Genomic DNA, 144,179 nt, shown 5'->3' on the forward strand with positions numbered 1-144,179 from the left:
CAAGTTCAAGTAGTTGGAGCTGGACATCTCCATCAATATTAAATTCAACATCAACATGGGAAACCCCATAATCTATGCGTGTTGTTAGAATGATCTAAATTGGTGTAGAACATTGTTTTTTAAAGCACCTCCAGCAGTAAATGTGGAATTCAAACTCCTCTCAACACCCTAATTCTTTCACCTATTGTTATATTGGTAAAAAGGAAGATCAACCTAAATGACTGAACAAGACCTTGAATGAAATAATGGATTATTTAAGTAATGAGCTAACAAATGAATGAACTAATTAATGAAGGAATGAATGAATGAATGAAGGGACAAACGGACAAACGAACAAAGAATGAACAAATGAATTACTGTCACAAATGCATTTCATCCAGACTCTGGATGAAATTGGAGGACGGCCTCATCGGACGGGCTCATTGTCCCGTCGTCCAATTTCTTTTTTTTTTCCAATTTCTGCCTCCACCAGCCTCCACTTGTTTGGGTATTAGCCACATACTCCTTTTACAATGAGCCCGTCCTCCAAATTCAACCTCCACCCGCCTCCCCTGACCCAAACACAGTCAGATCTTTCCCTCATTTGTGGCCAAGGCTGAGGGTTGAATACGCAGATACATCCCAGTCAGGATTCACATCACGACAACATCGGATCACGACCTTGCTGAGGAGACAGTATTCTTATGAGGATGAACCTGATGCTATATGTGGCTGTGGTTGTGTGTTGCCTGCAGGCTAGATGTGATAGGCTAATCATTTGTATGCATGTGTCAATAACAGGTCACCATCATAACCACCTCACCATCATCATCACAGCCATATACACTCTAACCATCATCATACTCATAGTCTTCATCATCATCATCTTAGTCATGATAATCAAGACCATCTCTTTATTGTAGATCAGTCATGTTAACTGTTATTATGCAACCATAACGTGGGCATGGAAGATATCAAACACACACACTTAGCCTACTCACTCACCCTCACACATACACCCCCCCCCCCCCACACACACACACACACAGCAGCTTTACCGACTGTCACTCACCCTTTACTACTTTCTGCCACACACTTTAAACTGGAATTACCATCATCCCTCTCTCCTCTCCCCTCCCCTCCCCTCCCCTCCCCTCCCCTCCCCCGCACCAAGTACTATGAACCCACACACACACCCGGGACAGGGAGTACGCAGCACTGCATCCACACATACCCCCCCCCCCCCCCTTACACACACACAATATCCAGATGGACGACATAAAAGGGTCGATTTGGCTACAAGGGATTAACTACGATTTAACACTAAAGTCAAAGGCTATGCGTCATGTTGGCGTCATATGGAGACTGATGTTGAATGTTGCCGTAATGTTGCTGTAATATGTTCAGGAGGACTAGAAGGGGAGGCAAACTATGAGTTCAACGACACGGTTTGTTGTCAGTCCACAGGATACGCCATCACCATCACAGCCTAGCCTACTCTTCTCGTTTCATTCATAAATACCAGGAGAGGTTCGCCATCTCGCTGTGGTGCCATCATTTCACAGTCGCATCGCCCGTCCCCCCACTCCTCAAACCATATGATAATCCCCTCCTGTCTCTGCCCCCTTTTTTCCCCTCTGAGAATGCCATAGCCTATACATACAATTCATACATGGTTATCATACAATACAACGCCAAAATAAATGAATTAACACTGACTGTAGATCGTCATGTAGGGCAAAAATAACATCACAAAGCTTTGTGATCAAAGCGATCCGTTGTCCCGTATTAGCCGTGCCAGGAATCGCGTGTGCGCACAACAGGCAACAGTGGCAGAAGGTAGTGAACCGTTGCGCTGCCGAAAAATCAACATTCTATAACGGATATTCAATAAATAGGGTTAGAATTGATCAAGATACCTGAACTTGATGAAAAGTCCCGCTTTAGGGGTGTCTTCGGACGAGACGGATGAAAGACAAACGCCGAGAGCGTCTTAAAGCATTTTACACAATTCATGTAGAGCTCATGTCGCCCGATTTCCACCACCACAGCTCTCTCTCTCTCTCTCTCTCTCTCTCTCTCTCTCTCTCTCTCTCTCTCTCTCTCTCTCTCTCTATCTCTCTCTCTCTCTCTGTCTCTCTCTCTCTCTCTCTCTCTCTATCTATCTAGTTGAAGCCCCTTGATACCAAAGATAGGACGTGGGAGGTGCTACATACCCCCTCTCTCTCTATAGGCCTACTTGATATTCCCACACTTTCTACAGTTCTAGTTGTGAGAATAACAGCATCAGTAGGCTATCCCCTCTCTATCGGTATGCAGCCCTCTCCTCTCCTCTCCTCTCCTCTCCTCTCCTCTCCTCTCCTCTCCTCTCCTCTCCTCTCCTCTCCTCTCCTCTCCTCTCCATCGATCCTACACTTGCAGCTCGGCGCGCCATTTGCCAGCCCGTTGCCGCTGTCGCAAAACACATAGAAATAGAGACGGTTACCGACTGAAAACGCACGAACGGGCAATAATTGTTCTATAGGCCTTATTCTAAAATTATTGAATGGGTTATGTAGACTTAGTTTTTTTTAATGTATGCCTAACTGTCAGATGAATGCATGATTCAAAAACAATTTATTTTGCAGCAGAAGTCGAAAATGATCGTCCGCATCGTACTGTCTCCCCGGGTAGAACTAGCCCATCACCCATCTCAGAAGTGAATGAATGAATGAATACACTGAGTGAATGAGCCTACCGAGAGAATCCCATTTATTCAAAAAATTAACCTCCCATATAATTGTCCATAGGGGTTATGTAGGTTAGGCCTACTGTTTAGTGCCACGGTGATAAGCCTAGCTAGGCCCTGCATCATTAGGCTATTCATTATGAATTAAATGATCGGCTAAGTTCAAGTTCAAATAATAGTGTTCAAAGGATCTGTCAGATGTCACGTCCATGTAACCGTATATAGTGCCTTCTTCGTTGCCAACTGATGAGGTCGATGTTTTTAAACCACAGCCAATACTAGAAAAATACCCGATACCCCTGTGGCGCCAGGAGTGTTGGGATGAGGCGAGCTGTCACCTGTCATACAGAATTCGGAAAACACCGTTTGACTCAATTTTGTTGAGTCTGATAGCGCTACCAAATCAGGACCAGGGACAGCGCCAACTACTTCGGTGAGGAACCGACAGACCCGCGCCAACCTGACTCATCTTTTCAGGACCATGGAGAGCGCATAATCAGACAATGCGTCCTGACCTAATACCATTGAAGCCTGTGGTAATCATTGAGATCAACCAGGGTCGTGACTCGTGTTGTTCAACTGAACAAAACGTTTCGAAACAGAAAGCGAAATTCCCTCACTTTCCCCACGATACCTTACGAAACAATGTGCATAGCTCTGCGTGAAGTTGTTAGTTCGTTGAGTAACCCGACTACAGTCGAGGAAGGCAGATGTCACCAAAAGCAAGCTTGTCTCTTAGGCTACTTATGAAGTGGAAGTTATCTAACACCAATAACCACAGGACCACACGGTGTTACTGCTACGTGAGATTGGTTTTCCTCTATACCAATGATTGAATGTTTGTCTCTCTCTGTCTGTGAATCGGAGTATTGCAGCCAGAGCCATATGCAGTTCCACAGGGACTCACCAATACGCCTACGTGCTCTCAACACCAGAACAAGCCGCAGTGATTTCGAAATTACAACATTCTTACGGGACATTTGAATAAGTTGACACAATTGTCTGAGTTTGGTAACTTGGATAGTATAGTACTATACTATAGTAGTAGGCTACAGACTAGTGAGTGTGCAGGCTAACTATTCATTGTTGGTTTAGTTTATTTTTAAATCTAAAATTAGAGCTACATGTTCAGTAGCAAATGAATGCTAACCAAGTACTTGTATTACATGTATTATCTGACAAAACCAAAAAGGCTAAACTGTGTGTGTGCATCTGTGAGGTTAACAGAGCATGCCATGTCTAACTCTATGCTCCCCTTCCCTCCCTCGGGTTCTGCTCTCCAGCTGTTCCCTTATTCCGCAGACAGCCTCTACTGTCCACAACCATCAATTACACCAGACCAGGCCCTGAAAAGACCAACACACAAACACACACAAACCCCCCAAAAACTCAAACAGGCTCTCTCTTTCTATTTGAAAAGAAAACACAAAAGGCTATAACATTAAGAACCATAGAGTATATTAGACATTACAGCTTTAAGAATAAACAAATGCTCAACAGATCTCCCGAATTTCCAGACGGGTGCACTCTTCTCCCTTGTGGCAGTGTGAGGCCATTCTCTGTCTCCGTCCACCATTTCCCTGTGTGTTACATCCACTGAGTGGATACGAGAGGGGTCCCATTCAGACTCCTCCGTGTGTGAACGTAGAGCCAAACACACATTATACAATGGATGATTAACCTCTCTGAATGCAGTAAATGTACATGAGGATGCAAGTCAAGAAGAAAAGGGATGGTGTGTGTGTGTGTAACATATTTAGTCCAATGGTGTGTATGTTTCCAAACATTAAAAGGTCCATAGTATGGTTTTTAGCTTCACAACAGTGGTGTCGGTAATCTAATCATCTAGTGTTAATACATGATTTTGAATGCACAAAAGATAAATGGTAACTTAACCCGGATTCCAGTTTTATTCATTCAAGATGAACACACATGAACGAACACACATGAACGAACACACACACACTTATTGGAGTCATATCATCCTTGTTAAGACACACACACACACACACACACACACTTATTGGAGTCATATCATCCTTGTTGACACACACACACACACACACACACTTATTGGAGTCATATCATCCTTGTTAAGACACACTCATAAGGCTATCCATTGTCTGCCGTCACTGGTTCTTGTCATGGTTGAGGGCCAGATTAGCAGCTGGAGGGAGAAACACAGGAAAGAGACTTTCAGATTACACATTTTAGTGTACGCAGCATAGGGACTGATTGTCCAGATTCTAGAAATCCTCTGGGACACCTACAAGTATGTTTGCCATTTGTGTTAGGCAATGATAAATTAATGAATACATTTCATTTGACATAATTATAATACATTAAAGTCACCTCAGCCATTGAAGTACAATAATACATGCATGAAAAGTAATCGAAGATCAGTGAATTAGTGATATGCTAGAATTAATGTTTCTGAGGCCTGTGTGAGACACCCTCAATGGTGGTGACTGTATGCGAGTGTGTGTACGGTACAAGCGTGTGTATGTAACTCATGCTGTCTAGTGACTGTGGTTGTGTGTGTGTGTCTCACCCTCTTTGGTGACTGTATCAGCTAGGGTCTTGGCCCTGCCACTGAGATCGCTGACCATACTGTCCACGGTGGCCTGGTGTTTAAGGAACACGGGTCGAATGACACTCTTGTACAACAAGCTTGAACCATTCCAAGACACAGGGGCCATACACCACAGCAAGAACACACACTGGAAGAGAGAGAGAGAGAGAGAGAGAGAGAGAGAGAGAGAGAGAGAGAGAGAGAGAGAGAGAGAGAGCAAGAGAACAGAGAGGGAGGCAAAACAATGTTAGAGAGTGATTCTCTCTACAAGGTATGTGTCCTTAGACAAGCATTTAAGGTTGGTCTCAACTGAACCAAACTAAACTTGGGGCCACATCCTAACTTGAGGATGCTTTAGGCCACATACACACAACACATTTATTTAAATGTGGATTCTGCCTGCAATGACCAGAGCCCTTTTATCCATACCTTGCCAGCATAGTAGAAGGGGAACCAGAAGAGGAAGATGTCAGAGAAGAACTCGGCGATGCTGAAGACCCCGTTAACTACCCAGTAGGTCAGCCATTGCGTATCGTCATCTTTTTTGTTGCTCTCAATGGCCTTGACGCTGATCGGATGAAAACACAGGTTAAGGGGGGGTATAGCCAGGTTCTTCTAGCAGGTTGTTATTGTAAAAGAACATTTGTTCTCAATCACTTATTTGGCTGAATAAAGGTGGACAATTTAAGTAGTGTGGGCCAAGTGAGTGAACCATTTTCTGTGTACTGAGTATATAGGACAACCTCTCAGTCATACTTACGAGAAGTAAGCTGGATAGGCAAAGCCAATCAGGTTACATAGGAGTGAGGCGCCATACCCAAACAAAAGATACAGTCCAATCAGAGTGATAGCACCTAAAGAGAAAGGAGAGAGTGAGATGATGTTCCCCAGTTGTCAAACAAATTGTAAACATCAAACTTCCTTAAATCGTGACCTCTTTAGTGTGTGTGTGTGTGTGTGTGTGTGTGTGTGTGTGTGTGTGTGTGTGTGTCAGAGAGCAGGATGTTGGGTGAGTTGAATAAATAGAATGAGGTGGAGTACAGGACCAAATTCAAACACCGAAATTCAGGAGGTGATGTATGCAAATTAGACACATGTTTACCATGTGAAATGTGAGCCATGGGCTGAAAGTGTATGTCAGATTCCCACATACAGGGCCTCAAATCCTAGAAAATAGAAAGTTCTTAACAAAAGAATGGTACCCACTACTGTAGACACTAACAGATTAATATTAATATCCGCTTCCATATTTATGTTTGGCAGAGATTTTTTTTTTTTTTAACTGATGACATCATAGTTTTAAACCCACAAGATATTCCACATAGCTCACAGCCATTTGCTTTCCAAGGAATGGTAAACTTAGGAAGATTGGGGCAGAATTGAAATTGTTCCACTTCACTACAGGCATCTTAACTTTAAAAGCCCATATTACCGGTAGTCATTTTTATAAAAATGTTTTGAGGATATGACATCCTGGTGCTGCACAATGTTATTGCACAATGATTGAAATCCGTCATTTAGTTCCGTCAAAGTGCCATTTAGTTTAGGCTAGGCTACAGTACACAATGTTGTGATATAGCCTACATGACAGCTCCACACCCAACATGCTATCTAATCTAAAGACATGCCTCCGGTTGTGAGTGGGGTGGTGTAGGGTGGGTGGGGTGCAGTGGTGTGCCGTCAGGGCCAGCAAGGCCTTCTCTGCTGGCCTAAACATCATCAGAATATACATTTTATTTTAATATATATTTTCCACAAATATGTATTAATGATTCCCCATAGTCTATTCTCTTCATTTCATAGCTTTCCTCTTGGTTGCGCTGCTTCCAGTCTCCGATTGAGATTTGGAGGGCTGGCCTTTATGTTAGAGCTTTTATCCAATCAAAATGTGTTGCTAGGGGGCTCAAAAATCTGCCCGCCTTCACATTAAACGGTGCTGCGGATTCGACCTGTAACTTAACATTGGAACGAGAAAACCTGTGGCGTACCTAGTAAACCTACGTAGATGCGAGCAAAGCAACAACGGCGCCTGCTGTAAGGCTCAATGATGTCAGCACCCAGCACGTCTTTTGATTGGATACGCACTATTGCTACGCACTATTGATACGCACTATTGATATTCACTATTGAGATGCGGAACTATGCCGGTAGATGTGAAACTTTTGAAAGTGCGCAGGGAAACGGAGCCTTACAACGAAAGCTTTCGTTGACTGATCGATAATACTGATCGATTGTGTCCTGTTTTTGGGTAAACAATAACTTTCATTTAGGGGACACAATGAAAGCGCCAAGTCCACAAACAGAGGAAACTACGTTGAGCTTCTTTCTTTTCTGGCTGAAAACAACCCAGATTTACATTACCACCTGTCCACAAACAAAGTGTTTACTGGGACGTCAGGCAAAATACAAAACGACCTGATTTTTGCTATTGCTGAAGTGATGGAAGAAGAGATCAAAATGGAGATTAAAAAGGCACCCTTTGTCGCTATTATGGTGGACGAGACGACAGACGTGGGTAATGTAGCGATCTTAAAGATGTTAGTTTAACACTCTTCATTGTAAATGCGGATTTATTGATTAAAAATGCTTCGGAAATATTAATATAACTCTGTTGTACTTGTCTGACTATGTTAAGGTGATGCAACGCCCGGTTATACTGTGTTTCTGTCTAGTTTCTAGAGCCATGGCGTCATAACGATGGTATTAAGAGGTAGAATAATTCAGGTAGGAATGTGTCGGACATCACTGAAGGCCTAGGTGTGAAATGCACCGCCCGCCACTGGTGGGGTGTTATGTCTGAGCGTGTGGTGGGGTATATGTCTGAGCATTCTGGCCAGCACAAGATGAGACTACATAATCTCTTGATATCTCGTCCACTTACAGTAGCCCACTTCATATCATATCATGACACAGAACCAGTCTACCATCTCTGTATTGCCGATGACAGAAGAAGTAGTTGTGCAGGTTGAGTGAACAACACACAGCAGATATGGTGTTTTACTGCAGGATGCAAATGGCTGGTGTTTGGTTTAGTTCCCCATTATTTGCATAGGGAAAACATAAACAATGGCTTTTTGCATTGTATGTGTGAATCCTTGCTTGATATGATGAAATGTGCTGTAAACTACAGTACCAAAATGAGAACACTAAAAAACATTACCCCACACCAATGTTTGCTGATGCCAATGAGATTCTACACTCAATGAAAAACACACACCCTCTCATGAAAACAAAACAGTCAAGTCAGGGATGGCCCACCGTAGTCCTGCACAGCTGCAGTGTGTGGAGGCTTCTGTCCCAACCAAGAAATAACACACATGATTCCGAGGATCCTCTATTCATGGTCTTCTATCTATTCCATTATTTGTGAAGGTCGAAGCACACGCACACGCATACACACACAAACCAGCATGAACAAGAGGGAGAACTCTCAGCAAAGAAAGCCTACACAGAACTACCTCATAGGAAGCATCAAACGCTTCATGAGTGTAGGCTAGCAGGACTAAGCTATAGCAAGACTAGTGTAGGCTAGCAGGACTACTGGTCGATGTCCTAGGTGCGCAAGTGCTACCATCGCCTCTGGAATTAGACAACCTTGACAACCTTGATCAGTTGTCATCTGCTTCCATAAGTTCCAGACCCATGATCAGATTTGTTCCCTTCTCCATCAAAGCTCTCTGGGAAGTAGATCTTGGTGAGGAGATCTCTGAGGAACTCTGAGGCTCTTTAAGATCTATAATGATGTAGACCCAACTTGTGACAGGTGTCACCAAGTCATGCACACATGTTCTGGTCTTGTCCAGCTTTACATTGTTATTGGATCGAAATCTTTAGATCACTGTCGGAAGTCATTGGAAAGCCAATTGATCCTAAAGGCCGATTTAAACTTCTGCGTAAAATCGACGGCGTAGGCTACTGTGATTGGTCCGCTTGGTAGCAATCAGCTCTGTGCACCAAACAGTGACTGTGCACCAAACAGACCCTGTTCTCCTCTCCAAACACTGGATAGATGACCACACAGTAGGAAGAATTTCACACTGACCGTTGAAGTATTCCACTTCATAAACACAGCTCAAGAGGACCCTAGAGGATCTAACATTATTGACTGAGTGAAATTTCAACTTTGACAAACACCAGGAGGGTGACAGGTTTTGTTATGTGACAATAGCCAGAGGACAGCAGCTGAGATGAATCGCAAACAACAAATCTGAGTAAATGCAGGATGTAAGTGACATAACGGTTTGAATTCTGGCTATGAAGGTTGACATCATCTCTATCCAAAACCGTAATTTCAAATATCCAAAGCCTATATTTCGAATGACTGAGGAATACAAGCAGAACCATCAAAACACAGCTCTTCAGATCACCAGGGTCATCCTAGAGTCTTCTTCCACCTCAGCCTGATATTTCAGGACGAGTTAAAAATATCCCCCTGGGATCAGCTGTTAGCACTGAGAAATTAGATCCAGTGAATTCAAGGATCAGCGGTTTATTTTATTTTATTATTTATTTCGGTTTTTTGGAAGCCTCTACAATTACAGCTAGGCTATATAAAATTATATGGTATCCAGCAACAATAAAAAGTCAAATGGTCAGGTGACACTGTTTGTTACTTTGACCATGTTACTTTGTTACAATATGATTTGCGTGACAAGATTTTACAGCAACAGGCTATACAGTTGACTGATGACCTTTAAATCAAACCAACGGTTACCAAGACAACAAACTAGGACTAACTGTACTACTACTACTACTACTACTAGTATTAGCTTACTCCAGCTGGAAGTGCTGATCTGGCTCAAGCCAACATTGCATAAGTTCATGTTGCTAGTGAGTTTCAAAATGTTATATTCGCAAACGCAACATTATAACCGAACGACAACGATACAGTGGAGTTTTAGATACCTACCTGAAGCAATATATTTTTTCTGAACTCCAGTTTTTTGCTCCAACGTTGTCAGGACATCGGTCACAAAGTTCTTGTCATTCAGAAAAGTCTCATAGCGGTCTTTCAGTTGGGCTAACATGTTCATGCGGCGCGTTAAAACTGTAGCATATATCTGAAACACAATTCAAAACGGTCAATTCAAAAGTCCGTGATGTTTTTCAATAGTGTTTGTCTAAAATATGACTTACCTTATTGTTTGATTAATTTAACGGCAAGAGACCTTCTGAACTCCACGACTGATTACTGGTGAAGAAGGAGGAGTTTGACGAAGACCTTATATCGGACCAATCAGAGGGCTCTCTAGCATATGTCACTAGTCATTGGAACAGGTGATAAAACAGTATAAAGTTCCGTTAATGATTAGCCTACTAATTTCAGCCAGCAGGGTTGATAACGCACCAGAAGGGCGGGGAGATCATAAAAGGATAGTTCAAAATCATATGTTTGATTCTTTACCCTGAAAGGAGTCTATGGACAAGTCATGCTTCGGTTCTGTTGATCCGTACACTGTAACTACCAGCAAATGTTTAGCATTTCTAACCAAAACCCAATGCATTATCAGTTCTGACAATTTGCCACATGAGGGCGCTCACGACCTGCATGTATATTATTGTGTGAATTAATGGCCTGTCATTCGTAAAGCTCTTATGCTCATTTTAATGGTAAATAAATAAACAAAAACATCGGTAGGCCTTTAGCCTACTATGTCTATTTAGTTCTACATATTTATTTAGTTGTGTGTGAAGAAGCAACTTTCTATCGGTTACAGGCACCTTGGGAAATGCTAGGTGTTCACCTTACTCGCAGTTTACACCCACACTACACTTGACTTGGAATAAAGGTGACGAAATAAAATAATCAACGAAATCAAGTAATATGACCTCTTTAAGATATCTTAGAAATGGTTAATAAATGACTAATTACATTCCTTGAAATTATTACTTTTATTTTAAACTGCAATTTATTTCAATCAAATGTCTGCAATTAACGGTTAAAACCTACACAATGTGCCATAACATTGTCCCATATCATCACAGGTTGGATTTGGTATTGTGCGCTCTACTATGCTCTACTATGCGCTCAGTGACTCAACGTTTGCGAATCCGTTCACTGCAAGTAGCGCATGCGTTGATAATGGAATATCTTTCGGTGGTCTACTCTCAGTGAAATACCTACATTTTGCGGAACTTTTGTGTGTGAAGAAACATGACCGAAACCAAGCGGAGAGCTTTCAAAATAGTTCTCAAGATAATATGCCAACTTCTGTGGGTAAGATACTACTACTACTACTACTACTACTACTACTACTACTACTACTACTACTACTACTACTACTACTACTACTACTACTACTACTACTACTACTACTACTACTACTACTACTACTACTACTACTACTACTACTACTACTACTACTACTACTACTACTACTACTACTACTACTACTATTACTACTACTACTACTACTACTACTACTACTACTACTACTACTACTACTACTACTACTACTACTACTACTAATAGCCTAATAATAATAATATCTTGGTTTTATATAGCGCCTTTCAAGGAACCCATGGACGCTTTACAAATTTACAGAAAATCAGACAGACATGTCAGAGATGTCTGAGGACCGCTGGTTCCGGGATGGGGTTTGTTGCCAGAGAAGGTCAGTTAGGTACTGGGGGCGCAGGCATGGAGGGATTTCTAGGTGAGAAAGAGGATTTTGTACATGATGTGGGACTTGACCGGAAGCCAGTGGAGGTGAATGAGGGTGGGGGTGATGTGCTGCCAGGGCTTGGTGTGGGTGATACTGATCAGATATTCAGTCATCTTCGTGTGTCTGCCCTGTAGAAAGTTCAAACTATTATCTAGGATTGTCATAACGTCCAGTCTTCATAAAGAGACAATATTTACATTACAAGTAGGCTTTATATCTCTCTTTTACATTCATTCAGAGCTAGCCTACTGCAGATTAATTGCTAACACGATGTCGAATCCACATGACTCTTTTGAGAGGAGTTTGTGTGTGTGTGTGTGTGTGTGTGTGTGTGTGTGTGTGTGTGTGTGTGTGTGCGTGTGGCTTAATTAGATTCAGTGAGAACTAAGAGAGTCTCAGAACTTGACCTGGATTTAATTTGTCAGACACACGCACACACACACACACACGAAAAAAAAAAATCATATTGTGAAAGAGCATAAAAAAGACATTGTGATATTCACAACATTGTGATGGATTTGATTGTGATAGACAGTATTTTCAATGTCTAGCCTTTTCAAAATTATATGATTTTTTCCTTGCCTGTATCCCCTTTCTTTTAAGATGGCAGGGTTGATGGTGGGTCTGAGTGGGGTTTACCTGCTATTGAACTACAGACAGATGTTTTTCTCTCATGCTTACATCATCCTTCCAGCAGTCCTTGCCCTTGCTAGCGCTTTGTTCCTATTGGCCAGTGGCGTCATGGGCTGCTTGGTGTCCATGAGAGAGTCAGTCTATCTACAAGCGATGGTAAGAGAGAGAGAGAGTGGGGAGAGAGAGAGATGTGTGTGTGTGTGTGTGTGTGTGTGTTCTGATTATGTGTTTCCTCCCCAGTTTGTCTATCTGCTGGTCATGGTGTTTTGCCTTGAGGCCACTGCTGCTGCGCTGGCTTATTACAATACTGGAAAGGTATACAGAATACAAACTCTCCTAAACTTCTAATCCTCTCCTCCATATCCCACATCCATATATCTAACATTGTGAATAATGTCAATGATTATGTTATATAGATACGTATACATTTTGAATAGTGTGTGTGTGTGTGTGTGTGTGTGTGTGTGTGTATTCAGGTAGATTCAGACCTGGCCCCCTTCAGAAGCGTGTTCCAGAGATACACAGGCAGCAGCCAGGATCTAAACTCCAGTGCCGTGGATGCCACACAGGAGGAGGTGAGTGTACTTGGGATCACCTGATGGGTAGTTGTATGGTAAGCTGATGTGTTGTTGATCAGGGAGACTGGGTGGTGCCTTGCTTAAGATCCTTCTAACAAGCAGAATGTGAGGCCTTTGCCCGTTAGCAGCCTGTGGCTCTGGTCAAAGGTATTATGTGACAGCAGCTGGTGAAACCGGGAACAAGTCGCCAACCAATCAAAATGTTTAGACTTTTATTTTGAAAATGTTAAATACATTTCAAATCAATGACACATTCACTAGTCAAGCCAAAACATTGCAATGCAATGGATTCGGTGAGTAATCCCCACTACTCTACACTAACTAGGTAGTAGTGGGGATTACTCACCGAATCCATTGCAATGCAATGTTTTGGCTTGACTAGCGAGTTTGTCATTGATTTTCGACAACATTTTTCAGAATAAAAGTCTGAACGGTCCGACGTCAGCTGCTGTCACATATGGGGAACAGGATCTCAGTTGAGTATAATACAGTGTCTCTACTCCCAGCTGCAGTGTTGTGGTATCCAGAATTACACAGACTGGCTAGGCACCCCTTGGTTTAACCACAGTGGAGGGGTCAGTGTTCCACGTAGCTGCTGCAACTCTACCTTTCGCTCCTGCAATGGCACCCTAAACCTGCCATGGCAGCTATACTCACAGGTAGATATACACATCTAATCAAATATCACTGTCCAACATGGACATATCACTAAATGTGATATTCTGAGAAAATCTACTCAACATCCACTAGAGGTAGTCTGTTCCTATGTGGTATAAACTGTAACACATTTCTCTCTCTCTCTCTCTCTCTCTCTCTCTCTCTCTCTCTCTCTCTCTCTCTCTCTCTCTCTCTCAGGGATGCCAAGTGAAGCTGGAGGAGGCCTTGCAGTTTGTGCTCAGTGTCATCATCTGGTCCTCTCTGGTTGTGGCGCTGGTGGAGGTAGGAACCACTAGACGGCATTGTGGATATACTAGACCAGAGACAGCTATTACTCCACCCATCATGCTTTTCTCCATCCACAGAATTATTGCCAGTTTGACAAACCTTCTAAACACAAACAGCAAATACTCATATGTATATATAAACAACTGTAAATGTTTAGCACTATCCAAATAGTGTCCTGGTTTGGAGTGCCCATTTACCCCCCCCCCCCCCCATCTTTCTATCTTGTTCTTTGACTCTAATAGATTGTTGGGTTTGTAATTGTGGCTCAGCTGATGAAGGACCAGCCACTATTGGAGTACCATATACTGGACAGAGAATGAAGACTAAAGCTGAGTAGCAGGACTGTGACTGTGTATCCGTATCTCTAACTGAGTCTGTGAACATTTAATTTTGTAGGTAGAACATTTTAATTTGGGAAGTATTCATGTGTACAGTAACATTTCAAGCCCTTCTTCTTTCATAAAGGTCTTAGTCCTTTTGTTTTGTTGCAATAAAATAATTATTCACTTCTTCCAATCGAGTCGATCAGTGTTATTCATATACTATTACAACTGAGAAGAAGAAAAAAGAAGATTGAAACTGGCAAGGGGTGTCTTAACAAATCTGCAGAAGTGGGCGTGGAATTATTTTTCGTCAGAGTTCCTTCCTGGCTTTGGTTTTGGTGCGAAATCACGAGAAGAAGGTTCTGTCAAACGTCGTAGTTAGCCAACAAACTGAACAAAACAACTCCCGTCGATACCAGCGGAAGCACCGAACAAAACAAATCTGGTAAGAACTGAAGTATTATGGTCTTAACTTGCTTCATGGCAACTATCTGCTTACATTTTCGCTCAGCTACAACAAAGCGAAATGCCTGCCATGCGGTTTATGGAGGCCCATAGCAGCTAGCTTAGCTAGCGGTGGCTAACGGTAGCTAGCAAGGCCTATATATCAGGGTGTCGAGGTTTTGGGTGCGAGAGAGAGAGGGGCCATATTCAACAGAAGCTCTCGAAAATAAGTTGACGGTGGACATATTGGCCTAGTAGCCTTTAACAGCGTTAGCTAGCTACTCAAACTCTCCCTCGTGACCATTTCTTTGGGTTAGCGAAGTGCTTTTGCAGCGAGCTTGCTGTCGTTCACACTATTCTACTGGAATAGACGAGCTAATTAGCACGTAGCTGTAAAACCTGCTGCGTGCGTGGCTGCTGTCTCTGGTTAGCTCCGAGGCTAGCAGCGCTGGATCAGGGAAGTTGGCAATGTGTTCACGCCCCCTTGGAGCCAAAAACACCCTAGCTAACAATTAGCAATCTAGCTAATCTGACGAATTATTTGCTTACTGTCAATATGCACTTGTGCAGTTGTGTTTTATTCGAAGCATTCATTTGTCTTTGTAGCAGACGAACGCTGAGTCACACATCACAGCTAAAACCAGCTGTAGCTCAGCCTGGCTTACGCCCTGGCCAGTTTGTCTTTCATATAGGTTGTAGCCGGTGTAGGCTATAGCTAGCTAGTGCCCCATTGTCACCAACATTTAAAATGGACATGTCGTAGCTGTTCTTGGGGTAACGAAAGCCCTGCTCTTTTCGCAGGTGTTATCAGAAGGAGAGTCTCAACTTACGTTTTATTTTATTTTTTATTTTATTTTTTATTTGTAAACAAACCCCTGCCGCTCCCTATCTATCTATACCATTTTTGTTTGTCCCTTACGTGTGTTTTTATAATTAGCCCTATTTTGTTTCTGGTACCTCCAGCTTCGAGAGCAGTGAAGTGTCTTCATGGCAGTTCGAAGAGGACACATTAGGTACTTAAAAGTAAGTAATCGGATGCAATTCTATCACTGCTTTCTGTTTTACAACTGTAATCTGTAGCAATGTAATTAAACATGAACTGTGAATTTGTAGGCCAATGTTTATCTTTCAGCAATGGCTGCTGTGTGTGTATGCATGCCCTGCAATTATCACCCAATGAATTTGTTCACTACTCAACCACCAAGTAGTAGGTTTAGATTTGACGTGTTTAGGCCTAATTCAGAACCCGTAGCCGTTTAATGTTACTTCAAAGCAGGAAATACATTGAGAGGGATCCTCACTCACAGAGCTGATCCCATCAGTATTGGCCATGTTTACTTGTATAGTACAGCAGTCTCATTCATCCTCTCTGAGCCTGCTGGGTGTCTGACTGTCTTACTCCACCAGAATACCCAATCAGAACTCTTCTCCTCAATGAATGGGGCTCTGTCAGATGGACCACAGAACTAATGCCTTATTCAGACCCAGTTCCATTTCGGCTTCTTGCTTCTCACCGTAGTGCCTACCACTCAAGTGTTATAGAATGGAAAGTACTGGATAAGCAAGAACAAGATCGAGTCGAAGCTTGAGTCGAAGCTCCACTTACCTTATTGGACAGGTAGAGGGAACTATAACTATATATTACATCTAGCCAATCTGTTGAAATGGAACAAGGCCCCCTTTGTTTTATAAAAATAAAATAAAAATAAAATACATCCTGTCCTCATGTCCTCCAAAACAGGATCATGGCCTCTTTTGCAAACAGACCCATTTCATCAATGTGTGCACATTTCATTAGTTTCCTGATGTGTTCATGATGATTGCATTGAGGTGTAGAAAAACAGGATAAAAACAACCTGTTTCAGGGCAGTGTTTAGACACAGGAAAGTGGATTAGTTGCAGTATTGTCACAACAGCACTGCTGCTTGTAGGTTGTCAGAGTTCGCTTGTGTCTCACCTAAACGTAAAACTTTAAAAATGTCAAAAAATGTTGACATTACCTCTTCATTGTTCAGAATTAGCCTATACCATATGTTAATCACAATTAGACCTAAATTGCTCAATTATGATGTTCCTGGAAAAATTAATGGTCAGAGTAAGACTTTATGCAGACATAGCCAGTGGTACAGTAGTACATGGATGGGGATGTGGTCTCCCCAGACCTAAAACACATTTGCTCTGAGCTGCATCATAGTGTTGGGTGAGGTGATTGGGCATAGGTAAGGTCAGAGAAATATGTAGAGCCTAGATGACGGAGTCAGGCTGTGAAAAGCAGCAGGTACCGTAATTGACTGCCCATAGAGAGATGCGCTTAATATTTGATCCTAATCGATGTCAGTGGGATGCATTGTTAAGAATGTTGCATGAATGTAATATGTTGAGTTGACATTCATTGTTCTACTGTACATGACTTAACACCATTAAATCATACTTGCTTTAAATTTCGGATTAATATTTGACATTGCATCTGTGGTTATAGCCCGTGGAGGAGGACAGTCTCCGACCTCTCCCTCCCTGTTCACAGGAGGTGTACGACATGTCCAACGGTTACGAAGACCACATGGGAGGGGATGAGGCAAAGGATGCCAAGACTAACCTAATAGTGAACTACCTGCCCCAGAGCATGAGCCAGGATGAACTCCGCAGCCTGTTCAGCAGCATTGGGGAGGTGGAGTCTGCCAAGCTCATACGAGACAAAGTAGCAGGTACAGTACACAATATCCTGTAATGCACTGGGGGGAGGGGGGTTATGTGACCCCTGACCTGGAACATACAGCAGGTAGAGCCATATGACGATGGAATCGGTCTGCAAGCAGGATTTCGTATTACAGGGGTGTCTGGAGTTGCTAGGCACTTCCATAGAATACTAGGGCATCCCCATAAGTATTGAAATATTAATATTGCCACTCTCATAAACTGTAACAAATGATGACGCTTGTCCATGTGTATTTTAAACCCTTTCCTATTGTTGGTGGATGAAAACTCTGCTGACACGAGATTCTCAGTGGTTGCTTTAGGATAAGATGCTTTGTAATATGGATGCTGGTAGCATTATTTTATATTTGCAGCAATTTGTATCCAGCTGCCATTTGCTATTCTGGCCCCTTGTTCTTTTCATCAAATACATTTTTACCTTTGGGGTATTTCAAATAGTTTTTATACTTGTTCTGTCTGTTTAAACGTTCTGACAAGTTCTCTATATATTACCTAATAAGGGCTTGGTTTTCTTTATTCCAGCCAAAACCAATCATGTCTGATTGAAGTCTATTTCTTTGTTGTTTGTTTTACCACTAGCATGCACTGTGTAGATTTGTTTTGTTTTAACATTTATTTGTCCAATATGCAGATTTTTTGAACTATACAACGTTTTTTTATTTTATTTTATTGTTTTCCTTTTTTTTTCTCTAGGCCACAGTTTAGGGTACGGATTTGTTAACTATCTTACCCCTAGTGATGCAGAAAGAGCTATCAATACTCTGAATGGACTAAGACTACAGTCTAAAACTATCAAGGTAACGTGCAATAAGGTGTTCCTACATGTGTCAACCCAACGATGTCATGTCATTTTAACTATCCTGTGGCGCCTCTGCCGACCACTAGCTAGTATATGTTTAAATCAGACCGGTCAAGGCTAAGAAGCTAGTCTGTAGCACACTGACCGCCCATTCTGACAGAGTAGAGAAGTGCAGCAGTCTTTTTGAGTCAAGCCTTTCTTTTAATTTCTGAATTTATTTTAACACCACTGCTTCAGGTTGAAACTTTTCATTTAATTTGTTATGAAGTATTCTACTCCTGAGAATTTCTTTTATAAGTTGATTCTTTGTTCTATGGTTTTCTTCACTTAATTTGGAACCCTTTGGACAGACCAAGTTCTCTCACCCAGCCCAGCACACTAAGGGAATGGTTTGTTAAAAAGGAAAATCAGTATAAGGGCAATAATGATCAATCGAAGCACCTTTTCTATCACTTTATTTTCTGTTTTTGGAGATTTTTTTTGCATGTCGTCTAGGCCTTTATTATTACTAATAGCCTATATATAAGTATTTTGTGTACTGATGCCATGCTTACATTTCAAACATTAGCAATGCCAATGATTATCATATGGATGACTCCGTCCCATGCGACATAAAATAACTTGTACAGTTATGAAACAAATAGTAGTTTCGCATCAAACACTAGTTAAAAATAAATTATACTTTTTCTTAAACTCCACTTTTGAAGTGATTTTATGTTTTTTATGCATATCAAATCTGCATTTAATATATATATATATTTATATATATGATGTTCTGTTTGTAAGTGTGTGATGAGCCTCTTGATGAGTGGTATGTAATCTGCCCTTTCCTGCCCCCTGCTGCTAGGTGTCGTATGCGCGTCCCAGCTCTGACACCATAAAGGATGCTAACCTGTACATCAGCGGCCTGCCTAAGACCATGACCCAGAAAGACGTGGAGGATATGTTTGCTCGATACGGACGTATTATCAACTCCCGTGTGCTTGTCGACCAAGCCTCAGGTAGTGCAGGAGACAGTAAGAGAGATTAACTAACTTTGATCCTTGTCTAAAGTATGACATATATTTATTTTTCTCATTGTGGTTGATGTAAGCTTTTCATATCTTGTCGATAAAAGTTGCAATGCTCTTAAACCACTCAGTGCCGTCCATGTGTCCAGGTCTGTCTCGTGGTGTTGCATTCATCCGCTTTGATAAGCGGGCAGAAGCAGAGGATGCCATTAAAGACCTGAACGGCCAAAAGCCCCCCGGCGCCTCTGAGCCCATTACAGTCAAGTTTGCTGCCAGCCCCAACCAAGCAAAGAACTCCCAGCTCATCTCCCAGCTCTACCACAACCAGTCCCGTCGCTTCGGAGGCCCTGTACACCACCAGGCACAGAGGTTCAGGTGAGAGAGAGATGAACTGTTACTTTGCCTGTTGTGCCCTCGCCGGTATAGACACACACACACACACACACACACACACACACACACACACACACACACACACACACACAACTTCATGTTCAGTATCCCACAACTCTATGCTATTTCCCTGCTCTCCCCCAGGTTCTCTCCCATGAGTGTGGACCACATGAGCGGCATGTCAGGCGTGAGCGTACCAGGAAACGCATCGTCAGGCTGGTGCATCTTCATCTACAACCTGGGCCAGGACGCCGATGAGGGCATCCTCTGGCAAATGTTCGGCCCCTTCGGCGCCGTCACCAACGTCAAGGTTATCCGCGACTTCAACACCAACAAGTGCAAGGGCTTCGGCTTCGTTACCATGACGAACTACGAGGAGGCAGCCATGGCCATCGCAAGCCTCAACGGCTACCGGCTCGGGGACAAGATCCTACAGGTGTCCTTCAAGACCAGCAAGGGCCACAAGTAGAGAGGGGGAATGGGAGGGGGAGGGAGAAGGGTAGGGAGAAGGGTAGGGAGAAGGAGAGCGGCCGCGTGTGCCAGGCTTTTATTGCGGCGAGTAGATGTATAAGTTGGCACAGTTTGGCAAAGCAACCTGTTTTTAGTGTATGCTCACTCTTAAAGCCGATTTTCACTCAATTTTCATCTTTGTACTAGTCTAAAGGAAAGTCTAGGCTTTTTTTTTCTTTTTTCTTTTTTTTTTTACACTCATGCTTTGGGATGCTCCAAATGTAGTTTTAATGTTTTTTGGGGGGGATGTATCCCAAGATATGTTGACCAATTTCACATTTTAATGATAGATTTTTTTCCCTTCCTGGAGGCGAGACTATTGTCACTATGTGCCATATTTATGGTAGTAGGGACTTCAAATAGGATGAACCCACAGATCTAGTAAAAGTCTCTTGCAAGTGTGTTGGACTATACAATTTGATTCAGAAGAAAGTTCCATACACTGCTTACTCACAAAAATATCACTTTTTAAATATGTTCTATGATCGAGTATTGAATAATTAAAAAAATTAATATTCTGTAAGAAAGCAGTGAATGGGATTTTCGTCTGACAGAGCAGGGGGAAGCATGCTGTGTCTTAGACTCTGGTTCCAGTGTAGAAATAGATGCCTTAATTTGTCATTAATATCCTACCACCCTATTACTATCTCCTGTTTTTCTGAAAGCAAAGCACTTTTTAATTAATTATTATAGGATATCAGTCGTCTTGACGTAAATCATTGATTGGTCTTCTCATCTCAGCGAATCAGAGTTTTAAACACAGCAGACTTAGGTCCTGGAGGGGAAAAAAACAGTGTGTGTTTGTAACCAGTGTGGGGAATGTCTTTGTAAAAGTTGTATCTCTCAAAGTGGTCATGTAAAAAGACCCTGAGATTAAAGTAGGAAAGTGTAAGAAGGACCAAAGAAATGGAAGGATATGATATACTGCACCTGATACATCTAATAAATTAACAGATCTTCAACGCTGATACTCCCCCGAATTAAGAACATCTACATAGGTACTAAGGCTGAATCTAACACAGAGCATCAGCGCACTCTCTTATACAGTTCGTAATTTTTTGTTTTTCTTGTATTTTTTGACTTTCTTTTCTTTTCTGTGAGAAACAATGTTTTTCAGGAAGCATAGTTTGATAATCCGAAAGTTTAAAAACTGTATTTATGAATGCTAATCTCAAGTTAAAGGAGATTGAATGGCCTTTGTGACCTTTTGTTGGTTTTGTTTTGATTTTTTTTCATCCTTTGTTTTGTTTTGATTGTTTTACATTGAATATGCAATCATTAAATTTTATTTTGTTTTGCTGAACTTTTAGTTTTGTTTCGCTTCTTTTTAAATTTCCTCTCAGATAAAATTTGGGTTTTCTGTTGGTTTCTAGAAACTGATGGATGGTACACCCAGCAAGGATATTTAGGGACATTGGAATTAAAGATCCAGAAGCCTCTCTGAGATTACCTGAAGTGCAGTAGGCTGCAGGGTTTAGTTGAATACAGTAGACATGCGTGGATGACAGCTTGAGAGAGTTCCTTTGCTTCCTCTGCCTGGAAGGTCTGTATGGTTTCTGTTGTGTCATCAGTAAGGGACGTTGTGCTCGAAACACAGGTAGGGAGTTTCAATTACTACCCAATAAGACCAGTGCCAGTTGAGAGGGATCTTGTTTGAATACTCATACAATTAATCCTTTTTCCTCTCTATCTCAAGTAAAGTCTGATCACTGGTCTGTCATGACGTGATTGACGACTGCAATAGAGTGGAGAAATTTGCTTTGCCCAATCCGATCACGTTAGATCAGTGTTTACTGAAATGAAGTATGCATTTTTGAAGTATTTAAATAGGGACAATGTCTGTCAGCCCTGAACCGTTGCATGTGAACTGTTGGACCATACACTATTCAACGCTGCAAATAGATATACTGCAGACCAATCCCTTTTCTTTATCCAAATCCCTCAACAAAAGCTCAAAGTCTAATCCAATATTCGAAATTTAAAAATGTGGTAACTCTGTTACCTTTCTGCAAACTACTATAACAGATACAGGTATCTGTCATTTTGAATGTACTTTTGCCAGGATTGAAAATGTAATTGGAAGTCATTCTGTTAGTCTATGTAAAGTAGAACCTACTTCCGTGATAGGGTTTACAACCCTCAGAGAGTGCTACTCGAGTGGTCCAGTTAACCCTGAAGGTCTGAAACTAAAGAAGTTACTGAGGAACCCACAAGGAATATGTCTTATGTAGTTGCTGTAGTTAGCTTTTGCATTGCCTCACACACCTTTTGTCTTATGCCCTGTCACACTCAACATCTTCCCCTAATTTGCCCAGACCACGTCTGCTTTGCAGCCAATCAAACAATGTCCCCCTAACCATTTCTACTATTTTGATATGTATAATCCAGTGTCTGTAGATTTTCTTTTTATAGAACTGATCCAGCCTCTCCTTAACTGGAAATTAACTTAAACTTGTCTCTGTGCTTTAACATGCTTTTTTCTGCACTTTGCTTTCACCAAGGCCTTTATGTTATGTTGATGTATGTTTTAAAACATCTTATGTTACCATGGCAGCACCACAACAGTGGATGAGAGAGACCTAGACTGTATGCGATCTATGTACACGTGTATTGGGATACTAGATATCAGAATATGAAATACAATTCTCTGTGTATTCTCTCTGACCTCAGCTCTGCAAAGCCTTACTCGATTTTAGTAATGAAATATCCCTACCCCTCATTTCAAGGACATTATCATTGTAGGCCTCAAAGAAAAGAAAATCTAAACATTTCAACATATTCTATTGCACAATCATGGAAGTAGTGCAATATGTAGTGTATATTTGGTTTTCCGAAGCAGGAAAGGTACAAGTGAAATTGGTTTGCTTTATTGACTAATTGTTTTCCTCATTCTTTTGATATTCTTTATTCTAATTTGCTTCTTACTCTGTTACCTTCTCTTCAGATTGAAGGTGTATTGAAGATACTAGTGGATTTTTACTGGAATAACGAGACTTAATTTACCTCTGTTTTCTAGCCTTAAATTATGTGGGAAAGATGGGAGAAGTTGACAACAGCAGTGGAGGCACACAGATGTAATTTATTTGACTCTTTGTATGTGGTAGGCTATTACATGTTTGTACATTTTATTGTTGGAGTGTGTTTATTTGACTTAATGGGTTAATTTTTATTTCTTCGTTTTGGTTTTGAATAAACACAAAGGCATCTGTTCAAAGACTGTCGAACTTGGAATTATTTTGAATAAAACATTTCGAAGGTCTTTAAAGCTGAGGGGATATTTTGCCTCTTAATTTCTGTGTGTGCAGTAGCCTAGGCTATAAGGTTTAGCAGACCATGAGAATCCCACAACTACATGTGGTAATGAAACATTTCACATTTTATTTAAAAAAAAAAAAATCCGGAGGAACAGTATCATGAATGTACATACATCCATTATTATGTACATTCATTATAAATGAATTTTAAATGTAAATGTATATTAAAAAAAACGTTGTCACAAGTTGTCAGTGATTGTTTCGAGATTTGTCACATAATATGTTTTATTTATCTAAACCAAATTGTGACTGACATTAATGAGGATTCATCTATCGACCTCTCAGATCAATAAACAAAAGAAAGATCTTTACTAGCATCGGTTTAGATCAGACACTGCAGTTCCACTAATCTGAACGCTTCATGGCAAGCATTTCAGGTCACATACAGCACATAAAATGGGTATTCTCTGAGCCAATGCATGTCAAGAACAAATAATAAATCCACGTTATGTCAGTCCCTCACATTTACATATCTTCTTAGTATAACGTTCTATCAATTTCAAGACTTCCACCACAGGGCTTCCACTTTTCCACAGCCACACCAGGGCATCAACGGTGCTTACTCCGGGCTCACGAAGCTCGAAGCGCCGGGCTTTGAGCATTAGCTGGCCGCTTTTAAGCCTTGGCTCTGGCCAAGTTTTTCGCTGTCGAAAAGCGGCAACTGTTGCAACATTCTCAGTAACGGTGCCTGAGAACATTTTAAGGCAACTCTTGATTGAGAACTTAGTTGAAAACAAACCTACAGTTGTGCAATATAAGCAAGAGCAGAGCCATGAAAACTCTTAGGAAAGTAAGACTCACCAATGTGCGTTTAACACTCCCTGTATCTATCCTTATGAAGATAGTAGTATCTAGTATCTCTAAACACACCCACTGCTCCAAAACAAGGTGCTAGTTTCACTTCAGCCTGAGTGTTCTACAGAGAACGGCTTGCCGAAGGGCTTCGAATACTTTTCAGAGATAAATCTGTATAGACCCAGTGAAGGAATAGACTGAAATCATCCTCGCTTGTGCACTAGTCAGTGGTTCTGCAAGTATACAGGTATCAAGTAACACAATTATGAGTAGAACGAGTGCTTTTTCTTCATCATGGCACATATGTGATCAGGTACAGTAACTTCTAAAAGGTAGATACATTAATATAGTCGTCGGCCAGACCTTTCTTTTCAAAAGAAACAATAAACATATCTTCAATGTGGTCCATGCTGAAGTGCTGGCACCACGCACCAGCCAACTGCACCATTGGGATCACAAGTGTGTGTGTGCGCGTGTGCGTCTGCATGCGTGCTTGTGTTGTCCTTGTTGAAGACAGCGCCCTCTGTTGTTCGTCCTGAGGGTTTCACTCAGACCTGGCAGAGGTTGTAGGAGGGTTTCTCTGACACACAGTCCCCATCCACTTCATACACATAGTCACCGCGCAGAGCCATTAGAGCAGTCTCCGACAGGGTCACACTGTGGTTACCAAGGGAGGTCACTGTGTCCCTCCTCTGCAAAGACACACACAAACAAAGAGCAATACAGTTAGCAGACACGCATGCACGTTCACGCACGCACACACACACACACACACACACACACACACACACACACACACACACACACACACACACACACGTACACACACTTACCTGGTTGGGACTCTTCTCAAAGTCTTTCCTGCAGAGGTGACACATGATCCCAGCTGCCAAGGCATCCCCCAACACGTTGATCATTGTGCGAAAGCGATCCCTAGGAATTAGAAGAGGAAACATTAGGCTTTACCACCTCAACAGCCACAAGACTGGAAGTAAGTCCTTTATCTGGCCTCACAATAGAGTAAGTAAGTATCCTTGAGAACCAATGGTTCTCGAGCCTAACAGCCCAAAGGGCAGGAGCCTATCTCCTGTTTCCATAGCATGAGGCAGCTTGATGTACAAGTACACCACCTGAACATGACGCATGTTGCAGGGTGTTACCCCCAATCCAACTCTTAATGCTGAGTGTCAAGGAGGGAGGCATCGGATACCATTTTTATAGTCTTTGGCCATGGATCGAACTCACAACCTTCCAATCTCAGGGCGGACACTATAACCGCAAGGTCACTGTGCTGGTGACTTCTCGGGCCACACAAACGTTCCACATTAATTTATTTTGTCTGAATTTTCTTCAAGTTATTATTATAAATTCAATGTTTCACAATGCTAACAAGAATGTCCTGGGTATCTACAAAATGTACAAACAATTTTTGAATGGGTGGGTTCATGCTTCCAAATGTTATAAATCCCCATTAATACAAAGCCTATGGCAAAATATGTGAACAATTTGAAAGTGGAGCCAGGAAGCACATGAGCTTCTCACTGCTCTATGAAGGTATTACTATCAGTTTGGCATTACTATCATTATAGTATAGTAAATGTCTCGGACACTCACAGGACCCAATCGATGGCTACGATCAGTGTGATGTCAGCGGGCGGTAACCCCACAGAGGTTAGGACAATCACCATGGTTACCAAGCCAGCCTGTGGAATCCCAGCCGCCCCAATGCTGGCTGCTGTTGCCGTGATACTGAGGAGACAGGACCAGGGTGTAAATGATAATTACTTAATACGTTCATTACAGCCACCATGGGGAGAAGGGAAGAAAGAAGAGAGAAGGGAGAGAGAGAGAGAAAGACTCTGTAAATAGAGTCAGACAGGGGGCGGTTCTGACCTGATGGTGACCAGCTGCCCAAAGTCAAGCTCATACTCGTTGACCTGAGCAATAAAGATGGCCGCTACAGCCTCATACAGTGCTGTGCCGTCCATGTTTATGGTAGCTCCCACTGGCAACACGAAACGAGCGATCTGCCGGTCCACCCCACAGTTCTCCAACAGACACTTCATAGTGATGGGCAGAGTGGCCGAGCTGTAAAGAGTAAAAAAGAGAGGGGGGGGCATTACTCTTGGCATCTAAAATGTGAATGTCAATTGCATTTCAATTCAGTCAATTCAGGAAGTAAACTGAAATTCCAATTCCAATTCCAAACCTTCCTCATTGAAAAACATTTTCCAGAGGAAATCTGGAACTGGGCTTGGAATTGCAATTGACTCCCTGAATTGATTGAATTGAAACGGAATTGAAACCCCAACCGTGGTATCCATACATGAGCAAGTGGTGTTACCATACCTGGATGAGGTGGCCAGGGCGATGACCAGTGCCTGCAGCAGCCCTCTGATGAAAGTGAAGGGGTTCTTGCGTGTCAGGACGTAATAGAAGAGAGGCAGCAGGATGAGACCGTGGACGAACAGTCCTGCCAGCACGGTGATGAAGTACATGCCCAGCTTCTCCCCTAGGTGGGCTGGGTCGTGCATGTCTAGGATCTTACCCGCCACCAGGAACACAATGCCAAAGGGGAAATACCTGGACAATACAGGAGGAAACACAGCAGAGAGTGTGCACTATTAATGTTCAATTCAAGTCATGTACGTTGAGGAAGGCACATGCCGATTTGGTCTGTGCGATAAATGTTATGTTATTATCATTATTATTATTAAGTTTATACATTGGAGTACTGTCTGTTTTTCATTAACTGTCAATGTTCCAGATACAGTAGTGGTGGTCGGGGTAGTGGTGGTCTAGTGGATAGTCAGTTGGACTCGTGATCAGAAGGTCATGACTTCAAATCCCAACCCGAACCACCACTATGAATGAATGGTCTTTATTGTCATTGATATAGTACAGGTACCAAACAACGAAATTTGGGAGGGGGGGGGCTCCCCTGGTGCTAGGAAAGAAAAAACAAGAAAAAAAAAAAAACAAGAAGGGAAAGGAGCTGGTTTACATAAATAAAGGCTATGTACACTATCCACTATACTATACTGTACAAATAAAACACTGTGCTGTACTCTATGCTATGCTATACCTATTCTAACATTTCCTATTCTCTGCAACCTTATGTACCCTAGGGTTGTCATATTGCACATAGTGTTATTGCACATTCATTTAAAGTGTCGCAGTTTGCAGGCTTGAAATGTACACATTTGTGCCTCAGCACTACACCTGATTTTCAATCCAGCAGCTGCCATCAATCCGTCCAGACTGTCCAGGGCCCACTAGTATGCCCTTGAGTAAGGCCCTAAATTACTTCAGGGAGACTGTCCCTGTAAGTCCCTTTGGATAAAAGCATATGGTGTAAATGTACAGTCATGTCATCAAAAATGCTTTACCTCTGAAAGATGATAGAACTTGTTAATAACTTTCTCATATTTATTGTAAAAGATAGGGGGGGCTTAGCCCTGCTAGCCCATTGATACCAGCCGTCCCTGCTGTAATACTATCTCCCTGTCTCCTGGCTCTGTGTTTGCATATGTGCTCTTGTGTTTGGGCTGACCTAAGACCTACTGTAAAACTGCTTTGTGATGACCTTATGACAGTATGTGTTTTCTCCCTATTCCTGTTCTTCTGACACTCAGGAGGACACATAGACGCTACATCCCCCCTCGTAACCCTTCCAATCTCATCTATCCACCTTCTTCAACTGACCATGACTTCAGTGCCGCGGGTGGTCTCTGGAACTGCCAGTCAGTGGTTCGTTCCTGGCCCTCAATGTCCTCGCTCTCACTGAGACCTGGATCTCACCTGAAAACACCGCTACACCAGCAGCCCTCTCTGATGCCTACTCCTTTTCTCATTCCCCTAGACCCTCTGGTTGGGGGGGAGGCACAGGACTCCTCATCTCGCCTAAGTGGTCACATACTGTCCTTCCCCTGTCACACCTGTCAATATCCTCCTTCGAATTCCATGCTGTTTCTGTTTAACCCTCTCCTTCGGCCTTACCCTGTCGCCCTCTCCTCCGACTCATAAGGCAGGCAATCAGCTCAACTTTGTCTTCACCAGATCCTCCCAGACTTCCAACCTTACTGTTACCCCTCTTCCAGTTTCTGATCATCACTTTGTATCCTTCTCCCTTCCCCTCAAAATCACCTCTTCCCTGTCAGTCTCTAACCACTTTAGACCCTCTCGGCGCAACCGACGTACCCTGTCTTCCACCACCCTCTCTTCTTTTGTCTTATCCTCCCTACCCTCTGTTGAATCCTTCTCCCTTCTATCCACTGATGCAGCATCCTCCACCCTCCTGTCCGCTCTCACCTCATTCTTCGATGCCCTCTATCTACTAACCTTGAAGCCAGCATGATCCTCTCAGAAAAACTGGCCTCTCTGATGACCTAAACCTCTATCACTCTCTCCTCTCCAACTATGCCTCCTCTGCATCAGCTGCTAAAGCATCCTACTATCATTCCAAAATACATTCTTCTGCCTCTAAACCTAGAAAACTGTTCTCCACTTTCTCCACACTCCTTAACCCACCTCCTCCCCTTCCTCCTTCCTTCCTGTCTGCCGATGACTTTGTCACCTACTTCGAAAACAAGGTTGACGACATCAGCAGCACCTTTTCCCCTCCTCCTAACAACGCTGCTAACACGCCTTTCAAACTCTCTGCTCTCTGGTCTCTGGCTTATCATCTTTTTCCCCCCTCTCCCCTGATGAGATTCTCACACTTATCACATCCAAGCAGGCAACCACATGCCCTCTCGATCCCTTTCCTTCCTCTCTTCTCCAATCCATTTCCTCCGACATCCTTCCTTACCTTACCACCGTAATCAACTCCCTATCCAAAGGATCTGTCCCGGCTGCCTTCAAAATAGCCAGAGTCAAGCCTCTCCTCAAGAAACCTACCTGTGACCCGTCCTCTGTCCACAACTACAGACTGGTATCCCTTCTCTCCTTCCCTTCCAAAACCCTTGAACGTGCTGCATCTAAACAACTGACTAACTATTTCCGGAAGATGGAACATCTAGACCCTCACCAATCCGGCTTCAAGGCTGGGCACTCCACTGAGACTGCTCTCCTTGCTGTCACGGAGGCCCTCCACTCTGCTCAAGCTTCCTCCCTCTCCTCTGTTCTCATTCTCCTGGACTTGTCTGCTGCCTTCAACACAGTAAACCACAAGATACTTCTCTCCATCCTCTCAGAACTGGGCATCTCTGGCACAGCACACTCCTGGCTTGCTTCCTACCTGGCGGGTCGCTCCTACCAGGTGACCTGGAGAGAATCGCTGTCTTCTCCACGAACCCTCACCACTGGGGTACCCCAGGGCTCTGTCCTAGAGCCCCTACTGTTCTCCCTCTATTCCAAGTCTCTTGGCTTGCTAATCTCCTCACATGGGTTCTCCTACCACAGCTGATGACACTCAACTCTTCCCACTCTTTTTTTCCTTCTATCACAGAGACTGCCAATGGCCCTGGGCCTGAGCTAGATTACTCTTCCTGCTGCAACTGGTGAACTGATGATTCACTTGCTTAGTCAAATGTATTGATTGTAAGTCGCTTTGGAATAAGGCATCTGCTAAATGCCAAAAATGTAATGTAAATGTAAATGACCTGACTCACATACCTAACCCTGGCCTGAGCTGCCATCACCCACACTGATCTAATGACTCCAGAGTTTTGGAGGAGGAGGGTGGGGTAGCATCACAAGCATGGGATGGTGTTTTAGGTTGGACAAGGCGGGAGGCAGATGAGATCATGGTGGGTCAAGATTTGGCATTAAGGAGGCCAGACGAACACTTTACAACCAGAAACCCGTCTTCAATCCCAATCTCAATCCAGCCTGCAGTCCGGTCAAGTTGATCTCTATGCAGTGTGAAGGAGAGTTGGGACACTGCTGCTGTATCCTGGACAAGGCAGCTATGCTGTGTAATCTGAAGCTATAATCTGTTTTGTCAGGTAGGGGTTAATTGAATTACAGTAGGGTTTAACCACACCACATGATGTAGGTGTGTGTGTGTGTGTGTGTGTATGTGTGTGTGTCATACATACCACATGGCAGCATTGATGATCTTCATGACACATTCGTTGACGCACTGACACACGTGGACCAGTGGCGCCCCACGCGGTCCCATCTTCCCCAGCAACAGGCCTGCACAGAGGGAACATACACAGGGTCAGAGAGAGGGATGAGAGTGTGTGTGTGTGTGTGTGTGTACAATAACTGCTTGTGTGCCTTACCCATGGTGGTGGAGAATATGACAATCCCTAAAACGTTCATGCCCTTGCTGTTCCCAGGGACGACCTTGTACTTGATGTCTGGAGCAGGGGTGATCTCGAGAAAGACGGGGTGACTCAGATGAGGGTTGTTGTAGTCGGGCATCACATACACATAGTTGTGCTGGGACTCCTTTATGCTGGAGGTCAATATCGGTACCATGTCTGTCCGGTACTGGGGGGGCAAGAAGTCAAAAGCAGAGTTTAGGTAGTTTTAGAAACATGTCGTGAGTGGGCATATTTTTATAATGAATGTGAATATAATGTAATCTCATGTTTTAAAGGATGGAAGTGCAGGTTTTACAATGACTATGCATATGCCAAAGGCATTAGTGCAATTTCAAGCATTGGATCAGTAATGTCAGCTCACCTGTTGAAAGGTTGCTTCAATCAGATTGGAAGGAATCATGTTTCTATATAGAGTCAGGGATAAAAACGTGTTATCATTATTGTCATGGTTATTGTCATGGTTATTGTGGGATTTATTCTTGTGTTATATGAGATTGTATTAGAGTCAAGCATTACTCACAGTGTAACATGTCAACATTGAAGCAATTACACGTATATGTGTATGGAATACATTGTATGGAAATATGCATTATATGTGGTGAATTTATTTCATAATTTAAAAACTAAATATATATATAAAGATGGTGTATATGTTACGGTACATGTGGGAACACGGTACATGTGGGAAAACTAGGGTTAGGGTTAGGTGCTAGAAAGCTACGGTTAGGGTTAGGGGTAGGGGTAGGGTTAGGGTTAGGGATAGGATTAGGGTTAGGGTTAGACATGCCAGCATGTACCAAGTCGACGTAGCACCTAACCCTAACACTAGTTTTCCCACATGTACCGTATTCCCACATGTACCGTAACATATATACCTTTATTAAAGGAGCAATCTGTATTTTGGTACATACATTTTTGGACTTAATTCATGATAAAACTAAAGATAACCATTGATTCTGAGAACAGAACGTATAAATGCCTCATGAACTTCATTCAGAATTCAACTGTCTTACCCCATCTGAAGCCAAAATATAACGTTGTTTAATTCCATTATTTGGAAACAATTGTAAACAAACACTGTATAGCTATAATTTGTATCTCATGGATGTCTCATGTCTATGAAATTGAGAGTGGTTACATTTCTCCAGTCCCATCACTCAGCTATCTACCAAATCTATCTGGCTGCTTTGTTGTTGTTTGAATTACAGATTTCACCTTTAAGGTTGATTAAGATATTAAGATTTTTGTAATATAATTGTGATATTCTCAACATGAAATTGGCCTAATCTCAGACGGCCCTGCATTAAATTACATTGAGTTTATCATGTCAGAGGGTTAATGGTGGATGGCTAACGAACTTTATTCTCAGTGGCTAATATTTCCTTATCAAGCCAGGAGAGGTACAGTATAGTGTCCTCTGTCTCAGAAGGACTTAATAAGACATTAGTGAATGAGGCCACAATCTATGAAAACACACACACACACACACACAGTTTTTTTTCCGAACACTATAAAGGTTGCAAAGGCTCAAGGACAACACAACACCACTGTGAAATGCAATGTCATACATAGCATGTCGTAACCATGTCACAACAAATGCCGTTGGGTTCAGGTCCATGTTACATGTTACTCTCCCCTGAGCCAGTAAGCCTATCAAACATGTTGTAGGGCTCAAACGCACCTCTGGCAGTCCTCTTATTGCCTCACATACGCAGGGTCCTGGACAGGCCTCTATTTATACCCCTAATCCAGCAAGCTTAGGTGGATCCCTGACACGGAGGGGCAGTAAGCCCTGCACTCTGGAACGTTTCCACAGGCCCTTCTCAGTAAAGCGTTTAGTGCCCGGCGCCCTTCTGAGAAGATCCAGGCTTAGCAGGCACTGATAAAGTGATTGTCTATTCATAAACCAGCCACAGCAGGGGGAGTGACGCAGCCACCATCGATCAGCACTTCTTTTGTTGATCTTTTGATGTTCGGCAACCAATTTGACCAATGTGGAAGAAAACCACCAGATGGAAATCGAGAAATGACCTGTTTGAAGACGAGAGCATTGTGCCTCTACTATCTGATTATTCCAGTGATTTTTTGTATGGATTATGAAACCTTCTTTTAGGGGGTGGTTGGGAGTTCACTGGGTCTGTACCGGGTTCACACCATTGCTAATGAGCAGGAAGTGAAAGCAGGGAATTCCTAGAAAGTTGGTGTTAGTGTTTGTGCCAAATGTAGCTGGGTATATTTGTGAAATGCTATCTAATTTTGAAACCAGTAGGACTAGAAACCGGCAGACTAGATATTTATGCAAACTACCAGGTAGCTGAATTTAGCTGTGAGAGAGGTGGTGGGGAGTTCACCATGCCTTTATTGGTACTTTACTGGGTTTGGAGGGTAAATCGACAGAGGCACAACATTGCTAACCAAGAACGTTGAAAAAACTGGAAGAAAAAAGACCCTGGAATGATGCCCTGGAAAGCTTGATGGAGGCTTTGGACATTTGTCCCAAGAGGGATATGAAAGATAAAAGCTATAAGCATAGATTGCCTATGTATGCAATGTAACATTGTGTCCAGTAAATGTATTTCCAATTAGCCTATTCAAGTGAAATTTGCACCAGGTATTAACACAAACAATCCAGACAAAAAATCTAAACATTTAAGTCCAGTTATGCGTAATAAAGTGGAATGAAACAGGGAAAAAGTATTGAACACACTAAGAAAAAGAAGGAAAGGCAAGGAACCAGCTGAAAACCATAACTAATTAGGAGGCAACTATACCTCCAATCTGTGCTAATTAATGTCAGCTGGGTTACAATATATTGATGGGCTATAAAAGGTTTTTTTTTGTTACCAAGGTGCCACACAACAAACATCTAATGATTGGTGAAAGCAAAGAGCTGTCTCTAGACCGTCGCAACCAGATTGTTGCAAAACATGAAAATGGAATTGGCTACAGATGTATTTCACAACTTCTGAATCTTCCAGTAAGCACCATTGTGGGCATTATCCGTAAGTGGAAGCAACATCACTCCACCATCAACCCGGCCACGCACAGGAGCTCTGATCAGGGAGTCAGAAGGATACTTAGAAGAGTAGCCAAAGAGCCAAGGACCACTAGGAAAGACCTCCAGAAAGACTTGGAGGCAGCAGGTACAACTGTGACAGAAAGGACAGTAGGCAATGCACTCCACCGCCATGGCCTCTGTGCACGCTCAGCCCGCAAGACTCCACTATTGAAAAATATACATGTTGAAGCTCGTTTAAGATTTGCCAAACAACATTTGGACAAGACAGTGAACTACTGGGAGCATGTACTCTGGTCAGATTGAACTTTTTGGCTGTCACACAACACACCATGTTTGGAGGAGAAATGGCACTGCACATCACCCGAATAACACTATACCAACAGTGAAGTTTGGAGGTGGAAGTATCATGGTGTGGGGCTGTTTCTCCTCTCGTGGTAGTGGCAGGCTTCATATCATTGAAGGAACAATGAATGGAGCCCTGTACAGAGAAATTCTTGAGATTAACCTGCTGCCATCCACCAGGATGCTGAGGATGAGACGTTGGTGGACCTTCCAGCAAGACAACGATCCAAAGCATACAGCAAAGGAAACTCGCAATTGGTTTCAGAGAAAGAAAATCTACTTGTTGGAATGGCCCAGTCAATCCCCTGACTTAAACCCAATTGAACATTTGTGGAAGCATCTGAAGATCCAGATTCACAAGAGGGCCCCGCGCAATCTTCAAGGTTTAAAGACAATCTGTGTCGAGCAATGGGCCAAAATCACACCAGAATACCGCAGGCGATTAGTTATTTCATACAGAAAGTGCCTTGAAGCTGTCATTACAAACAAAGGCTTCTCCACTAAGTATTGAATTAATTTCAGTTAGTGTGTTCAATACTTTTTTCCTGTTTCATTCCAATTTTTACACATAACTTTATTTACATATGGACTTTAATGTTTAGATTTTTTGTCTGGATTGTTTGAATAGGCTCATTGGAAATACATTTACTGGACAAAATGTTGATGTGTTCAATACTTATTTCCCCCACTGTACAATCGGACCTATTTATGTCTATGTGTGTGTGTGTGTGTGTTTTGTGTGAGTGTGTGTGTGTGTGTGTTTTGTGTGAGTGTGTGTGTGTGCGTGTGTACATCTGTGTACCTGATGAGGTCCAGCAGGGCGTCGGCGGAGGTCATGACAGGCTGTGATCCTACATGGTGCCCCTCCTTCTCATGGCCTGTTCCAGGGTGGATGACCAGAACCAGGACGATGCCCACTATTACGGCTATGAAGGTTGTCCACAGGTAATAGGTGATGGTCAGCACACCCAGCCGCCCACTTGCCTTAGTGTCCATGGCAGAAAGGCCCGACATCAGACTGCAGAGGGGCAATTAGAATTGATGTCATTAGCATTTAGTCATTAGGATTCCTAAAACATTCCATTAGCCTTTAGTCATTAGGATTCCTTGATCATTCTATTAGCATTCAGCCATTAGGATTCCTAGAGCATTTTATTGCCATTTAGCTGTAAGGATTCCTAAACTATTGGCATTTAGCTGTTAGGATTTATAGAGCATTTTATTGGCATTCCATTTATTTCAGAATGCTAATTAAATAGATTATTCCATGGCATTGAATATTGTATACAATTACAATACCATGGAATATTCCATTAGCATTCTATCCAATTGGACTTCACATAGCATTCTGTTAGCATTCCATTTCATTAGAATTCTTATGGCAGAGTTCTGTTATCAGACTGTAATGTAGGTAGCTAGAATGGTGTTTTTGATAACATTCCTCATTCCATTCCATGCACTACAATGAGCCCGTCCTCTAACCTCTACCCTCATCCTCCCTAATACACACAGGGAACAGCGGGGCAATGTCCGGTGTATGTAAACTAACCTGGAGGTGATGAGAGGCAGGATCAGCATCTTTAACATCCTCATCAGTAACTCTCCTGGGAAGGAGAAGTAGATCTTGGCCTGGGGGAGAAAGACACACAATTCTGGGTCTGGCAGAGGGGACAATGGTCCACCTGAGAGTACCATATTCTTGGCACTTATCATCATCTTGTGACCCTTCAGATAACCTAAACAATCTTAGTTGTTTTTTATTTGGGAGAATGGAAAAGTCAGACATTTTGAGTGATTGCCAGAAGAAAGGCTTAATTGATGCAAGGACAGTTTTTTGGCCAACAGTTTTTGACAGTACTTTTGGCCAACTTTACCATAAATACATACATGCATTTGACTTTGTTGTTGTCATGTAAACAGCTATAGTAGTTACTAATGTAAAGTATGTTCTGTTTCTGTCAAGGTTTTATATAATGGTTTACCATGTACAGCTTTATGTACTACAGTACATTATCATTACCAATGTAGATATATAAACATTTTGTGGCCCTACATAATGATAAATAACTGAAGTAAAGATGTGCCAGTGATGCTCTCTGCTGGGCTATGCTTTATTCTATGTGCATAGAGTACTGTATGTGTGTTAGTGGTTGCTGCTTACGCACAACATTACACTCCAGAGTGTGTCAGATACTTATGCTGTACTATTCTTCTGGGTTTGAAGTTAACATTTTTTTTAAATTGAACCTCAATATAAATTATTGTAAAAATGATTGTTGTTCAGGGTTTGATAGTGGGCATAATTATGTGTAGGCTGGTCTATGCATTTAGCTTGCCTGACTATTATAATTTTAGGTTACTTTTAATCAACAATAAGCAGTGGGACATCTTGGAAAAATAGGATAATCTTGTTAAACGTTCACTCTTTGTGCATTAGTTTCCCAGAGTAGTCTCGCCTACAAGCATGTTGCGTCAAATACCCAGAGCCATCTCTAGTCTGTTTGCACTTTCACCCTTACATAAGACTCTAAAGCTCAGTGCATCAAACAGTAGGGTAGAGTGTTCCTGGGCCATCATTCATATCTGCATCTCTCTTTACCTGAGATCCTATTGAGTTGCTCTGTCGTACATTTTTTCTTTTTGTTCACCCAATTAAAGCCTATCGTACTGTATCACCTCTTTGTATATAGACACAAAGCCATCTTTGCTGGTGCTATCACCCTTGCGTAAGACCCCAAAGCCCCTTATTATGGGTGGATGACAGGTTCTCTTTTAGAATGCATATTAAGAACCTAGTAAAGAAACTGACGGTTAGGCAGGGTTTTTATTATCGAAATAAAGTTAAAAAATGTAACAGCTATAACAGCATTCGAAATAAAATAAAATAAATTAGCAGCTAGGAAAACACTTGTTCAGGCTACGTTTTTAAATGTTCTAGACTATTTTGTAAATTTGTACTTGTACTGTAAATATTACTCTCTAAGCTATCCAAGCACTGCCTGACCCCGTGACCCTATCATGGTCGCCCACATCCCTCTGTACCTGAGTGGAAAGGTTCATGCTCCTGAGGTAGAATCCCACCGCACAGCCCGTAACCACAGCGACCACAGAAAGCGTCAACAGCCCGTTCCTCTTAGAGTAGTCTTTCATGTACGCCCACATTTTCACTGATACCATGCCCCGGACGGTCTTCTTTAAACAATCCATCTTGGGTCAATAACGTTACTCCTGTAGCTTCCGTCCCCTCCTTGGTGTCTGATAATACCTCAGTGAGACTGGTATTCCTGAGGCTTGTTGCAGAGAGAGAAACTCTGTGGTGGACAAACTACCCTTGCGTCCAGTTAGAGAGGCAGTCAGAAATACACTACTGAGCCAACCCTATCTCAGATAGGAAGTATTGGGGAGGTAAATCCTGTAAACAATTCTCTAATAGGATTAGGCACTCAGGGACAACTCTGAACTCATGATTCCCTGAGAGTCTGGCACACGGTAGATGGACTCTTAAAGTGGTTAGTGTTATTATTAATTGCTTAATCTGGGTCCAACACAGTCCTATCATTCATAAAGTATTTTATTATGACTAAGGGTTAGGGTTACCCACTGCCTAGACCCTCCCTTCACTTATGATTGACTTCCAACTGAAAGACCATTATCAGTTTAACCTTACTGCCATCCAGGTTAGTCTATACCTGGTGTTTATCAACTACCCCACAGAAATCTAAGAAGAAATCTAGCACGCCCAGGATAAGGACTGGCCCAGGGCTAGCTTTCCCTCAATTCACACATACATGTTTTAACCATGGGCTAAGTGTTAACCCATGTCTAGTAATTCACACTTGTGCATTGAAGCCCTGGGCTAACTAAAATAACCATAGAAATGCACCACCAACTGGCTATCTAGCTAGCTTGCTAGTGTGCCTACTTCTAGAAGATGACTGGCTCTCACCCGAGGGGACGTAGTCTCGCCACCACGCCACTATCCACACCACGAATCCCCGAACCCCACAACTCGGCCCCTGGGTGAGGTAGGGACACGTGGTCTTCGCCAGGGGGTGCAGGGGGGTGGCCCGGTAGTCACTGCCCTGACTGGCTCTGACCCGAGGGGGAGGAATCTCTTGTTTAGTTCCAATTTCCACACTTACACTATCCAGTGGACCCGAAGACCCCGTAGGTAATATAAATGTGTAGGGGAGGTGCACAGTGGGTACTCAATGAAAATTAGTTTGTTCACATGTTCTTCACAGAAAATGAGCCAAGGCCAATGAGTCTCAGGTTGAAAAAAATATGAATTGTATCATTTTGATTTTAGTAAACATTGAAAATGGGTGCCACAGACCCGAAGGCCATACAAGAGTTAATTCGATTTAAAAAGCTAAAGTCGATGCTAGACCAGTTTAGAATGTGAAAACAGCTGCTTAGACCCAGGCTAAAATCTCTCTTAGCCCCAGGTTAAGCTCAGTGTGAAAATGTTTATATTATTACTATCACTTACTTGAAACAAATAACTGCAAGCATTACATTACCTCTATCTTACAACACATTACATTGCACATTTAAAGTAAATGTATTAAAAACAAAACTCCTAATGCAGTGAAGAGATCATAATTAGGCATGCTTTTGTTTCTGAAACCATTCAATTGAACTACATTTTACTCAGATATCACGACTGCTAAAGTTTCACCTTGAAAAATATTTGTTGATACTTGAGTCACCACAAACAACCTTTCAGTTTGTGTTGTCCCAAAAATAATCTCTCTCTAATAATCTAATAGTATACCTAGCAGTTTATTTATCTGATTGATATACCTATTTGTTGTCATTCATGCACTTATCTGTGAGTCCCTGGAACTTCATATTGGTCATCAAATCAATACAGCATTTCCTTTGCATGTGACCTGTATATCAGTGTGGAAAAGAAGCTTGCTTATCCACAAAGCTTTTACCATGAATTTACCATGATGCATCTGAATGTATTGGAAGAAACAAGCAATGGTAAAGTGACCAGGGGCCTCATTTATAAAAATGTATTTGAACATCATCTTCATCAACTTAGGTACGTACCTCCGTCTATAAATAACAAATATTCTTGAAATTGAACGCAGGTGAATGAGCTTTGTATTTACGCCCTGTGATAGCGGCTCAATTATAGTCTGAATTATATAAACTATAAATAGGCTTGATTGAGGTGTTGAGCAGCACCTTCGATGAGTTCTCTACGATGGTAGACAAACGAAAGAAGAAAAACTTTACTGAGGAGGAGATCGACTGTCTTTTATCAGAAATAGACGCGCGGTATCACACCTCAATTTAGAATGATTACACCATACAATAGCCTATTGGCATATAAAGGAAGACTGAAATACAATCATAAACATCAGTTCCCTTTAAATCTTGAATTAAACTAATTTTCTCGGCTGATAACAACATTGTTAATTTTATTACGAGCCACTTTCACTTCGCATGAATTACAGTACGCATGAATGTATTCGAGTGCGGCTCACATGCCTATAATAACTCTGCATAACCAGTAGGTAATGTGCGTACGTCAAGTCAAGACCTGACGTAGAGCTATGATCGTTTCCACGGTCAAATGACTCACGTTGAAATTGTATAAATCACTACTTGTGACGTGGTTTTCTACGTACGCCACGGGTAAGATCAAATTTGATCCAAAGTACTTTCTATAAATGAGGCCCCTGGCCTCAAAATAGAAGTCATTGGTCGCAAAGGGAAGCACTGAATTAGCACTACATTAACGTATACACTGTTACAGTAAAATATGATGTTATCTAAAAATGGAAACATACATTTAGTTTTCTCTCTACTGGGTGAAAAAGGAATGTTTTTTTTAAAATTAATGTTCATGTATCTGATGATGAATTTCATTAAGATGAATGACCTATGAATTCAAGTGGAGATTGACCATTTACTGAATGACAACAGAATAATGTGTTTGATAATTTCACAGCCAATAGCTAATATGTTATAGCTCTGTGGCTTTTTTGTGTTTGTTTTCTTTCTTCTATATAGGTTGGTCAGAAAATATGTCATGTATGAAATGCAAACGCACAAGTAGTAGGCTACTTAAAAAGGAACAGTGGTTTTGTAGTCTAAATTCAACACAGTGCAGCCTCTGTGACTCTGTGAAGATGTCACTGGGTTGTCAGTGGAGGGAAACAGGGACAGGACCATACCATTGGTAATTCTTACTGGGAGCTTCATTGGAATCTGGGACATTGGCCTTCGTACTGATTAACACAATCCATACTAACTTGAACTTGGACTTTCTGATCAGTTATTACCCTCTGTGGGAGAGGGATGGTGCCTTTGTTCGTAAAGCTGTGTTGGTCTTAAAGACAATTTAGCCTCTGTTGTCTATTCAGAGCTCTGGGGCAGTGTTAACGTCAGCACTTAAAGGGATTTAGGAGCCCAATCCTCCAATTTCTACCTCCACCAGCCTCCCCTGCATTGCACTGATGGTCGTGTAATACAGTATAACACACTGGTGATTTAGAACAGCATATATGCATTGGGCATACAGTGTGAAATTGCAATTCCTTGATACATACATGTGTATATACATTCCATTAACATGCACATTGTTCATGCATTGTTCAGTATCCAGACTAGGCTTAAGATCTGGACTCAATTCAACTTATCAAAGGTTACTTTCCTTTTAGTCATCCAACTCGTTCTTATTCTTTGTTTGATTCATTTCTAATTCTGTGATTTCTTTTACAATTCATAAATGCACATAGTCCATGTGTTTATGGTAGTTGCAAACATATGAATGCAAAGCAATTACTTTACTAAGACTTTGATAACTATGGTATAGCCTAATCATGTTTTCTTGGTCATGGCACAAGCATCAGTGGGTGTCCCATAAGGACTTAGCAGCATTAGATAGCTGTCTGACCCTCTATCTATCCCATATTTATCCCATGTTAATGAATGTGGCTCAAATAATTTGCTGCTTGGTTGCTATGCAACCAACCTTCAGAACAAACCTGGTAGCGACCAGGTTTACGGTCTAAGTAAGAAGTGTGTCACAAAAGTCTCACAGACGGAAACTAAATCCTGAACGACAGTTCCCAACTGTCTTTTTGGAAATATTAGTTCCCACCTTTTACGAGATACTGTAGATAGATTATTTGATATTTTGATAGATAGATAGTATGCTAGATAGATAGTTCGATAGTGTGCCAGCCAGACAGACAGACAAAATGGTGTAAAAAGATAGGTATGTGTATCAGCTTGCATCGAAAATAGCAGTGCTGTCTGTTTGGCACAGAGGTTAAGGCAGCCAGCTTGCAATCAGAAAGCTGCTGGTGCGATCCTTGCCTCAGGTGAGAGGGGTTGATTTTAATTTTATGTTTATTTATTGCCATTGAACAGATGCCTTATGCAAATCGATTTACAATAAATACATCTATCTAAGTAAGTGAATCATCTGTCCATCAGTAATCATAAGAAAAAATAATCTATGCCAAATCCAGGGTCCAGTTACAATGCTAGAAGAACATCATTTACTAGTCAGAAAGGCTTCAAACACCATTGTAGTTATGTCAGTTCTCTAATAAATTAGCCTATACCATCATTTTAAACATAAATTTTTTGATTAGATTCAATTTATTGCAGAGTAACAAGCATCAGACAACGGAATGCCGTAAAAAGTGTATATCAGAAGCGGGATTCGAACCCCCATCTTAAAAATAAGACTACAGATTGATGGCAGCAGCTGAAAGCACTCTGCCATCCCAGGGATCTGATAAATTACAGCCTGCTGCTGATATCACCACAGTAGTGAATGTTCATTTATTACAAAATCAACATAAAAAATAAGTAGGGGCTAGAATGACCTACGCATTTAATCTGTCAGCAATTTCTTGCCAAACCATTTCCCTCGCCTTGTTAATTGAGGCAGTATTGCACTTTTTTACATCTTATTTTCCGTCTTCATACAGATCAATAAGTAGGAGCTCTGCACTGTCAATTCCAGTCTAGTATCTTCTTTTCGACAATTGGCTCTTCTGGGCTCGTTCTCACTGCAGTCACTCGCCCAAATCGAGAATTTCCAATTCAGCCTTGCGTGAACATTGATGACACAAGGCTGATTCTCATTCGAGGAATCACTTGAGGCTTGAATCCCAATCGAGAGTTGCCTGAATGAGGCTTTCCTTTTAATTGCGAATATACTAATCAACGTACGTGGAATACCCCACTGGTCTTGTCTGCTTAGTGGGCATTCCCTGGAAGTAATGTTGGACCTTTAAATCTCTGTAGTGGCCCCTGACTCAGTAACCTGGACAAACAGGAAACGATCCTACGCTTGGTCTGGATCACTTCCTCTGGAAACAACGGATACATTAGGCTTAAACACCTTTAGGTCAATCACAGTATCAATCACTTAGTAGCCCGGATCTCTTAATTAATCCCACATGCAACACATGCGCAGCTAGACAGAAGCACTAGGGAACGGAACAGCATGTGACCTCTGACCAGACAGCCTGTGTCGTCATTTATAACGCTCACATATCATCAGTGACTTAGCTGATGCTTTAGTGCCTGAGTAAAGATTGTTTACGAGTAAAAAAGGCTGTAAGGAAGTTCAGGGGACGCAACTAAATTGTGTAATTTTAATTGTCAGGCACTGACCTTGAAATCTGTTGTGAGGTGTATCTTACAAGGATAACATGTTAGGATGTAATAACTCATTTGATCTTTCAACCAGAAGTTGAACAAATGTGACATGGTCTAGTGAAAAGGTCCGCATCACGGCAATTCTCAAGTCACGCAAATGACCAATGACCTGGGCTGTGTTCGGAATGGTATACTAGCATACTGCATACTCAATGAGTATATACTGCATACTGCCTACTAAATTCATAATAAGTATGCGAAAACCAGCCGACCATTTACACAGTATGCATACTGCCTCCCAGAATGCATTTCGCCGGGAGAGTCGAATTTAAACCTCCATTTTAAACCTCCATTAGCTAAAATATGTAATTTGTTAACATGTCATTTTATGAAGTTTTAATATGTTTTCAGGCGAGAAAGTAACCACATATATTCCCAAAATGTGTCCAGTTTACCAAAATAACCCGTTTATATATCTGATCTGACGATTTTTTGCGTCTTCTGTTTGCTAGCTGCGTTCGTAAATTCGCCCTGGAAATCTGATCAGCACTCATGGAATGCTTCTTGTCCAATCAAATTACCTGGTCCCTTTATGACGTTGCACCCAGTGTGCGCTCCGGCGCTCTCAGAGCGATTTTACGAACGCACCCTACGTGGCTTACCTTCACTTACGAAGTTCGACAGAAATATCGTAACATAATTACAACACGTTGTAAAATGATTTGGGGGGCCAATATCTTTAGCTAGCTCAAGTAACTAGCTTACTATAGTTGTCTTAACAGTTGGTAAAATAACATGATTAAAATAAATATATATGAGCAATAACATATCATGGGCAAGCACTACAACCAACTTGTCCGTCTGAAACTACAATACTGGGATCATTCGTGATTGGGTTACAAGCAGTCAAATACTAGGTGTGAACATGTGTGTAAGACACAAATAAACTTGGATTTCATGCATTTCAAGTGGCATATTTGTAATCATGACGACGGAGCCTTGTCTAAGAATGCATTTCACCATTCCCAGTATAGTGAAAATACCACCGCTCATCCGTGATCAGACTTAGCTGGGGTGCTGCAGCTGAAGAGTATCAAATAGAGTGCAAAAAAGCAGCATCTGCACACTCAAATCTGTGCAAAAAATGATGTTTATTGCAAGCTTTCGGTCCCCAGGCTATCGGACAATGTAAACAACAGCTGTATGACGGGTTTGTATGACGCAGTTTGACGAGGCTGAAAGCGCACAGGGTTGCCAGATGGGATTGACAATTTACAGCCTAAACTTTCTATAACCTCAAAATCAAGTAGCCCATTCGGCGGTAACCCGCCCCATCTGGCAACCCTGGACGCAACCCTGCAACCCTGGACGCGAAATGCATTTTGGGGATCTAGTATGCCAAAAGTGTCCATCGTAACAAACTTCAATTTTCCCGGAAGTATTGCTCGCATACTAAATTTCTCGCATACTCAAATCTCGCATACTGTACAGTGTGAACGCACTACATACTCAAAATCTACGTCATATATAGTATGAGTAGTATGCTAGTATGCTATTCCGAACACAGCCCTGGTCTGTGACTCGCTGCCACCTGAATTGGACTCCACCAATTTGCCTACCGGCAAAACAGATCCACCGACGACGCCATTGCCACTGCTCTACAGAGGCACAGCCGAGAGTATAACGACTGGGTGCATCACTGCCTGACATTGGCTACTGCATGGCAACTGCACTGCCCTCAACCGCTACAGAGGGTGGCGTGGACAGCCAAGCGCATGACTGGATGTAAGCTTCCCTCCATCCAGGATATATATATATGACAAATGGTGTGTCTGCAAAGCCCGGAGGATCATCAAAGATCCCAGCCACCCCAACCACAGCCAGTTCGAACCGATGCCTTCCAAAAGGTGAGGCCTCTTCCGGAGTCTCCGGGCCAAAACTCAGAGGCTAACAAACAGCTACTTCCCCCAGGCAATCAGGATCATGCAAAAGCCCACTGTAGATCATTGACTTGGGTGGGTGTTCTACTATAGTATATTTCTGTCTGTTTGTGCTAGTTAGCTTAAGCTACCGCCATAGTGTGCTACTGTCTGTTGCTTGCTTGTTAGCTACTGGTTGGTTTAGTGTGTTGCTACTACCTGTAGTAAGTATGTATGATTTTGAGTCCTCCTTACAGAGGGAGTGTGTTTATTAGTTTTGTGTTTTGAATCACTTGAAGTTAATTGTTTCACTCTTGTTTCATTGTTAACTGTTCATTACTTGGCTAGCTTTCTAATGTACTTAACCCTTTATTAATACATTAGATTCATTCGCTCTCCTTTTTTATAGAGTAATTTTCAGTTTAAGTGTTTCACGGAAACCTATTTTGTTACCCTTAGGTTATACAATAAATCTTGTTTTATTCTCCCATCTCCTCTGGTTCTTGTCCCCCCGGCTTTATCTTATTGTTACATCCCATATCCCTAGATCCTATATGGGGTTGTAACACACCACTAGTGTATCCTGTCTTACCTGTACTATTGTCACCGTTATCTTGTATTATGCCTATTATTCTTTGTCACTTATGTCCTGTACTACTGTTACTTTTTAAATCTTGAATTATGCTTGAATTATTATTGCCTTATGTCTTCTGCTGCAATGAAATGTCAGGAACTAAAGCCTAAGAATTTTACTCTCACACTCTAATCATTACACGAGTGTAAGAGAGTAACATTCTTATGCTTTAGTAATGTGATGTAACAATAAACTTGAAACTTAAATACTTATAATTTGTGTATTGGATTCATTGTATCGTCTGCTGTCCTGCTTCGTGGCTACTGGGTTATATACGTGGCTTATAAACAAACTTAAGTTTTAGGTCGTGTTCAAAAGCAAGGACTGTGATCATCTAATTATGTGTTTTTAGCATGTTGATGTTCTAAACATGCAGTTAGATGTTCATAGCTATGTTCTTTCTTAGCTGCTAGCTATAGCTACCAATGTGATGGTAGAAAACACGTCTGTTTTGATTCAGAGCGATTTTCTCTGGTATTTGGTTTGAGGTGTACCAATAGTATATATCAAATAGTCATATCGTCTTCAACTATGTTCAGTATGACACTGTATGACACATCATTTGAAATCTTACCATCTGCACTTTCATAATCTGTGTGTGGGGGGGGGGGGGGGGAATGACATTGCCCTTCTTGGGGACTTTTTCACCAGACACTGTCACATTTAGAACTGTTCAGAAACATAATCTCAGCTCATTTACACACAAGAAATGTGGACATCATTCGCAATTCACTCACAATCAGGAAAGACATGATCTGAAACACCCAGCAAACATTCAAAGAGTTGAGTTCACTTCAGTAGGGAACCCAATACTAAACCCTTAGACTACTCCAATATACCTTACATTAATTTGTCCAAATATTTATGATTTCTTCAAATGGGGGGACCACATACAGTACAGGCCAAAAGTTTGGACACACCTTCTCATTCAATGTGTTTCCTTTATTTTCATGACTATTTACATTGTAGATTATCACTGAAGGCATCAAAACTATGAATGAACACATGTGGAATGATGTACTTAACAAAAAAGTGTGAAATAACTCTAAATATGTCTTATATTTTAGATTCCTCAAAGTAGCCACCCTTTGCTTTTTTGTTGTTAATAAATTATTATTTTGTTGTTAATAAAATATATAATAATAATAATATTATATATATAATAACATATTATTATTAACACATATTATATTTAAGATTATTATTATATATTTTATTAACAACAAAAAAGCAAAGGGTGGCTACTTTGAGGAATCTAAAATATAAGACATATTTAGAGTTATTTCACACTTTATTGTTAAATACATAATTCCTGTGTTCATTCATAGTTAATGTTAATGGTAAACTTATGAAAATACCCTAGAATAAATGTGAAAGTAGTCACTTGGATGACACCAAGTCAGTGTGAAAAGGACATGTCACCAATTCTTTGTCACAAATCACATTTATCTTCATCACAGAACCCCACATTATCCTTAGAACACTTGCTTAAGTTACAAACTTATTTCTTTCTATTTAGGGGGCCAACTATGCTCAAGAGCTCCTCCAGAGGTCAAGGGTTCCATACAACTGGTTTAATGAGCTAAGAAATCTATTCGTTTTTCCCCATCGCTTCCACACATTTTCTCAAAACTCTTAACACAAATCCAGAAACTCACAAACAAAAGTCTAAACTCCACAAATCTATGGCAAAAGCAAACACTGCATTATGCAAAATAATAGGGGAGACATGAACTTGAGCTTTGCCTGCTCAGCCCAGATGCAAGCAACCTCACTTTGAGGAAGGGTTATAAGATGGTAATACCATAACAAGACAACAACATCGACAATGAAAAGCACAAACATCTTATTGGAAGGATTCAGACTTTAATTGAGATCCATTTGAAAAAATGTTTTACAAAAAGTAACATTCAAATTTTACATTTTTAAAAAACACAATAATCAATTAAAATAAGACAACATAATCAGTTAACTAAGTAAATGGCTTCTATAAACAATGTGAAGATAAGAATATACATGGATGCTACAAACACATAGTATGATAAAAAATTAACTAATAAATGGCATGATTGTATCCTTTTAGACTGAGTAACAGCTAGAAAACGAGCAGTGGTAAAACCTTAGAATTAGAATGCGTAGAATGAGTACAATTTAGCGCAACATTACATGGTGAGTGGACTGGTGGTTTATTGGGAGTTTATCCATTTGGAATGTTCAATTTATCCTTAGTGCTCATCACAAGATCTACCTGAATTCTGTGAATCTCTCAGTGTTCTTTCACATGTGCAACAATGGTAAATCTACTGTGCCACCATATTGGGACTGTGAATACCCTGTGGATTTCAGAAGTATGCGCATTCTACATATTCTAATTCTATGAGTGACACCAACCATGAGGCTTCATTCAGACAGGACCCAGACTTGTTAGACACAGAAACGGAATAAAATGTGAATATACAATAAAAGAATGTGGGAAAAAACAAAATAAAAACATAAATGAAGACACATTTGACTTGAGCAAGCACCACAACGGGCTTGTGTGGAGAGATGACCAAACATTCTTCTCAGACAAACTGGCTATGGGTAGACGTTGTTGCCCTTGGGCACGGATCTAGGATCCGCTTACCCTTCCCCAAATCCTCTCCTATTCCATTAGGGAAGACAACGCAAATCTGACCAGTCTATAAAGGCAATTCCATCCTACTCCGACAAACCTCTTCTATAGTACTTTACCAGAAGCAAGCATGACATAACATGGGTACGACAATAGGCAGACATTGGTGATAATGTACTGTCATAGTAGGTTATAACTAGTTCTATGTCATACCTGTGACAGTGTTATGGTCTTATGAAGGTGCTATGCCTTGCTGCTTCAAGTAAAGAGCTATCAATGCAATCCTCTCTAGAATCAACCGCTACTCTTTCTCAGTACACAGAACCCCCCACCCTAAAGACCCTCTCTAGAGTTTGATTAATATGTCAGTCAATCAATCAATAAATTGCTATATAGAGAAAGAGGGTTTAACTACTGTTCCTTTCCCTGACGCCTTCAACCTTCAGCATCATCATTATTTAACAGACATCTAACCCACAAGAATTACATCATCTGCAAAAGCTTAAAAAACATGCATCTCCAGCATTTTATACAACAGAGTATGATACAAAATAAGGCATTTCATTGAGTGATTATTCATGTGTTTGTTTGTGTGTGTGTGTGTGTCTGTGCGTGCATGTAATTGAGTGTGTTTGCGCATGTGTACATAGCAACCACATTTAATGTCATTTTTTGCCCTGCCTATAAAAAGACTGCAAAACGAACATAAAGTCATGATAACTCTTACTTAAAATATATATATTTGTCATATATATTTACGTATATATTCATATATATATATATAGAAAAAAAAACATAAAGAGGGGGGGGGAAGCCCAAGAGGTCCCTGTGGTAGGCCAGTTCATAAACCACACCCTCATTCCATGACCTCACCGGGCGCCAAAGTGACCAGCTGCAAAGGGATATCCTGATTGGCTAAGAGGTCACAGGTGGTTGATTGGAGGATGAGGGTGGTTCCATCGGCGGTGATGATGGTGTCAGTGTGGGGCGGAGACGAGGCGGAAACGCCACCTTTTTTGTTTGTATGAGTCTTTATGTGCTTGGCCAGATGGTCGCTACGCATGAACCTCTTGGAACACTCAACACACACAAACTTCTTCTCTCCTGTTGAGGGGCAAGGCAGAGGGATGAGAGCATGCATGCAATAACATTGCAAAAAATCAATTCTCCGTTAAAAAAAGGGGGATGTGTGTTTGTGTCAATGTTCTTACCCGTGTGTGTCCTCCTGTGCCTTTGTAGCTCGTCACTTCTGGTGAATCTCTTACCACAGAAGAGCCAGTTGCATACGAAGGGTCTCTCTCCACTGTGCCAACGCAGGTGGGCTCGCAGGTGGGAGGTCTTCCCATACACCTTCTCACAGCCCGGGATGTGGCAGATATGCTGCTTTTTCTTACCCATGCTCGAGCCTCTGGAAGATAAGAGAGAGAGGAGAGACAGTCAGAGAGACTTACACACATTGAACTACTAGCAGAGTAGAACAATTCCCTCTTCTCTGTGGTAGACAGGGATATTGCTCTTGGTTTACTGTTTTTTGTCTGTGTGTGCCTGCATGACCCACCTCCCTCCAGCCTCCTTGCAGTTGGGGCATGTGCAGGCTACTCTCCTCAGCCTCTTCCCCTCCCCACCAGGCGTGTCCATGTCCATGTCCCCCAATTGGGCACGCAGGTTGGACAGGTCACTAGTATTGAGGGTGGAGTCTCCACTGAGCTGCCACTCCTCTGAATCTGGCTCCTCCTTAATGTGGATGTCTGAGTAAAAAAATAATGAGTAGAAAGATAGGGGGAGAATGAGAGCATTATAATTTCTAACTCAGGGTTCCTGCAGGTTTCAACAAGTGAAATGTAAGACTTTTTAACACCACTTTTAATAGAATTGTAGACCTATTTCACAGCCATACCGGCAAAAAAATTATGAAGGAAAGAAGAAATAAGTCCCAGAATGACATACAAAGTAATTTTATTCACGTTTAGGATAAGAACGAACATAACAGTAAATGTACTCATGTTCAAATAAGAACAAACATAACAGTAAACAGAACTGGTGCCCCATTGACATAAGGTTTGGCAGAGTTGTGTAATGTGTGGAGTCCACAGCTCCCCACGGCAACAAGCTGAGCACCTCCATACTGTTCTGCATGCTCTTGCTGGAGAAGTTCGAAGAATTTTCCGCTTACATTGGGCCCATCCATCAAGTTGGACACCAGGCTCCACACAAGTTGGTCCACACACACCTAACAACATTTTTTATTTAAAAACAGAATAGATCACATTTTGCCATAGCATTGAACATGAAACAAGACTAAGCAGACCTAGTTAAAACAATAATTAAAATAAAATAAAAATAATCATCAATAATCTATTGATTAGTTACTTTGACATAACATTGCTAATGAAAAGAATCAATGAATGTGACAGTCAAAATTAAGTAATATTTGCTAACAAATAAACATTTACTCAAGTTGGTCCACACACTCGTGAGAAATAATTCTGTAATTTAAGCTATTTTATCTAGTATTGTGCGAGCAATAGAAATGAATAAAGACATTGATAGAATAGGCTAACTTACATTGTCATTGTTCTATATGCAACTGTTATATGCAACAGAACAGATCACACAGCATTGTTAATATTTGAATTTGAGTCTAATACCAATGAGTCTAATACCAATACTTGCTAAATAAATATACATATTTAATTATCAATATTTCATTACTTACTGTGACATGTTCAACCAAGTCCCGCGCTGTTGCATGTCCATCATCAGAACGAACGGGCCATTGTTTTCTTGAGACGAGGGCTGCGTTCGTAAATCCGGTCTGGAAATCTGATCAGCAGTCATGGAATGCCTCGTCCAATCCAATTACTTGGTCCCTTTATGACATTGAGCCCAGTGTGCCCTCCGGCGCTCTCAGAGTGAATTTACAAACGCAGCCGAATTCTCTCGATGTGCTCTGCTAAACTTTTGTGATGTATGACATTTTGTCATCACCGCACACAAAGGTTTTCGTGATATCGGAATCTGGGAACAGGTTTTTAAAAAGGATTGGTGTTTGGCTGCAGGATTTAGCACCCACAGCACCTCCACTAGCTCAAGCATGTCTGGGTGTTCTCCGAAAAGCTCTCACCGGGGGCTTTATTGGTTCCAGACCTATTTCTATACTATTGTTGGGGGCAGCGGGAGGGAACTGAGTACCATACTGCGTACGTTGTAGACCGAACATTTCCCCCAAACACATTTAAAAGCGATACAGAGAAGTTATCGCAATTTCCTAATCCAACTACATTTTTAAGACTTACCAGCTCATATTTAAGACATGTTAACTCATATTTGTGGATATATTTAAGGCCTTACATTAGGATTTGCTAATGTAAGACTTTATTATAAAATGCACATTATATTAAATGTTAATGAACTAACGAAAACACACTAAAAATAGAGAAACTACTGACTCCAAGGTGAGCGAGAAAGATATCATTAATATGGCAGTCTGAAGAATACTGTTCCTTACCAGCAGGACTGCCTGCGTCCTCTCCCTGGGTGTACTGTCCAACAGAGTTGACTGTGACGGTCTGGAGGCTAGGGAGGCTGATCTGCCCTCCCTGCCCCAGTGGGAGGGTCTGTACTGGGGACAGAGTCAGCTGCTGGGCTTGCCCCTGGCCCTGGGGCAGCTGGAGACCCTGGAGGCTCTGAACACCCTGAACCTGGAACAAGGACAACGAGAGAGAGAGAGAAGCAGAGAGGGAGTTACACACACTTGCACAGGAAAATCAAACTGTCTGACAAAGACTCAAAAGTGGTCAAATTGTCTCTCGCTCTCTCATGCACACACACTACCTGGAAGGTCTGCCACTGGATCTGTCCTGAGGCAGAGACTGTCTGGGCCTGGATGAGAAACGTTCCTGGGTTGACCAGCTGCACACTCTGCATAGTCTGGGACAACTCCTGGCCCTGGTTTTCCCCCGACAGCTGGAGGATGGGCTGGGAGAGGGACGAGGAGTTGGCGGTGGAGACCTGGATTGCATAGGATCATACAGCAGAGGGAGTTTGGCTATTGCAGTTTCAACACAGAAGCATGTGCACACAACTTCTACAATTCTATACAGTGTAATATGACAATAGCCATGTTAGCACCACCTTAGGTCATGTTGAACAATTTGACTGTTGTAAAGAAGGTTGCAACCGTGGCCTACTATGGTTCTAACCTGGATGTGCTGCAAGTGGTTGTTGGAGTTGTAGTTCTCTGAGGGGTCAGCGACTCCAGCAGACACAGCTGTAGCTTGAGTCAGAACACCTGTCCCGTCGATGGTCTCTGGGAGATGGGAGGAAGAGGAGGAGGAGGAGGTGGTGGTAGTTGGCACATAGAGGTCTTGGTTAGCATCGCTAACCGACATTAGCGTCTGTTTGGCTCCGCTGTCCAGCCCCTGGTTCTCAAGCGAGTGACCGCCCATGATCAGCTGACCATCGGCAGTTACCCCAGTGACGCCCGTTGCTATTGTCTGAGCGCCCGTCAGCCCTAGCGACTCCAGGTCGAGGCTGTTTATCGGGACAAACGTGATGTTTCCAGGCAAACCGCTATAGCCCCCGCTTAATGAGACTCCTTGAATCTGTTGCATGTGCCCAGTCTGTGTCAGGAGGTCGGTGGAGGTTGTAGTGGCAACACTGATTCCTATGCTGCCGTGGCTACCATCCTGAATAAGTTGGATCTGTCCTGTGCCATCGTCCAATCCCTGCGCTGAGAAGCTTGTCAGTGTTCCGTCTGCATTGTGGATCTGGGGAATGACCTGATGGAGAGAGGAGATACATGTTCAGTGCCTCTCTTACTGTGGTAGATGTGTATAGAGCAGTGAAACTCAATCCTGGTACTACAGAGTCGCAGTGGGTTTAGGTTTTCATCCCTGCCCAGATGAATCACATATTATTGAACTACTCGACTTATCTTCAAAACCTTAATTAGCTAGCACAGGTGTGTCACTGCTGAGCTGGGACAAAGGTCTGCAGTACTGAGTATAGGTTCTACCTGATACTGAATGCTGGACACTCCGTTGGCTGAGCCATCATTTCCGGATGCTGTGACATAGATGGGCTGGTTAGACATACTCCCAAGGGGAAGTACGTACTGGCCGTTGGTTGTGACGATTCCCGAGTTTGGAATATGGACAATTTCCTGCTCCTCCTTCACAGTAGTCAGCACCTCCCATCGGTCTGAACCTGTTAGCTGTATGGCCGACATATCTGTGGTCTGATAGAGAGGGGGCCGCATCTTAGAATGGGTGACGTAATTAACAAAATAGAAAAAAGGGAGAAAAAAGGGAAAGGCTAGAGGCATTAAATAAAGTTTACAGTGTAAAGATAGAGATGGAAGGAATAGCATTCCATATTTTCCAGTTTGTGAAAAAACATTTCAGACTACATATCAATATCTGGTCTAGTCATTGTTGCATAATACATATACAAACAGACATCTGTTCATACATCTCTTTCATTCAGAAACCTGACAAGAATTGTGACTTACACAGGGTCAACAACAACATGCTATGCATCTCTTCAATGCCACAATTCCCGTCACCAATTAACATTGACGGCAATGTCAGACACACCACATCACTGACAAAACGATAACGGAGCAACTAACGATATTGCAAAGCCATCATATTGATCCATAATGTACCCCTCGAGCCCAGAGTACTATCGGCGAGCCGACTGAAGTGACTGACTACTAGTGTCCTACCCACTATGGGCGGGTTTTAGAGGGGTAAAGTGGGTGGCCGTTATTGCGGGGAACACAGGAAGTGTACGGCTTTCACCCCCTGCTTCAACATTTAAAACGTGAGAACTTCATGCTTGCTAAAAACATCCTGCATTTATAGATGGGAGAACACGAAGGACAAGCTAAAATGTCGGATACCTGGGTTTCCGCTACGACGCCGTGTTGCAGAAACTCGCTTTGACTGCTGTCCACGTCCGCGGACGCCATTTCTCCTTGTTTCAGAGGCGCTCCGGCGCTAGCAGGGAGAGAGAGGGGGAAACTGAGAACAAAACACAACACAAAGCTGATAAGGCCGTAAAGAAACATCAAACTGCGGTCGTCGAAGACTTGATCGCGAAACGAAACTTCACAGCGATGATTTAAAGTAGATTTCAACACAGATCGAATGTTTACTTTGTTAACTATGGCTAGCTAGTTAGCCCAACAAGCTAGCATAGGGCTCCTGCAAAAGATTAAAATACGTAGCTGGCTTTGCTTAATGGTTGTACAAACTCACCGGTAGGTCTATGCTTCGATGGGCTAAATGTTACGTACCAGTCATAGCGTGAATGGTAATAATCGGAAGAGTATCTGATCAACTAAACTCCGAGCATGATTATTTTGTATCAAAGGCGGGCTAGTGTTGATCGGTGAATTCGGGTCGATTTTTTTCTATTTTGATTGACGGTGCGGGAAACACAAAAAGGTGGGGCTAACAAGCTTGACCGTCAAAATTTGCATCACGTCACAGGAAGTCCCGCCGTTCTTCTCTAACGTAATTGGTTAGCTAAAGGGTTTGGTGAGCCTTCTATGGTCTGCCAACACGTCAATCGTTTTTTTTTTTTTTTTTCGTACACGGGTTTCCTGTTTGTTGTTGGACACCTACGAACGCGAACTAAGGAATCTTCTTTGGAATGAAATGGCTGTGGAAGTTCTGCAGGAAAAAAACAAAAGAGCGGCCTCTCCATTGTTGTTTATAATGTATTTCCGCATCTGCGTAATACATTCCTCACTATTATTGCTGCATACGTTGTCGCAGCTTGCTAAGTTATCTTACACAACTGAGCAATTTATAAAGTCGCATACTATATTTGTGATGCTTGCAAGCATACCGTAGTCATAGACAGCATTACATTTTTGAACTCCATTAGTGCCGTTCAGTCTACATCCGTATAGTACACTGATGCCAACAACCCACACATAACTTCACCGCTGATCAGTAAACTAGTGTGGAATGTGTTGTGGTGCAAGAGTTCAGGGATCCATAGTGAAGGACAGCTTTCTGGTGGGACGGCAAGGAGCAGGAGGTGGAGTAGACTCAGGCGGGACGAATTCAAGAACTGGAGTCTAGTTTTGAGGGGCACAGATAAGCACTAAGAGGACAACACAAGATCTGAGGCTGATGCAAACTGTAAAACTGATACATGAAACAGGAGGGAATCAGCATAAAGCAGGTGGCCTGAGACCCCTGGCACATCTAGAGAGAAGGTCAGCGCCCGATCAGACCAGAGCCACTCAGTCACAGGCCAGCCCGCCCGGGGGACATCAGGGGGGGCAACTGCATGAGCCTGAGATGCCCAGACCCAGCACCGCGACCACCCCAGCCCGCACAGTACTGGGCTGTACGCCTGCACTCAGGGCTTACAGTAGAGGCCCCAGCCAACCCAAGCCTGCACATCTATTGATCATTAAACTAATGATCTATAGATGTCTTTTATAAGCTCAGCTCATCTGCACATTTATTACCTGTTTTTCATGTCTTCTCACTGAAAATAAATAAATAAACTGTATGTTAAGGGGAGACATGAACATCTGCTATTCACAAACTGTCATGAGGTGGCTTGTGCAAACAGTCTGTGGCGACTGGCGACCAGGCAAGAGATGAGCCCCCTCAGAAAATAATTGTCTATACTATAGTATACCACACCCTCACATCGCATATTTCAGTACAGACAGTCTGACACACAAGATCATGGTTGACTCGTTTTATTGAGTGGATGGACACATCTAGGCTGTACATGTGTTTCCTTGGAGATTGCTGTCAGGACCTGGCACTTAATTACCTTTGATCACAGATTTGGTTTTGTGGTTGTGTCACAATACTCTCAGTATGTTTTGTGTTGTTTCCTTGCTTCCTTTCCTTCATCACTTAGGTCCTTTCAGATTTGGTCCCAAAGAGAGAGGTGGTAACGAAATGAGGCAAGGAAAAAATATGTATAGACAACAGGGTCCTGCCCAGAGGATCTGGGTATTTATATATCATTCAAAACGCTGCAAAAAAGCTTTCTGTGTGGGGAATGGTGGTGGGAGGATTAGATATAATACAATGAGTAGGTGTGTGGGGGCAGAGGCAGGATCCTCCCAAGCCAAAACAGAAAAAGAGAAATCATGAGGCAGCAAGGATGGTGCTTTCTGGTCAGGCGATGTCATACACCTGCTTAACTTGTTCTAAAATGATAACAATAATCATTCCCTGGTCAGAGATCTCAGGTCAGTCCTGGCTCTCAGGCCCACAGTGTGATGGTTTTATTCTCCCATTTACTCAGTGGTTGGGGTGTATTAAATCAATAGAAAAGCTCCAGATGTTGCAGATCAAAACATACATTTATAAATGTGAATGTTTTTCTGTGCTCCACCTGGAAAGTTACATTTATATCTGTAGAGCTCTGAACAAGTCAACCACATGAATGAAGCTCCCCTCAGTTCAGAACTAGGACACCAGGTGAACATGATCCATTGAAATGCCAGATAGGGGGAAGAAAACCAACGGACACTTTGGCACTGCGAGCCTGATTGGATTGGACTGGGTCCCTGTGGGAGTCGTCTGATCACATTACTTCTTCTTCGCGTCCTTCGGCGCGTTGGGTGTATTGAATTTGAAAAATATAATGTCTCCGTCTTCCACAATGTGGTTCCTGCCCTGCTGCCTGTATTTGCCAGCAGACTGAGGGAAAGTGAGAGAAAATCATATGACATATTCAACAGTGCTTGGGATGGATTACTTCTCAGGGATTAGTGTTGGTGTGGTACAATTGTTTATCTTTAGGTTAAATAAAGATATACATATATATACATTTTGGGGGGGTACAGGAAGTGGACAAACCAGAAAGTAACCAGGAACAAACCCACACTTTTCATGACACCACTTAGGCCTAGGCTACACGAAGACAAAACGCAGACGAAACGCAATTTAGATCTCTGACCACACAAGTGTTTTCTCATTGTCGCACAAAAGAGTCTCTGGCCACATGGAACCGCGTACTCAGGTACACTTAAGGTTGGGTACCGAAAACCGGTACCGGTATAGTACCGGTTACTTTACATTCGGTACCTACCGAACCGAATTGCAACAGAGATTTCGGTTCCTCGTTTCGGTTCCTCTCTCTCGCCCCCTGGTGTCCGAAACGGACGTTATATGCAACAATCAACAGCACGTGACATCGCCCGTTAAAGTTCCACTTGTGTAGTGATGATGAGCTGAGCAGTTGAGTGACAAAGAGTTGTGCCTCAGCAATAAAAAAGTAAAAAGCTGTTTAATGTTGTCGACCGTGTTATTATATAGCTTAGCTATATATATATATATATATATAATTTTATTTTTTTATCAAAAGTACCGATTTAAGTACTGTTTACTGTTTTTAAAGTATCGGTTTGGCACCGGTATCAGATAAAACCCAAACGATACCCAACCCTAGGTACACTGGGCATGCGCGCACTGGTAGACCCAGAAAATGGTTCAAATATAATTGAGACAGTACCGTAAATTAATAGAAATTCATTCATTCATTGTTTGGTAGTATTGTCAACTCCCGATCAATCTCCTCTCCACTTACATTACGTCTGCATCCAAGATATGGCATGTATATGTTCATCTGTGTAAATTTAGGTTGTATAAAAAGAGCTGATGCATAATAAACTTTATTATAATTGTTGAAGTGCCTCTTGCTAAGATGTTTCTAAGACGATAAATAATATCACAGCACTGGTTTATCAAGTGTAGGCTATTTATAGCACAAGACACAAGACGCTGAATGGTTGGGTCGCACACAATGCGCACATACATCAATCAACCAAACTTTATTTATAAGCATATGGATGTTACGTGTCTAATGCCTAGACCTTTGATGCGCACACTTGTTACTTGCCGCTTTCATAATCTTATTTAGCCTATATAGCACAAGTCATGCATTGAATGTAACCTCAAGTGCTGAACAGTATTAAGTAAACCACAATACATTTGTGCGTGTCCGCGTCATCGTTATCGAAAAATGCACCCAATCGCCGACCACACGACTCTGAAAACGATATGGAAACACCCTCCCAGCGTTATCGTCTCGTCACCGTCTCAGCTCACGAATTCGGCAGAGTCGTGTAGCTGTGAGGTGCAAACGATATCAGATCATTGCCGTTTCAGTCAAATCCGGCGCCGTGTAGCCTATGCCTTAAAACATACTCTCTCACACCTCGACCTAAACAACTCACACATCCGCCTGTGCACATACCTTGACAGCGTTCTCACTGCCTTCCTCTTTGAAGTCACTGAACTTCATGATCTCAGCCATGATGAAGCCTTTCTCAAAGTCTGTGTGGATCTTCCCTGCTGCTTGAGGCGCCCTGCTGCCTTTCTGTTGGATCCCCCAGGAAGGAACACGCCATTAACACAAGAAAACAATAATGTGGGAAAAGACACTGCTTGAATAGGTGGAATAAGTGTGAGAGTTAACATAATTATGTAATTGTTGATTATTTTATTTAATTCTAGTTGTTGTCATTTAGTTGTTTATGCTTTGGCATCTACCAATGCATTTCTGGCCATTAAAGCACATTTGCATGAATCAAGAGAGAGTGCAGAATGAGAACAGAGAGAGGGGATAAAATGAGACTTACTCTGATGGTCCATGCTCGCACCTCGTCTGGACCTGCAGTAAAGAAGTACTCCAGCTGCAACGCTGCATAGCCCGCCTTGATGATCTTAGTCAGCACACTGTAAAAAATACACAAAATCATTATTTTCTGTGAAAAACATTTAGCTAAAAAGAGCTATATGGTATACAAACACTAGTTTGTGGGATAGAGTACTGTTGTGTGTGTGTCTGTCTTTGTCTCACCTCTGTGTCTTCTGCTCCTCGCAGTACTTGTTTCTCTCCTCGTCACTCATTTCCTGTAGTTTACTCTCCAGACATCCACTCACAGGGATGACCAGGGCACCAGGGTCATGGGCATCCACCCACTCCTTAATCTTAATCAACCTGGGGAGAATGTACCAATGGGTACAAACCATTACACACATGTTTGGAATAACAGAAGATTGGTGAAGAGGTTGACCTTCCTGAGACATGTAAACTCAAATATCGCCTCAGACCTTGAGGATGTCCTCTTGGCCCAATGGTAGACACTTCCACGTCGGAGACTCGGGTTCTAACCCTGCCCATCACGCACACACACACGCACAAGGGGTGGAGGAGGGGGCCCACTCACCACTTGTTCTTTTTCCTGATGTAGTCTTTCTCTGAAAGGTTGACCAGGTAGACCATTGGCTTGGAAGTCAGGAACAGGTATTTATTAAGGACGTCAATCTGCAGTAACAAAGGGAAAGGGATATACGTACATGTAGAGATACAACATCTACACAAGGGAGTTTGTCAAACCTTGGCCGTACCTCCTTTTCGTTCCAATCATGGTAGAAGCGGATGTGTTTCTTCTCCTCCTCCAACCATTGCTTTACCTTGAGCATGATGTCCTGAGAGACGTCAACAGGAGAGAAGGGTAGAATAAGACAGATTATTGACAGGACTTAATTTCAAAGTGAGTATTTTAGTATTTACGCACACATGGAGCAGTGTTTCCTCTATATGCATTGATTTGTGGCGGGCCGCAGCTGTAGCCTCGGGATATCTTGATATTTGATCACCTGCTATATAAAATCACCTGCCCGACTTTAATGGCTTAACCTTAAAAAACTAAAAAAATTGCACGTCTTTGTTTTGCGCGTTTCATGCACGCGGAAAGATTTGTGCGCACGTCGTGCGCCCCAAAAATGACCCCCCCACCACTAATGTGAAAAATCCTGGAGGAAACACTGCATGGAGACATAACAATCACATAACGCAGTCTAGTTTCAGACATTCTATCAACCTGCAGGCAAATCAGGAATACGAACGCATGCCTATCTACTCACATATTCTGGTTTTAGTTTCTTGTCCCCTCCCCTGACAGCTGCCTTATCCAGTTTGTCCAAGATTGGACCGATCGCCTCCTCATCCTTCAGTCTCAGCTCCTCGTGGATGATCTCTATGTCTCTCACTGGGTCAACATTCCCCTCCACATGGATAATATCATCATCCTCAAAGGCACCTGAGAGAGAGACACACACACACACGTCTGAAGTCTGAACTCTGTGTATGCATGTGTGTGTGTTTATTGATGTATGAGTTAGACTTACGAGTCATGTGGAAGATACCATCACAAGCACTGATGTGAGAGAGGAAGTTGTTTCCTAGTCCCTGTCCTGCATGTGCTCCTTTCACCAACCCAGCAATATCCACAACATTCAGAAACGCTGGAACCTTACTGTACAGAGAGTGAAAGAAATTATATTATAGGGTTCCCACACCTTCTGAAACATCACATTTTTAGATGGTATCTTCTAAGACCTTGATTTTTTTTTCTCTAATTCACAAACTTTCAAGGATTTCAAGGGCCCGTGGGAACCCTGTATATACACTGATGAGCTAAAACATTATAACCACCTGCCTAATGTGCTAATATGCGGTTGGTCCTCCCCCAAACACCTGCCCGTTCACTCCCCTTTTCCACCTCTGCTGGCCGACTAGCCCCACCGCCTCTATGTGGATGCAACAGTCACGCTACCCGGTCACAGCTTTTCACTGTGCTGGCATCCTGCTGCTGGAACAAGCTTCTTACTGCTGTCAGGACTGCAGAGTCATGCTCTATCTTCTGCCATAGACTGAAGACCTATCTCTTCAGGCTACACTTTAACTGTCCATCCATCCCCTCTACTGTAAATAATAATACATTTGATATCCTGTAAGTTGCGAGGTAGAGCCGCTAGCACATCACACAGATGCTCAATCGTTTCAGAGATGCTCTGACCCAGTCGTCTGGCCATAACAATTTGGCCCTTGTCAAAGTTGCTCAGTTCTTCGCTCCTACCCATTTCTCCTGCAACTTCCAGAACAGACTGTTCACTTGCTGCCTAATATATCCCACCCCTTGATAGATGCCATTGTAACAAGATAATAAAAGTTAATGTAATTTCAGTGGTCATGTTTTGGCTCATCGGTGTGTGTACACACACACACACACACACACACACACACACACACACACACACACACACACACACACACACACACACACACACAGAGCTGTTAAACACACCTGAGAGGTTTGTGGACCTGGCAGAGGTATTCGTAGCGTTCGTCAGGTATGGGCACTCTGCTCTCATTGGGGTCAATGGTGCAAAAAGGAAAGTTCTCAGCAGGAGCCTGGCTTTTGGTCAGCACGTTAAAGAATGTGGACTTCCTGAAATGAAAAGAGACAGTTACAGTCACCACAGTTTGATAACTTCTGCTGTCATATTATGGCCGCTGTCGAAATACCTGTGAAATGCATCGCAGCTTACACCCCCTTCAATCTATATAGTGAGACCCCCAGTGTGGTAAACATACCCAACATTTGGTAATCCTACGACTCCAATCTTCAGAGAAGTTCCAAAACGTCCAATGAGCGGTGGCTGTTTTGGCCCCTCTCCTTTCTTTGGAGGCATCTATAACAACGCAAAACCACGCCAAAATTATTGCATCACCCTCTCCGCAAGACGAGAACAGCTGAGCTGGGTGGGTGGGTGCATGGGACACAACCTAGCAAATAATATAGCCTATTAAACGCATTGTCTACATGACAGGAAAATACAGTATTTTAGTATTTTAATGTTACCGTCGTTTATACTACATTATTATGTTCAGCTGCTACAACTTACACTATCATAACTACTGTAGCTTATTAGCTAACTGCCTACCTACCCAACAGACATTCAACCATGTGGGGCAACATAGACCCATTCATTTTTGCTTGTCGACATGCTAGCAGATAGCTCGGTAGATATGTCAAGCCATTGCTAACGCAAATTATACTGACTATTACGCCCGAAAATGATCAAAAGATTATCATTCATTCAAAAAGCAATCAGTTCATACAACCTTGATGTTTATTTGATGTTAACCGGTGAGTTAGGAGCTGGATTCCTGTTGGAATGTGATCACACTGCTCCTCAGCTGGACGTGAGCAGCGAAAGAAGGGACAGCATATCGGAAGTGTTGTGACTTCCAGAGCTCTAATTGGACAGAACGCACGCATGCGCTCTCAAGGCGAGATGGCGGCTTATATCCACGGAAAAAAGCACACCGACTGATTATTCCGTCTGCGACTTTTTCATTCTTTTTTGGCCTCATATTGTAGTAAATCATGTGTCACAGCATTGCTTGGACGTTATATGCGGATCAAACCCTAGACTCGTGTATAGTGACGAGACTGAAACGTTTTGTTTCTAACTGGAAAATATGTATGCAAAGCCCCTAAAATAAGCACCACTCTGTACATTATGCTTCATACTCATCATATCAGCTAAAACCCATGTTATAATTTGGGCTTTTCTGTCCAAATACATTTTTTACATTTACAACAAATACCCATGAAAGGCACTGTTGCCAAGTCAGTTTCCTATTATGCACATGCACAGAAAACAACATGAGACATGATGAATGACCAAAAGCTTCAGAAGATGCAGTTTTATTGCTTGAATACTGCAGACTTAAAAGCATGGTATACACACAAAGCACTGAACCAGGGAGGAGATTCTATCTCTCTGTTCCTCCTCTCTTGGGCAACGTGCTTCAAACATCCCCAAACAGTACTTCAATACATCTACAGATTAAAAAGGACTGAGGAACCAATATAAAAGAGGACTAAGATGGGTAGATGAACTGCTTAGGTACAGCAAAGAATGACAAATGAGCTTGTCTACGAAAATCACTCACAGAACAAAACAAAACAAAATGTAACACAAAATAGGACCGTTGTCTTATGAAGTTCAAAATAAAATCAATTTCTAACAATCCAACCCCCCCTTCCTCCACCCAACTCCATTGTGGCCTATCAACAAACATCAGCCTCATCCCTCCCACAAAAATTATCCTTCAGTTCCTGGACAGGGCGCAGCTCAGTAGTGGCCTGTGGAGACAAAGGAGAGGGAGAGTCAGTCACTTAGCTCAAGACAGTAGGGCTGGGTTCAAAACATTTATTTACATATTTTTCCAATTATCGATTCATAAATCCCGAGATTGATCTTTTATGCCTTTTCCTTATTTCCTTTTCCAACAAAATCTCATGGGGGTAAATGTAAAAAACATGACGACAGAGAAGAGCTGGACAAAAGCAAAGCCATATGGAAGCTGTGCAAAGTGGAGGAGAAATATTGTGGAAATACCACAAATCTACAAAACCACTTACTGAGACATCACCCAGACCAGACGTAACATGCAAAAGCGGATCAGAAACAAGCCTCACTGGAGAAGTAACTTGTTTGCAAGTTACAATCCAATTCTCCGCGTGCCCAAAAGATAACTGAGGCTGTCGCAAGTTTCATATGCAAGGATATACGCCCATACAGTGTTGTTTCATATGCAAGGATATACGCCCATTCGAAGCCTCGGTAATATACTAGAACCACGCTATGTTTTACAGACACGCAAACAGTTGAGTGAAGTGATGATCCTAAACATGTACGTGGCTTGCAGATCAGCTCCTTTTCTTGCAGAAAAATACCATCTCCAAAAAGTGAGAAAGCAGTCATGAAGGGTTTTAGTTTCATGGACTTTACAATTTACAATGTCCAGATTTTTTTTGTTCCCCAAAATACCCTCATCTATTGCACTATTTTCAGTGTTTTGCACATTTTAATTTCTAATGCAAATAAGCTTGAGACAATCACTCTACAGCAAATTCTATGTTTTCCTGAGGGATAAGTGATGTCTTATTTACATTTATGTTTGTAGCCCCTTTATTTACACTGGCTGCAGTAAAGAAAGCACTTTTTGTAGTGTCTGATTTTGCACAACAATTGCGGGTCATGTTCATTTATGTTCCAATAAAAAGTACATTCATGTAACTTTTTTTGCTTTGGAGTCAATTCTTTATGTAAACATTTATATTTTTTAACAATGCAACATGTTAGAGGGTTCCTTGAACCATTAAAGCATTAGTTCTGAGAATCTCTTTCATATTCAAGCAAAATTGGTATTGTAACTAAATAATTGAATTGGAATCGAATCGTGAATCGAAACCTTGGGAATCAGAATTTAATAATTTTGGGAAATCAGTGGCAATACCCAGCCCTAATTGACAGTGTGATTTAGTCCAGAACTAAGTACAGTCAGTGTCCGAGAAACTGCCATGATACAAGTTAAGATTAACTTTTGTTTACTTACGTGGGGAGTAGGATCGTGACCGTGAGCGTGACCTGTAGGCCCCTCCTCCTCCACCACCTCCTCGGCTGTAATACGGGGATGGAGACCTGCGTCTGAAAAAAACCAGACACACAAATTGTCAGGGCACCTACCCTTCACTGAGCCCCCACTCAACAACATGGGAGAAATCTACTTCCTTGTAGGATCACCTGTAGGATCTGTCGCACTCTCTGTCATCATAGCGATCGTAGCCACGGTCGTAGCCTCTATCCCCTCTGTCCCCTCTGTCGTAGCCCCTGTCGTAATCCCGGTTACGCCGGGATGAGCTGCTGGGGCCGCTGCTACCACCACTACCACCACCTCCACTGCTGCCGCCACCACCACCACCACCACCACCACCACTGTAATACACAAACACACCCAGAGGTTTAGAGGTTCATCCTTTCAGTGTAACAAGGGGTTCTCAGTAAATGTCAGATTGTGTGCATTTGAATGTATGTGGGAGAATAAAGAAAATATCTGCACACCTGATATCGTCACTGCAGGATCAAACGGAGTAGAGAAAACATATGAAACTGTAACGAAAAACTCCATGCAACACTGCTTACTTGCAAAAATCACCGCGTTTAATAATCACTGACATCAAGAGACCTTCAGTATGTACATTGTCACAGTGTAGTTGTAGACACACGTAATAAACACCTCTCACACATGTGTTCCCAATACAGAATAATCATTACATCATTATTGCATCATTATGTAAAAGTAGCTACCAATCTTGTTATGGTATCTACACTGTATGGGAAAAAAATAGGTTAGTCATGTAGGCTACAATAGGTAATAAATAGCAATAGGCACACTACCAATGAAAAATATTACTATATGTGACACGGTCTGGTGAAAGAATCCGCAAGACACCAATCCTCATTTCGCGCAAATGTTTTTTTGTTTTTTTAAATGTGTTTTCCTTTTTTTTAAGAGCCCAATCAATATAACAACAGTTTTAGGATCACTAAATACTTATAATTTGTGAATTGGATTCACTGTATTGTCTGTAGTTCTGCTTCGTAGGCTACTGGGTTAGTGATACATGGCTTGTAAACAAACTTTTTAAGACGTGTTCAAAAGCAGTGTGATCATCATGTGTAGTTATGTGTTTTTAGCATGTTGATGTTCTATCAGCATGTTGTGATGCAGTTAGATGTTACATAGGGGCTGGGGCAATCTCTTCGGGATCTAATATCTTCAGGAAATACGTTGATTTGCATAACGTGCGTTGACGCGTCGCAAGGAAGTAAGATGTCTGTGCCCGGTCAAAGGTAGGGTTGGGTACCGAAAATAAATACCGAACCGAATTGCAACAGAGATTTCGGTGCCTCGTTTTGGTTCCTCTGCCGCCCCCTGGTGTCCGAAACGGACGTTACATGCAACCGCACCACTCAGTGCATGTAATCCGAGACTGAATCGCTCTCAACAAGAGCGAGGCAACGGGCTTGCAAAACAGTTTTGTGATTGGTCTGAATTTAGCAGGAAATATGGATTTCAGGAAATCCCTCTCCTTTGCGTCTCTCCGTCACTTAACAACGTTTTATTGGCAGGGGGAAAGAATTGGAGTCAAATTTTTATTGACAACGGATTTACATGCTGGAAATACATGCAGCTAAAATTCAGGGAACATTTGGACAATAAGAGACACACGGAAGCTGTGGTCGCATGGTCTAATTACAGTGTAATATGCGCGGGGCAAAAATAATCTAAAATCATCACGAAGAGAACGGCGGAGGTACGGGAAAACAGGGCTCATCTTGGTGTCATCAAAGGTAAAAGTTGGTTTTCTTTAACTCAGCTGATGCATTACCTTGCTGTTGATTGTTTACCGAATGCTTCATCTGACTGTACTTGTGTAAACAGTTAATTAGCCCGTTTTGTGCGTGTACTCTCATGGAGGTACTCTTGTGTACTTCATATTCAATGAGCTGATTATCTTTCACTGTGTGTGTGTGTGTGTGTGTGTGTGTGTGTGTCTTGGGCGGATCTGTCCGTCACATGTATATTATACGGTAACCTATGTTCAGTGCTGTAGTTCCCCATGTTCTGCTGCAGCTGTAGCATCAGGATATGTTGGTATTTGATCACCTTATATAAAACATCGCCGCTCTGCATTAATGGTGTGCACTCGGAAAATCGCGTCAGTGACCACTGATGTGAAACATCCTGGATTTTTATATAGATTTTTTTTTAAAATCAAAAGTACCGATTTAAGTACCGGTACCGTTTTTAAGGTACCGATTTGGCACCGGTATCGAATAAAACCAAACGGTACCCAACCCTAGTCAAAGGACACTTATTTGACTGTGTATCAACAGTCAAATAAGCATATCTTCAACTATTTTCAATGTTCAAATTAATTTCAATGTATGACATCATTTGAAAGCTTAGAATCTGCACTTTCATAATCTGTAAAAAAAAAATCAAATGACTGTGCCGACACAAAACTTGGCAGGAGAATGTGTGGTGAAAGTTTTTAGTTGATCGTGATTCATAAAGGGAAACTGGCGTGGGACGTGCGTACACAGTTATAAATCTGAATATTTTGGTGTGTAAACTTTCAGTCTTTCGTACGTACGCAACCTTTTCACGTCAATCCTACGCACCGTTTTATAAATGAGGGCCCAGACCCTATCACATATACCGATCAAATTACATAAAACATTAATAACATTTATGTGGAAGAGACAAGGCCTAGAGAGCCTAAGTTTAGAGGTCAGAGAGTGAGATACTCACTATGTGGGCCGTCCCATGTAGATACCGGGAGTGGGTGTGTGTGGTCGTTTTGTGATGGAGAAGTCCACTCTTATCCGACGTCCATCTAGCTCCATCCCGTTGGCACGTTCCTTAGCCTGTAATATACACAACGAGCTAGAAACAGCAAAACACTATTTCATCTTATACACACATTCTAAGCGAGAAATGGGTCTGTCAAATTTCACAGGTGGGGTCATTTCTTCAGGCAATACACATCTCATCTCCTCTCACTCATTCAAAATGAACTAATTGGAGTTGCAGTATATTGATAAAATCAATATGGTGGACACTTGCTGGGAATTTGCTTTAACCAGTCCCGTCAGATCAGTAATAACAAGAAGCCACTAGACTATTGAAAGACACCTCCCACCCCCTCATTCCCGCTTACCTCCTTTGCATCCTCTCTGGTTTCGAAATAGACAAAGGAAAAGCCCCTGGATCTGCGTGACTGCTGGTCATAGACGATGCTGACGTCTGCAAGTGGGCCGTACTTGGAGAACACCTCCCTCAGGTCTCTCTCTGTGGTGTAGAGGCTCAACCCAAACACACCCAGACAGCAGTTGGGGTCAGGATTTGCCTTCAAGAGGGAGAGAGAGAGAAGTTAGTGTCTGAGAAAGTTGAAACGGTACATATTCATCAAAACCTAGTCAGGAAAGTGAAGCAGTGAGGTTGCTATACCCTGTTCCCAATGTGCCTGCGACGGTTGGACATGGGAGAGTGGCTGTGGCTCCGACGGCGGCGGTATTCCCCACTATGGGATCGACTCCGTGAACGCCGGCGGTGGGAACGGGAGCGAGAGCGGGAGTGGTGCCTGCGGGAACTTCGATGGGAACGGGACCTGAGGAGACACGTGGGGTAGAAAAATGATATGCCTGCCATTTGTACACAGTCTATAGGCATGATGTTATACAAAACAAAGACCTACCTGGATTTGGAGCGTGATCTGGAGTGGGATTTGGATCTAGAGTGGCGAGAGCCATCTTTAGAGCGAGCCGGGGAGCGGCTGGCAGACTTTCGAGAACCCCGTGGGCTCACACTTCTGGAACCAGACCGTGAGTCCTGCACGGGCCAAACACACATAGGTCAGAAGAAATACACAAGAAACGGACAGACAGGCTGGAGAGAGAGAAAGACAGGGTGAGCACCTCACACACCAACTACAGGCCCCTCTTATGCTGAGGCCCCAGTAGTTAATAAAAGATCAACATTTCAAAGACAAAAGTTGTGTTTACATAGATCTGCCGGTTACTGGCGATCTGGGTAAATCTTATAGAGGTAAAGTATGGTAGTTTGAATCTAGTTCAAGCTTTACACAGATCTAGGGTGACCTGATTTTGCTTCAGTGTTTAAACCTGCATGTTGAGGACTAACAATGTGTCTGTTACAGAGGAACAATTGGCATGCATGCTTTAGAAAAGAGAGAAAATTATAGGATTATAGTAATAACATAGCAGGCTATAGGGAATTATCATACCCCCGAACACTTCTGATCTTAACTTCATAACTTCTTTAACTTCATAACTTCAAAACAACCATTCTTTTCTTCTTTCTTCAGTGTCATATTTCTGACTTCATTTTCTCTCCTCTTCCCCCATTTCCTCCCATTCACCAGCTGCCATTACACCACTCTACCAGTGGGAATCACTCTTGCTCGCTTCAGCCAGCTTCCCAGCGCCATTACATTAGCATGCATCAACACCATCAGCTTCATCAAATATGCCCATGATTAATAACTTCACATCTGAAACTTCTTCCGCCTTTTTCCTTCTTCCAACCTCAACCTTAACAAAAAACAGACAAGGGTGATAAAGAATGTTGGTTTTAAAAGAGCTACAGGGTCAGAATGAGCAAAACCAGGATTGAATTTGTGATACAAAACATTTTGGCTGGCTCTCGAAATGCATGTTACATGAATGCAATACATGAATGCAATATCGCTGATCAAGGAAATAATCACTGTTAAATGTTCAATGACAATCTTGAAACATCACTACAATCAAAATAGTAGTGAAGATTGGCTAGAAAGGTTGAAATAAAACAGTGGTCACACTGTACAAGTTCAGGTTCAAGTGCGAGAGGTTTTAGAAAGGGTTTACTATGTAGCTAGCTGAGTATCATTTTCTTGACCTTATCATTGATAATGTAATATGGTGTAAAAAATAAAAAGAATCATGCAGATGTGGCAAGAGAACCAAAAATGCAGTGACGATCATGTTGTCCCCTACTCACATCGCGCATACTATTCATTCAAAAATGCGTCACATTGACCCATTTTACGTTAATAGTTGACTTCCTACTTATCTATTGAATATATATTCATAGTTTAATTTGTTGGTACTGTGGTGCCACTTTATTAACTAGCTATATATAGCCTGCTCTCTGGGGTGGCCCTTCTTTGGAGGCACGTTCATTAGCACGTGACAAGGGTGAAGATGCTGCCGAATACTGGACTTGCTAGCAACTAAATAACCAAAACAAACACAACGTGGTGTCACAATACATTCCTTATGAAATCGAGAAAATCATTTGAACAATATTTAGACAGCAATTGTTTCGGCTAGCTAGTTAGCTTGTGCTACACAACAATGCGAAATCGACATGGCGTCGTCATGTCTGCTCATTTCAGATCAACACAGATATCACTTCTTATTACGCACCCGCTCGACAAAATCCTTCTCGTTGTCGCTCATGTCTCGACGAAAATGAGTTGCTAGCAAATTCGCTAGCAAGGTGTACAAAATACACCTACTAAATCGCTACTCCTCGCTGAAAGGTCTTTGCTGAATTCAAGCTGCTTTTGGCTTGTCTGGAGTGGAACGGAAGCCGTCAGAACTGTTCGGCCCATTCGATTACGCCGAAAGTGGCGGAGCTATAACCGGTGAGGGCGGAGCGCACGCTAAAATCAAAGAGAAATCTGCGCGGCGGTCATATTGTAAACAAAGAAATATGATATGCATTTATCAGCGTTAGTGTTAAAGTTAGGTTACCCCTGCTTTCATACGTCACATTGCTTTAGCTCGGTTCTCGCCGTCAGATTTGAACGGGGCGAACGGCTCATGAATTTCCCGTAGGCCGCCAGCTGAACTAAAACGAATGCCGTTTCGTTTAAACGGATGAACGAAATCTGCGTTATGGGTTGTGTTTCATTTCAGATAGTCGTTCCCTCCAATCTGCCATCGGTCTGATAGGATTTTACGCATATGCAAAACATATTTAACGTGGTGAAGCTGTAGTTTAAGCCTCGTACACACATAAAGATTTTCTAAATGTTAACAGATATTTTATCTGAGAGAGACCCCACACATGAAGATAAAAAAAACATGGATTGAACAGTTTTGATCGTATTGTGTGTGGTGTGCTCCGATATTCCCAATACAGCACACCACATAAAGATCTGTCCTACGACAGTCTAGAGCAGTGGTGGGCAATTCATTTTCACAATGGGCCACATGAGAAACCGGGACTATTGTGGAGGGCCGGACCAGTAGGCTGAACTTAATTCTGCTCAATATTACTTTTATCGCTTTATAAAAAGCAGTATATGATATGGTTTTGACTAGCTGCTACTGGTAAGAATACATGTTACGATAAGGCTATGAAAATGTGGAGTAGGTCAAATATAGAAGAGCAAGAGGACTCATTTAAAACACAGGGAAGTAAATGCAGCTATAGTTTTGACCTTTTGCAACATCAGTTTGTGCCTATTATTTATTAACATTACATACATACAACATTACGAGTCACAGTGTAGTATTTCTACCTTCTGAAATGATAGCTAGGACTGGGGATATCAAGCGAAAGGTTTTTTATATACAAATCTGCTGACATACACTTGTGATCACTTTCTTTTTCAATAAAACGAGCTATTAGATATTCACTTTCAATTCAATGTACAATTCACATTTCTCAAAAACAACAAACTGTCAACTTATATGACGTCTTTCTACAACACATTCTGGAACCTGTTCTTCTTCTGAGCTAATACAACAGAAATTTACTTCTGTGAATCAATCATGTAACATATTTATCAATCTCTCTACTGTGAATCAATCATGTAACATATTAATCAATCTCTTTTAACTGTGAATCAATCATGTAACATATTAATCAATCTATTTTAACTGTGAATCAATCATGTAACATATTAATCAATCTATTTTAACTGTCTAACTAACTATAAAGTTACAACACACAGAGCTAAGCATCTGAGTAGAAAAAGCAACAAGTGCTTTTGATATTTTTCAGTTCTTTTTTGTGTTCAGTGAGAAAAGTCCAGTCTGCCTTGGGCTTGAACAAGTGCACTGAAGTCTGGTTGAATGTCTGAGGTGGAGATGCGAAGGACAGCTGACAGGTGATCATCAGTGAGAAAGGATCTGTATCTGTATTTGTTGAACTTCATCACTGAGAATGTTTGTTCACATGTGTAGGTAGATCCAAAGAGAACTAGCATTCTCTGAGCATGCCTCCTCATGTGTGGAAAGTTCTCCTCTTTGAGAGAAGAGTAAAAGTCCAGCAGTGATACTGACTTAAAGTGCTCTGCCAGTAGTGTATCAGACTGCAGGTCAATGAGTTCGAGCTGAACGTCGCTGGGTGTATTATCCACACTGCAGGTTAAGGGAGAACAAATTATGTTAATTTTAATTCAACTGTTTTGAAGTCTTGAAATCACCTTGAAAACTCACCAAGCTCCTAACATGGATGAGTACCTGCAGAGGTGGGTGAGAATGTTGTTCTACATTTTGCTGACTTTTATTCTGAAACGTTTTGTTTCGGACTTTTATTCATAAAAAAAAAAAACAGACTTTTATTCAGAAACCTTTTTTTTCCAGACTTATTCAGAAACTCATTTTCTCCGGACTTTTATTCAGAAACTTTTTTTCCCCGACTTTTATTCAGAAACTTTTTTCCGGACTTTTATTCTGAAACATTTTTCTTTTCTGACTTATTCTGAAACTTTTTTTTCCTGGACTTTTATTCTTAAACTTTTTTTCTTCAGACTTTTATTCTTAAACTTTTTTTTCCAGACTTTTATTCTGGAGCGACCCGGGACAGTAGGAGGAGTTACGTGTCATAAGAGCACTTCACTTGGACACTACTTAAGGCACTGGCACTGTGCAACCCCTTGGCCCTATTCCCACTTTATGTAGATCTGAAAAATTGATAGGTGGGAAAATGGCAAGAAATATGGACTAGGCCTAGGACAAGGTCTGGGGCTAGGAACCAACTGTCGTTGCTAAAGGTCAGAAGGGGATCCCCATCATCATGACTCATAGTATTTATTTGTCTTTGAATCCTGTTTGAATCTTGACACGCCAAACTCAATTTTGGAAACTCCACCCACCTTCATCCGGTTTATAGGTTATTCGAAATAAAAGCGCCCATGTTAAACTTTACCATCAATCACCAGCATGAGTTAAGAGACCCTGGGAAACCCCATTGAAAACCACTTAAAATGTCTGAATACCAAAATCCTTATACTGCCACTCACAAGTTTGGAGTACAAACAAAGAAAAGCGTAAAGGGACACTTAACCGATTTCAGTAATGGCCCATATTTACAGCAGGTGTCAAACTAACGGCGGACATACAGAGTTTCAAAGAATATGTTGTCATTAATCATTTATTACATACAAAAATATCACCAAGGTTTCCAGCATGGCTCTTAGCATAGATAACAGTGTGCATTAGCAGTGTATGCATACTGGTTCAATCAAACAATGTTCTGAGACAATTATGCATCCATTAAATCTATGCATTCAAAACAATAAGATTTGATAAAGGCAATGACAAAATGTGTACACTGTATACTGATATTATGAAGGGACTCGGACACATCATAATGAAACAGCAGTAACATTAAAATAAATAAGGTATTTTTCTACAATCTCTCTAATCTGTTGGTGATACAGATATTGAGATCTGTCTGCACACACACTTCCCAGTCAAGCCAACAAGAAGAACCCCCCCCCCCACACACACACGATCCTATTGACATAAATAACAATAACACAATCAAAGCATGTGAGTCTCTTGTTTCAATCCATTTTGCATCTACAACAGTGATGCTGGGTTATTTTATGACAGAGGTGGGGTGACTTTCCTCAAAGCCCTGTAGCAGATATAATGTCAACCTCACCTCCATTCTCTATAATGATCTCAGTCCGAAAGCTTCTCAAAATGTGTTATTCCGCATGTAGTGTCCTGCATTTCTGATGCACCCCTAGTCAAGGCACAGGCTGTATCTGGGCAGAACAACAGACACAATCAAGAGTCAAAATAATAAAGGCAAAATGAGACATATTCTGTCATTACTGATGCTTGACCATGGCGCACACGCACCCGTTGATCATAACTGCGCTAGGGATATATTCAGAGGCTGAGGATAACTCCTATGTAAAGACATTCTAAAGACATTCTAGGGGGAAAAGCCTGACAGCCAGCATTAAGACTTACGTTTAGTTGTTAATGGTATACATGTGACAGACTAACCCTCTCTTCCATTGCTCTCCTTTTTTTTTTCTTTTCTTTTTTTTATACTGTTGGGGTGTTCACTGGGTCAGAGAGAGGGAGAGCATTCTGTGGTCCCCTGATTTGGTCCTGTAGGTTGTTGTTTATTGCTGTTGTGCTTATTCTTGCTTAAATGTAGTTGTCGAGCCGGTTGTAGTTGTTGAGAAGTAGTCCTTCTGTTGTTGTTGGTCATCTAGCTGTCGTTTCTGTAGTCGTTTGTAGTGGTGTGTAGTTCTAGAGCAGCCTCTGGTTGAGGATCTCCCAGATCATCAGCTTCCTGAAGAGAGGCATGTGACACTGAGGAGACAAAGACATTAACATGAGTGTATGAAGAATAACACTGAGTCAGACTACATATTTTGGGGGGCATTTAGCAGCGCATTTATCCAAAACGATTAACAACAATGAATCATCTATCCATCATAAGAAAAAGAGGAGGGGGGCATTGGCAGTCACAATGCTAGAGGAATACGTTTTGTTTTGTTACTGTACAGGGACGGTAGTAGGGATGAAGGAGGGACAGTTAAGATGTAGCCTGAAGAGATGGGTCTTCAATCTACAGCAGAGGACAGGTAGTGACTGTGCAGTCCTGACAGCAGTGGGAAGCTTGTTCCACCAGCGGGGTGCCAGGACAGTGAAAATCTGTGGCTGGGTAGCATGACTGCTACATCCACGTAGAGGTGGTGGTGCCAGGTGGCCAGCCAAGGTGGAAGAGTGGAGTGATGGGGCAGGGGTTTGGGGGCTGACCATTGCTTGCATGTAGGGAGGGGCTGTTCCTTGCTGCCTGGTAAGGGTCTACCAGGGTCTTGAATCTGATGTTAGCTGCTACCGGGAGCCAGTGAAGGGTGCGAATGAGGATGGACATGGAAGAACTTGGGGATATTGAACACGGTAGCATTCTGGATGAGCTGCAGAGGTCTGATGGCGAAGGTGGGGAGCCTGGCCAAGAGTGCGTTGCAAGGCGGCTGCTTCTCTTGTGAAGAATGGACGTATCCTTCTGATGTTGTAGAGGTAGAATCTACAGGAGTGTGCTGTCGCTTTGATGGTCGCCGCACTGGATAAGTGGTTGTCAAGGATCACCCCAAGATACTTGGCTGTCTGGGAGGTGGTCACAGTAGAGTTCTCACTGTGATTGAGAAGGGCAGAGAGGGCAGGCTTTCCCAGGGAGGAAGATCAGCTCAATCCTGTTACGGTTGAGCTTGAGATTGTGGGCTGACATCCAAGCAGAAATGTCTGCAAGACACGCAGAGACACGTGTTGCCACATGTGAGTCAGAGATATGTGCATACCTGTCTAAAGGTGAGAGGCCGTCCTTGAGCGATGTAGTCAGCGTATTTACAGGCAAAAACTCCACAGTCACTGCCATTCTTCTGCTGGGGGATCTCCTACAAACAATAAATAATTTAAATGAATTGACCATTTAGCAGACGCTTTTAACCCATTTAAACCGGGGGCGCTGTTGCGCTGTTCTACCTTTCAAGCCGGGAAAGCGGATACGTCATTCTGTAGTATTTGTATTTTTTCAACATTCTACTGATCCATCAACATATACATGTGGGAGTATCTATCTCTACTATTTATTTATTTTATGATATCTTGGCAACAGCAGAGAAGTTTCTGAAGTTAGTTCTGAAGGGGGTGATATCAGTGGTGTAGTCTACGTGATATGCAGGACTACGCCGTATACCCACTAGGAAAGGCCAAGGATTTCCATATACCCACTTAAAGATGTGTGAGGATACGTAACAGCGTTTTGTGACAGAACTTTCACTTTCATTCATATTTCACCCGTCTGTGTTACGAAGCACTTGAATTTTGGACCATTGGGACTGACTATAGCGTCATATACCATCAAAGGGGGGAGATGCGACATGAAATATGTCAAAATGCAGCACTATCATGCACAGATCAGCCTTATAACATGTAATTTAGATATATATAACGTTAGACAGGGAGCGCAGATACTTTTTTATGGTGTTCCGAAATGAACGATATGCGGCTGGGAGGGAAAAATCACAGTAGTATACCACTAGAAACAACTAGACTACACCACTGGGTGATATTGATGATGAGCTGCAACGTTTGCAGGAAAAGCGCTATACAAATAAAAGTTATTAGGCCTACTATTATTATTATTATTATTATTACAATATTATAACTGATTTGGATGATTTAGAAGGCTTTGAAACGGAATGGAAGACGGACAACTAGCACCGTAATTCTAGGAGGCGTTTCAACTTTCAACCGCACCCCAGGGGTGAAAATCAATATACCTGCAGACGTAACACCGATGCAGGTATTTGAAAATAATTTTACAGACTCTGGCGCGTCTCGTCACCGAGACAAACCTTTATAGTGCCCAGACCAGAACCACTCCATTCAGAGCAAAGTGGGCTGACGTTAGTCTGACGGAGATGAAGACTTTTATTGGGCTGTGCATCAGTATGGGGCTTCTTATACTGTCAGTTCGGAGAGACTACTGGTAACAGAAGAAAGATCTCTTCAAGACCAATTTCCCAAAGCACTGTCCCGGGACAGATTTGTCTCTGGAGGTAATAACAATAACAATAATAATAATAATAATAATAATAATAATAATAATAATTGATTGTAATGATAGTATAATAAGAAATGACTATGTTTATGTCTCCTATTACTTTAGGTGTCTTTGAGTACCCTGAAAAGTGCAATATAAATAACATTTATTATTATTATTATTATAGTAGGCTAATGAGAACTATTTATATTTCTTCCAATGGTGTATGTTATATTGCTTTCATCCAAGGTAACTTACATGAATCTATATCTGGATGTTCAGGTATCTACACCTCCAGGACCACCAGGCAGCTGACATTAATTATGTGAGGGGACTGCCCTCTGTCCTGCCCTCTGTGACGGCACTGCCACACTTTATTTTTATTGAAAATAGTGCTTAAATAATTTTTAATAACTAACTTTTAGTAGGCGTTGACACTTTTGTTGAATTTCCAGAAAAACGTTTTTAGGGGGTTATTCTAATGATCGTTTTAGGCCTTAATGGGTTAATCCAAAACGATTTACAATTAGAGATTGGAGTAACTGAGGGCTAAGTGCCTTACTCATGGGCACACTAGTGTTGGTGTTCCAGGTGGCATTTTAACTCATGACCTTCCGATTACCAGTCCAACTCACTATCCACTAGAGTCGACCACCACAAAAAAAATCCACACACCACGTTATGAGAGTGATCATACAACTGCCCAAACATACTCACATCTCTCACAAAACATTTTAAAATCATAACCATTTTTTCTATAACACTCCCCCATGAAGTTAAGTTTCATTCGTTTCACTTACACTTGCCCTCATACTGCCTATGGTCCACTTAGAGATGTCCAGCTCTCTGGCCTTCCTGGCCTTGTGCTCCTCTCTCAAGTACAACCTACACAGACACACACACAATGATTAGAGAAAAGAAGAAAAATACTTAGGATGCTGCAGCAGACCATACCAGAATTGATATTGGTCAAGTGATATCAGGGTCAGGGAAAATCTTTGGGCCCTCCAGATGAATGAGAGCATTGAACAGCTCACTCTAAAGAGACGACTCACAGTAACAAATTGCAGATATCGTCATGTCTCTGGCCCATAGAGTCATAGGCCCTTACTGTTCTGGATTTAAAGTCAATCACCTAGAGAGAGAAGAGAGAAAATAGAGAGAAAAACAGTTCATATTAACTGCCTACATTTCTTTAAAGTTGATTCTGAGAAGAAAATAAACTTTCTACACACAGTTCTTACTTCAATTCAGGCAACTTCATTTGCTTCTAGTAACAGTGAGGCCATGTCTTATTTGTTCTAGATGTTTACTTAAACTGGTGATCTGTTTATATGTTACGGTACATGTGGGAATACGGTACATGTGGGAAAACTAGGGTTAGGGTTAGGTGCTACGTCGACTTGGTACATGCTGGCATGTCTAACCCTAACCGTAATCCTAACCCTAACCCTAGCACCTAACCCTAAACCTAGTTTTTCCACATGTACCGCATTCCCACATGTACCGTAACATATACCAGATATGTACATTTATCTAGTTTCTGATATTGCCAAGCTGTCATAGCTGTATAGATACTCACACCTTTCCAATAAAACCCATTAAAGCACAGTATCTACTAGAGCAGGGCTGTCAAACGTCCGGCCCGCGGGCCAGATCAGGCCCACAAACGAGTTTAATCTGGCCCATGAGATGATTTTGCAAAGAATAAATGCCCCTGTCAAATGCTTTGGTCCTCATGTTGGCAACCAATCAAAATGTTTGTGTCTTTTAAAACACGGAACGACGTTTTGACGTCGTTGAGAATCACAACACAGACTCGCTAGTCAAGCCAAAATACTGCAACGCAATGGATTGGGTGAGTAATCCCCACTGCTACCTAGTTAACTAGAACACTACTTTACATTGTTAGCAGGCTCACAAAACAAGGTGTGTTAGTTGACTAGCGATGTTGTTGATTTTCAACAACGCGGAAATGGAAAAAAATCTAAAGAAAAGTCTGAGCATTAAATCAGATCCCGATATGCGGACCAAAGCATTACGGTAATTTAGAACGTGTCACAAACACCATTACACATATCTAATCATTATTTTTCCATCAATAAATAGTGTAGCCTACGAGGCAGGGAGTAACTCAACCCTCTTGAATAGTTTCTACCTCAGTTTGTATGGTTTGCTGAGTTAGCACAGGATTAATATGTGGAAATGACAAATTAGGTATTTGATACCTAGAAGAGTTGTTTTATTCATTTATTATTTATTTTGTATTTTGTTCAATCCCAGATAGGCTGGGACTTAAAGTTTTATGGCTTTGTCGATACACTGAGACGAAGTCTAAGTTCCAACCAATGAGGCATTGTGTTCTTGAAATTGCAAATGTTTTTTTTCCAAATAAGAGGATTATTCAGAATGTGCTTGTACTATTTTGGACCAAAGTAAAACAAATAAAACTATCTGAAGTTGTCGTTATTATGCCATGATTTTACCGGTCCGGCCCACTTGATAGATTTTCCTCCATGTGGCCCCTGAGCAAAAATTAGTTTGACATCCCTGTACTAGAGGGTTTGTACAAATGCTCTTAAAACGCATCCTTCCTTCCTTGAAGAAACCATTGATCTGCCTTGACTTTATTGGTGAAAGCAATGCAATAAACCTTGCTTTGACCAATCCAATCATGCGATTACTTCAAAAACGTAGGATGCTTCCCCCCTGCCCACCCCGAATAGGGCCCTAGACTAGATGTAGACTGAAACCATGTGACTCACAGCCAGAGACCAATGGACTCCCAGGTGTAATGGAACCAGGATGACGTCATACAGGAAAAGGTCAACAGCCTTTGTCCAGCGTCTCACAGCCGCATGGCCCCCTTCCTGTCCCCCTCCCCTACCATGCAGCTTGGGGAAGAAGAAGGTGCTGAATGAGTAGACCTTGAGCCCCCCTTCTTGCCCCGGCGTACGTGTCATCACTAGGGACAGGTAGAAGTTAATCACCTGAGTGAGGGGAGCCAATGAGGCAAGGAGAGAAGAAGAGATCAGACACCCAGAGTTAGAAATGTAACATTGTTTACTTTCAAGACAGCAACTATACATTACCCCCGCCCCCCAATTCCTTCCCGAAACACCATTACACTTTATCTCTCTCACAAACACATGCACGCACCTCATCGTTGAGCCAGCTGCCCTCCTGTAGTGTAGCCAGGTCTCTCTGTGTAATGCGTAGTTTAAAGGCAGAACTAAGGACCAGGTTAGGGTCCCTTTGACCCAAAGCACGGCTCACCTCTACCACCATCTCCTACACACACCCCACACAAATAAGCATACATATTTATAATAGAATAGAATAATACATTCACAATGAATAAATATGGTTCTATTTGTGCCCACTTTGCTTAGTCGGGGGAAGTCCTCATCACTGTGGCGTGTGTGTGTGGTGTATGCGTTGGTCTGGGTTGGGATGGTTGACTCTTTGTCTACCAAATTGAGCCGGGCAGCAACCTCCGCAGAGAGGTCCATCTCCTCTGCTTGCTTCTGGAACAAGAGAGGCGTCTTTGAGGCTTCATAACATCATTATGATCTGTACCTTTTCCATCAGTTTAACATTATTTTATGGAGACATTTTGAGTGAATTGGCATCTCAGCAACATTAGCAAAAATAATGATGATGGACGAATATGGAAATGTTATACAGAGCTAAAGAGCACATAACATCGCTGCAATATTCTATTTCACAGAAATATGAGTAGGTTAGTGCAGACAATGCTGTTGGGCTATTGAGAACGTAGTACTAAGAATGTAAAACTGCTAGCCCAAGCTATGCTAACACTCAAGCCACTTTACAGATGGTATCATTACTGAGCAATGGTCAACATCTATGGTATATGATAGACCATAAACATACTTTTGGGGGTTTGTAAACTATGCCTTTGGTCTACGTGTGTGTGTGTGTGTCTTACTGTTGCATCACTGGTAGGTTGTGTGTCCACAGCTCCACTAAGTGGCTTACTAAGAACCACCTCCCCTCTCCTGGGAAAATATAGACAGTGTCAGCTTACCACACACACACGCACGCAAACTGACACACACAAACTGACACACACACACACACACACACACACACACAAACTGACACACACACACACACACACACTGACCTGTCTTTGACCTGTTTGGTTGAGGACACATCTCTCCACTTAAACAAATTGGAGTTAGCTGCATAGGAGAGCAGAGGGTTAGCTTGGTACAACAGCACACCACTGATATGAGTACACAGACAAGAAACAGAGTGCGGGGAATAGCAACAGAAAGCTGTCAGCTGTTTACCTCTTAGGGGTCCTGCCTCTCTGATCATAGTCTCACAGGTCCTTCCCAAGATGGCTGCTTTGTGTGTGTCTTGTGGAAGTGTACGACTGGGAAAGACGAGGAAAAATGACAAATGAATAGGCAGAAAATGAACAGTTGGCGAAGATGCTTAGTAGAGCAGATAATGGAAGTTATTGCTTTTGTGATACAAGCATTTTAGGAAATATTTCACCAATTTAGATAGATAGCCGATTGCTTGCGGGCAAACAAATGCAGTCATGCGTCATTCACAGATATGGCTACACTTGATAGGTCATAGATTATGACCACACATTTCTCCAGCATTTGGAAGTCCATCATCATCAACAGTTTTGGGCCAGTGACTGAGCTTGGTAAATGTCCCTGACACTTCTTCACACGCATTCCATGTTTGCCACACAGATTTCAAATGCATGGAAAAAAGGTAGACCACTGGATTTTTCTGGCAATCCACAGCTTCTCCAAACCTATTGCTTTGAAGGATTGGAAGGATGATATTGCTATAATAACAACATCAGTGTCGTTTGCTTTGATCGTCACTGTGGTACTCCCGTTTGCTGTTGCATGTTTCGCTGTTGCATATTCACTCTTGTTGCTGACTATCTCTTCTCCATGTCACCACAATAGTGCTTTCTGCTACTACTTGACATATTTTGCTTACCAGAAAGCTAAAGATTTCTGTCTTGTTGTCATCATCCCGTAAGTTTTTCCAGTTTGATGGAGCCTTACTAGATTCTGTTACCCTTCTTCTAATGGCCTTCCCATGTTGTGCTCTGGTGTCTGGCTTCAGGCTGGACTTTTTGTAAACGTCGAAGAATATGTCTACTCGCTTGTACTTCGAACAATATGCCTCTACCTTAGGAAGGACGTATTCTGCAGCATAGTCTTTAAATGTTTTTGATCCATGAGGAGGGTTTGCATTGATGAAGGCTGACCCATCAATAATGATAGTGTCAGCCTGTGGCTCTACATTAGGCTGGGTGATTCTAGATTCCAGTATTTGCAGAAGTTCTGACTTCTGGCATGAGTGAAGCATTCCATTATCACTCAGGAAGCAGGAGCTGACTGGTTTTCATGCTTGGAGAATTCTTCCAAGTCACACTGCCTTGTCTGGCAAGAGATGAATAGTCATGAAAACAACTAGCAATCTGATTTCTCCTTGGAAACAATGGTAGGTGCTTTAGGCTTGAAAGCAACTGGATTCTTCTTGATTGCTTTGTAAAATGCTGATTGATCGTGACTTTTGAGTCCTTCCATAAATGTCCTGAACTGTTCTTTTCCATTTGTGTGGTGAACAATTACCATTGTTGCATTGGCTGGGTCAGCAATATCCTTTGTGTCCAACACTATTAGGTCAGATGATTCCTCTAGGAAAGGATTGCCACAATGCCTGAAGAACTTTGTGAAGAGCATTCACCTTCGCAAAGAAAGATTTTTGAGCACTCAGACCTTGCTTGTGATGCTTGGTGACTGCTGTTGCATCCTTTCTAATGGATGCAGCCTCATACTCGGCAACAATGTAGCTCATTTCTGGCCCAGCAACCATCCATCGTCTGAGAGCGGCAGGATCCTCTGTCAGTCCAATAGCGTTGTTTTGCTCATGGGCCTGATCTATGGCTATTGCTGAAAATTCTCTTTCAGATTTATGCACAACAAAATGTCCCCTATGAAACTTTTGAGCGACTTCATCGATTGTCATCATGTCTTGGGAGCCAACGTGCATAGCTATGCGATACAGACTAAAGTTTGCTTCCCTTTAAGTTCGGACCAGTGTGAATGTCGCTAACTCCATATTTAAAACTAGGTCTTCTTCAAGGTCAACCGCCAGATCAAAAAAGTGACTAGCGACAAATATAGCTACTATTTTTACTAGGGATGCACGATATGCATTTTTTTCCAACCGATACCGATGTTTACCCGCTTCTCGTGGCCGATAACCGATATGAGAACAGATATAATTTCACAGTTGATAACCTGTAGTTCATGCACACCTGAAGGTAAGAAAGGCTATGTAGTGAGCAAAGATTGATGATTTAATATTCCATAGTGATCTCACCAAATCTAACTTACATCACTATTGTTAACACAACAAAGAGAACACTTCTGACTCTTCAAATGTTCATTTATTATTTCCTCTAACAAACAGAATCTGTTATAGACAGTGCACAATGCTTTTTTTTAGCCAAGATCTGGCCTCCTTTTATGAAAACAAAAAAGGCTCACCTAAGAGTAATAAGATCAAAAAAGTCAAAAATAAAGTGCATCTTCTCTATCCCTGTAAATTGAAAATGCATAAATAAAATATCAAAAAATAAATAAATAAAGTGCATCAGTCAATACAAAAATAAAGACCTTTATAGAACCAAAAGTTTTATAGAACTTTTACAGAAACTAGTGCCAAATGGCTGCTTAGTCTGCAGATAAACAGAATGACAAAAGGCACATAATAGGCTACACTAGTATGCTTAATAAAGCAACTGAAAAGGGCTGGGCTATGCTACTTTTAGTGCATGAGGATGAGGTAGGTTGTGATCAAACTTATCTGGCTTACGCTAGTATCGATCAGACTATGGATGTGTGTGGCGACTGTATCATACAGAGCAAACTTCCTGCAGTTTTCAAATGCGTGTTCAATAGGCACAGCAGCTTTTTTTGTTCGCGGCTAGGCTACCTTCTGCTACTCTGCAAAATAGCGGCGGCTTAGATATTCCTTCCATACAGCGTGCTTGCAATGGTGAATCTTAAGGTGACTTATGAGATTCGTTGTGTTGTAACTCGTAGACCTCTGCCCTCCTCTCCGAACTTTTGTCGAACATGTATTGCAAACGCACTATCTGCCTCAGAAACTCTTAAGAATGTCCACACCGGGGAAGACATGTTTCGCTCTCGTCTATACACTGTTGTACGCAGGCGCAGCATCATGAGCGCGGAAACCGGAAGCTGAAATATTTCCGGCTTCATATTATCGGCAAAAAAATTATAAAACCGATAAATATTTAATAACATTAATTTCCCATTATCGGGCCGATAAATATCGGTGCCGATAATATCGTGCATCCCTAATTTTTACAGTTATATACAGTCCTATACTGTATATCCCCCAAATACCTCTGAATATCCCCAAATACCTCTATCCCTCTAAATAACCCTAACCTTCACCTAGTTTGCCTGTGAGCACGGTTATACGTGTTTTTGAAATGTTTTAGATGGTTACAACTGGTAACTGGTTTAAAAATGTTCAAAATGAATGAATGAATGAATGGTCTTTATTGTCATTAATACAGTACAGGTACCATACAACTAGGGATGCACGATATTATCGGCGCCGATAATTATCAGCCCGATATTGGGAAATTAATGTTATTAAATATTTATCGGTTTTATTATTTTTTTGCCGATATAGAGCCGATAATATGAAGCCGGAAATATTTCCGGTTCCGGTTGTCGCGCTCATGATGCTGCGCCTGCGTACAGCCATGCAGTCAATTAATGGTAAGCTAAGGTAAATAGATAGCCAATGTTAGCTAGTGCTAATATTCACCATCTCTGTAGTCTGCTCTAAAATACGCAATCAAACAGTGCAGGCAACCCATGCTGTTCTGTGAATGAGACGAGCTATTGACTGATGGCTTTCTACTGCCAAATCATATTATTACAGCAAACATGTCGGTAGTTTGGCATCTGTTCTCTGAACAACAAGGAGAGGCTCATTCCGACATTGACTTCTGTTTTCGTGATTTCAAAATAAAAGCGCGAGCTAAGCGTTGTTGAAAATGAATGACACATCGCTAGTCAACTAACGCAGCTTGTTTTGTGAGCCTGCTAACAATGTAAAGTAGTGTTCTAGTTAACTAGGTAACAATGTAAAGTAGTGTTCTAGTTAACTAGGTAACAATGTAAAGTAGTGTTCTAGTTAACTAGGTAACAATGTAAAGTAGTGTTATAGTTAACTAGGTAACAATGTAAAGTAGTGTTCTAGTTAACTAGGTAACAATGTAAAGTAGTGTTATAGTTAACTAGGTAACAATGTAAAGTAGTGTTATAGTTGACTAGGTAGCAGTGGGGATTACTCACCCAATCCATGCATTGCAATAGTTTGGCTTGACTAGCGAGTGTGATGTGATTTTCAACAATGTTGAAATGTATTTCCTTTTTTTAAATAAATGAACATTTGAAGAGTCAGAAGTGTTCTCTTTGTTGTGTTAACAATAGTGATGTAAGTTAGATTTGGTGAGATCACTATGGAATATTAAATCATCAATCTTTGCTCACTACATAGCCTTTCTTACCTTCAGGTGTGCATGAACTACAGGTTATCAACTGTGAAATTATATCTGTTCTCATATCGGTTATCGGCCACGAGAAGCGGGTAAACATCGGTTATCGGTATCGGTTGGAAAAAATGCATATCGTGCACCCCTACATACAACGAAATTTAGGAGCATACTATGGGAGTGCTATATTATTGACATCACCAAAGTATAGGCAAAGATATGCTGAAATGCAAAATTAGTCTAACTTTGACAGCCATCTTTGATAAGTGACCTCCAAAGATGATTTGTACCAAATTTCACAGTTGTATCACTATTTAAACGATTCCCCCAAAATATTGCTGTTATCTGCTCTACTAGCTGGGGTTAGCAGAGGATGCTCAAAGACACTGATTGAAAGGATGTATGTAAATGGCTTGTTGTTGAAGGGTACAGAGCTAGTGGTACAGATGTACATAAAAGATTGTGGTGACAAACTTTTTTTCCAGGGTTATATTCCATATCGTGGGACTCAAGTGATACTTTACTACTTCTGCGTTTCCTCAACACGTGTCCCCATCTCTCTAGTCTGTACATAGGTTATCTGCTCAAACAAAATGGAATAAAACATAGCGGAAAATGTTCAGATACCAAACCATTTTTATATATACAACAACTAAAGACCTGCATTACTATGGCCAGATCGTCATTGCAAATGAGAATTGGTTCTCAACTGACCTATCTGGTTAAATAAAGGTTAAATAAATAACAAATAAAAAAAACTATACTGGGGCTTTGGAGTTTCATACACTTTTGGAGAGTATCACCATTTCTCAAAACCAAGCAAAATCACAAAATAAGTATCTGTACCCTTCTACAACACACCATTTACATCCCAAATAGAGATTTGGTTAAAAGAAAATCCAAACGTATCGTTTAAGGTCGGGATATTGTGGGGGTAAACCGATCCCTTGGACTGGGCTAGGGTTGGGAAACTCTCTGTACTCACCCCTGTGGTTTAGTTCTCTCTGTACTCACCCCTGTGGTTTAGTTCTCTCTGTACTCACCCCTGTGGTTTAGTTCTCTCTGTACTCACCCCTGTGGTTTAGTTCTCTCTGTACTCACCCCTGTGGTTTAGTTCTCTCTGTACTCACCCCTGTGGTTTAGTTCTCTCTGTACTCACCCCTGTGGTTTAGTTCTCTGTACTCACCCCTGTGGTTTAGTTCTCTCTGTACTCACCCCTGTGGTTTAGTTCTCTCTGTACTCACCCCTGTGGTTTAGTTCTCTGTACTCACCCCTGTGGTTTAGTTCTCTCTGTACTCACCCCTGTGGTTTAGTTCTCTCTGTACTCACCCCTGTGGTTTAGTTCTCTCTGTACTCACCCCTGTGGTTTAGTTCTCTCTGTACTCACCCCTGTGGTTTAGTTCTCTGTACTCACTAGGGCTGCACGATTTGGGGAAAAAATCGAATTGCGATTATTTGGACAGATATCGCGATTGCGATTAATTTGCGATTATTATTTTTTTAAATAGCAAAAAAAAAAAAAACGTTTTTGTAAAGTGTGGCCATATCTCCGGCTAGGAAGGTCGTATCAACGTGCAGTTTGTTTGTACGTCTTCAGGGGACTTAGAGGCTCCCTCCTCTAGCACCCCCACAGCCCGAGCTACGAGTGAAAGAACTAAACTTACATTGGGTTGCTTTAAAGTTGGGTTGCTTTAAAATCAAGCTTCAGATTAAAACATGTGATGGAGCATTACTAACCTGACTCAGGTGGTTTGTTTCACACAACCATCTAGGAAAGCTTAATTGGAAGCTGTTTGGAAAAGGGCAGGTACTTTCAAAAAATACTTGGCAGGTGATTGGATGAATCTATCTATTTTCAGAGAGCATTACCACATGATACCATCAAACTACTTCTGCTGAAGCCATTATCCACCATGAATGTTGCTATTGCTAGCTACCGAAACGTGGGCGTTTCACGTGCGATGTTGTTGGTGTGCGTTCATTGACGTTGACGTTCATTGACGTTCACGTTCATTGTTGACGTTCATTGTTGACGTTCATTGACGTTGACGTTCATTGACGTTGAATCCGACGCGCTGTATGACGTATCCCATACGGGTAGTGGTGGTCTAGTGAGTTGGACTTGTGATCGGAAGGTTGTGTGAGTTCAAATCCCGCCTGAAACCACACCACTACTAGTGTGCCCTTGAGTAAGGCACTTAGCCCTCAGTTACTCCAGGGGGAATGTCCCTGTAATTCGTAATTGTAAATCGCTTTGGATTAAAAGCGTCAGCTAAATAGCAAAAAAAAAAAAAAAAGTAAAAAAAAAAAAAAAAAAAAAAAAAAAATCGCAGGCAAATCGCAGGCTTTGCGATTAGCTAATCGCATAATTTCAAATCGCGATTTCGATTTAAAATCGATTAATCGTGCAGCCCTAGTACTCACCCCTGTGGTTTAGTTCTCTCTGTACTCACCCCTGTGGTTTAGTTCTCTCTGTACTCACCCCTGTGGTTTAGTTCTCTCTGTACTCACCCCTGTGGTTTAGTTCTCTCTGTACTCACCCCTGTGGTTTAGTTCTCTCTGTACTCACCCCTGTGGTTTAGTTCTCTCTGTACTCACCCCTGTGGTTTAGTTCTCTCTGTACTCACCCCTGTGGTTTAGTTCTCTCTGTACTCACCCCTGTGGTTTAGTTCTCTCTGTACTCACCCCTGTGGTTTAGTTCTCTCTGTACTCACCCCTGTGGTTTAGTTCTCTCTGTACTCACCCCTGTGGTTTAGTTCTCTCTGTACTCACCCCTGTGGTTTAGTTCTCTCTGTACTCACCCCTGTGGTTTAGTTCTCTCTGTACTCACCCCTGTGGTTTAGTTCTCTCTGTACTCACCCCTGTGGTTTAGTTCTCTCTGTACTCACCCCTGTGGTTTAGTTCTCTCTGTACTCACCCCTGTGGTTTAGTTCTCTCTGTACTCACCCCTGTGGTTTAGCTCTGTACTCACCCCTGTGGTTTAGTTCTCTCTGCACTCACCCCTGTGGTTTAGTTCTCTCTGTACTCACCCCTGTGGTTTAGTTCTCTCTGTACTCACCCCTGTGGTTTAGTTCGGGTGAAGGGAAGAGGTTGGTTCTTGCTGTATTTCTCAGAGACCATCTCAACCAGTCGTCTGTAGTGCTCCCGATCGCTCTCCTTTCGTGCCTGGAGACAAGGCAAACAACCAAGATCATATAAACAACTGATTACTGAAACATCATGAAACTGGATGTAGGAGTTAGCCAGTTCACTTTATCTTGGTCGAGGTGATATGGCTTTTTAAAGTAGCAAACAATACTAGTCAAACTGGCAAGATAACCATCTAACTAACCTCCTCTACAGCAAGGCAGGGCCTATAGCTGCGGACAGGGCCGGGTAGATCTGGGTTGGGGGGCCCCGTTCCCACCCCAATGCCAAGAGGGGGCCAGGAGGGCAGCAGCTGGAGGGAGCGTCTCTGAGTTCTCTCCTTCGCTCCACACAGCAACAACCCACTGAAAACAGAGAGGAGATAACAGTTACATGAGGAACATTTGAAGAACGGTCCCAAAAAATTTCCCTGGCCCTCTGGCCCTTGATTTGGCAAACTTGAAGGGACTGATAGGGCTTTCACACCGGCAGTTCCGAACGCCGGTTCGCGTTCGGAAACCTCTGAACGTTGGCGCTGTATGGCGAACGAGCGTTCGCCAGACAGCGCTAACGTTCAGAGGTTTCCGAACGCGAACGCGAACCGGCGTTCGGAACTGCCGGTGTGAAAGCCCTATCAGTGGATGGAGGCAACATACGTGTGTTTCCTCGACAAAGGATTAGAGGAGCTCTGCAGATGGTTTAGGCCACCCATCTCTCTTTCACTCATTCCACCAGCTGTCTGTTTCTCTGTAGAGAAAGAGAGAGATAAGAGAAAGCGGTAGAAAAATAGGTAGATTCGCCTATCACATACTGTAACACAATATAGGAGAGAAACCGATTGCAACCAGTTGAAGGCAGACATTTTTCATGTACCCCCTGACCCCCATCTCAATACAACCCCTTCTTAAGCCCCTTTCACACATAGTTCCCAGTAAATTGCATGGAATCCCAACCTGTGTCAGCCGGGCATTTTCACTGTTCACACATGACCGAATTACCCGGCAATTGCCTGGTTGCTCCCTTTCACACATATGGCTACAACCCGGGTCTTGAATCACGCAGAGACTGCCATATACCATATATATATCTACCATATATCATACCTCAGTTTTATATAGAAAAATATGATGATAAATACATATAAAACGGAGGTATGATATAGGCAGATATATATGGTATAGTCTCACGCGCCTGTCACGTCTCCAGTACATTAGAACTTTGCATCCTTTGAAACATATGGTGGGATGCAAGGATCTTGTAACTTCGCAAATAATAGCAGCATTGAAACAGTTTAGTTTATGTTCAACTGGAAAAGGTAGTGAGTGCAGAATTTCGTGTTTTGACTTCGCTGGGAATTCGTTAAAAATGCCTTTCCACCAAAGAACCGCGGAGCCGCGGTGTGTGAGCAGGCTGCCGGAGGGACGGTCACTCGCCGGGGGAAGACAGAGGTTTCATCGTGGTGGATGGTCACAAACTTCTGAAGCCTGTTATATTTTCTGCATTGGATGAGGTTTGCTGTCATACAATGATCAATCAATGTAGAATTATATTGATCACTACTTTGACTGATGTGATGTGTAGACATATTGCTATGCTAGCTCTCCCCGGGCTGTCCCCACTCTGACTGCGCGATTCAGGACAGCTGTGAAAGGAGACGGTGTGTGTGCACTGCTGGGTAATGCGTCTATATCACAAAATGTACATTTGATAAGTAAGTAAGTTAGCTAAGTAAGTAATCTAGCTAACTATGATTGGAAACAACGTACTATCCAGTTGTGGAATTATATTGGCTGCCCCGGGTTTACACAAGCTACTTGAATCACGCATTCAACTGGATACAGAACTGGAACGTAGTAGACATGATTCCAACAAGACAGGCGTGTAAGACTGCCATATATCATACCTCCATTATGATTGGAAATGAAGTAGTGTGCAGCTGTGGAATTATATTTAGTAGTAGCGATATTCCGAGTCTGGGGCAGTTCATGCACTCTGCCCTTCTGCGCGATGGAGGACAGCTGTGAAAGGAGACTGACCAGGCAATCTTCAGGCTTCCGTTCAGACATACAGCGACACGGTGATTTCCATGGAATTATACATGGTCTCTACCAGGGTAATTGCCCGGGCGAATTTCCCTGGTCAGTTGCGTTCAGACATACGCCGACCCTGGAAATTGCATGGACTCTACTGGGAAGGCTTGCATGTGTGAAAAGGTCTTTACTTACCCATCCTCCAATCAGAGCTGCTCATCCATGAGGTCTGGAGCTCATCTATTCCCATCAGGCTAACAGGGCTCGTCTAAAGAGAGGAGAGACCAATGATATCACAATGATAGACCAATAGACCAATGATAGGGTGAGAGTTAGGGAGGAAGCGAAGCATCCACTAACTACAAACATGTCAGCAGTCTAAAGCATTCTCCTTGTCTACTGTCCATCTGTTCTTGATCTGAGAACATGGGAAAGCTGAGAGCAATATCAATGCCTCCTGACGCTCTCACATGAGTGCAATCTAAGTAAAAGAGAAAGAAACGTACAACTTAGACCTATTCATTAGAGACACTGTTACTGGAATAAGAGTGAATAGATGCATTGTGATTGTCAGAGTGGATAGTCCACAAAGTGTACAGTATGTGGTTCACACACCTGGGTCCATGTATACGGTCTATGCTTGTCACTGATTATGGGGGACAGTGGCTTCCTCAGTCCAAGCAGTCCAGCTACCCCTGCCACTGTTTTCTTCACAAAGCTGATAACTACATCTAGCACAGAGAGAAAAGGGTTTCATCAATACCAACATCCAGGAATACAGCCAGGAAAAGATCACATAAGACAGCATACACGTAATGTACATACACTCAGCAGATACGATGGAACATGATGGGTCTCATGAGGATACTGGACGTCAAGTGTCTTCTCTCGATAATAACCAATCGTGAGAAGTGAATGAGCATAAATTACCTTTTCTCCGTCTCTTAATCTCCAGTGGCTCGCTTTGGCCAACATTTTCTGAAGCATGAACGCTAAAAGAGAAATTACAAGTTATCCTCAAAACAACAATATATCAAACGTGCTGGCTGACATTCGACAAACTGGACATTGAAATACAGACGTTGTGCATAACGTATGTCTAACGGTCAACGGAAAGTGTTAAATAACACCAACTGTTGCTAGTAGGCTAGTAGTGACTGTATGGCAGGTGTTAGCTAGCTAGCTACAGAGACTGAAAGCGTCTTGTTAGCACGTAACAATTTGATGGCAAATTGGCTGCCAGTTTTGCTAGATAACGAGCTAGCAAGCTATCCAAGTCACCGACCTCTGGTAGTTCCGTTTGACCGGTCTTGTTAGCACGTAACAATTTGATGGCAAATTGGCTGCCAGTTTTGCTAGATAACGAGCTAGCAAGCTATCCAAGTCACCGACCTCTGGTAGTTCCGTTTGACCGGTCTGGAGCTGCTCTCCTCCTGTCGGCGTTGCGACTCAGCAGTCGCCGCCACTGGCGTGGGTATCTCCGGGGTAACGCTTCCAGGCCGGTCAGTGGGTTTCGGCTGAGTAATACTAGTAGGCTCGAAGAGCGATGATATTCCGTCAACTATCCATCCGTACATCCCAGATAGATACCAGAGGATGGAAACACAGTCCTCGACACGGGCCAGGTCTATTTGCGTTTTCAAATACAAGCTGCGCTGTAGCGAAATATGAATGTACGCCACACACCACCATTCACTCTCTTTACGCTTCTTCTTCAGTTCTTCCTCTTCTTCTTTCGTTTTTTTCGGCGGTGTGCAAACCAAAACAAATGCCTTTACCGCCTCCGCCGGACTAGAGAGTTGTGGCGGATTGTCTTGTACCTATGTACTCAAATCGCCGGGTTCGACCTGAAGTATACACAGACCAACTTTGAATTCAAATAAAGTGATACATGACTTACTTCAATTTGATAAAAGCTTTGTAGATTTTAAGGTTTACAATAATGCAGGTACAAGTACAATGGTAGACAGGCAATTTGCAAATGGGACAGAGTGACAGGCAATAACATTTGACTGGCAGAATTAAATGTGCGCCGACTGAAGGGTGCACGGCCTTTTTGATGGTTGTTTAGGGAAGTAAACCAAGATCATTGATTGGTTCGATAAGAGGGTGGTGTCGGGGTAAGTAAGTAAGTAAGTAAGTAAGTAAGTAAGTAAGTAAGTAAGTAAGTAACGTTTATTTATATAGCACACAATTTACAACGACAAGAGCCACCCAAAGTGCTTAATAGATAAAATATAAAGAGAAAAACGAGATAAAAGGGATACAGATTAAAGAAAAAACGGACAAAATAGAAAAATACACTAAAAGCAAGGTGCAGTACAAATAAAAGTGCAAAGAGTGCAGTGTCGGGAAGGCATGCTCACCTCTATGGAGGACCAAGTCTGTCAAAATTAACAATAAATATATAGATACATAAATGAATGTATGTATGAACAAATAAATGAATGAATACACACAGTATAACGAAATACATTTCTATATTTATTTATTCTTTTCCACTTTCATTCTTTGTTTTCCACATTAGAGAAGGCTCTGTCCCCTCTAGTTTTTAATTTAGTCCTGGGGACCTCCAGGAGCAGTTGCTCAGCTGACCTAAGGCCCAAGGGCTCTGGATGGAGTGGTGGTCAGCCAAGTACAGGGGTGCCAGCCCGTTCAGTGCTTTAAAAATCAATGCGGGAGCGGACGGGGAGCCAATGAAGAGAAGCCAGGATTGGTGTAATATGAATGAACGAATGAATGAATGAATGGACTTTATTGTCATTGCTACAGTACAGGTACCAAACAACGAAATTTAGGAGGGGTGGCTCCCCTGGTGTTAAAATAACTTTTAGAAAAAGAATAAAATCACAAGAAGGTAAGGAGCTGGTTTACATAAATAAAGGCTATGTACACAATCCACTGTACTATACTGCACAGATACTCAACTAGGGTTGTCATATTGCACAAAAGTATTTTTTCACGTTATTTAAAGTGTCACAGTTTGCAGGCTTGAAATGTACATGTTTGTGCCTCAGCACTAGCTGCCATACAATCCGTCCAGACTGTCCTGGGCCCAGAACTTAGGCCTTTGCTGTGTTCAGGGCCTTGACGGCCCTGTGGTAGAAGCAGTTCTTCAGTCTGTTTGTCTTAGCGGCCGGGGTCCTGTACCTCCTTTTCGAGGGCAGCCTGATAAAGTGTACGTGCCCAGGGTGGGTCGGGTCCCTGGAGATCTTGGAGGCCTTCCTGAGACAGCGTGTGTTGTACAGCTCTTCCAGAGAGGGGAGGGGGGCGCCGGTGATCTTCTGTGCTGTTCTCACGACTCTCTGTAGCGCGTTTCTCTCCGCTGTTGTGCAGCTGTAGAACCAGTTGCAGATGCCGTAGGTGAGGATGCTCTCCACTGCGCCGCGGTAGAAGGCCACCAGTATCTCCTGCTTGTTGTGTTCTTTCCTGAGGCATCTCAGGGTGTATAGCCGCTGTTGTGCCCTCTTGATGGTGCCTTTTGTGTTGTCCTTCCAGGCCAGGTCATCCCGCATGTGATGTCCCAGGAATCGGAGGGTTGAGACTCTCTCCACGCTCTCTCCGTCGATGAGCAGGGGCTGGATCTCTGACTTTTTCCTCCTGAAGTCTACGATGAATTCCTGGGTCTTTGACTTGTTTAGCAGCAGGTTGTTAACCTTGCACAGCTTGCTCAGTTGCTCTACCTCATCCCTGTACGCCGCCTCGTCCCCCCCCGAGATACATCCCACCACGGTGGTGTCGTCTGCAAACTTTATGATGTAGTTGCTGGGGTGGACGGGGGTGAAGTCGTGGGTGTAGAGGTTGTAGAGGATGGGGCTTAGCACGCAGCCCTGGGGGGACCCAGTGCTGAGGCTGAGGGCTGTGGAGGTGTGGGGGCCCACCCGCACCCTCTGGGGGCGGTCGGTCAGGAAGTCCTTGATCCACGCACATATAGAGTGTGATAGACCCAGGTCTAGTAGTTTGGTCACTAGCCTGTCTGGAAGGATGGTGTTGAAGGCGGAGCTGAAGTCCACGAAGAGCAGTCTCGCGTAGCTGTTTCCCCTCTCCAGGTGGGATAGAGTGGCGTGGAGAGTCGTCGCTATGGCGTCCTCTGTGGACCTGTGGGCTCTGTAGGCGAACTGGTATGGATCCAGGTTGGGCGGGAGGCGTGTGAGTATGTGGGCCCGGACTAGTTTCTCGAAGCACTTCATGATGATTGGTGTGAGTGCCACCGGGCGGTAGTCGTTTAGGCAGCTCACCGTGCTTTTCTTCAGGACTGGGATGATAGTTGAGGTTTTCAGGCAGGGTGGGACGGTGGCCTGGGACAGGGACTGGTTAAAGATGTTGGTGAAAACCCCGGCCAGCTGGTCGGCGCAGTCTCTCAGCACCCGTCCCAGGACGCCATCCGGGCCCGAGGCTTTCCTGGGGTCCACCGCCTTCAGTACGCGTCTCACCTCATGCTCTGTGAGGGTGAGGCTGCTGAGAGCTGGAGAGAGTGGTGTTTGTGTTGCGGTTACCTCCGTTCGCCCCTCGTCGAACCGGGCGTAGAAGGTGTTCAGCTTTCCCGCCAGCAGGGGGTCGTCCTCTGCGGCTGTGAGCCTGTTGGCTCTGAAGTTTGTCATCTGCTGAACCCCCTGCCACATCCGCCTGGAGTCGTTGCTCAGGAGGCATTCCTCAATCTTCTCTCTGTGCTCTGCCTTGGCCGCTTTGATGCCACGCTTTAGGTTGGCCCTGGTGGAGCTGTACAGCGGTGTGCTCTTCCCTGCGAAGAAGGCGTTGTCCCTCTCGTTGATCAGTTTTTGGACCTTCCCAGTCATCCATGGCTTCGTGTTGGGGTAGACCCGGACCCGTTTGTCCACGGTGACTGAGTTGGTGCAGTTCACTATGTGGTTCAGATAATATGGTCATGCTTCTTTGTGCCGGTGAGTAGTCGAGCTGCAGCATTTTGAACTAGCTGCAGCCGACGGAGCAGGGACTGGTCAATGCCAACATACAAAGAGTTGCAGTAATCCAGCCGGGTTGTTATGAAGGCATGGATCACCTTCTCTAGGTCCTTCTGCGGAAGATAGGCCCTTGGTTTAGCGAGGAGTCTGAGGTGAAAAAAGCTATTTTTCACCACAGAGCAGACCTACTTGGTGAATTTGAAGTCACTGTCAAAAATCACTCCAAGATTTCTGACTGATGAGCAGATGTTTGAGCCAAGGGGACCTAGAGCATCGACAGAAGGGCCTAGCAGTGGCGGCTGGCCGATAGAGGGCGCTGGGGCGCCGCCCCCACCTTCACTTCCTAGTTGCGATTGGTTGGCAACCAACTTGAGGCGCATTGCCGCCACCTACCGGACTGTGTTGAACGTTAGATTGACAGGGATCAATTACAGTTTTTTACTGTCGCTAAAGCCCAATTTATACTTCTGCGTAACCAACGCGACGCAGAAACGACCAACACAGAAGTATAAATTGGCAGAGGCCCTGCCCTTGCGTAAGCAACGCGTAAATTCGACGCAGAAGTATAAATTGGGTTTAAGTCACAGTGTTCAATACTGAAGTCACAGAGTCACACCTCTTCATTACTAACATGCATGTTGGCCAATCACCTCATTCATGTCTCAAAAGAAGCTCGTTCAACCATACACTGGCAACAATGTTCACTTTGGGCCTCGCCCTCTTAATGGGCCCTTGCCAATTATGTACCTTCAAGAACACTAAGATCATCTAGTGTTCTTTAGAGGTTTATTAGAGGTTCCCAGCAACAGTCAGAAGAAGATCGGGAGCGCAGCCTTTGCCAACTATGCCCCAAAGCTTTGGAACACATTACCTTTAGAGATCAGGGAAGCCAGCTCACTAAATATTTTTAAAAGAAACTAAAAACGCACTTCTTCAATATAGCCTTCAACTAGCTTATCTGCACCTGCCCACTGCTCATTTGCCAGCTATTGCAATATTTGATCAACTAGACCCTTTTTTAAAATGTTATTTGTATTATTATTTTTCTTGTATTTTCTTTACCTTTTCTTTTTACTGTTTTCCCCTGCTCTTATATTCACGTACACAGACTGACTAGTTGAAAGAGGTGTGCAAAAGAAAGAAACTGTAATGTTGATACTGACTGTGTAGCTGGAATTTTGGTGCAAGGTCTAGTAGAGACTGAGAACGTACACAGAGACTGGGAACGTACACAGAGACTGAGAACGTACACAGAGACTGAGAACGTATAGAGTTTATGGTTAAATGGTAACCCTATATGTATTGTCAAGATAAAGTCTATAGTGGTCTATTGATAAAGTCTATAGTGGTCTATTGATAAAGTCTATAGTGGTCTATTGATAAGGTCTATAGTGGTCTATTGATAAAGTCTATAGTGGTCTATTGATAAGGTCTATAGTGGTCTATTGATAAAGTCTATAGTGGTCTTTTGATAAAGTCTATAGTGGTCTATTGATAAAGTCTATAGTGGTCTATTGATAAAGTCTATAGTGGTAGTGGTCTATCGTTCAGAACTTGGGTAAGGTGTTTTCATCGTAAACACAATTGGGATTTAAGCTAGAAACAAGAGATATGATAGTGTCCCTGACGACAAATGCATAATACAGGCCTGGGAAGACTGTGATATCGTGTTTGTGGTGCATCTTGTAAGAACAAATGGTACTAGCCTCAACGATCCGGCAAGACAAGCTAGGATAGTGTAGTTTATTTGTATTTAATAATGGGCCTATATGTTTGCTCCTGACTGTGGGGCAAGGTATTTACCTCCTGGCCCCTCCCCCTGACCTGATAGGACCACTGGCTGTGACTGCATCTTGACCAAGTTTATAAGTAAGGATGTGGGCTCTGGCCCTGCCTCTCTTCTCCCTCACCTCTTGAGCAAGCAGCTCCCTCTCTCTCTCTCTCTCTCTGTCCCCTCCCCCTCTCGCTCTCTCTGTCTCTCTTTGCCAGACCAGCGTCCATCTTTGATGTCTGTGTACTTTTGCATTTTGAATAAATGGTCTTAAACTGCTCAATAACTGTTCTTCATTTTAGTAGCCAACAGGTTAGGAATTTACGACAGATGGCGAGCCTAGCACGGAGTCCAAAAAAGGAAATCTACGTTTGAAAACTTAAGCTGAAGCCACAGCTCTGAAAACGGTAAGAATTAAAATAGCGCTATTTTCTGTTTAAACCGCTAGGGGCGCGTGTGCAACAGCTGGGTTTTCAAGCGTTTTCTTTGAGACTAAAAACAACCTTCAACTTTAAGGTTTAAAGGAAAGTAACTTGTTGGAGAAAAGGAAACACATCTTTCATAGTCTTTAAACTGGGGGTGAGAGCCGGGTTAAGAAGCCCGTATTTGAAAATATACGATTTGATTTGTAAGGTATTTGTAAATGAGGGATTTGATTTGCATGGTGTTATGGAATATCGTGTATGTGTGTAAAATTCGGTATTAGAGGAAGACGGACTCTAATAGTGTCTATATGAAAAAGTGTAGACTGCCAGCAACAAACTGATAAAGGCATTTTGAAGTGGACTGGTATATATATTATTGATTGTAAGTATATTAGATCAGAAAAGAGTCTGATGTGTGTAAAATTGAAATTTGATAAAGTGTAACTGGATTATGGAGTCTGTTTTGTAAATAAGAGCATTATTTGAAGTAGATTAAGAAATCAATTCTTCAGAACTGGGTCATAGAATCCATTCATAGACGCCATTGCCCTTTGTCCGGAGAAAAGACACGCACAGAGGGCGCGGTTTTCCCCAGAGGTTAGACAAAGGGTTGTTAAATTGACCCCCCTGCTTTCTGCCCTCTGGCCTTTTCACACATCAGGCTACAAACACGCGGTGATTTTTCAAGGGAAACGGGTTGTAGCCCCCCTCTTCTTGCCTCTGCAAACAAACACTCCTTTAGAAAGCATTCCTTTAGAAAGGAACCTGACTGATTAATTACATTCCTTATTTCTTACAGATCATTTCACATAGGTTGTGTAGTAATTTAGAGATAGAAAGATAGTGAATTGATCATTGGGGTATTTTAAAGTAGTTTAAAGTTTAAGCATTGTTTGTTAAAAGTAAAAGATAAATAATAGTTTAACTGGATTGAAAGATAATCGTGAAATTGTTGTCGTGAATGTTGTGAGACTAATCTCTTCACAGGAGCGGTTTTTCAAACATTGCCAAACCGCAAAGACCAAAGACCAGCCCCTCCCCCTCCTCCTTCCTCTCTCATACAAGGCTGTCTTTGTCTCCAGTTTCAAGGAGAAAAGGGGGGGCGGAAGAGTTGGCGCATGCGCAATCGATGCGCGTTAGCCGGAGCACAGCTCCACCTGCTGGACAAAAAAGTTACAAGACATTTTTAAAACATTGGCTCTCTGTAAATTGATGAAATACAACCCTCCTTCATTGATGATGTTTGTAGAGGATTGTTAGATATTACTTTAATTAATTTAATTAATTACTAATTGATTGAATTAATTATTCAGATCATTTCATTTTCTGTTTCACAGAACTTTGATCAATTGTTTTGTGATAATCTAATAATAACCATTTCTTTGTGTCGATAATAGCTAATTGACTTTACAGGTTTGCATCAATGAAGTGTCAATGAATAATTCTAACTAATCATTCATTCCTTTCATTTAACAGTTGATTTATTTACAGGTTGTAATTAATATTTGTAATTTACATATTTTATTTTAGTTAGGTCATTTCCACAGTGTTTGATTAAGGAATAGCAGAATAGTACATATTTGATAGTTGAGCAGTAAAAGGGTTTTTGTGGATCGGTGAATACTTAGGTGTTGATCAGCCTTTGTGATTTAATAATTGTGTTGACCAGAACTGTAATTAGTATTGAATGAGTAATTAAGTGACACATTCATAAACAATTAGGAAACACATTTAAGTATAAAGTACTTACACAGCTATTAGATTTAAGTTAATACTGCACTGACATACACAAGAGGCAAGTCTGTTATTCTGAAGTTGCAGGGTTTTTGTGGGGATGGTCAATACAGTTATATTGGACTAGCATTTGTTTAGCAAACAAGACAAAATAAGGTGGGTTGTAAGAAGCGTACACCTTATCTAATATAGAATATTGTCAGCATATTGAGCAAAGTAGAATGGGGTCGAATTCCACGAAGCTGTTAAAAGATATTAGTGAACATCGTGGAATGTTGGCTACGTTATCCCCTATGGCTGTAGTGGAAAAAATGAATCCTCTTGTTAGGGAAATTAGCAAAATGTCTACGAAATGGAATAGCCGTTGGGCATACATTGAACAGCCGTGGCCGAAAGAGGGCAGCATTAATTTACAATTAATTGCAACATTGGAAATACTTATCAATGGGCACAAAGCACATCAAAGAGGAAAGATTAGATCAGAGAAACGCAAGTTAGAGTTAGCTATTTTAGATCTATTTAAGGTAGAGGGACAGAAAATAGCTCAGATGGAACCGGAAAAGAAAAAAGAATTGGCCAGAACACTGGAACAGAAACTGAACATTTCATCCCCAGACCTGTGTCCTGCCCCCAGTCCCCCTCCATATGCTAAGGCACTGGAGGATCATTCCCAGAAGAAGAACAAGGAGCCAAGGGGAAAAGGGGACGACAGGAGTGACGAGGAAGATGACAGCGAAGATGGCAGTGCAGACTCAAGTGATGACGACAATGCAGATGGAGGCTACAACGCGCAGGTCAGGAAGATGATAGCCACAGCCGAAAGGAAAGGTGGGAGAAGACGCCCGGAGAAAGAGGGAGATTGTCACCGAATGTCATCAAATACATTAAAGAACTGTCCAGTGCTGATTCGGGGTAACAAGATGGAATATCATCCGTGGCATCATACAGATTTGTCTGAAGTGATCGAGAAACTCCCAGTTCTTCAAGAGGGAGGACATTCGTGGACGCGAGAGGTCGACGTGATACTGACAGGAACGCAGGCCGCGATGGGAGACCTGAAAAGACTCTTAGCTTTTATTGCAGGATTGGATACAATGCAGGAAATATTGATGAAGGCAGGACTTCATAGATATATCAATACATCAGTTTATGATCCAGAGCTCTTCGCAGCAAACAGAGGCAGGCTGTGGAAAGCAATCAGAGAGACCTACCCTACTCACATTCACCCAGACAATATCATTGTGAAGCCACTGGGGGGGGATGAGAATCCCAGGGGTTATGTTGCCCGTGTGCACGCTCAATGGAGAAGTGTGACAGGGAAAGACGCTGAAGATAACCCCTTAGAAAAATCCATAATCAGGGAAAAAATACAAGAAGGGCTTCCTACCCCAGTTAAGGATAAGCTAGCAGAAGTGGTGGGGCTACGACACATGAACAAAGCTGTTTATATAGACCACGTAGCTCATCAAGTTGAGTTATATCGAAAGAACATTCAGATACAGAAGGCACGAGACGAAGAATCCCTCAGAATATTGACTCATTTGCAATTGACTGAAAGCGAGAGGAACATAGAGGGAGTGCAGGCTTTAGCCCCACAGCAACAGCCACCTGGAGTGCAGACTGCTACTTACCAGTCCTACTCACAGGGGCCACAAGGGGGGTATCCTGCTACTTACCAGTCCTACCCACAGGGGCCACAAGGGGGGTATCCATACCCACAAGGGCCACCAGGGGTGCAAGCGGTTCCATACCAGATGTACACACAGCCTGGCCAAGGACCACCACCAGGGGGATGGACAGCAGCAGGGAAGGAGATGCTAGAACCATGCCAATGCGACCAGAATGGACATCTAGCCTGTGCCTGCTGCAACAGGCCCCAGGGGGGCGCAGGGGGGAGCCAAGGAGGAGGATATTGGCCCCCTACTACACCTGCTCCAGGAGTGATGAACCCTTACGGAGGCCCAGCAGCTGGCCTATAGGGGTGCCCGGAAGATCCGAGTGGGAGGTGCCAGCTGGTGGTGACAAAGAAGCCTGAAGGCGCCACACACCTCCCTATGTCTAGAGAATATGTGAAGACAATCGGATTTGAGGGAATTAAACAGCTGATTCCTACAACTGAGCTTGTAGACTTAGAGTACAAGGGACAGAGAGCAACTCTGTCAACACTTGTGTCAGAACACACGCCAACAGGGCTGCTAGGGAGAGATGCTCTATGCCAATTGAACTGTACAGTAAAATGCACACCTGACGGCTGTCAGGTGACGGTGCCATCCGGTGTTCAGATTCCATCGACAGCCAGAGTGATTAAGCATAGAACAGACCTACAAGCTTTGCCTTTAAAGGGAGCTGATATAGAATATTGGGTTGATGGGTCTTGTTACGGGGTAGGAGAAACGTTGTGCGCTGGGTATTCCTTAGTTAAAGCACAGAATTCAAAGTTTATTGTAGAACAGGCTGAGGCAGTTCCTCAGCCTTGCTCGGCTCAGTTGGCTGAATTGATTGCCCTCACAGAAGCATGCAACTTGGGAACCGGACGGAGAGTGACAGTGTACACCGACTCTGCCTATGCACATAATGTTTGTCATTTTAATGGAGCTGTATGGAGGGGGCGGGGTTTTAAGAGAACTGATGGTACGCCTATACAGCATCACGCACAGATCATGAAGCTGTTACAAGCCATGATGAAGCCAAAGGAATTAGCTATAGTGAAGTGTGCCACACACAGGTCTGACTCATCACATGTCACACAAGGTAACAGGGCTGCAGAAGATGCAGCCAAAGCCATTACAGGAGCAGACAAGGCAGGTAAAGGTCTTCTGGTCACACATGAAAAGCAATTACAGGGCATGGTCACACTTGAGGATTTATTGATGTTACAGAGTAGAGCAACTATGTTAGACAAGAACGTTTGGCTAGCAAGGGGGGCAAGTCAGGATGACACAGGTCTATGGAGGAATCATGAGGGGTTGGTTGTAGCACCCTCAGATTTAATAGGCATGTTAATACGGGAAGCTCATGGATTAGCACATGTGGCTAGGGGGGAGGTAAGACGCAAAATCACCAAGGAATATGGGTTTTGGAGTCCATATTTGATGGAACAGATTGACCATGCTTTGGGTCAATGTGGGGTCTGCTGGAGAAACAACATCAGAGTGGGTACACCAGTGGTGTCTGGGCATATCCCTACCCCAATAGGGCCACGGGTGGTGGACAGGGGGGTGGATGTACAGAGTAGGCAGGATGTTGTGCCAACAGGTGCCGAGGTCCCCAGAGAACCTGAGAAGGAGGAGCTACGACGAGATGCTGTGGTGTTGCCAGAGCCAGTGGCAATGCCAGTGTTACAGCCAGTGACATTACCGGCAGTGCCTGAAACCGAGGGGACAGTGGAAAGCTGTCCAGATGCCAATGAACCAGAAACCAACGAAGCAGAGAGTGCTGACAGTCTGGAGGTCCAGCCTGGGAGTGTCCAAAGCCTGGACACCTGTGCTACTGGGGATGCTGGCGAGTGCCTGCACCATGCTTCAGATGATGCTGAGGGCGACTCCCCAGACCTTGATCAGCGTGGGAGGGGACCAGGCGGCTGCCCGAACCTCAATGACACTGACGGACGACGACCAGTTAGGAAAAGATTAAAGACTATGAATAGGGTAGTGAAGCAGCAGATCAAAGGGAACGACGGGAATGGACAGCAGATGATAGCATGGCTGGAAACGGTCTTAGGGGCATGGGAAACTTACTTTGCTAAGATAGGCGCACCTATTATAGCAGACATGATTTTTGACTTTCTTAGGAGGCAGGGCCTCATTGACTGTTTTTGGAAAATCAGTCACTCAGTCCACGTTAATGAACTTTTCAGAAGACTAGTCCTCACCTGAGGTGAAGATCTATGCATTAATGCATTCCCTTTGTCCTATGCTTACTGTTGGAGAATTATGGGTTATGATAACTGAATGTCATTATTTGTGTATTGTTTGTGTATTTGTGTGATTGATGTCAGTTGAGAAGTGATGTGGTGGTTATGCAAAGATAGGAAAGAGGTTCTGTTCCTAGCGCAACGAAAATGGAAGCTCCTGACTATGAAAGTGTTATCAATCTGAGACAGCGGTAAAGGCTGTTCTCCAACTGGGTTCAAGTGCTAGCAACCTCTGACCCTGACGCTTCAAGGACAAAGAAAACATCGGTCGTTGGAAGTTTTTGTGTTGAAATATGTATGATGTACTGTGTTTAGATTAATTTGTATTGTTATTTTTAGGATTCTTTTTTATTGTTGATTGTTTTGTATTTGGTTTATATGATATCTTTGGTTGCTGGTACTGGTGCTGGGTTGGTCTGTGTTATTATGTTTCTTGTGTTGTGTGTTGATGTAGTTTTTCTGTTGTTTATTGGAACATGTTGTTTATTTTTTGAATTTTTTATTTTATTTTTTCTCTTTGGTTTCTTAGTTACAGTCGGTGGGGTTTTGTGTTTTTGTTTTTGTTTTGTGGTCATTTAGTTTCGGAACACCCTCTGGGTATTCCGAGGGGGGAATCTGTAGTTTATTTGTATTTAATAATGGGCCTATATGTTTGCTCCTGACTGTGGGGCAAGGTATTTACCTCCTGGCCCCTCCCCCTGACCTGATAGGACCACTGGCTGTGACTGCATCTTGACCAAGTTTATAAGTAAGGATGTGGGCTCTGGCCCTGCCTCTCTTCTCCCTCACCTCTTGAGCAAGCAGCTCCCTCTCTCTCTCTCTCTCTCTGTCCCCTCCCCCTCTCGCTCTCTCTGTCTCTCTTTGCCAGACCAGCGTCCATCTTTGATGTCTGTGTACTTTTGCATTTTGAATAAATGGTCTTAAACTGCTCAATAACTGTTCTTCATTTTAGTAGCCAACAGGTTAGGAATTTACGACAATAGTTTGTGGGTAATTTCCTTGACTGAGAACGTACACAGAGACTGAGAACGTACACAGAGACTGAGACAGAACTTTTCCAAAAACTGATGTTTGAGGTGAAAACCAATGGGAAGTACAGAAAGACTGACCTGTCATGTAAATGTTTTTATATATGTTTATTTTTTTTAATTTTTTTTCACTTAATGTTCTTATTCCTGTTGTAAAGCACTTTGAGCTGCATTTCTTGTATGAAAGGTGCTATATAAATAAAGCTTTACTTACTTACTTACTTACTTACTTACTCTCTCGCCCGTGGGATGATATTTAATTACTATTAACCGGCCCGCAGTATTATGTGCCCGCAGCACCATAATACTACAAGTCCCAAGATGCACTGCGAGTGCATTGGCGCGTACCGAGTGCCCGCGAGCGAGCGCGACCCCGCGTCTTCTCTTCACTTCAGTACTCGTCATGAGCAGCAGCAGCAGCACAGTCACAGTGTTCCCGAGTACACAGTTTGCTGACAAACCGCCGAATTCAGGCGGAGATTTTCCGACTTTGAAGCCCAAAAAAGCAGGCTTCAACTGCTCAGCAATCCATTTGCAGTTGACGTGGAAAGTGCATCAGCAAATCTCCAAATGGAGCTGTAATGACACACTGAAGGCAAAATAATGGCGTCCGTGGCGCTGCTGAGTTTGCTCGTTTCATCCCCGACACAATGCCTGAGCTGCGCACCCAAGTTGCTCGCACGCCGTCTATGTTTGGCAGCACGTGTGTGAACAACTGTTTTCGTTGATGAAACTAAAGACTGTCATAACGATAATCTTTATGTATGTGGGGTGCTGAAATGGGACGTACACATTTCAGCACCCCACACAATACGAACAAGGCTGTTAAATCCAAGATCTAGGCTGGCCTAACGTTACTACAAAAAGCACTGACTTTGCTCGACTGAGTCGGCTCACACAGCTGAAATGGCGGTTGCAGCAGCATGCAGTAACGTGCAATATTTCAACTTCTTTTCAAATGATTGGTTGTCACTAGAATAATTACCTGCCCCCTATTCATCATCAACAAAAATTACACTTGATGGTCGGCGCACAACCAGAATTTGCACAAAATAATTTATATATTACAAGAATTAACAATGAAACCTACCAAGACCAACAAAGAAACAAACAATGAGCAAATGAGCAATCATTTGAAAAAAAAATTGTGGATTGAAGCACAGTTACTAACGTAAACGTTAGACACTGGCAGTATATCACATTGTCCTCCTGATTAGCGTAAAATCTAGTCACTAGGTGCTTGTAGTTACTAACGTAAACGTTAGTTACTGGAAGTATATCACATTGTCCTCCTGATTAGCGTAAAATCTAGTCACTAGCGTAAAAGTTCACCAACTGTGGGACAGTGAGTGGAAGGGGGTGTGTCTTCTTACTTATTTGCTCTGCTTCTCTTTTTTTGTTCAGTTGTCATTAGATTTAGCTAGAGTAAAGACCAAACTAATTTAGGCTTGGTTGCACCAACCTGGTTTATTTTTTGGTCAAGATCACCATAAGTAGTGGACAAAAAGAGACTGCAGAGAGTGGTGAAGTCAGCGGAAAAAAATAATCGGCTGTCCCCTGCCCTCCCTGGATGACGTGGCACGCTCTCGGTGCCTCTCCAGAGCAGGAATGATTCTTAAAGACCACCTCCACCCTGGTCACCACCTGTTCAGCCTGATGCGCTCTGGAGTGAGGTACAGGAGCATAAAGGCTAGAACAAACAGGCTGTCCAACAGTTTCTACCCATGGACCATCAGAACACTGAACAATGGACATAAGACATGTTCATAAATGTTTATCTTATATGTGTATATGTTTGTGAATATGTGAATATGTTTTCTGTTTTTTTGCACCTTCGGAAGAGCCACTACAATTTCATTGTATAGGCAACTGTACAACGACAATAAAGTCTATTCTATTCTATTCTATATACCAAGATAACAATCCACTACATAGCCACTGAATGGACTATACCCATTATTATTATTATTATTATTATTATTATTATTATTATTATTATTATTATTATTATAATGATCAGATAAGACCAACTCCTTTACCCACATAGTGTGCAACTTTTGTTGCTGCAGTGAATTTTTCTGGGTTTCTGGAAGAACATTTCTAGTGCCTCCTGGTATGGTGAAGTCAGAGACCTCTGGCCCATTTATTTATTGATAGGAACGTTCCCAAAGGCAGAGAAGGTGTGGTAGAGAGCGTTGCTGTCGATAGACTTGTCTCCGTTCTCGACGAAGACGATGTTGCTCAGAGAAGGGTCAGGCTGAGACGCCATGGTGAGGCAGTAGGCAGCGGAGGCTGGGGCCCCGCACCTGGGTCTCTGATAAATCCCTGCAGGTGGAGGTGATCTTAGACCTAACCTGTTTAACCATGGCTCTCTCCAGAGCTTGCACAGGCCCACAAACAGCGGCTCATGTTCATGTCAGCCACGGCCATGGTGGCCTCCGCCTCAGGGGAGGAGAAGAGCCCGGAGCCGTGGCCCTGGCTGTGTCCACCCTCCGTCGCCACCTTTGCACTTGGGATTGTTCCGAAGGCGGAGAACACGTAACTGACTGTTTCCGTAACGAGCAGAGTGGATGTGTGGTGTCTCCTTATGTTTTCATTTCATTTCATTTATTTATTTTTGCACATGAGATTGTCATACATTTTTATGTGCCCTATACAATTAATTAATTTCCCCATGGGCAAAAAAGGAGCAGGAAGAAGAAAAATCTTAGAATTACCTGCCCCCTATTCATCATCAACAAAAATTACACTTGATGGTCGGCGCACAACCAGAATTTGCACAAAATAATTTATATATTACAAGAATTAACAATGAAACCTACCAAGACCAACAAAGAAACAAACAATGAGCAAATGAACAATCATTTGAAAAAAAAATGTGTGGATTGAAGCACAGTTACTAACGTAAACGTTAGACACTGGCAGTATATCACATTGTCCTCCGGATTAGCGTAAAATCTAGTCACTAGGTGCCTGTAGTTACTAACGTAAACGTTAGTTACTGGAAGTATATCACATTGTCCTCCTGATTAGCGTAAAATCTAGTCACTAGCGTAAAAGTTCACCAACTGTGGGACAGTGAGTGGAAGGGGGTGTGTCTTCTTACTTATATTTGCTCTGCTTCTCTTTTTTTGTTCAGTTGTCATTAGATTTAGCTAGAGTAAAGACCAAACTAATTTAGGCTGGGTTGCACCAACCTGGTTTATTTTTTGGTCAAGATCACCATAATATACCAAGATAACAATCCACTACATAGCCACTGAATGGACTATACCCATTATTAGGGAACTATTGCTTTGTCTTGATAGAGCATCCTATTAGAACCGTGAAGAATGAGATTGTCGAGATTGTTGTCACTTTAATTACAGGTGTCATGGAATTTATTAGAATTTTCAGCAGAAATGTTCAGCAGAAAGCAAAGATAAAAGCGATACAGCTTGTCTTGCTCAAAATAATAAATGAAATTAAAAGTGTTTCTTTAAAAAGTAAAAAATAATAATGGATAATGGATTGGAGAGAGGATAGATGAGCTCATCTGTCCTGCCTAGCCTCCAATAATAGTGGTAGCTAGCTAGCTCCACAGACCAGAACTGGAACTCTGCCTTGTCTCTGTCAGTGCAGGCTGTTTGGGGCACTGTTCACCACAGCCCAGTGAGCTCCAATGGAAGTGATGCCACCATGGACCCGTCCACTGATGAAGACCAGCTCAGCCTGGCTGTGGCTGGGGTACAGATTGTAGGAGGAACCAGTAGGCTGGCCCGCAGAGAGAGTGTGCCCCCTATTAGTGGTGAACACCACTACTTGGATATAGTGAGCGTACTTCCCCGAGACCTGAACGATGTATTCGCCCTCAAAGAGCTCCATCACCTGCTCAGTGCCGCTCTTGTATCCCACAACGGGAGACCATGTGAAGTCGTAGCGGAACTGGAAGCTGAAAAAGCACAATAGAGATCGTATTGTGATAATTAGATTAGATTAGATTCGATTAAACTTTATTGTCAATGCAGTGAAGTACCAGACAACGAAATGCAATGATAATACAATATAACTATATTTAATTTGTCTGATATAACTATACATTTCAAACTAACATGTTAGCTGTATTTGCATTTGCAAGGAGAGAAGACAAATGTATTCCTGTGATATTTACCCTGTGATGTAGTTATTGTTTGTCTCCCACACACGCACAGCTGTGATCCTGCCTTCTCCAGTCAGAGTGTACTGGCTTCCAATGCCAGACCCCACGGCAGGAGAATAGGAGTAGAACTGTGGCTGTACAATCCACCACATACAGTATAAAAACATAGAATATACAACATAAAAAAACAACAGAAACAGTGAGCAGATACCCTAACCACATAGATAACCTAAGCACATTTGCATGTATGATTCAAAGTCTCTGTAACATACAGTTTAAAGTCAGAATGCGCTTTACAGGAAGAATATATAAAAAAGGGCACCTGATCACAGCGTCAACCTTTCTCATCGAGACGTTCATTGATAAGAGAGCCATTACAACCTTCCGTCTTCAAAGGTGGTTTTATCGTGTCTGTGCATTTTTAAGTTGCTCTAACTCTTTCTTTTCTCTTTCAATTTGTTTTTGGCTTTCTTCCAGCTCCAATAATGTGCTATTCAGGTCTTCTTGTTCCTGCATTTCCTTGATCGGTAATTTTTCTTGTTTTCTTGTGACAACTGTCAACAGAGAATTTCATTTTGTGTTTGAGTTCATCAATCTTTCTCTCTGCCTCTGGAGGAGAGACCACTCTCGTGACCACTCTCTCTAAGGCCTATGCTGTCTGTAAGTAGCAATTCATACAACTTACAATCCTTGCCACCATATCACTCAACTTTGTGAAAGTGATCATAACAGCTTTTCCATTTCCAGTGGCAGAGGTAGCCCCTACTCATTTCGACAATGAGAATCAAACATTCCATATCTCCCAGACTTGTCTCTGAACACAGCAATGCAATACGGTGTTATTGTAAGCACTGCGTGTGTAACATCTGCAGAGAGACACTTCTTCTTCTTCGGCGTATGGGTAGTTGTTTTACCTCTCCACTCCACCAGGTTTTTACCCTTTTACCACCCCGAGACCTGGTTGAGGGGCTCACCCGGGCTATATTTCTGGACACCCCTCCAGAAGCCACGTCATCGTCTCGTCATCTAATACCGACAGACCATGCATCCCGTTGGGTGGGTGGTACACCGGGCAATCCAGGATAACATGGTCTGCGGTTTGGTCCTCTGCGCCACACTCGCACGACGCATTTGGGGCCGAGACAGAGAGACACTGAAGTCTTGTGGGGAGATCAAAAAACCAAGCCTCGTTGTCTGGGTCTGCCTTGGCTCTCACGAATCCCATTTCCACATGAGATTTAACAACGTTGTACTCATGTTGGTCAGTATCAACTATGAGTGGTAGTTCTTCCATTGTCAAGTGCTGGTGTTGATACAGATTTCTTTGTTTTAGCTCTTGTACAGTTTTGACATACAAGCTGTTGCCCTTGTCCAGTATGCTGTCCAGTTCAGCCTCCCTCAAGTCATCAATCTCATTGTGGTATGCCAAAAATGTCAGAGCCATGCATGTACACTGTGTGTTTGCTGACCTTCCATAGCGACTATGACCCTGATGAATTGACGCCTGCACCGATATCTCACTTGGTAGGATGCATGGCTCTTGTATGCCGTCATTTTCAGAAGTGCCCATCACACTGCCACTATGCTCTTGAACCTGAAACTGAGCTGTGCGTGGGGATGACAACACAGGTAGACTACACACCTCCTGTGCACATTCACTGTCACAAACCTCCATGACCTGACATCCATGACCTGGACTCTGAAAGCGTGTATCAAAAAAGGTCCAATTTAGTGTAGCGTAGCTTTGCAGCCTGAGATCTCTTGCCCTTAAAAATCAATGCGGGAGCGGACGGGGAGCCAATGAAGAGAAGCCAGGATTGGTCTAATATGGTCATGCTTCTTTGTGCCGGTGAGTAGTCGAGCTGCAGCATTTTGAACTAGCTGCAGCCGACGTAGCAGGGACTGGTCAATGCCAATATACAAAGAGTTGCAGTAATCCAGCCGGGTTGTTATGAAGGCATGGATCACCTTCTCTAGGTCCTTCTGCGGAAGATAGGCCCTTGGTTTAGCGAGGAGTCTGAGGTGAAAAAAGCTATTTTTCACCACAGAGCAGACCTACTTGGTGAATTTGAAGTCACTGTCAAAAATCACTCCAAGATTTCTGACTGATGAGCAGATGTTTGAGCCAAGGGGACCTAGAGCATCGACAGAAGGGCCTAGCAGTGGCGGCTGGCTGATAGAGGGCGCTGGGGCGCCGCCCCCACCTTCACTTCCTAGTTGCGATTTGTAAAAGTTTTTTTTTAAAATAAACATTGTTTATTCACAAAATGCGGCTGATATTCTGTCGGCGCCTATCAGCATTCATTAAAAATCCTCCAATTCAATAAACATTTTATCTGTGTGTGAGTAAAATTCACTGTTAAAATACATAGGGGGAGGAGTCGGGTCGCCGATCGAATGCAAGTCTATCGCAGGCCAAATACTTTTCGCTTACACGTGAGCTGTAGCAGCGCTCCAATTGGCTGTCTCTATTTCTCGGCCGGGGCGCAAAAAGTTGCGTCCTGAATATCCGGTTGTAATAGCAGACAATGCATTATGCTGAGGACTTCCGACTTCCGGGCTTCCGGACTTCCGGGCTTCCGGAGTATTTTAAATGAACATTCGTAATGTCTGTCTCTGATGTTCATGGTCAATTAAATCAGCCTATTTTGTGCAACTAATAATGTTCCCGCTAATGGGTTAACCGAGCAGCCTCGCACCTAACGTGCAAGCACCTAGCTTCGAACTATTCATAGCAATATGCGCGGGGCAAAAATAATCTATTGCCTCTAAAATCACCACGAACAGAACGGCGGAGGTACGGGTAAACAGGGCTCATGTTGGTGTCATCAAAGGTAAGAGCTGTTTTTCTTTAACTCAACTGATAGCATTACCTTGCTGTTTTTTTTTTTTTTTGTGATCAAGATTTTTTATTGCTTTTATCAACACATAACAATGACAATACAGAAAAAGAAGGGAAGGGAGGGAAAAAAGAAAGAAAACAAAAAAGAAAAGGGGTAGTGTAGCAGACAAGTCACAGCCAAATAGTAGAATTGGGGTAAATGGGAAATCAAATCATAGAGCAGTCAGGTTAGTCAAGTTCAATGAATAAGCCTTCCACGCATCAACTGTACTGGGCCTTGCTTTGTTCAATCTGGCCGTTGTGCACTCAAGATTCACAATCCTCTGTAAAGAGTAAAACCGAAAAGTGTTCATACTGAAATCAGGTGTCATCCAATGTTGAAGAATAGTTTTTTTTGCAGAGGTGAAACCAGCAAATAGCATTTTCTTTTGCGTAATACTTAAATCGAACTCAGAGTCATCATTGAGCAAACATAAACATGGATTAGGAACATAGTCAATCTTAAATAACTTGGACATTACAGAATTGACATGGTTCCAAAAATTGGCCACGACTGGACACTCCCAGAACATATGGAGAAATGAACCCGGTGTGGGGGTAGGGCAGAATTGACAGTAGTAGTTGGGTTGTAGTTTCATTAAGTATCTTCTATATGGTGTAGCATAGGCCCTGTGGATGACTTTAAAATGAATTAACTGATGAGCTAAGTTTTTGGAGGTTGAATTGAGATTAGACCATATTGTGTCCCAGTTTGGGACCTTGCTGTTGTTGTTTACCAAATGCTCCATCTGACTGTCACACTGTGATTGTACTTGTGTAAACAGTTAATGAGTAACGTTAGCCGGTTTTGTGCGTGTCCTCTCATAGGCCTACTTCAGTGGTGTAGTCTATTTTTTTCTAGCGGGTATACTGTGATTTTCCCCTCCCAGCCTCATATCGTTCATAAACATACATCTGCGCTCCCTGTCTAACGTTATATATATATAACATGGCATGTTATAAGGCTGATCTGTGCATGATATTGCTGCATTCTGACATATTTCATGTCGCATCTCCCCCCTTTGATGGTATATGAGCTATAGTCAGTCGCAATGGTCCAAAATTCAAGTGCTTCGTAACACAGACGGGGTGAATTTCATGAATGAAAGTGAAAGTTCTGTCACAAAACGCCGTTACGTATCCTCACACATGTTTAAGTGGGTATTGCGTGGGTAAAGTGAAATTACGTTTTTGTTTTGAGCGCCAGTGCGCGTTTTATGCGCGTGCACGCGGGAAAAAATTGTGCACGCGGAAAAAAAAATCACGCGCGCTGCGTGCGAAAGAGGACCCCCCCGCCACTAATGTGAAAAATCCTGGAGGAAACACTGCTGTGCCCCACCCAAAATGTTTAGCACCAGCCGCCACTGGGGCCTAGAGAAGTGTTGGCAAAGAGAATTACCTCAGTCTTGCTCTCATTTAGATTGAGGAAGTTAGTTCTCAACCATGCTTTGATGTCAGTCAGGCAATTGAGCAATGGCTGAAATGCAGCCTTTCTTCTAGATTTTAGTGGCAGATAGACCTGGACATCAGCAGCATAACAGTGGAAGGACACTCTATGGTTTGCCAGGATAGGGCCTAGGGGCAGCATGTAAAGGAGAAATAGAAGGGGGGTCTGTTTGGTGATTCTCAACCGGCCAGAATATCCCGCCCAAGCGGTCTGAAATGTCACGTACCCCAAGATCGAAACTCAAATAAGAAGAAGTTGGGGAGCTGGGGCTTTTTGGTACTTTCCAAAATATCCCACCCAGGTGGTCTGAATGTCCAAATGTTTCCAAAAGGCCAGGTGCTTAGTCATGCTCAATCACATGTCATAACCAGATATGAACATTATACTGTGCCCTTCCGGCTCTGCTGCGCTGCTGGGCCTTAGCTCAGGTCAGGTCACATAGCTATCATAGCACAAGAAATACAATGACACAAATACATTTTCAATCACATTCTCAAGTCACATAGCTAACATAGCACAAGAAATACAATGATTCATTTGATTGGCAGTTGGCAACCAACTTGAGGCGCATTGCCGCCACCTACCGGACTGTGTTGAACGTTAGATTGACAGGGATCAATTACAGTTTTTTACTGTCGCTAAAGCCCAATTTATACTTCTGCGTAACCAACGCGACACAGAAACGACCAACACAGAAGTATAAATTGGCAGAGGCAAAGCCCTTGCGTAAGCAACGCGTAGCCAGGCGTAAATTCGACGCAGAAGTATAAATTGGGTTTAAGTCACAGTGTTCAATACTGAAGTCACAGAGTCACACCTCTTCATTACTAACATGCATGTTGGCCAATCACCTCATTCATGTCTCAAAAGAAGCTCGTTCAACCATACACTGGCAACAATGTTCACTTTGGGCCTCGCCCTCTTAATGGGCGAGGCCCAAAGTACATTGCTAATTCCCTTGCCAATTATTAATTAATTAATTAAAATTAATTTTGCCATTTAGCAGACGCTTTTATCCAAAGTGACTTACAATGACGAATTACAGGGACATTCCCCCTGGAGTAACTGAGGGCTAAGTGCCTTACCCAAGGGCACACTAGTAGTGGTGTGGCTTCAGGCGGGATTTGAACTCACAACCTTCCGATCCCAAGTCCAACTCACTATCCACTAGACCCCCTAACAATGGGAATTATGTACCTTCAAGAACACTAAGATCATCTAGTGTTCTTTAGAGGTTTATTAGAGGTTCCCAGCAACAGTCAGAAGAAGATCGGGAGCGCAGCCTTTGCCAACTATGCCCCAAAGCTTTTGAACACATTACCTTTAGAGATCAGGGAAGCCAGCTCACTAAATATTTTTAAAAGAAAGCTAAAAACGCACTTCTTCAATATAGCCTTCAACTAGCTTATCTGCACCTGCCCACTGCTCATTTGCCAGCTATTGCAATATTTTATCAACTAGCCCCCTTTTTTTTATTTTATTTGTATTATTATTTTTCTTGTATTTTCTTTACCTTTTCTTTTTACTGTTTTCCCCTGCTCTTATATTCACGTACACAGACTGACTAGTTGAAAGAGGTGTGCAAAAGAAAGAAACTGTAATGTTGATACTGACTGTGTAGCTGGAATTTTGGTGCAAGGTCTAGTAGAGACTGAGAACGTACACAGAGACTGGGAACGTACACAGAGACTGAGAACGTATAGAGTTTATGGTTAAATGGTAACCCTATATGTATTGTCAAGATAAAGTCTATAGTGGTCTATTGATAAAGTCTATAGTGGTCTATTGATAAAGTCTATAGTGGTCTATTGATAAGGTCTATAGTGGTCTATTGATAAAGTCTATAGTGGTCTATTGATAAAGTCTATAGTGGTCTATTGATAAAGTCTATAGTGGTCTATTGATAAAGTCTATAGTGGTCTAGTGGTCTATCGTTCAGAACTTGGGTAAGGTGTTTTCATCGTAAACACAATTGGGATTTAAGCTAGAAACAGGAGATATGATAGTGTCCCTGACGACAAATGCATAATACAGGCCTGGGAAGACTGTGATATCGTGTTTGTGGTGCATCTTGTAAGAACAAATGGTACTAGCCTCAACGATCCGGCAAGACAAGCTAGGATAGTTTGTGGGTAATTTCCTTGACTGAGAACGTACACAGAGACTGAGAACGTACACAGAGACTGAGACAGAACTTTTCCAAAAACTGATGTTTGTGGTGAAAACCAATGGGAAGTACAGAAAGACTGACCTGTCATGTAAATGTTTTTATATATGTTTATTTTTTATTTTTTTTTCACTTAATGTTCTTATTCCTGTTGTAAAGCACTTTGAGCTGCATTTCTTGTATGAAAGGTGCTATATAAATAAAGCTTTACTTACTTACTTACTTACTTACTTACTCAGAAAGCATACAGTCATTCATAACATTCTTACTTACAAAACACTAACACCAGGGAGCATTACATCGTTTGAATGATTTTCACAAGAATGAATATTTAATTATAAAAATTGTTTGATTTATAGTAATCATAGACCGAATAGTTGACTGTACAACTGTAAAGTATAAGGCAACAAGAATGAATCAGAAATGTCGCAATTTGTTTCTATCCGTGTATTCTTTTTTTTCAGTATAGTCTAAAATAGTCTAAAATAATCTAAACTTTCCGTCAATATAGACTAAAACTAAACTAAAACTACATAGTCTAAAACTAAAACTAGTCTAAAACAGTCTAAGATAATCTAAAACTAAACTAAAACTACAAAAACCTCAAACTAGACAGCTAAAGATGAATGAATGAATGGTCTTTATTGTCATTGCTATAGTACAGGTACCAAACAACGAAATTTGGGAGGGGTGGCTCCCCTGGTGCTAGGAAAGAAAAAAAAACCTAAAAAAACAAGAAGGGAAAGGAGCTGGTTTACATAAATAAAGGCTATGTACACTATCCACTATACTATACTGTACAGATAAAACGACTAGGGTTGTCATATTGCACATAGTGTTATTGCACATTCATTTAAAGTGTCGCAGTTTGCAGGCTTGAAATGTACACATTTGTGCCTCAGCACTACACCAGATTTTTTCAATCCAGCAGCAATAGATAAATGAGAATTTGAATAAAATGTGATGTTCAACCTTCCTGTGTGTACCGTATAAAGACTGACTAGACAACTAAAGGCCTAACTGGCTCCAAACTAGTCTTTGGCTTTATAATTTCAATACTGTGTCACGTGAATAAGAAATGAGTATTTAGCTCCCGTGTTAAACCCATCCTGTCATTGTATGACTAGAAAAACCTACAAAAACGACCATGCCATTGCACTGTATACGTATGATAAGCCCTGAATCCAAGAAGTGGTACAACAAACAACCATTCTCTGACCTCCCAAAAAAAGTCTGTGACACTCAGTTCAGTATATCAATCACTCATACGAAAATGATTTAACCAAAAGGGGTAGCTTCCATATAATAACTCCATCTGGTAGAAAGGCGGACATTTTACCCATTGTGGTGTACATGCCCCATCATAAGCATTCACTCCAACAAACAATGCTTGTAAACAAAGTGAGGGTTACAATTTCTGACATTAACAAATGTATTTAAGGCTTTTTTTATACCTTGTACAATGTATACATTTTACATGCTATTGTTGAACTAAAAGGTATAACATAACTGTTGTCATATTTTTTTTTACGTAGAAAAAACAGCAAACCATACCCATTTCACTGACTTATGTCCATAGAACATGGTCTAAATTAAGTTGTGGGAATTGTCTAAAACAAACCAGAAACATGAAAAAAAAAAAAATCTCTATTGGTATTCCTGATACAGGACTGTTTATGTATAAAAAATAACTGATAGTACAGTTCAAAATTAAATTCACAGTATTCTTTCTTATGAACGCTAGAAAAAACAAACTGGATTTTTAAAAAGCAAACACAAAAGGTCCACAGCCAAAAGTGATAACATGATACATTTTTTAATGTTTTTTTGTATACTTGAATAATGAGTTTAAAAGAAAGGATAGAAAGAAAGGGTGTCTCAGTGAGTGTGAAAAGAGGGATGCAGAGAAAAAAAGTTGTCTTCTCCAGTGAAAGGGTTGAGAGAAAGAGAGGGGGAAAAAAGCAAAAACATAAAAGAGCCATGGTAACGGCGCTTCCGGTTCGGCCTCTCCTCACTGCTTCCTTGATGGGGTGCCGTTGGCGATGCATGACCAGAAGGGAGGCTGAAGTCATCGTAGTCGGTGCGGCGTTGTTTATTAGGAGAGTGGTCGTTGACATGGTCGTCGCCATGGTAACGGCGCTTCCGGTTCGGCCTCTCCTCACTGCTTCCTTGATGGGGTGCCGTTGGCGATGCATGACCAGAAGGGAGGCTGAAGTCATCGTAGTCGGTGCGGCGTTGTTTATTAGGAGAGTGGTCGTTGACATGGTCGTCGCCATGGTAACGGCGCTTCCGGTTCGGCCTCTCCTCACTGCTTCCTTGATGGGGTGCCGTTGGCGATGCATGACCAGAAGGGAGGCTGAAGTCATCGTAGTCGATGCGGCGTTGTTTATTAGGAGAGTGGTCGTTGACATGGTCGTCGCCATGGTAACGGCGCTTCCGGTTCGGCCTCTCCTCACTGCTTCCTGCCCTCCTCACTGCTTCTTTGGAGCTGGGCTTGTCCAGATGGGGCTCTCTGCCCTCTTCTCGTCGCTCCGGCCCTGTGGCCAGGCTGTCGGTCTCAGAGACAGTTCTCTGGATCTCCCTGGTGTCGTACTTGTGTGGGGCTACCAGGCCCACAGAGGCCCCCGGGGCTGGGCCAGGCGGGGGCTTGGAGAAGGCAGAGGTGACCGGGGTGTCGAGGGAGGGTGTCGGCTGGGTGGATAAGGCCGTCTGGTTGTTGGGGTGCGTAGTGGAACTACTTGCCCTCTGGGCATCGGTTAGCGAATTAGCTCCTACATCCGATGTGTTCATGGTGGCAGTGGGCATTGGCGAACTAGCAGCAGAGGATGGTGCGTGGTGAGGGAGCGGATTAGCTCCGTTGTCATGGGTGGAGGCGCATATCTCTGGTGTAAGGGAGAGTCGACCCTCACTAACTGCACCATGCAGACTCTCACTCTGAGAAGGGGTGGCCTGGGTATTATATACCTCTTTGCTAGAAAAAAAGAAGAAGAAAAGCATACAGGCTTAATACAATTACATTCTTAATATCATAATTTAAAATCATTGAAATCTGCACAGTGCCTGGAGGTGTGAGGGTTGTCTCACCTTGGCCGACTGTGATGAGACTCCCTGCCGTTAGCTATGCTTGGACCCACACCAGACGACAGCCCATGACCGTTAGCTATGCTTGGACCCACACCAGACGACAGCCCAGGACCACTGCTAGAAACCTGCAACAGACCACAACCACAAACATCAATGGGCGCATCTATCTCTATCTATCTCTATCTCTATCTATCTCTATCTATCAGTCTCTATCGCTATCTATCTATTATTTTCTTAACACTTTCCAAACGTTCTCTATACTCTTCTCTCTCTACTCTTCTCTTCTCAACAACTACTAAAATGGTGATAGAATATCATATCTGGCGTCTGGAGATTCCACGGCGTCATAACCCCTCTGTGACGTCATAACGGGTTGCTAGTATTCCGACATGGAATGTCTCCTCATTTGCATACAAGTCAAATCCTTCTTATTTAATGTGTCAGATAATAATAATAATAATAATAATAATAATAATAATAAATCATACATAATATTATATATATATATTTGTGTAGCGCTTTTCTTTGCTAGCATATCAGCCCAATAGAGCTCTCAGGTCTTCTGGCGCTGGTTTTCTCTGTGTACCACATGTACAAAAGAAGAGATTTGGTGAGGCTGCATTCTCATGTTATGCACCCAAATTGTGGAATGCACTGCCAGTTTACATTAGGGATGTAACCTCAGCACATTATGTTCAAGTCAAGACTAAAAACCCATCTTTTTAATATTGCCTTTGTATGCCCGCTCACATGGGAGCAATTTGGGGTTCAGTGTTTCGCCCCTTACACCAAGGACACGCCAGTACCCCTCTGAGCAATAGACGTCTTTTCAACCTCGCGTCTACAATATAAACCAATATAAACCAGCTATATTACGGCTATATTTTCTACTTATCTTAAATGCATGAAAACCGTTATTAAACCCCTCTAAACTGTCAGAATACGTCCCAGACGTCATGTAGTATGAGATTCATATAGTCTAGCATAGTTATCCTAGCAGAAGTGGTGGTTTAAATTGCGTCTATACGTCGCTGTCCTTTAACCCAGATAAATGCGGTCTGTGTCTAAACCTGTTTTAGTCTAGCAGCAGGTTGAGTTTAAATTAATACCCTAAACGCCTGTAGATTGTCAAAATATGTACCAGACCGTCATTTAGTCTGAGATTCCATGTAGTCTAGCATAGTTATTCATGCAGAAGAGGTGGTTTAAATTGCGTCTATACATCGCTGTCCTTTAACCCAGATAAATGCGGTCTGTGTCTAAACCTGTTTTAGTCTAGCAGCACGTTGAGTTTAAATTAATACCCTAAACGCCTGTAGGTTGTCAAAATATGTACCAGACCGTCATTTAGTCTGAGATTCCATGTAGTCTAGCATAGTTAAGTGAACAACGTCCACACATACAACACCAGAGGAAGCTCCACGAACCACGTTCAACCGCGTTGCACCACAAACAAGGGGTTAAACTCGTTTGCAAACTATGCAGTAAAAATGTGGAACGCCCTTCCTATAATCTTAAAGGAGTGCAAAACACTGCCCACCTTCAAAACCACTCTCAAAAAACATTTACAGGAGGCTGCAATCCGTAACTGGACCCTCTAAATCAAAAATCAGATTAAAAGACCCGAACTACCCACTGTACATACTTTGTGTTTTGTCCCCCGCCCCCACCTGTGGTGTATGTCCCCACCTGTCCTACCCGCTGTACATACCTTATGTTTTGTTGTATTGTTCTTCCCATGATGGATGTGTGTTTATCTTGTAGATAGTAATAGTTATTTGTCTGTATTATCTTGTAGATAGTACTAGCTTTTTTGTCTGTCTTACATGTAACGATGAATTGAGAATCAAGGACCCCAATTGAAATAAGCCAGTGGCTTTCTTGGGTTTTTATCCTGTTAGTTGACCTTGTATGTAATATGTACTTTCATGTACCTACTTCTGCAAATCTTCTAATAAAGTTTTCAATCAATCAATCAAAAAAGTTATTCATGCAGAAGAGGTGGTTTAAATTGCGTCTATACATCGCTGTCCTTTAACCCAGCTAAATGCGGTCTGTGTCTAAACATATTTTCTACTTATCTTAAATGCATTAAAACCGTTATTAAACCCCTCTAAACTGTCAGAATATGTCCCAGACGAGTTGATAGTTCGTTCATTTTCGTTCATTTTCGCCCATCACTAATCGACACAGCTAGCCCTTCTTGCCATGACTCCGGCGTTTATTCAGTAGGCTATAACAGGTCAAAACAACTAGACCAAACGGCAGCAAACACAAATCAATAACAGGTCACGTCGACCTTAAATAACAGTGTACCAGTGTACAATAACTAACAGCTAACTCTTACAGTAACATGTGGCCTGTGTTTTTTGCAGTTCAATTAAAATGAGCATTATTACAAAACATTTAAAACACAGTGGACGTGATAATGGCGGATCATTTGCATTCCGTTCATAACAAATGATAAATTCCACACAATTTATTTGATAGCACATCAGTGATGCAGTGACGTTGAACTACAACAAAGAGGCTGAGAACTACAACGACCGCCTACCTACCCGCGGGCACTCATGGAACTACTACACTGCGCCTGCGCACAGCCAGCAAACGGTCGCGCGCAAGATTTGAATGTTGTTGGCCAGAGATTTTACCGTCATAATATGAATACCTATTTTAATGGATTTTTAATGGAACTATGTAGAAAACTATGTCTAACCTGTCGAGGTCAGAATTGGTTTAATCGTCTGAGAGCAATCTGTCCGTTTCTAGTCGAACTAGTAACAGAAAGTTTGCGACTGGAAGAAAGAAGAAAGAACGAGGCTGACCCCATTTAAAGTGTCGCAGTTTGCAGGCTTGAAATGTACACATTTGTGCCTCAGCACTACACCTGATTTTTTCAATCCAGCAGCAATAGATAAATGAGAATTTGAATAAAATGTGATGTTCAACCTTCCTGTGTGTACCGTATAAAGACTGACTAGACAACTAAAGGCCTAACTGGCTCCAAACTAGTCTTTGGCTTTATAATTTCAATACTGTGTCACGTGAATAAGAAATGAGTATTTAGCTCCCGTGTTAAACCCATCCTGTCATTGTATGACTAGAAAAACCTACAAAAACGACCATGCCATTGCACTGTATACGTATGATAAGCCCTGAATCCAAGAAGTGGTACAACAAACAACCATTCTCTGACCTCCCAAAAAAAGTCTGTGACACTCAGTTCAGTATATCAATCACTCATACGAAAATGATTTAACCAAAAGGGGTAGCTTCCATATAATAACTCCATCTGGTAGAAAGGCGGACATTTTACCCATTGTGGTGTACATGCCCCATCATAAGCATTCACTCCAACAAACAATGCTTGTAAACAAAGTGAGGGTTACAATTTCTGACATTAACAAATGTATTTAAGGCTTTTTATATACCTTGTACAATGTATACATTTTACATGCTATTGTTGAACTAAAAGGTATAACATAACTGTTGTCATATTTTTTTTTACGTAGAAAAAACAGCAAACCATACCCATTTCATTGACTTATGTCCATAGAACATGGTCTAAATTAAGTTGTGGGAATTGTCTAAAACAAACCAGAAACATGAAAAAAAAAAAATCTCTATTGGTATTCCTGATACAGGACTGTTTATGTATAAAAAATAACTGATAGTACAGTTCAAAATTAAATTCACAGTATTCTTTCTTATGAACGCTAGAAAAAACAAACTGGATTTTTAAAAAGCAAACACAAAAGGTCCACAGCCAAAAGTGATAACATGATACATTTTTTAATGTTTTTTTGTATACTTGAATAATGAGTTTAAAAGAAAGGATAGAAAGAAAGGGTGTCTCAGTGAGTGTGAAAAGAGGGATGCAGAGAAAAAAAGTTGTCTTCTCCAGTGAAAGGGTTGAGAGAAAGAGAGGGGGAAAAAAGCAAAAACATAAAAGAGCTGGAAATGTCCTCAAGTCTGTCCAGGGTAGGTGTGGTGGTGTAAGTGCACACACAGTCACAACAGCCAGTCCCAGGCCAGCTCCTTCTCTTCCAGACAAAACGCCTCCTCATCGTAGTCGGTGCGGCGTTGTTTATTAGGAGAGTGGTCGTTGACATGGTCGTCACCATGGTAACGGCGCTTCCGGTTCGGCCTCTCCTCACTGCTTCCTTGATGGGGTGCCGTTGGCGATGCATGACCAGAAGGGAGGCTGAAGTCATCGTAGTCGGTGCGGCGTTGTTTATTAGGAGAGTGGTCGTTGACATGGTCGTCGCCATGGTAACGGCGCTTCCGGTTCGGCCTCTCCTCACTGCTTCCTTGATGGGGTGCCGTTGGCGATGCATGACCAGAAGGGAGGCTGAAGTCATCGTAGTCGGTGCGGCGTTGTTTATTAGGAGAGTGGTCGTTGACATGGTCGTCGCCATGGTAACGGCGCTTCCGGTTCGGCCTCTCCTCACTGCTTCCTTGATGGGGTGCCGTTGGCGATGCATGACCAGAAGGGAGGCTGAAGTCATCGTAGTCGGTGCGGCGTTGTTTATTAGGAGAGTGGTCGTTGACATGGTCGTCGCCATGGTAACGGCGCTTCCGGTTCGGCCTCTCCTCACTGCTTCCTTGATGGGGTGCCGTTGGCGATGCATGACCAGAAGGGAGGCTGAAGTCATCGTAGTCGATGCGGCGTTGTTTATTAGGAGAGTGGTCGTTGACATGGTCGTCGCCATGGTAACGGCGCTTCCGGTTCGGCCTCTCCTCACTGCTTCCTGCCCTCCTCACTGCTTCTTTGGAGCTGGGCTTGTCCAGATGGGGCTCTCTGCCCTCTTCTCGTCGCTCCGGCCCTGTGGCCAGGCTGTCGGTCTCAGAGACAGTTCTCTGGATCTCCCTGGTGTCGTACTTGTGTGGGGCTACCAGGCCCACAGAGGCCCCCGGGGCTGGGCCAGGCGGGGGCTTGGAGAAGGCAGAGGTGACCGGGGTGTCGAGGGAGGGTGTCGGCTGGGTGGATAAGGCCGTCTGGTTGTTGGGGTGCGTAGTGGAACTACTTGCCCTCTGGGCATCGGTTAGCGAATTAGCTCCTACATCCGATGTGTTCATGGTGGCAGTGGGCATTGGCGAACTAGCAGCAGAGGATGGTGCGTGGTGAGGGAGCGGATTAGCTCCGTTGTCATGGGTGGAGGCGCATATCTCTGGTGTAAGGGAGAGTCGACCCTCACTAACTGCACCATGCAGACTCTCACTCTGAGAAGGGGTGGCCTGGGTATTATATACCTCTTTGCTAGAAAAAAAGAAGAAGAAAAGCATACAGGCTTAATACAATTACATTCTTAATATCATAATTTAAAATCATTGAAATCTGCACAGTGCCTGGAGGTGTGAGGGTTGTCTCACCTTGGCCGACTGTGATGAGACTCCCTGCCGTTAGCTATGCTTGGACCCACACCAGACGACAGCCCATGACCGTTAGCTATGCTTGGACCCACACCAGACGACAGCCCAGGACCACTGCTAGAAACCTGCAACAGACCACAACCACAAACATCAATGGGCGCATCTATCTCTATCTATCTCTATCTCTATCTATCTCTATCTATCAGTCTCTATCGCTATCTATCTATTATTTTCTTAACACTTTCCAAACGTTCTCTATACTCTTCTCTCTCTACTCTTCTCTTCTCAACAACTACTAAAATGGTGATAGAATATCATATCTGGCGTCTGGAGATTCCACGGCGTCATAACCCCTCTGTGACGTCATAACGGGTTGCTAGTATTCCGACATGGAATGTCTCCTCATTTGCATACAAGTCAAATCCTTCTTATTTAATGTGTCAGATAATAATAATAATAATAATAATAATAATAATAATAATAAATCATACATAATATTATATATATATATATATATTTGTGTAGCGCTTTTCTTTGCTAGCATATCAGCCCAATAGAGCTCTCAGGTCTTCTGGCGCTGGTTTTCTCTGTGTACCACATGTACAAAAGAAGAGATTTGGTGAGGCTGCATTCTCATGTTATGCACCCAAATTGTGGAATGCACTGCCAGTTTACATTAGGGATGTAACCTCAGCACATTATGTTCAAGTCAAGACTAAAAACCCATCTTTTTAATATTGCCTTTGTATGCCCGCTCACATGGGAGCAATTTGGGGTTCAGTGTTTCGCCCCTTACACCAAGGACACGCCAGTACCCCTCTGAGCAATAGACGTCTTTTCAACCTCGCGTCTACAATATAAACCAATATAAACCAGCTATATTACGGCTATATTTTCTACTTATCTTAAATGCATGAAAACCGTTATTAAACCCCTCTAAACTGTCAGAATACGTCCCAGACGTCATGTAGTATGAGATTCATATAGTCTAGCATAGTTATCCTAGCAGAAGTGGTGGTTTAAATTGCGTCTATACGTCGCTGTCCTTTAACCCAGATAAATGCGGTCTGTGTCTAAACCTGTTTTAGTCTAGCAGCAGGTTGAGTTTAAATTAATACCCTAAACGCCTGTAGATTGTCAAAATATGTACCAGACCGTCATTTAGTCTGAGATTCCATGTAGTCTAGCATAGTTATTCATGCAGAAGAGGTGGTTTAAATTGCGTCTATACATCGCTGTCCTTTAACCCAGATAAATGCGGTCTGTGTCTAAACCTGTTTTAGTCTAGCAGCACGTTGAGTTTAAATTAATACCCTAAACGCCTGTAGGTTGTCAAAATATGTACCAGACCGTCATTTAGTCTGAGATTCCATGTAGTCTAGCATAGTTATTCATGCAGAAGAGGTGGTTTAAATTGCGTCTATACATCGCTGTCCTTTAACCCAGCTAAATGCGGTCTGTGTCTAAACATATTTTCTACTTATCTTAAATGCATTAAAACCGTTATTAAACCCCTCTAAACTGTCAGAATATGTCCCAGACGAGTTGATAGTTCGTTCATTTTCGTTCATTTTCGCCCATCACTAATCGACACAGCTAGCCCTTCTTGCCATGACTCCGGCGTTTATTCAGTAGGCTATAACAGGTCAAAACAACTAGACCAAACGGCAGCAAACACAAATCAATAACAGGTCACGTCGACCTTAAATAACAGTGTACCAGTGTACAATAACTAACAGCTAACTCTTACAGTAACATGTGGCCTGTGTTTTTTGCAGTTCAATTAAAATGAGCATTATTACAAAACATTTAAAACACAGTGGACGTGATAATGGCGGATCATTTGCATTCCGTTCATAACAAATGATAAATTCCACACAATTTATTTGATAGCACATCAGTGATGCAGTGACGTTGAACTACAACAAAGAGGCTGAGAACTACAACGACCGCCTACCTACCCGCGGGCACTCATGGAACTACTACACTGCGCCTGCGCACAGCCAGCAAACGGTCGCGCGCAAGATTTGAATGTTGTTGGCCAGAGATTTTACCGTCATAATATGAATACCTATTTTAATGGATTTTTAATGGAACTATGTAGAAAACTATGTCTAACCTGTCGAGGTCAGAATTGGTTTAATCGTCTGAGAGCAATCTGTCCGTTTCTAGTCGAACTAGTAACAGAAAGTTTGCGACTGGAAGAAAGAAGAAAGAACGAGGCTGACCCCATTTAAAGTGTCGCAGTTTGCAGGCTTGAAATGTACACATTTGTGCCTCAGCACTACACCTGATTTTTTCAATCCAGCAGCAATAGATAAATGAGAATTTGAATAAAATGTGATGTTCAACCTTCCTGTGTGTACCGTATAAAGACTGACTAGACAACTAAAGGCCTAACTGGCTCCAAACTAGTCTTTGGCTTTATAATTTCAATACTGTGTCACGTGAATAAGAAATGAGTATTTAGCTCCCGTGTTAAACCCATCCTGTCATTGTATGACTAGAAAAACCTACAAAAACGACCATGCCATTGCACTGTATACGTATGATAAGCCCTGAATCCAAGAAGTGGTACAACAAACAACCATTCTCTGACCTCCCCAAAAAAGTCTGTGACACTCAGTTCAGTATATCAATCACTCATACGAAAATGATTTAACCAAAAGGGGTAGCTTCCATATAATAACTCCATCTGGTAGAAAGGCGGACATTTTACCCATTGTGGTGTACATGCCCCATCATAAGCATTCACTCCAACAAACAATGCTTGTAAACAAAGTGAGGGTTACAATTTCTGACATTAACAAATGTATTTAAGGCTTTTTATATACCTTGTACAATGTATACATTTTACATGCTATTGTTGAACTAAAAGGTATAACATAACTGTTGTCATATTTTTTTTTACGTAGAAAAAACAGCAAACCATACCCATTTCATTGACTTATGTCCATAGAACATGGTCTAAATTAAGTTGTGGGAATTGTCTAAAACAAACCAGAAACATGAAAAAAAAAAATCTCTATTGGTATTCCTGATACAGGACTGTTTATGTATAAAAAATAACTGATAGTACAGTTCAAAATTAAATTCACAGTATTCTTTCTTATGAACGCTAGAAAAAACAAACTGGATTTTTAAAAAGCAAACACAAAAGGTCCACAGCCAAAAGTGATAACATGATACATTTTTTAATGTTTTTTTGTATACTTGAATAATGAGTTTAAAAGAAAGGATAGAAAGAAAGGGTGTCTCAGTGAGTGTGAAAAGAGGGATGCAGAGAAAAAAAGTTGTCTTCTCCAGTGAAAGGGTTGAGAGAAAGAGAGGGGGAAAAAAGCAAAAACATAAAAGAGCTGGAAATGTCCTCAAGTCTGTCCAGGGTAGGTGTGGTGGTGTAAGTGCACACACAGTCACAACAGCCAGTCCCAGGCCAGCTCCTTCTCTTCCAGACAAAACGCCTCCTCATCGAAGTCGGTGCGGCGTTGTTTATTAGGAGAGTGGTCGTTGACATGGTCGTCGCCATGGTAACGGCGCTTCCGGTTCGGCCTCTCCTCACTGCTTCCTTGATGGGGTGCCGTTGGCGATGCATGACCAGAAGGGAGGCTGAAGTCATCGTAGTCGGTGCGGCGTTGTTTATTAGGAGAGTGGTCGTTGACATGGTCGTCGCCATGGTAACGGCGCTTCCGGTTCGGCCTCTCCTCACTGCTTCCTTGATGGGGTGCCGTTGGCGATGCATGACCAGAAGGGAGGCTGAAGTCATCGTAGTCGGTGCGGCGTTGTTTATTAGGAGAGTGGTCGTTGACATGGTCGTCGCCATGGTAACGGCGCTTCCGGTTCGGCCTCTCCTCACTGCTTCCTTGATGGGGTGCCGTTGGCGATGCATGACCAGAAGGGAGGCTGAAGTCATCGTAGTCGATGCGGCGTTGTTTATTAGGAGAGTGGTCGTTGACATGGTCGTCGCCATGGTAACGGCGCTTCCGGTTCGGCCTCTCCTCACTGCTTCCTGCCCTCCTCACTGCTTCTTTGGAGCTGGGCTTGTCCAGATGGGGCTCTCTGCCCTCTTCTCGTCGCTCCGGCCCTGTGGCCAGGCTGTCGGTCTCAGAGACAGTTCTCTGGATCTCCCTGGTGTCGTACTTGTGTGGGGCTACCAGGCCCACAGAGGCCCCCGGGGCTGGGCCAGGCGGGGGCTTGGAGAAGGCAGAGGTGACCGGGGTGTCGAGGGAGGGTGTCGGCTGGGTGGATAAGGCCGTCTGGTTGTTGGGGTGCGTAGTGGAACTACTTGCCCTCTGGGCATCGGTTAGCGAATTAGCTCCTACATCCGATGTGTTCATGGTGGCAGTGGGCATTGGCGAACTAGCAGCAGAGGATGGTGCGTGGTGAGGGAGCGGATTAGCTCCGTTGTCATGGGTGGAGGCGCATATCTCTGGTGTAAGGGAGAGTCGACCCTCACTAACTGCACCATGCAGACTCTCACTCTGAGAAGGGGTGGCCTGGGTATTATATACCTCTTTGCTAGAAAAAAAGAAGAAGAAAAGCATACAGGCTTAATACAATTACATTCTTAATATCATAATTTAAAATCATTGAAATCTGCACAGTGCCTGGAGGTGTGAGGGTTGTCTCACCTTGGCCGACTGTGATGAGACTCCCTGCCGTTAGCTATGCTTGGACCCACACCAGACGACAGCCCATGACCGTTAGCTATGCTTGGACCCACACCAGACGACAGCCCAGGACCACTGCTAGAAACCTGCAACAGACCACAACCACAAACATCAATGGGCGCATCTATCTCTATCTATCTCTATCTCTATCTATCTCTATCTATCAGTCTCTATCGCTATCTATCTATTATTTTCTTAACACTTTCCAAACGTTCTCTATACTCTTCTCTCTCTACTCTTCTCTTCTCAACAACTACTAAAATGGTGATAGAATATCATATCTGGCGTCTGGAGATTCCACGGCGTCATAACCCCTCTGTGACGTCATAACGGGTTGCTAGTATTCCGACATGGAATGTCTCCTCATTTGCATACAAGTCAAATCCTTCTTATTTAATGTGTCAGATAATAATAATAATAATAATAATAATAATAATAATAATAAATCATACATAATATTATATATATATATATTTGTGTAGCGCTTTTCTTTGCTAGCATATCAGCCCAATAGAGCTCTCAGGTCTTCTGGCGCTGGTTTTCTCTGTGTACCACATGTACAAAAGAAGAGATTTGGTGAGGCTGCATTCTCATGTTATGCACCCAAATTGTGGAATGCACTGCCAGTTTACATTAGGGATGTAACCTCAGCACATTATGTTCAAGTCAAGACTAAAAACCCATCTTTTTAATATTGCCTTTGTATGCCCGCTCACATGGGAGCAATTTGGGGTTCAGTGTTTCGCCCCTTACACCAAGGACACGCCAGTACCCCTCTGAGCAATAGACGTCTTTTCAACCTCGCATCTACAATATAAACCAATATAAACCAGCTATATTACGGCTATATTTTCTACTTATCTTAAATGCATGAAAACCGTTATTAAACCCCTCTAAACTGTCAGAATACGTCCCAGACGTCATGTAGTATGAGATTCATATAGTCTAGCATAGTTATCCTAGCAGAAGTGGTGGTTTAAATTGCGTCTATACGTCGCTGTCCTTTAACCCAGATAAATGCGGTCTGTGTCTAAACCTGTTTTAGTCTAGCAGCAGGTTGAGTTTAAATTAATACCCTAAACGCCTGTAGATTGTCAAAATATGTACCAGACCGTCATTTAGTCTGAGATTCCATGTAGTCTAGCATAGTTATTCATGCAGAAGAGGTGGTTTAAATTGCGTCTATACATCGCTGTCCTTTAACCCAGATAAATGCGGTCTGTGTCTAAACCTGTTTTAGTCTAGCAGCACGTTGAGTTTAAATTAATACCCTAAACGCCTGTAGGTTGTCAAAATATGTACCAGACCGTCATTTAGTCTGAGATTCCATGTAGTCTAGCATAGTTATTCATGCAGAAGAGGTGGTTTAAATTGCGTCTATACATCGCTGTCCTTTAACCCAGCTAAATGCGGTCTGTGTCTAAACATATTTTCTACTTATCTTAAATGCATTAAAACCGTTATTAAACCCCTCTAAACTGTCAGAATATGTCCCAGACGAGTTGATAGTTCGTTCATTTTCGTTCATTTTCGCCCATCACTAATCGACACAGCTAGCCCTTCTTGCCATGACTCCGGCGTTTATTCAGTAGGCTATAACAGGTCAAAACAACTAGACCAAACGGCAGCAAACACAAATCAATAACAGGTCACGTCGACCTTAAATAACAGTGTACCAGTGTACAATAACTAACAGCTAACTCTTACAGTAACATGTGGCCTGTGTTTTTTGCAGTTCAATTAAAATGAGCATTATTACAAAACATTTAAAACACAGTGGACGTGATAATGGCGGATCATTTGCATTCCGTTCATAACAAATGATAAATTCCACACAATTTATTTGATAGCACATCAGTGATGCAGTGACGTTGAACTACAACAAAGAGGCTGAGAACTACAACGACCGCCTACCTACCCGCGGGCACTCATGGAACTACTACACTGCGCCTGCGCACAGCCAGCAAACGGTCGCGCGCAAGATTTGAATGTTGTTGGCCAGAGATTTTACCGTCATAATATGAATACCTATTTTAATGGATTTTTAATGGAACTATGTAGAAAACTATGTCTAACCTGTCGAGGTCAGAATTGGTTTAATCGTCTGAGAGCAATCTGTCCGTTTCTAGTCGAACTAGTAACAGAAAGTTTGCGACTGGAAGAAAGAAGAAAGAACGAGGCTGACCCCATTTAAAGTGTCGCAGTTTGCAGGCTTGAAATGTACACATTTGTGCCTCAGCACTACACCTGATTTTTTCAATCCAGCAGCAATAGATAAATGAGAATTTGAATAAAATGTGATGTTCAACCTTCCTGTGTGTACCGTATAAAGACTGACTAGACAACTAAAGGCCTAACTGGCTCCAAACTAGTCTTTGGCTTTATAATTTCAATACTGTGTCACGTGAATAAGAAATGAGTATTTAGCTCCCGTGTTAAACCCATCCTGTCATTGTATGACTAGAAAAACCTACAAAAACGACCATGCCATTGCACTGTATACGTATGATAAGCCCTGAATCCAAGAAGTGGTACAACAAACAACCATTCTCTGACCTCCCCAAAAAAGTCTGTGACACTCAGTTCAGTATATCAATCACTCATACGAAAATGATTTAACCAAAAGGGGTAGCTTCCATATAATAACTCCATCTGGTAGAAAGGCGGACATTTTACCCATTGTGGTGTACATGCCCCATCATAAGCATTCACTCCAACAAACAATGCTTGTAAACAAAGTGAGGGTTACAATTTCTGACATTAACAAATGTATTTAAGGCTTTTTATATACCTTGTACAATGTATACATTTTACATGCTATTGTTGAACTAAAAGGTATAACATAACTGTTGTCATATTTTTTTTTACGTAGAAAAAACAGCAAACCATACCCATTTCACTGACTTATGTCCATAGAACATGGTCTAAATTAAGTTGTGGGAATTGTCTAAAACAAACCAGAAACATGAAGAAAAAAAATAATCTCTATTGGTATTCCTGATACAGGACTGTTTATGTATAAAAAATAACTGATAGTACAGTTCAAAATTAAATTCACAGTATTCTTTCTTATGAACGCTAGAAAAAACAAACTGGATTTTTAAAAAGCAAACACAAAAGGTCCACAGCCAAAAGTGATAACATGATACATTTTTTAATGTTTTTTTGTATACTTGAATAATGAGTTTAAAAGAAAGGATAGAAAGAAAGGGTGTCTCAGTGAGTGTGAAAAGAGGGATGCAGAGAAAAAAAGTTGTCTTCTCCAGTGAAAGGGTTGAGAGAAAGAGAGGGGGAAAAAAGCAAAAACATAAAAGAGCTGGAAATGTCCTCAAGTCTGTCCAGGGTAGGTGTGGTGGTGTAAGTGCACACACAGTCACAACAGCCAGTCCCAGGCCAGCTCCTTCTCTTCCAGACAAAACGCCTCCTCATCGTAGTCGGTGCGGCGTTGTTTATTAGGAGAGTGGTCGTTGACATGGTCGTCACCATGGTAACGGCGCTTCCGGTTCGGCCTCTCCTCACTGCTTCCTTGATGGGGTGCCGTTGGCGATGCATGACCAGAAGGGAGGCTGAAGTCATCGTAGTCGGTGCGGCGTTGTTTATTAGGAGAGTGGTCGTTGACATGGTCGTCGCCATGGTAACGGCGCTTCCGGTTCGGCCTCTCCTCACTGCTTCCTTGATGGGGTGCCGTTGGCGATGCATGACCAGAAGGGAGGCTGAAGTCATCGTAGTCGGTGCGGCGTTGTTTATTAGGAGAGTGGTCGTTGACATGGTCGTCGCCATGGTAACGGCGCTTCCGGTTCGGCCTCTCCTCACTGCTTCCTTGATGGGGTGCCGTTGGCGATGCATGACCAGAAGGGAGGCTGAAGTCATCGTAGTCGATGCGGCGTTGTTTATTAGGAGAGTGGTCGTTGACATGGTCGTCGCCATGGTAACGGCGCTTCCGGTTCGGCCTCTCCTCACTGCTTCCTGCCCTCCTCACTGCTTCTTTGGAGCTGGGCTTGTCCAGATGGGGCTCTCTGCCCTCTTCTCGTCGCTCCGGCCCTGTGGCCAGGCTGTCGGTCTCAGAGACAGTTCTCTGGATCTCCCTGGTGTCGTACTTGTGTGGGGCTACCAGGCCCACAGAGGCCCCCGGGGCTGGGCCAGGCGGGGGCTTGGAGAAGGCAGAGGTGACCGGGGTGTCGAGGGAGGGTGTCGGCTGGGTGGATAAGGCCGTCTGGTTGTTGGGGTGCGTAGTGGAACTACTTGCCCTCTGGGCATCGGTTAGCGAATTAGCTCCTACATCCGATGTGTTCATGGTGGCAGTGGGCATTGGCGAACTAGCAGCAGAGGATGGTGCGTGGTGAGGGAGCGGATTAGCTCCGTTGTCATGGGTGGAGGCGCATATCTCTGGTGTAAGGGAGAGTCGACCCTCACTAACTGCACCATGCAGACTCTCACTCTGAGAAGGGGTGGCCTGGGTATTATATACCTCTTTGCTAGAAAAAAAGAAGAAGAAAAGCATACAGGCTTAATACAATTACATTCTTAATATCATAATTTAAAATCATTGAAATCTGCACAGTGCCTGGAGGTGTGAGGGTTGTCTCACCTTGGCCGACTGTGATGAGACTCCCTGCCGTTAGCTATGCTTGGACCCACACCAGACGACAGCCCATGACCGTTAGCTATGCTTGGACCCACACCAGACGACAGCCCAGGACCACTGCTAGAAACCTGCAACAGACCACAACCACAAACATCAATGGGCGCATCTATCTCTATCTATCTCTATCTCTATCTATCTCTATCTATCAGTCTCTATCGCTATCTATCTATTATTTTCTTAACACTTTCCAAACGTTCTCTATACTCTTCTCTCTCTACTCTTCTCTTCTCAACAACTACTAAAATGGTGATAGAATATCATATCTGGCGTCTGGAGATTCCACGGCGTCATAACCCCTCTGTGACGTCATAACGGGTTGCTAGTATTCCGACATGGAATGTCTCCTCATTTGCATACAAGTCAAATCCTTCTTATTTAATGTGTCAGATAATAATAATAATAATAATAATAATAATAATAATAATAAATCATACATAATATTATATATATATATATTTGTGTAGCGCTTTTCTTTGCTAGCATATCAGCCCAATAGAGCTCTCAGGTCTTCTGGCGCTGGTTTTCTCTGTGTACCACATGTACAAAAGAAGAGATTTGGTGAGGCTGCATTCTCATGTTATGCACCCAAATTGTGGAATGCACTGCCAGTTTACATTAGGGATGTAACCTCAGCACATTATGTTCAAGTCAAGACTAAAAACCCATCTTTTTAATATTGCCTTTGTATGCCCGCTCACATGGGAGCAATTTGGGGTTCAGTGTTTCGCCCCTTACACCAAGGACACGCCAGTACCCCTCTGAGCAATAGACGTCTTTTCAACCTCGCATCTACAATATAAACCAATATAAACCAGCTATATTACGGCTATATTTTCTACTTATCTTAAATGCATGAAAACCGTTATTAAACCCCTCTAAACTGTCAGAATACGTCCCAGACGTCATGTAGTATGAGATTCATATAGTCTAGCATAGTTATCCTAGCAGAAGTGGTGGTTTAAATTGCGTCTATACGTCGCTGTCCTTTAACCCAGATAAATGCGGTCTGTGTCTAAACCTGTTTTAGTCTAGCAGCAGGTTGAGTTTAAATTAATACCCTAAACGCCTGTAGATTGTCAAAATATGTACCAGACCGTCATTTAGTCTGAGATTCCATGTAGTCTAGCATAGTTATTCATGCAGAAGAGGTGGTTTAAATTGCGTCTATACATCGCTGTCCTTTAACCCAGATAAATGCGGTCTGTGTCTAAACCTGTTTTAGTCTAGCAGCACGTTGAGTTTAAATTAATACCCTAAACGCCTGTAGGTTGTCAAAATATGTACCAGACCGTCATTTAGTCTGAGATTCCATGTAGTCTAGCATAGTTATTCATGCAGAAGAGGTGGTTTAAATTGCGTCTATACATCGCTGTCCTTTAACCCAGCTAAATGCGGTCTGTGTCTAAACATATTTTCTACTTATCTTAAATGCATTAAAACCGTTATTAAACCCCTCTAAACTGTCAGAATATGTCCCAGACGAGTTGATAGTTCGTTCATTTTCGTTCATTTTCGCCCATCACTAATCGACACAGCTAGCCCTTCTTGCCATGACTCCGGCGTTTATTCAGTAGGCTATAACAGGTCAAAACAACTAGACCAAACGGCAGCAAACACAAATCAATAACAGGTCACGTCGACCTTAAATAACAGTGTACCAGTGTACAATAACTAACAGCTAACTCTTACAGTAACATGTGGCCTGTGTTTTTTGCAGTTCAATTAAAATGAGCATTATTACAAAACATTTAAAACACAGTGGACGTGATAATGGCGGATCATTTGCATTCCGTTCATAACAAATGATAAATTCCACACAATTTATTTGATAGCACATCAGTGATGCAGTGACGTTGAACTACAACAAAGAGGCTGAGAACTACAACGACCGCCTACCTACCCGCGGGCACTCATGGAACTACTACACTGCGCCTGCGCACAGCCAGCAAACGGTCGCGCGCAAGATTTGAATGTTGTTGGCCAGAGATTTTACCGTCATAATATGAATACCTATTTTAATGGATTTTTAATGGAACTATGTAGAAAACTATGTCTAACCTGTCGAGGTCAGAATTGGTTTAATCGTCTGAGAGCAATCTGTCCGTTTCTAGTCGAACTAGTAACAGAAAGTTTGCGACTGGAAGAAAGAAGAAAGAACGAGGCTGACCCCATTTAAAGTGTCGCAGTTTGCAGGCTTGAAATGTACACATTTGTGCCTCAGCACTACACCTGATTTTTTCAATCCAGCAGCAATAGATAAATGAGAATTTGAATAAAATGTGATGTTCAACCTTCCTGTGTGTACCGTATAAAGACTGACTAGACAACTAAAGGCCTAACTGGCTCCAAACTAGTCTTTGGCTTTATAATTTCAATACTGTGTCACGTGAATAAGAAATGAGTATTTAGCTCCCGTGTTAAACCCATCCTGTCATTGTATGACTAGAAAAACCTACAAAAACGACCATGCCATTGCACTGTATACGTATGATAAGCCCTGAATCCAAGAAGTGGTACAACAAACAACCATTCTCTGACCTCCCCAAAAAAGTCTGTGACACTCAGTTCAGTATATCAATCACTCATACGAAAATGATTTAACCAAAAGGGGTAGCTTCCATATAATAACTCCATCTGGTAGAAAGGCGGACATTTTACCCATTGTGGTGTACATGCCCCATCATAAGCATTCACTCCAACAAACAATGCTTGTAAACAAAGTGAGGGTTACAATTTCTGACATTAACAAATGTATTTAAGGCTTTTTATATACCTTGTACAATGTATACATTTTACATGCTATTGTTGAACTAAAAGGTATAACATAACTGTTGTCATATTTTTTTTTACGTAGAAAAAACAGCAAACCATACCCATTTCACTGACTTATGTCCATAGAACATGGTCTAAATTAAGTTGTGGGAATTGTCTAAAACAAACCAGAAACATGAAGAAAAAAAATAATCTCTATTGGTATTCCTGATACAGGACTGTTTATGTATAAAAAATAACTGATAGTACAGTTCAAAATTAAATTCACAGTATTCTTTCTTATGAACGCTAGAAAAAACAAACTGGATTTTTAAAAAGCAAACACAAAAGGTCCACAGCCAAAAGTGATAACATGATACATTTTTTAATGTTTTTTTGTATACTTGAATAATGAGTTTAAAAGAAAGGATAGAAAGAAAGGGTGTCTCAGTGAGTGTGAAAAGAGGGATGCAGAGAAAAAAAGTTGTCTTCTCCAGTGAAAGGGTTGAGAGAAAGAGAGGGGGAAAAAAGCAAAAACATAAAAGAGCTGGAAATGTCCTCAAGTCTGTCCAGGGTAGGTGTGGTGGTGTAAGTGCACACACAGTCACAACAGCCAGTCCCAGGCCAGCTCCTTCTCTTCCAGACAAAACGCCTCCTCATCGTAGTCGGTGCGGCGTTGTTTATTAGGAGAGTGGTCGTTGACATGGTCGTCACCATGGTAACGGCGCTTCCGGTTCGGCCTCTCCTCACTGCTTCCTTGATGGGGTGCCGTTGGCGATGCATGACCAGAAGGGAGGCTGAAGTCATCGTAGTCGGTGCGGCGTTGTTTATTAGGAGAGTGGTCGTTGACATGGTCGTCGCCATGGTAACGGCGCTTCCGGTTCGGCCTCTCCTCACTGCTTCCTTGATGGGGTGCCGTTGGCGATGCATGACCAGAAGGGAGGCTGAAGTCATCGTAGTCGGTGCGGCGTTGTTTATTAGGAGAGTGGTCGTTGACATGGTCGTCGCCATGGTAACGGCGCTTCCGGTTCGGCCTCTCCTCACTGCTTCCTTGATGGGGTGCCGTTGGCGATGCATGACCAGAAGGGAGGCTGAAGTCATCGTAGTCGATGCGGCGTTGTTTATTAGGAGAGTGGTCGTTGACATGGTCGTCGCCATGGTAACGGCGCTTCCGGTTCGGCCTCTCCTCACTGCTTCCTGCCCTCCTCACTGCTTCTTTGGAGCTGGGCTTGTCCAGATGGGGCTCTCTGCCCTCTTCTCGTCGCTCCGGCCCTGTGGCCAGGCTGTCGGTCTCAGAGACAGTTCTCTGGATCTCCCTGGTGTCGTACTTGTGTGGGGCTACCAGGCCCACAGAGGCCCCCGGGGCTGGGCCAGGCGGGGGCTTGGAGAAGGCAGAGGTGACCGGGGTGTCGAGGGAGGGTGTCGGCTGGGTGGATAAGGCCGTCTGGTTGTTGGGGTGCGTAGTGGAACTACTTGCCCTCTGGGCATCGGTTAGCGAATTAGCTCCTACATCCGATGTGTTCATGGTGGCAGTGGGCATTGGCGAACTAGCAGCAGAGGATGGTGCGTGGTGAGGGAGCGGATTAGCTCCGTTGTCATGGGTGGAGGCGCATATCTCTGGTGTAAGGGAGAGTCGACCCTCACTAACTGCACCATGCAGACTCTCACTCTGAGAAGGGGTGGCCTGGGTATTATATACCTCTTTGCTAGAAAAAAAGAAGAAGAAAAGCATACAGGCTTAATACAATTACATTCTTAATATCATAATTTAAAATCATTGAAATCTGCACAGTGCCTGGAGGTGTGAGGGTTGTCTCACCTTGGCCGACTGTGATGAGACTCCCTGCCGTTAGCTATGCTTGGACCCACACCAGACGACAGCCCATGACCGTTAGCTATGCTTGGACCCACACCAGACGACAGCCCAGGACCACTGCTAGAAACCTGCAACAGACCACAACCACAAACATCAATGGGCGCATCTATCTCTATCTATCTCTATCTCTATCTATCTCTATCTATCAGTCTCTATCGCTATCTATCTATTATTTTCTTAACACTTTCCAAACGTTCTCTATACTCTTCTCTCTCTACTCTTCTCTTCTCAACAACTACTAAAATGGTGATAGAATATCATATCTGGCGTCTGGAGATTCCACGGCGTCATAACCCCTCTGTGACGTCATAACGGGTTGCTAGTATTCCGACATGGAATGTCTCCTCATTTGCATACAAGTCAAATCCTTCTTATTTAATGTGTCAGATAATAATAATAATAATAATAATAATAATAATAAATCATACATAATATTATATATATATATATATTTGTGTAGCGCTTTTCTTTGCTAGCATATCAGCCCAATAGAGCTCTCAGGTCTTCTGGCGCTGGTTTTCTCTGTGTACCACATGTACAAAAGAAGAGATTTGGTGAGGCTGCATTCTCATGTTATGCACCCAAATTGTGGAATGCACTGCCAGTTTACATTAGGGATGTAACCTCAGCACATTATGTTCAAGTCAAGACTAAAAACCCATCTTTTTAATATTGCCTTTGTATGCCCGCTCACATGGGAGCAATTTGGGGTTCAGTGTTTCGCCCCTTACACCAAGGACACGCCAGTACCCCTCTGAGCAATAGACGTCTTTTCAACCTCGCGTCTACAATATAAACCAATATAAACCAGCTATATTACGGCTATATTTTCTACTTATCTTAAATGCATGAAAACCGTTATTAAACCCCTCTAAACTGTCAGAATACGTCCCAGACGTCATGTAGTATGAGATTCATATAGTCTAGCATAGTTATCCTAGCAGAAGTGGTGGTTTAAATTGCGTCTATACGTCGCTGTCCTTTAACCCAGATAAATGCGGTCTGTGTCTAAACCTGTTTTAGTCTAGCAGCAGGTTGAGTTTAAATTAATACCCTAAACGCCTGTAGATTGTCAAAATATGTACCAGACCGTCATTTAGTCTGAGATTCCATGTAGTCTAGCATAGTTATTCATGCAGAAGAGGTGGTTTAAATTGCGTCTATACATCGCTGTCCTTTAACCCAGATAAATGCGGTCTGTGTCTAAACCTGTTTTAGTCTAGCAGCACGTTGAGTTTAAATTAATACCCTAAACGCCTGTAGGTTGTCAAAATATGTACCAGACCGTCATTTAGTCTGAGATTCCATGTAGTCTAGCATAGTTATTCATGCAGAAGAGGTGGTTTAAATTGCGTCTATACATCGCTGTCCTTTAACCCAGCTAAATGCGGTCTGTGTCTAAACATATTTTCTACTTATCTTAAATGCATTAAAACCGTTATTAAACCCCTCTAAACTGTCAGAATATGTCCCAGACGAGTTGATAGTTCGTTCATTTTCGTTCATTTTCGCCCATCACTAATCGACACAGCTAGCCCTTCTTGCCATGACTCCGGCGTTTATTCAGTAGGCTATAACAGGTCAAAACAACTAGACCAAACGGCAGCAAACACAAATCAATAACAGGTCACGTCGACCTTAAATAACAGTGTACCAGTGTACAATAACTAACAGCTAACTCTTACAGTAACATGTGGCCTGTGTTTTTTGCAGTTCAATTAAAATGAGCATTATTACAAAACATTTAAAACACAGTGGACGTGATAATGGCGGATCATTTGCATTCCGTTCATAACAAATGATAAATTCCACACAATTTATTTGATAGTGTCGTATATTTTCTACTTAAAAACACACACATACCTTGGATTTGTATGATAAGGCTTGGTAACAGTTTCATTTACATTTATGGCATTTATGGCTTGTTCCAAAGCGGAGCCGTTGGGCCTACAGGCAAGCTCTCTGAGGGAGTCAGGTTACGACAGACCACATAGTCGAGCGCACACACACACACACACACACACACACACTGATTATTAACAGATGGCCCCTGGACCAGCTATCAGAGACCTGGGGGTTGGGCAAAGACACACATACACGCTGGCCCCTCCCCTCTGGAACGAAACGGGGAGAGAGAGAAAGAGCGTCCTCTTTCCAGCCCAGGTCCACGGGGAACAGACGTAATGTATATATCTGCCTGTAACTGATTAAATTGTCTTAAACTCAATATCTGTTCTTTGATTCATAACCAATAAGAAATACGCAACACATGGCGAGCCTAGCAGGAGACAATATAGCTTAATTTACAGTATTGTGCAAACTCTTCAATCCGACGAAGAAGGTAGGTTTTCTGCAGAGATCTCTCTCTAGTCGATTGGTGTGTTTAAAATAGACTGTAAATCTCAGATAAGTTATAGTCAAAAGAATCTTGTGTAACGGTAATCTTGTTGGAATAGAAACAAACTTTTCATAATCTTTAATAAGCCTGGGTTGGTGATAAGGGCCGAATTTGGTAATTCGCCTTTTTGTGTAATATTGTGTAGTCTATTTTTGTAACTAATAGATATTGTTTGGACGGTATTACGGAATATCGTGAGTGTGTGTGTAGAATTGTGTTAAAGTGTAAATGGACTGTAGTCTATTTTGTATTGTAGCAGTGAAAAACATATGAGACTCTTTGTCTGTGTGGAAGGACGCCATTGTGTAAGCGGAGCTTAGGCGCCATTTGCAGTGTCCTGTCAGCGGAGCTTAGACGCCATTTGCATTGTCCTGTGTAAACGGAGGAAGAACACGCACGCTCGGGCACGCGCGCAGACACGCGGACACACAGGGCCTAGATATCTCTGTGAAGGGACCGTATAAGATTTAGTTCGGTAACTAATAGTTAAATTGCATTGAAAAGAGCATTATTGTTATAGACTAAGAAATCGATTCTTCAGAACTGTGTCAGAGAATCCATTCTTAGACGCCATTGTCTTTGTCCTTGAGGAAGGACACACACAGAGGCCATCTCTGTGTGGAAAACGTGAATGAATATTTGAATGAGGGAAATAATAGTTTAACTGGATTGAAAGATAATCGTGAAGTTGTTGTGTCGTGGAAGATGGCATTATTGTGGAAAAGCAATGTTATGTTGTAAAGATTGATCTGGGAGTCCACGGCGGGTTTCCCCACGGAGGAAAAGGACAGAGACTAGCCCCTCCCTCTCCTCCTTCCTCTCCTGTTGTTCAAACATACAGACACGTTGCGTGTGATTGTTGCATTACATAGACTATAGTATTTTAGAGATAGAGATAAAGTGAATTGATCAGCGGGGTATTTTTTAATAGTTTAGAGTTACGGTTGGAACATTCATAGACGCCATTTTACACGGAAGAGCAGGCGCATGCGCGTTAGCCGGAGCACAGCTCCGCCTGCTGGACAAAATACGACAAGACATTTTAAAACACTAATCCTCAGTGATCCATCTGAGGTCGATGAAATAGTCCTATACAATAATAAATGGATGGTTATAAATGATTGTAATATATTACATTACTTTAATTAATTTAATTAATTACAAATTGATTGAATTAATTATTCAGATCATTTTATTTTTCTGTTTTCACAAAACTTTGATCAATTGTTTTGTGACAATCTAATGATATGTTGATAATAGCTAATTGACTTCACAGGTTTACATCAATGAAGTGTCAATGAATAATTCTAACTAATCATTCATTCCTTTCACTTAACAAGTCGATTTCTTTACAGATTGTAATTAATAATTAATCATTCATTCTTTTCCAAATAACAAGTCGATTTCTTTACAGGTTATAATTAATATTTGTAATTTACATATTTTATTTCAAGTTAGGTCATGTCCACAGCTTTTGATTAGGAATAGCAGAATAGATTGTATTGATAATTAAGCAGTAAAAGGGTTTTTGTAAATCAGTGAATACTTAGGTGTTGACCAACCTTTGTGATTTAATAATTGTGTTGACCAGAACTGTAATTAGTATTGAATGAGTAATTAAGTGACACATATTCATAAACAATTAGGAAACACATTTAAGTATAAAGTACTTACACAGAGATTAGATTTAAGTTAATACTGCACTGACATACACAAGAGGCAAATCTGTTATTCTGAGTTGCAGGGTTTTGTGGGGATGGTTAATACAGTTATATTGGACTAGCATTTGTTTAGCAAACAAGACAATAGGAAGGTGGGTTGTAAGAAGCGTACACCTTATCTAATATAGAATATTGTCAGCATATTGAGCAAAGTAGAATGGGGTCAAATTCTACGAAGCTGTTAAAAGATATTAGTGAACATCGTGGAATGTTGGCTACGTTATCCCCTATGGCTGTAGTGGAAAAAATGAATCCTCTTGTTAGGGAAATTAGCAAAATGTCTACGAAATGGAATAGCCGTTGGGCATACATTGAACAGCCGTGGCCGAAAGAGGGCAGCCTTAATTTACAAATAATTGCAACATTGGAAATACTTATCAATGGGCACAAAGCACATCAAAGAGGAAAGATTAGATCAGAGAAACGCAAGTTAGAGTTAGCTATTTTAGATCTATTTAAGGTAGAGGGACAGAAAATAGCTCAGATGGAACCGGAAAAGAAAAAAGAATTGGCCAGAACACTGGAACAGAAATTGAACATTCCATCCCCAGACATGTGTCCTGCCTCCAGTCCCCCTCCATATGCTAAGGCACTGGAGGACCATTCCCAGAAGAAGAAGAAGGAGCCAAGGGGAAAAGGGGACGACAGGAGTGACGAGGAAGATGACAGCGAAGATGGCAGTGAAGACTCAAGTGATGACGACAATGCAGATGGAGGCTACAACGCGCAGGTCAGGAAGATGATAGCCACAGCCGAAAGGAAAGGTGGGAGAAGACGCCCGGAGAAAGCGGAAAGAGAGGAAGATTGTCACCGAATGTCATCAAATACATTAAAGAACTGTCCAGTGCTGATTCGGGGTAACAAGATGGAATATCATCCGTGGCATCATACAGATCTGTCTGAAGTGATCGAGAAACTCCCAGTTCTGGAGGAGGGAGGACATTCGTGGACGCGAGAGGTCGACGTGATACTGACAGGAACGCAGGCCGCAATGGGAGACCTGAAAAGACTCTTAGCTCTTATTGCAGGATTGGATACAATGCAGGAAATATTGATGAAGGCAGGACTTCATAGATATATCAATACATCAGTTTATGATCCAGAGCTCTTCGCAGCAAACAGAGGCAAACTGTGGAAAGCAATCAGAGAGACTTACCCTACTCACATTCACCCAGACAATATCATTGTGAAGCCACTGGGGGGAGATGAGAATCCCCGGGGTTTTGTGGCCCGTGTGCACTCTCAATGGAGAAGTGTGACAGGGAAAGACGCTGAAGATAACCCCTTAGAAAAATCCATAATCAGGGAAAAAATACAAGAAGGGCTTCCTACCCCAGTTAAGGATAAGCTAGCAGAAGTGGTGGGGCTACGACACATGAACAAAGCTGTTTATATAGACCACGTAGCTCATCAAGTTGAGTTATATCGAAAGAATATTCAGATACAGAAGGCACGAGACGAAGAATCACTCAGAATATTGACTCATGTGCAATTGACTGAAAGCGAGAGGAACATAGAGGGAGTGCAGGCTTTAGCCCCACAGCAACAGCCACCTGGAGTGCAGACTGCTACTTACCAGTCCTACTCACAGGGGCCACAAGGGGGGTATCCTGCTACTTACCAGTCCTACCCACAAGGACCACCAGGGGTGCAAGCGGTTCCATACCAGATGTACACACAGCCTGGCCAAGGACCACCACCAGGGGGATGGACAGCAGCAGGGAAGGAGATGCTAGAACCATGTTACCAATGCGACCAGAATGGACATCTAGCCTGTACCTGCTGCAACAGGCCCCAGGGGGGCGCAGGGGGGAGCCAAAGAGGAGGATATTGGCCCCCTACTACACCTGCTCCAGGAGTGATGAACCCTTACGGAGGCCCAGCAGCTGGCCTATAGGGGTGCCCGGAAGATCCGAGTGGGAGGTGCCAGCTGGTGGTGACACAGAAGCCTGAAGGCGCCACGCACCTCCCTATGTCTAGAGAATATGTGAAGACAATCGGATTTGAGGGAATTAAACAGCTGATTCCTACAACTGAGCTTGTAGACTTAGAGTACAAGGGACAGAGAGCAACTCTGTCAACACTTGTGTCAGAACACACGCCAACAGGGCTGCTAGGGAGAGATGCTCTATGCCAATTGAACTGTACAGTAAAATGCACACCTGACGGCTGTCAGGTGACGGTGCCATCCGGTGTTCAGATTCCATCGACGGCCAGAGTGATTAAGCATAGAACAGACCTACAAGCTTTGCCTTTAAAGGGAGCTGATATAGAATATTGGGTTGATGGGTCTTGTTACGGGGTAGGAGAAACTTTGTGCGCTGGGTATTCCTTAGTTAAAGCACAGAATTCAAAGTTTATTGTAGAACAGGCTGAGGCAGTTCCTCAGCCTTGCTCAGCTCAGTTGGCTGAATTGATTGCCCTCACAGAAGCATGCAACTTGGGAACCGGACGGAGAGTGACAGTGTACACCGACTCTGCCTATGCACATAATGTTTGTCATTTTAATGGAGCTGTATGGAGGGGGCGGGGTTTTAAGAGAACTGATGGTACGCCTATACAGCATCACGCACAGATCATGAAGCTGTTACAAGCCATGATGAAGCCAAAGGAATTAGCCATAGTGAAGTGTGCCACACACAGGTCTGACTCATCACATGTCACACAAGGTAACAGGGCTGCAGAAGATGCAGCCAAAGCCATTACAGGAGCAGACAAGGCAGGTAAAGGTCTTCTGGTCACACATGAAAAGCAGTTACAGGGCATGGTCACACTTGAGGATTTATTGATGTTACAGAGTAGAGTAACTACGTTAGACAAGAACGTTTGGCTAGCAAGGGGGGCAAGTCAGGATGACACAGGTCTATGGAGGAATCATGAGGGGTTGGTTGTAGCACCCTCAGATTTATTAGGCATGTTAATACAGGAAGCTCATGGATTAGCACATGTGGCTAGGGGGGAGGTAAGACGCAAGATCACCAAGAAATATGGGGTTTGGAGTCCATATTTGATGGAACAGATTGACCATGCTTTAGGTCAATGTGGGGTCTGTTGGAGAAACAACATCAGAGTGGGTACACCAGTGGTGTCTGGGCATATCCCTACCCCAATAGGGCCACGGGTGGTGGACAGGGGGGTGGATGTACAGAGTAGGCAGGATGTTGTGCCAACAGGTGCCGAGGTCCCCAGAGAACCTGAGAAGGAGGAGCTACGAGGAGATGCTGTGGTGTTGCCAGAGCCAGTGGCAATGCCAGTGTTACAGCCAGTGACATTACCGGCAGTGCCTGAAACCGAGGGGACAGTGGAAAGCTGTCCAGATGCCAATGAACCAGAAACCAACGAAGCAGAGAGTGTTGACAGTCTGGAGGTCCAGCCTGGGGGTGTCCAAAGCCTGGACACCTGTGCTACTGGGGATGCTGGCGAGTGCCTGCACCATGCTTCAGATGATGCGGAGGGCGACTCCCCAGACCTTAATCAGCGTGGGAGGGGACCAGGCGGCTGCCTGAACCTCAATGACACTGACGGACGACGACCAGTTAGGAAAA

At 42.6% G+C, this 144,179-nt stretch overlaps 8 protein-coding genes across 8 annotated transcripts; 2 read left to right on the forward strand and 6 right to left on the reverse strand.

The window, feature by feature from the left end:
• Nucleotides 1-4,596: 4,596 nt before the first annotated feature.
• Nucleotides 4,597-10,474, reverse strand: LOC308174501 (receptor expression-enhancing protein 6). Its single transcript, XM_080549583.1, has 6 exons — nt 10,416-10,474; nt 10,189-10,339; nt 6,040-6,133; nt 5,709-5,847; nt 5,259-5,427; nt 4,597-4,874 (listed from the first exon to the last, which is right to left on the reverse strand). The coding sequence occupies exons 2-6, from the start codon at nt 10,310-10,312 to the stop codon at nt 4,837-4,839; spliced, it is 564 nt and encodes a 187-aa protein (XP_080405709.1). The 5' UTR covers nt 10,313-10,339; nt 10,416-10,474; the 3' UTR covers nt 4,597-4,836.
• A 910-nt stretch (nt 10,475-11,384) lies between these two features.
• Nucleotides 11,385-14,420, forward strand: tspan37 (tetraspanin 37; the record flags this gene model as incomplete). The annotated part of the gene is made up of 7 exons (XM_080522744.1): nt 11,385-11,496; nt 12,548-12,733; nt 12,818-12,892; nt 13,054-13,152; nt 13,662-13,814; nt 14,011-14,094; nt 14,370-14,420. The coding sequence occupies exons 1-7, from the start codon at nt 11,434-11,436 to the stop codon at nt 14,418-14,420; spliced, it is 711 nt and encodes a 236-aa protein (XP_080378870.1). The 5' UTR covers nt 11,385-11,433.
• Nucleotides 14,421-14,745: 325 nt separating this feature from the next.
• elavl1a (ELAV like RNA binding protein 1a) lies at nt 14,746-20,255 on the forward strand. Its single transcript, XM_080546000.1, has 7 exons — nt 14,746-14,868; nt 15,831-15,890; nt 17,347-17,572; nt 18,276-18,379; nt 19,229-19,397; nt 19,541-19,766; nt 19,929-20,255. The coding sequence occupies exons 2-7, from the start codon at nt 15,855-15,857 to the stop codon at nt 20,251-20,253; spliced, it is 1,086 nt and encodes a 361-aa protein (XP_080402126.1). The 5' UTR covers nt 14,746-14,868; nt 15,831-15,854; the 3' UTR covers nt 20,254-20,255.
• Nucleotides 20,256-24,951: 4,696 nt separating this feature from the next.
• slc1a8b (solute carrier family 1 member 8b) lies at nt 24,952-37,216 on the reverse strand (the record flags this gene model as incomplete). The annotated part of the gene is made up of 11 exons (XM_080522754.1): nt 24,952-25,095; nt 25,237-25,336; nt 26,018-26,152; nt 26,297-26,491; nt 26,753-26,986; nt 30,445-30,544; nt 30,634-30,844; nt 31,040-31,082; nt 34,842-35,057; nt 35,589-35,668; nt 37,082-37,216. The coding sequence occupies 11 exons, from the start codon at nt 37,214-37,216 to the stop codon at nt 24,952-24,954; spliced, it is 1,593 nt and encodes a 530-aa protein (XP_080378880.1).
• Nucleotides 37,217-48,658: 11,442 nt separating this feature from the next.
• Nucleotides 48,659-54,216, reverse strand: LOC308162475 (transcription factor Sp3-like). Its single transcript, XM_080536626.1, has 9 exons — nt 54,110-54,216; nt 53,752-53,872; nt 52,864-53,085; nt 52,049-52,627; nt 51,681-51,857; nt 51,355-51,547; nt 49,405-49,594; nt 49,058-49,254; nt 48,659-48,950 (listed from the first exon to the last, which is right to left on the reverse strand). The coding sequence occupies exons 2-9, from the start codon at nt 53,818-53,820 to the stop codon at nt 48,703-48,705; spliced, it is 1,875 nt and encodes a 624-aa protein (XP_080392752.1). The 5' UTR covers nt 53,821-53,872; nt 54,110-54,216; the 3' UTR covers nt 48,659-48,702.
• Nucleotides 54,217-55,568: 1,352 nt separating this feature from the next.
• LOC308161859 (obg-like ATPase 1) lies at nt 55,569-61,920 on the reverse strand. Its single transcript, XM_080535936.1, has 11 exons — nt 61,815-61,920; nt 61,284-61,381; nt 60,994-61,137; nt 60,035-60,162; nt 59,771-59,946; nt 59,252-59,332; nt 59,071-59,168; nt 58,701-58,841; nt 58,480-58,576; nt 58,095-58,217; nt 55,569-56,536 (listed from the first exon to the last, which is right to left on the reverse strand). The coding sequence occupies exons 2-11, from the start codon at nt 61,379-61,381 to the stop codon at nt 56,426-56,428; spliced, it is 1,197 nt and encodes a 398-aa protein (XP_080392062.1). The 5' UTR covers nt 61,815-61,920; the 3' UTR covers nt 55,569-56,425.
• Nucleotides 61,921-62,425: 505 nt separating this feature from the next.
• LOC308174271 (transformer-2 protein homolog alpha-like) lies at nt 62,426-69,686 on the reverse strand. Its single transcript, XM_080549344.1, has 8 exons — nt 69,542-69,686; nt 67,810-67,943; nt 67,563-67,722; nt 67,273-67,461; nt 66,864-66,979; nt 64,289-64,480; nt 64,101-64,192; nt 62,426-62,844 (listed from the first exon to the last, which is right to left on the reverse strand). Exons 1-8 carry the CDS (start codon nt 69,572-69,574, stop codon nt 62,834-62,836), a joined length of 927 nt encoding a protein of 308 aa, XP_080405470.1. The 5' UTR covers nt 69,575-69,686; the 3' UTR covers nt 62,426-62,833.
• A 2,840-nt stretch (nt 69,687-72,526) lies between these two features.
• On the reverse strand, nt 72,527-91,316 carry LOC308169006 (sentrin-specific protease 2-like). The gene is made up of 17 exons (XM_080543644.1): nt 91,086-91,316; nt 90,624-90,685; nt 90,309-90,424; nt 89,889-89,961; nt 88,320-88,410; nt 87,869-88,028; nt 87,596-87,702; nt 80,246-80,331; nt 80,077-80,134; nt 79,879-79,948; nt 79,310-79,453; nt 79,086-79,217; nt 78,692-78,916; nt 76,982-77,061; nt 76,727-76,811; nt 74,680-74,775; nt 72,527-73,687 (listed from the first exon to the last, which is right to left on the reverse strand). Exons 1-17 carry the CDS (start codon nt 91,268-91,270, stop codon nt 73,625-73,627), a joined length of 1,833 nt encoding a protein of 610 aa, XP_080399770.1. The 5' UTR covers nt 91,271-91,316; the 3' UTR covers nt 72,527-73,624.
• Nucleotides 91,317-144,179: the final 52,863 nt, after the last annotated feature.

Source organism: Nansenia antarctica, assembly GCF_963989245.1.
Source record: "Nansenia antarctica genome assembly, chromosome: 1".
NCBI lineage: Eukaryota > Metazoa > Chordata > Actinopteri > Argentiniformes > Microstomatidae > Nansenia > Nansenia antarctica.

Coding starts and splice junctions, on each gene's coding strand:
- LOC308174271 (XM_080549344.1), bottom strand. CDS start 69,574: ATGAGCGACAACGAGAAGGATTTTGTCGAGCGG. Junction 67,944..69,541: donor AGAAGGATTTTGTCGAGCGG/GTGCGTAATAAG, acceptor TGGCCCGTGCAG/GACTCACGGTCTGGTTCCAG. Junction 66,980..67,272: donor CCAGAGAGGATGCAAAGGAG/GTAAGCGGGAAT, acceptor TGTATATTACAG/GCTAAGGAACGTGCCAACGG.
- LOC308162475 (XM_080536626.1), bottom strand. CDS start 53,820: ATGGCGTCCGCGGACGTGGACAGCAGTCAAAGCGAGTTTCTGCAACAC. Junction 52,628..52,863: donor TGTCCAGCATTCAGTATCAG/GTAGAACCTATA, acceptor TCTCTCCATCAG/GTCATTCCCCAGATCCACAA. Junction 49,595..51,354: donor GGACGCAGGCAGTCCTGCTG/GTAAGGAACAGT, acceptor TTTTTTACTCAG/ACATCCACATTAAGGAGGAG.
- LOC308169006 (XM_080543644.1), bottom strand. CDS start 91,270: ATGTACGGATGGATAGTTGACGGAATATCATCGCTCTTCGAGCCTACT. Junction 90,425..90,623: donor GATTAAGAGACGGAGAAAAG/GTAATTTATGCT, acceptor TCTCTGTGCTAG/ATGTAGTTATCAGCTTTGTG. Junction 79,218..79,309: donor ACTTCCCCCGACTAAGCAAA/GTGGGCACAAAT, acceptor GGGTGTGTGTAG/GAGATGGTGGTAGAGGTGAG.
- elavl1a (XM_080546000.1), top strand. CDS start 15,855: ATGGCAGTTCGAAGAGGACACATTAGGTACTTAAAA. Junction 17,573..18,275: donor CATACGAGACAAAGTAGCAG/GTACAGTACACA, acceptor TTTTTTCTCTAG/GCCACAGTTTAGGGTACGGA. Junction 18,380..19,228: donor TACAGTCTAAAACTATCAAG/GTAACGTGCAAT, acceptor CCCTGCTGCTAG/GTGTCGTATGCGCGTCCCAG.
- LOC308161859 (XM_080535936.1), bottom strand. CDS start 61,381: ATGCCTCCAAAGAAAGGAGAGGGGCCAAAACAGCCACCGCTCATTGGA. Junction 59,333..59,770: donor AGAAACTAAAACCAGAATAT/GTGAGTAGATAG, acceptor GACGTCTCTCAG/GACATCATGCTCAAGGTAAA. Junction 56,537..58,094: donor GCAGTGAGAACGCTGTCAAG/GTATGTGCACAG, acceptor ACTTTCCCTCAG/TCTGCTGGCAAATACAGGCA.
- LOC308174501 (XM_080549583.1), bottom strand. CDS start 10,312: ATGAACATGTTAGCCCAACTGAAAGACCGCTATGAGACTTTTCTGAAT. Junction 5,428..5,708: donor CCTTCTACTATGCTGGCAAG/GTATGGATAAAA, acceptor TCTCTCTTCCAG/TGTGTGTTCTTGCTGTGGTG. Junction 4,875..5,258: donor TGATACAGTCACCAAAGAGG/GTGAGACACACA, acceptor TTCTCCCTCCAG/CTGCTAATCTGGCCCTCAAC.